The sequence below is a fragment of the Elgaria multicarinata genome, chromosome 5 (assembly GCF_023053635.1).
Source record: "Elgaria multicarinata webbii isolate HBS135686 ecotype San Diego chromosome 5, rElgMul1.1.pri, whole genome shotgun sequence".
NCBI lineage: Eukaryota > Metazoa > Chordata > Lepidosauria > Squamata > Anguidae > Elgaria > Elgaria multicarinata.
This window is the reverse complement of record NC_086175.1, coordinates 137966837-138082933: the sequence shown is the minus strand read 5'-3', so window position 1 is coordinate 138082933 and position 116097 is coordinate 137966837. Positions and strand designations below refer to the sequence as shown.

Sequence of the window (116097 nt, the reverse complement as noted above, 5' to 3'; positions counted from 1 at the left end):
GCGGGGGCGCGGGGGACGGCGTTTGAATCGGCGGAGGAGAAGGAGAAGGAGAAGGAGAAGGAGGGAGGCCCGGCCCGGTCGCGGCCTACTCGAGCGGGAGGCGCTGTGCGAGGTGAGGCCCGTCCCGCGGGGGAGAAGATTTACCTCAGGTGGGCGCGCGGCCTGCCTGCTTGTGGCGGGCTTTCCCGGCGGCCCTTGCGGTGCGGAGCCCTCAGCAGGCGGGGAGGCCCGGGCGGGCGGGGAGGCAGACGGGCCTCGTGGGGGGCCGTGTCCCCTCTCCCATGGCTGCCCCTGTTTGGCTGCCCTCGCCCCCCTGCCTCTTGTGACACCCCCACCCCACCCCACCCCCAGGACAAATAAAAGGAAGCCCCCCCCCTTCACGCAGCGCAGAGTTGAACTATGGAACTCACTGCCACAAGATGTAGCCATGGCCGCCAGTTTGGATGGCTTTAAAAGGGGGTTGGATCAAGTCCTGGAGGAGGAGGAGGAGGGCATCCATGGCTGCTGCTGCTGCTACTACTACTACTATTAATAATAATATATTTACTTGTTACCCACCTCTCCCTCTGGATTGAGGCAGGGTAGAACACAATTAAAAACAACATTTATTTATTTATTTATTTATTTATTTATTCATTCATATAGCACCATCCGGGTACATGGTGCTGTACAGAGTAAAACAATAAAATAGCAAGACCCTGCCGCATATTAGGCTTACATTCTAATAGCATCATAATAAAGCAATAAGAAGGGGGAGAGAATGCACCAAACAGGCACAGGGGAGAGTAAAACTAACAGTATAAAAGTCAGAACAAAATCAAGTTTTAAAAGCTTTAGGAAAAAGAAAAGTTTAAAACTAGCCCTGATGGCTGTGTGCTGCCTCCAGTGTTGGAGGCAGTAAGACTGTATGTACCAGTTGCTGGGGAACATGGGTGGGAGGGTGCTGTTGCACCGTGTCCTGCCTTGTGGGTCCCTGGCTGATGGCTGGTTGGCCACTGTGGGAACTCTGTGTAGTTGGCAGGGTAAGAAGGGCACCGCTGTGCAGGCGCGGATTGAGAGACTCGCTCTGGTGCAGATAAAAATGATTAAAAGCTTTAATAATTCTTAGACACAGATAAGAATTATTAAAGATTTTAATCATTTTTATCGGCATCAGAGCGAGTCTCTCAATCCGCGCCTGCACTGTGTGAACAGAACAAGCTGGATTAGATGGACCCTTGGCCTGATCCAGCCTCAGGGCTCTTCTGATGTACTTCCTTCCCCTCCTCTGCCGTGTTCACTTTGGTATTACTCACACAACAGCCCTGCAAGGCAGGGCAGGGCTGAACAGTGTGTGTGTGTGTGTGTGTGTGTGTGGAGGGTTGAGAGACTTACGCATTGCCAAAGGAGACAGCTTTGGCTATGGGGTGGTGTATAAATAGTAAATAATAATAATAGTAATAATGCAAGAGGACACTGGTGTGCATAACATTTGCTTATTTATTTATTTATTTATTACATGTCTATACCACCCAATAGCCGGAGCTCTCTGGGCAGTTCACAAAAATTAATGCAATTCTAGGTGCAAATTTAGAAATAACCACTGGGATGTAAATAGAAATGCGACACAAGCTTACTATCCACATCTACTTGTAGCTATGTACTACTTCCAGTAACCATAAGCCTGTGTGCACCAGTTGCTGGGGAACATGGGTGGGAGGGTGCTGTTGCACCATGTCCTGCTTGTTCATCCCTGGCTGATGGCTGGTTGGCCACTATGTGAACAGAGTGCTGGACTAGATGGACCCTCGGTCTCATCCAGCAGGGCTCTTCTGATGTTCTTATGTTGTATTAGCATTACACTAAACTGAACTGTATTAGCATTACAAATGTGTGGGGAAATCAGGACCTGTGTGTTGAAGTGAGCCATTGTGCTTTTGTGTCACCTGGGACTACTTAGAATCTTGGACTGTGGTTTAACTTGGCCCTCAAGATTTTTATTTTATTTATTTATTTATTACATTTTTATACCGCCCAATAGCTGAAGCTCTCTGGGCGGTTCACAAAAATTAAAACCACAATAAAACACCCAACAAGTTAAAACACAATTACGAAATACAGTATAAAAAGCGCAACCAGGATAAAACCACACAGCAAAGTTGATATAAGATTAAAATACAGAGTTAGAACAGTAAAATTTAAATTTAAGTTAAAATTAAGTGTTAAAATACTGAGTGAATAAGATGGCTGGTTGACCCTTGTGTGAACAGAACATGCTGGATTAGATGGACCTTTGGTCTGATCCAGCCTCAGGGCTCTCCTGATGTACTTCCTTCCCTTCTTTCCCTCCCTCTGCCATGTTCACTTTGGTATTACTCACACAACAGCTTTGCAAGGCAGGGCAGGGCTGGACAGTGTGTGTGTGTGGAGGGGTGAGAGACTTACGCATTGCCAAAGGAGACAGCTTTGGCTATGGGGTGGTATATAAATAGTAAATAATAATAATAGTAATAATGCAAGAGGACACTGGTGTGCATAATATTTGCTTCTGCAAGTCTAGGTGTGAAGGTGCATATTTAGAAATAACCACTGGGATGTAAATAGAAATGCAACACAAGCTTGCTATCCACAGCTACTAGTCCTTGTAGCTATGTACTACTTCCAGTAGCAGTAAGCCTGCGTGCACCAGTTGCTGGGGAACATGGGCTGGAGGGTGCTGTTGCACTCGTGTCCTGCTTTGTTGGTCACTGACCGACGGCTGGTTGGCCACTGTGTGAACAGAAGCTGGACTAGATGGACCCTTGGTCTGATCCAGCATCAGGGAACTTCTGATGTCCTTATGCTGCTCAGTCGGCTGCACAGGTGCTGAACATGGAGGGGCAACTTCTGGACTTCTCTCTCCTTCTGGACTTTGGCCTTAAACCAGACTTGGACCGGACATGAGGACATAGAAAGAGCCATGCTGGATCAGACCAAGGGTTCGTCTAGTCCAGCGCTCCATTTGCACAGCAGCCAGCCCAGCACCTTCCAAGAGAGGACTGTCCTCTGCAAAGTAGGGCACCTGGCTACTGTAGTGACTGCCCCAATTGCACCCGAGCAGGTCTTTGAACCTTGGTCTCCCCTGGCCTCAGTCCAAGGCTTCTCCTGTTAACAGCTATAATTATTTCTATTTTGCAAACACAGAAGTTGATATCCTGCTTCTCTCTTAAACAAGTAAAATCTATCCTCCTCTCCTTGCAAGGCCGCTAACAAACCTTGGTTAATAAATTAAAATAAATTAGCATATTAAATTGCCCAAAATACAAATAATCTGTTGTTCAGCTGCTGCTGCCACCACCAGCAATTCTTAGCAGAAGAATTTCCAGTGCTGTGTAGTTCCTAAGTGCTGTGTAGCATGTGGGAGAGGGCTTTTTTGGTCATTGCTGTGCCACCACAACTGTGGGATGGCCTCCTGAGAGAGGCCTGCTTGGCCTTGTTGCTGCTGGCCTTCTACGACTGTCGTGCCATGGCTGGAAAGCCTTTCTGGGGCATAAATTCCACATTTGCAGGAAGGCTTGCGTGTGGTGCAGTAAAGTCTAGCTGCTACTGTGCCTGCCTACCTGCATGCCTTACGGTTAATAATACTTCATCTGAAATGTTTACAATCGCTTCATATAAGGGAGTCTTCCCCCAACCTGTTGCGCTCCAGATGTGTTGGACTACAACTCCCAGTATCCCCCAACCTGCCAGGCTGGGAATTGTGGCCCAACACATCTGGAGGGCCTGAGGTTGGGAAAGCCTGATATAAGGAAATATCCACTTTGGCTTGCCAATCATGCATGTATAGTTACTATTAAAGCCCCACTCTCCCTTTTGAACCCTGAGACAATGGGAACGAGCCTTTCCCAGGTGTGTGTCTGTTTGGGGAGATGCTGAGATAAAAATATCCCCCCCCCCTAAAATTTATTAGTCACCTTATTGCTGATAACTCTTAGGTGGCATACAATAAAAACACAAACTAAAATCCACATAAAAACAATTGCTAAAAACTTTTCTTTTTTCTAAAGCTTTTAGAACTTGATTTTGATCTTACTTTTTTATACTGTTAGTTTTACTCTCCCCTGTGCCTGTTTGGTGCATTCTCTTCCCCTTCTTATTGTTTTATTATGATTCTATTAGAATGTAAGCCTCTGTGGCAGGGTGTTGCTATTTTATTGTTTTACTCTGTACAGCACCATGTACACTGATGATGCTAAATAAATAAATAAATAATAATAATAAAAACAATCAGCTAAAATCAGAAGAGTCTAAAACAGGCAGTAGAAGGAGGATTAAAATATCATACATAAAACTGCTTCAAAGCACAGCAGCAGAAATATAGAGGATTAAAAGGCTGGTCAGAATAGAAAGGACTTTACCTGGCATAGAAGCAACAATAAAGTGCTAGGCAGACCTCTCTGGGGAGGGTATTCCATAATGGAGGGGTGTGTGTGTGTTTTACTACTGAAAAGGCAGGTCCTCGGTAGCCACCTGCCATACCTCCACCTACGAAAACTGTCTGAGCAGGGCCTGCGATGATGAGCTCAGAGCTCAGGTAGGAATATATGGGAAGAGGCACTCCTTAAGTAAGTAGACCGTGGACTGCTGCTTCTGCCAGACTGCTTCCTAAAGAGGTTTCTCTTATCCAGCCTTAATAGTTCTCTGAACCCTCCATTTCAAACCCTTGCTATGTGGTGCATCTGTGTATATGGAGGTGGCTGCTTGCTGGGCTGATTTAAATATAAGCTCCTGCACAGCAAAAGGAGGATTATTGGGCAGGGATGTGCAAGCCCCTTTTGCTGTTGGGTGCATTCATTTCCGGAAACTCCATATTACCCTGGAGTTGCAAGACATGAATTGACTGACTGGCTGTCAGTAACTCTCCAAACTGCTTCCTTTAGATGCATTAGGTGTGTGTGTATCCCAGAGTAATTCCTACAATGTTTCCTGTGTGCTTTTTTTTTTACCTGTATATGCACGCATGAGTCTGAAGCAATAGCTTCTCACCCTTCCGCCTCCTTTTTGTTCCCTTGTTTTTTGTCTCTCACCCCCCACTTACTGCATTTATGTCTTAATAGCACAGTTGGGCTATTTCCAGTCGTGTTCTCCCCACCCATCCCTCCGGAAGATACTGGTACGGTACGGACTTGCTTTGTCTTAAATCTCCTTCTTGGACTTTCTGGCTTCTCCCTTGCTAACCTGTAGGCCTGATAGAACTCGTTCTTGAAATTTCTGTCAAAAGCCACCTTTTTTATGAAGTCTTTTGCTTAACCCCTCTCGTACCCAACTGAAGCATAGCTGAGCAAGTGTAACTCTGAATATTAAGAACATAAGAGCCCTCAGGCTGGATCAGACCAGGGGTCCATCTAGTCCAGCACTCTGTTCACAGAGTGGCCAACCAGCTGTTGGCCAGGGACCTACAAAGCAGGACATGGTGGTGCAACAGCACCCTCCCACCTGTGTTCCCCAGCAGCTGGTGCACCCAGGTTTACTGCCTCGAATACTGGAGATAGCATCTTGTGGTAGTGAGTTCTATAATTTAACTAAATGCTGTATGAAGAAGTCCTTCGTTTTATTTGTCTTGAATCTCCCACCAATCAGCTTCATGGTATTTTGAGAGAGGGAGAAAAATGTCATTCTCCCTTGCTGGTTCTCCCTTACCTGTCTACCCATCTCTAGATACTCCATATGCTCTGCTGAGCAAAAACACATATTTTGCTCATGTTAGCCTGTAAAGCACAATATACACTGATGCTATTACGTAAATGCAAGTGAACAACATGAATCTGAGGTGAGTAGAGTTAATTGTACTGGATTTGTTTAGGCTTGTTGTTTTCACCTCCTCCTATTTATAGAGCTGTAGAAGCGGCTCTGTAGTTAAGGTGGAGTGGAATTTGATCATTTATAAGGTGTAAAAATCATTACCTTCATAAAATCAATCATGATTTTGTCTGTCGATATCAGTGTTTGTATGGACAATCTCCTTGGTATAAGCTGTTCAAATTTCTTAAAAGTCAGATGAAAAAGGCTGAGTTTCCAAAAGTTTGTAGTTTGGGGAGCAAAGGTCTTTTCCTTTTTAGCCCCCTCTTCCCAGTGAAAAGATACCTTGTCATGTTGGAGGCTGAAGTAATTCCAAAAGTATTTTGCTGGGATGTGCCTTCTTGCAGATGGTCCCTGGTTCAGTCCTTAGCATTTTCAGGTAGGGCTGCAAAGGACGCTGAAACTCTTAGGAAGCGCTGCCAGTCAGTGAAGACAACAGTGAGCCGGATGGACCAAGGCTCTGACACGCTATAAGGCAGCTTCCTATTTTTAAAAAGTTCCCTTTTTCACAGTATTGAGCGAAATATGCAAGGTATGCAGCCCATAATCATTTGTAGATAAGGAAGACTGAGGGGGGAAGGGAGGGCAGCTTCAATTTAAAATGGCCTGAGGAGGAGGAGGAGGAGGAAGAGGTGGCGTTGGAGGTGGAGGTGATGCTGTTGGTGGTAGTGGTGGCAGCAGCAGCGGCGTGACACAGCAACAGCTACTGCAACCATGTCAGTAGGAAGCGTAAGTGTGTATACGAGAGTGAAGACCGATGTTTGTGTATTGGGTGTGTGCACATCCACAGGGAGACATGATGGTGGGCTTTTCTAGATGCTTAATTTCTTGACCCTGCAATGTAAGCTGATTTGCAGTCTGCTCAGCGTGTGCTGTGAGGACCGTGCCATTAATTCACAGATTGTCCTTGTTTCAAGGGACTCTTGTTCTCAGTATTTCCAATTTGTAGCATATCTTAAGTGTTTTATTGAAGGCATGGGGAACCTGCAGCCCCCAGATATTGTTGGACTCCAGCTCCCATCAGCCCCAACATGGACAATGGTCAGGAATGATGGGACTCCAACCTCTGGAGGGCTGCATGTTTTCAACCCCTGTTTTATAAGAGGCGTATTAACTGCTGAAGCCCTCAGTTCTATGCTGCATGCTTATACATGGCAGCTGTTGTGTAGTCTGTGGCTAGGCTCTGCCTGCACTTACAGTCTTTGCTTTGTGCTTGTGACACATTTATAGTCTGGACTGTGTTAGGCTGATCTGTGGTAGCCTGATATTATGTGGCGGCAGGCGTGTAAACACATGCCTTAGCTGTACAATGTAATGAACTGAGCCTTTTCCACATAGGTAGCAAATCATTAGGAAAACTGCACATGTTGAATATGTGTGTTTGTTGCTGTGCTGGTGGAGTACTGTGTTATTTATGGATGTTTCAGGCAGTATCAATAACTAATTTATTTATTTAAAACTAATTTATTTATTTAAAACATTTCTTAGCCGCCCTCCCAAGGAGTACTGTGTTCTTTATGGATGTATCAGGCAGAATCAATAACTAATTATTTAAAACATTTCTTAGCCGCCTTTCAGGGCAGACGCCCTCCCAAGGTGGCTTACAACCATACATAAAACAGTATAAACATTAAAAGGAATAAAAGCATAGACAGTAAAACAGTTAAAAATAATAAAAGCTAACGGTAAAAACGAGCAATAAAAACAACGGCAGTAGCTGCAAAACAGTATTCATTTATGAGAAGGCCATAGTAAAATAGAACTTTTTTAAGGCCTTCGTAAAAGCCTGTGAGGAAGGTGCATGGCGGACCGCCGGTGGGAGTTCATTCCACAGGTGTGGGGCCACTGCTGAGAAGGCCCTCTCCCGCGTGGAGACCCATGTAATTCCTCTCACTGGTGAGCAGGTGAGAAGGACCTCTCTTTTTGATCTTAAAGTGCAGGCAGGCTGATATAGGTGAAGGCGGTCCTTCAAGTAGCTTGGTCCCAAACCATTTAGGGCTAAGTATATAACTAATATTTTGGTATGCTATACCTGTTGAATATCTTCCTGTAATTAATACTACATTCCTGACCAGTTATTTGTGCCTCCAGTATCCCATGCAGTAAGCCTGTATACACCAGTTGCTGGGGAACATGGGTAGGAGGGTGCTGTTGCACCGTGTCCTGCTTTGTTGGCCCTTGGTCAACAGCTGGTTGGCCACTGCGTGAACTAGAGTACTGAACTAGATGGACCCTTGGTCTGATCCAGCCTCAGGGCTCTCCTTATGTTCTTATGTACACAAGCTTGCTCAAGAAATCCTTTTGCCCTTCTCACTTCCCGTGTTGTATCTGAAAGAAATCAAAAGTGGACACTCCTCACTGTGCCACCCCTGTTTTTGCTTGAAAGGTGTAGAGTACAGAGATAAGGAATAACTCGTTCCATTGTCCAGAGATGGAATGTTCTGTGCAGCCGTTGTTGCTATATGGAATAAGTTGCAAGTGAGCATGTTTTAACAGTGTAGAATGTCTTTGATGCGGATATGACTTGCCGCTTGCATGCATGAATTTGTAAACGCCACAACGCCTTATAAACCAAGGCTTTCTGCTCCTAGAATTTAATATTCAGTGGCAGATGCCACCCAGGACCTGAATGGAAATGACCTGGTCTCCACTTACCGTCAGAGGTAATGCTAATAGGGTGGAAGGTGCAGATGGGGCTTGGTAAAAGGCGTTGCAAAGAGGTGGGAAGGTCTGGTGGCAGAAAAGAGGCAAGGACAGCGATGTGGGATGGAAAGCTTTCCAAAACAGAACATTTCTTAATGTTTTGTGTTACTGTGGAATATTTTTCATTTCATAAGTTCATTAGTAACAATAATAAATGGATGTCAACTTCAAAAACATTACTAGGCAATCTTGCCACTTCCAAGGTTGTAGATGAGCTGTTTTCAGCATACCTTGCAAGTTGTGTGGGTTGCTAAAATTATTGTGTCAGCGGGTTTTTTTCCCCTTAAAATCTAAACGACGTAAGCGAAGGACATGTTGCTTTAAATTTTTACATATATTCCAAATTATTATTATTATTATTATTATTATTATTAATAATAATAATAATAAATTTAAATTTCATTAAGTGTGCTTTAATATCCCCCCTCAAATATTGCAGGTCAAATAGTTGTGTATTGGGACCAAAAGTTAATAAGGGGTACTTTTGTGTAGCTTTGCTTACTAAATACAAGTAAAAGAAACATGCTAAATTAGATCAGACTCTACGACAGGAGTGGGCAACTTGTGGCCTCCGGATGTTTTGGTCTACATCTGTCATCAGCCCTAGCCAGCATAACCAATGGTGAGGGATCATGGAATTTGTAGGCCAACACATTTAGAGGCCCAGAAGCTGCCAGCTTCTGCTTAAAATGCAGAGGAACAAAGGAGGGGAATGATGGTGTTTCTCTCCCTCTGCCTGGGGTGGTGGTTGCTCAACCCAGGGCTGGAAAAATTCCAGGGTCATGACAATTCTGTATGGATGCCTAAGGACTGGCATTTGTTTTGGCATTTTTCCATCCTCACACGGAGTCAACTCCTTACACATTTGATTCTGGCGTGCACTTAGGAATTGGATGTGAAGGGGCTATTTTGTGTAGGATGCAGGTTGAAAGCTGAGGTTGTCAGAAAATGGTGTTTACACCCATCTGATTATAATGGTTTAAATTAAAATCTGCTGAAATCCTATCTCTGACTCATCATATTCTATTCAAAAGCCAAACAATTGAAGTGTGACTTTTTGTGATGAGTCTTTGATTTCATCATCGCAACTGCTTGATTTAGAAATCCAGTGCAAGTTTAAACCATGTGATATGGCATTCTTTCTAAGTAGATCTTGGAATCGTGAAGATGCTGTGCTTCTGATGCTTAATATTTCTGCATTCCTGAGCAGTTTGTGGCCTTGGAGAAATTCATGTCAGAAATGAGGTTATCTACTGCTAGAATACAGTCTCTAAGTTGAAAAGGAGGAGTAGTACATTGTCATCTCAGAGCATTGGCACAGCTCTTGACCTATTAGGGACACCTAATACATGACAGTATTCCAACACAAAGCTAATGCCAACTGTGTAATCCATGTACTCAGCAAAATGTTGGGATGGTTCTTCCCCCACTATCCTGAGGCTACTTAAAGACCTGGGTGTCCTCAGATGAAACCAGAAGGGAAGCCCACGCCAGAGAACATAAGCCAGCAGCTCCTGAGACCACCAGTGGCCCTGACCCTCCAGTTGGCACAGCCTCTCCCCCAGATCTGCATGCCCCACAAGGGGGGCAGCAGAGGAGCTGGCCGGGCAGGAGAGTTCCTATGGCCTAAGAGAAGTCTGCTATTTTACTGTTCTGTCTTCTGTATTTTAAATCCTAAATCAGCGACTGCCTTGGCAGAAAAGAGCATCCCACTTGGTGGTGTCACACTTCGTACATTACGATGATAATGTGTGTACTTTTTCTTCTCTAGAGACTTTATATAGGAAAATGGTCCCCTAAGAGCCATTAGGGTCAGTGCCCCGAGAACTCAACAAATTGGTGTTGGCAGGATCAAGTGTATTAACAGGTAAATCCAGTTGTGCTGGGTGTGCTGTCAGTAAATACCATGAGCATCTGTAATAGGCTGACCTGTACCGACACTTCAGTCTTACCGCTAATTGCTTAGTGCATGTGTGTGTTTTTGTGTATTCTAAGGTTTAGCTAGAGCTGTGATTTTGAGTTTCAGGCAGATGCCCCTCTGGTGTGAGTGGGAGCGAGCCTCACATTTTGCCCCAGATAGGTTTTCATGTCTGACTGTGGCTTTCTGTAAAAGTTGGATAGAGTTGGTAGCCCTTGGAAAAACTCCCTGAGCTGTGAAGTTGGGTGACTAGGCTGAAAATGTACGTGTAACTCAACAGGTAACACACAATAAGCCTGTGTGCACCAGTTGCTGGGGAAAATGGGCGAAAGGGTGCTGTGGCACCATGTCCTGCTTCTTCATCCCTGGCCAATGGCTGCCTGGCCCCTGTGTGAACAGAGTGCTGGACTAGATGGACCTTTGGTCTGATCCAGCATCAGGGCTCTTCTGATATTCTTAACTCATACCTGTTTGTGAAAGAGAAAGAACATCAGGTAAGAAGGAAGAGAAGAGAAAACGCTGCGTCTCTCTCACACGGCTTGAAGCTTCATCTCTAAGCACTATTTCTGATGTAACATTGGTCTTCAGGAAATACATGAAAATGTTACTTTCTTTTATCCTGCCCTTCTTCCAAACGCACATGTTTTCCTTCCCCCTTTCATCCTCACAACAAGGTAAGGTAAGGCCGAGATAGTGACTGGCCAAGCTCATTCAGTGAGCTTCATGGCTGTGTGGAGATTTGAATCCAAGTCTCCCTGATCTGAGGCTAATCCTTTGCCCACTATACCACACTGCCTCTCTTCAAAATTGCCATCCTCATGACTTTCTCAGAAAAGTGCTATGGTACAGAATAAAGGTGGCCACAAATTTTGGCAGGCCTTGGCAGTCAGTTATTTTGTGGATACCATTCAGTCTACGCCTTGCCTTCGCTTTCTGGTAAACACTTGGAAGAAGTGTTTCATGGGGTTCTGGAGACATTTGGAAGGCTGATAATTCTAAAATTCTTAATAACAAAATTATTAATTGCACTTTGATATCTTCCCCCCAAGGAGCTAAGGGTAGTGTACAGATTCTGTATTGCGTACAGCTCTGGGCTCCACAATTCAAGAAGGACGCAGACAAGCTGGAGCGTGTTCAGAAGAGGGCAACCAGGATGATCAGGGGTCTGGAAACAAAGCCCTATGAAGAGAGACTGAAAGAACTGGGCATTTTTAGCCTGGAGAAGAGAAGATTGAGGGGAGACATGATAGCACTCTTCAAATACTTCAAAGGTTGTCACACAGAGGAGGGCCAGGATCTCTTCTCGATCCTCCCAGAGTGCAAGACATGGAATAATGGGCTCAAGTTAAAGGAAGCCAGATTCCAGCTGGACATCAGGAAAAACTTCTTGACCGTTAGAACAGTACAACAATGGAATCAGTTCCCTAGGGAGGTGGTGGGCTCTCCCACACTAGAGGCCTTCAAGAGGCAGCTGGACAACCATCTGTCAGGGATGCTTTAGGGTGGATTCCTCCATTGAGCAGGGGGCTGGACTCGATGGCCTTGTAGGCCCCTTCCAACTCTGCTATTCTATGATTCTATGATCCCCTCCGCCCCCTTCTGTGCCCCCTGGCTCTTAACTTGCTTCTTTCATTCATGGGTAAATTATCATGACAGGGTTATTGCCTGTGTGTGCAAAGGCGGAAGAAATATGTTACTTCTGGCCCGTGAATGACACTATATTGAGCCACAACATGCAGCTGAAACACACTGAGCCTACATGTGGACTGAGATGGCTTCTGCGGAGGGATCTCCTCTGGCATCCACGATCATCGCAAAATCAAGCCATGGACAGAATTTCCAAAGAGGAAAGGGTGGGATTTCTGCTTGTGCAACAGACAAAGTGAGCCAAAAAAACACGATTCCCTGCGCCTACTCATGGGGCCTCCTTCTAAGGAGGCCAAATTCAGCAGTTGCTGGCTGCGAGTAACCAAAGATGTTTATGAAGCACCAGTGCTGTAACCTATAAAACGTAATTTCTTAAGCATAGCACAGTTTGTTTGGTTTGTTCCTGCTTTTATTGTGAAACTAAATTTAACATTTTTTTGCTAGGGGCAGAACTGGCTGACTCCCCAGGAGCATACTTGCTGATAAGGATCCGCATACCTAGTTTCCTACCCACCCTCTCTTTTGCCCCTTAATAGGGAAAACTACTGGTCATCCTTATCCATGAGATTTGAATGGTGTAAAACTGCAGAGTAAATTACTAAGAACGACGACGTGCTTCTATAGCTCTCCGAAGCTGCAGTCTTATGCATGCTTAAATTGTAAGTTGCCTTGGGGATACTATCTGGGCCAAAAGGCAACTCGTAAGCATCTAAATAAATAAATGCTTGCTTTAGGAAAAGCCACATAGAACTCAGTGGGACTTCTAAATACACATTCACATGATTGAGCTGCAAGGTTCTTGCCGCCTTTCCCCCGTTCATCCTTGTAATAACCCTATGAAGCTCTGCCCTGTTTGTTCCTTTTAAAATGTCTGATGGGGAGGGAATTGTGCAAGGCCAGATAGTGACTATACAGTGCATGGTTGAGAATCTGGTCTTCAGTCTGGTGTCTCCTCTTTGGCATTCTGTTTATGGCCCTCAGCTTATATAATTAAAAGATGTTGTGTGTAGCCAGACTGTGTCCAGGGTCAAAGATGAGCTTTTCCCAATTGGCAGAAAGGCAGGATATAAATTGAATAAGTAAGTAAATAAAAATAAAGCTCCAGCTGAGATTTATTTATTTATTTATTACATTTATATACCGCCCCATAGCCGAAGCTCTCTGGGCGGTTTACAATGCTAGAATACTGCTAGTTCTGCGAAGTCTGAGTAATGGTGGGCAGAACATAGTACAGCAAGGCTTCTGGAATAGTTTGCACATAAGCATTGCTGAGTTACTTTTTTCTGGAGTGTTGGCAGTGCTGCCAGATGGCAACCCTGCAAACAACTTGAGGTCGGCAAGGACAATGCCAGGTATTGTGCCCTTTCCTCTGTTTGTCCACCTCCTACTCTTTCTGTTGTAACAGTTTTACTCACAGCAGTTAGAGGGGAGGCACAGTGGCTGCATCTCCCCCCCCCTTTCACTAATCACGTTAGAATGTTTAAAGGGAACGGCAGGGTCTTTGGGGAGCAGTCTGGCTTCCCTAATCACTTAAGGAGAGTGTAATACTAGAACCCAGCGGGGTCATCCCATGAAGTTGATCGATGGGAGTTTCAGGACCAATAAAAAGAACCACTTCTTCACAAAGCACATAGTTAAACTATGGAACTAGCTGCCACAAGATACAGCGATGTCTTTGAAAAGGGATTAAACAAATTTGTGGAAGATAAGGCTCGCATGTCATGGCCGCAAATTGTGTGTGAATTAATTTCATGGGTCACGTCCTGCATGCGAGCTACTTCTGCTTTGCGTGAACAACCTGTGACTCGCTCAGTTGTAGGTTGTTGCATGATATGCAAACCCTGACACTTTGGGTTGTTTGTGAGTTAAATAATCCGAAGTTAACCTAAGAACAAATTGTAGGTTAACTTTGGGTTGTTTAACCCGCAAACAACCCGAAGTGTCAGGGTTCGCATAGGATGCAACAACCTACAGAGTGTTCATAAATGGGTTATGCAAAGTGAAAGTGACTTGCATGCAACTGGGCAAATTATGAGTTAATTAACACATGATTTGTTGCCTTGAAGTGCAAACGGGGTCAGTGGTTACTAATCCTGATGGCTACGCTCTACCTCCATTATCAGAGGCAGTATGCCTATGTACATCAGGTGTGTGCGTTATGACTGACTTCTGGATTTCCCACAATGGCCACTGTGTGAGCAGAATGCTGGACTACATGGTCCTTTGGTCTGATTCTGCATGGCTCTTCTTAAGGCTTGGGCAATTCAGAGAAGCACTGGTATGAGCTAGGCTTTGTTAACAGACCTCTTAGCCCAAGTTATGTACCCTTTAAATAGGAAGACGTTTCTTTCCCTGGAAGTTGTCTTTTCCAGCGTGTGCTAACGCAGCAGCCATTGTGGCAGTTCCTTGAGGCTGGGCCTTCCATGAGCAGACTACTTCTAACCCTAAAAACATCACTGCATTGATATCTCATCATGGAGGGTAGGAGGGTAATAGTAACAAGAGGCAAAGTAAAGTTCTTGCTTCCTTTCCCCCGTCTTCATTGGTTGCCAGATTGGCCAGGCATTTAAGGTCCCTAGGGCCCTACTGCAGGAACGTATCTCTGTTTCTAACAGCTGTTTCTAATAAGCTCTTGCAAAGGGCTGCTTGCAGGTCAGCAGATTAAGGGTTAAATACATAGCTGCCCTTTTAGTTTCCCAAAGGGGACGTCCCTACATTTATACTTCAAGCAATTAGCAGAGAAAGGTACCGTATTTCTCCAATTCTAAGACACACTTTTTTCCCCATATAAACATCTCTAAAACTGAGGTGCGTCTTAGAATCGCGGGTGCGTTTATTATTTCTTAGAATCAAAGCTTTTTTCTGTTGGTGGTACTGAAATTAGTGTGCGTCTTACAATCGATGGCGTCTTCGAATTGAAGAAATATGGTAATAACCCATTGGGTGTGTGTACGGGAATAGTTTATTGTATACATATTGTGCTATCATGTGATAGAGAGAGGACTGTAGTTACCAAATACTGTCAGTCCGAGTGCATTGTCAGTTTTGGAAGGTCACTACACATAAAAAATGATATTATAGAGCTGGAAAAAGTGCAGAAAAGGGCAACTAAAGTGATCAAGGGCCTTGAGCATCTCCCCTACGAGGGAAGGTTACATCAACTGGGATTGTTTAGCTTGGAAAAATGGAGACTAAGGGGAGACACGATAGAAGTGTGCAAAATTCTGCCTGGTGTTTAGAATGTGGATAGGGAGACATTTTTCTCCCTCTCTCAAAATACTAGAACCCAGGGTCATCCCCTGAAGTTGATTGGTGGGAGATCCAGGACAAATAAGTGGAAGTACTTCTTCACACAGCACATAGTTAAATTATGGAACTCACTACCACAAGATGTAGTGATGGACACCCATTTGGATCAATTCCTGGAGGCAAAGGCTAACAATGGCTACTAGCCCTGATGGTTGTGCGCTATCTCCGGTATTTGAGGCAGTAAGCCTGTGTGCACCAGTTGCTGGGGAACATGGGCGGGAGGGTGCTGTTGCACCCTGACCTGCTTGTTCATCCCTGGCTGATGGCTGGTTGGCCACTGTGTGAACAGAGTGATGGACTAGATGGACCCTCGATCTCATCCAGCAAGGCACTACTTATGTTCTTATGGTGTATTAGCATTACACTAAACTGAGCTGTATTAACATTACAAATGTGTGGGGAAATCAGGACCTGTGTGTTGAAGTGAGCCATTGTGCTTTTGTGTCACCTGGGACTACTTAGGATCTTGGAGTGTGGTTTAACTTGGCTCTCAAGAAAACTGAGAACATAATTACATCTCCTAAAAATTCAGAAACTAGAATGCCAATGAAAGGACCCTGATTCTCCCCACCCCCACCCCCGCCAAATCTCTTCAGAGATTCTGATTAGTTGTCTTAAACAAAGGGTTAGTCAGGATTTGTCTTGGAGACCTATCTTTTCAGAGATCTCTGCAGGCTGACCCCTGAAGAAGGCCCAAAATATTTGGTTCATGGCTAAAACACATTGGGACGAACTCAAGGAATGAAACTGTTGAATTTTTTTTTAACATGTTGAGACTCTGTCTCTTTTTTCCATCAGAGACTGGAATGCCAATGAAAGGACCCTGATATTCTTTGAAAGGGACAGTGGCTCTTTGGAGATCTGATTAGTTGTGTCAAACGAGGGCTTAGGCAGGATTCTTTGTCTTCCCAGCTGATTATAAAAATAGGGTTATCCACTCCTAAAATATTCCCCCCTCCCAAAGATGTTGCAGAAATGCACCACCTCTTCACCTTCTCCTTAAGTCTGAGTGACTCTTGGAGAAGCAGAATCATGGCAGTGGCCCCCAAGTTAAACTTGGTCTGTTCTTGTGTTCTGCGCACCCTCCAAGGCTGTCTCGGGTTTAGTGTTACACTATGGGACAAGTTCCTGATTTCCTCTCCAGTGTTTTTTAAGATGGCAAGGTGTTGAGAGCAGCCTTTTGGAATAAGTATGGCTTATTATTATTATTATTTATTTATTTATTTATTTATTTATATAGCACCATCAATGTACATGGTGCTGTACAGAGTAAAACAGTAAATAGCAAGACCCTGCTGCATAGGCTTAAATTCTAATAAAGTCATAGTAAAGCAATAAGGAGGGGGAGAGAATGCAAACAGGCACTGGGTAGGGTAAATAGGCACAGGGTAGGGTAAAACTAACAGTATAAAGTCCGAGCAACATCAAGTTTTAAAAGCTTTAGGAAAAAGAAAAGTTTTTAGCTGAGCTTTAAAAGCTGCGATTGAACTTGTAGATCTCAGATGTTCTGGAAGAGCGTTCCAGGCGTAAGGGGCAGCAGAAGAAAATGGACGAAGCCGAGCAAGGGAAGTAGAGACCCTTGGGCAGGCGAGAAACATGGCATCAGAGGAGCGAAGAGCACGAGCGGGGCAATAGTGTGAGATGAGAGAGGAAAGATAGGAAGGAGCTAGACCGTGAAAAGCTTTGTAGGTCAACAGGAGAAGTTTATATTGGATTCTGAAGTGAATTGGAAGCCAATGGAGAGATTTCAGAAGCGGAGTAACATGGTCAGAGCGGCGAGCCAAGAAGATGATCTTTGCGGCAGAGTGGTGGACAGAGACCAACGGACTGATGTGAGAAGAAGGAAGGCCAGTGAGAAGAAGGTTGCAGTAGTCCAACCGAGAAATAACCAATGCATGAACAAGAGTCTTGGCAGAAGAGACAGACAGAAATGGTCGAATCCTGGCAATATTATACAGGAAAAAGCGACAGGATTTAGCTACTGCCTCAATATGAGGAATAAAGGAGAGTGAGGAGTCAAATATAAAGCCAAGACTACAAGCTTCATTGACCGGAGTAAGCGTAACATCATTGACAGTAAGAGAGAATGAGAGATGAGGAGAAGGTTTAGGAGGAAAAACAAGCAATTCAGTCTTTGCCATATTGAGTTTCAAATGACGATGAAGCAACCAGGCCGAGATATCTGAAAGACATGCTGAGATACGATCGTGAACATCAGGAGAAAGATCCGGAGATGAGAGATATAGCTGTGTATCATCGGCATACAGATGATATTGGAGGCCATGAGATTGAATAAGCTTGCCCAAGGGCAACATGTATAAAGAAAACAACAACGGGCCAAGCACCGAGCCTTGCGGAACCCCTACTGAAAGGGGAAAGGAGGAAGACGAGCTGCCATTAGCCAACACGCTGAAAGAGCGACCCGCTAGATAGGAGGCAAACCAGTTATAGACAGAGCCACAAAATCCAAGGTCATGAAGGGAATCTAAGAGAAGATCATGATCAACCGTGTCAAAGGCTGCAGTTAGATCAAGGAGAATAAGAACGGAATAAGGGCCTTTATTCCTTGTACGTTAATTGCTATAGGCTTCCCTTCCAAACTTCTCTGAGCATGTCATAATAAAACACTGACAAACAGCAATCAGTAAAATCGACACCACCATATGACAATACAAAAATTTAGCACAACAGAACTTTTTTAAAAAAACATCCCTCTAGCTTAAAACCCAACTTAATAACCATCTTCTACTTATTATATTTTTATCCCACCTTTCCTCCGAGGAGCTCCAGGCAGCATATATGGTTGTCTGCTGCCTCTTTTATCCTCACAACAACCCTGTGAGGTAGGCTGAAAGATAATGGCCTACCCCAAGACCACAGTATGCTTCCTGGCTGAGCAGGGATTTGAACCTCAATCTCTGCAGTTGAAGAAGAACATTTAAGCCATTAATGAAGTTTTTGCTTTTCTAAAAGTTAGTGGGGATGATGCCAAGTGAACCACCCTAGGCAGAAAGCTCCATACCTAGGTGTGACCAGCCTCTTACGCCCCTCGTCCCCATCCTTCAGATGGTAAAGTGCACAAGAGCCACCTTGGACAACTGTCAGGGATGCTTTAGGGTGGATTCCTGCATTGAGCTGGGGGTTAGACTCGATGGCCTTGTAGGCCCCTTCCAACACTCTGCTATTCTATGATTCTATGAACTGAGAGAGGGGAGGAAAAGGAGAAATGCATGAGAGGAGGCATTCCTTTTGAGAGGCAACACCCAGATCCTGGATCCTGGGTCAAATCCAGCCCTTTGAGTTCAGCTAGCATGAAGCCAACAGGTATCTAACACAGGTCTTCTAGGAAAAGTTAAAATTATGTTGGCACCTCAACATTAGAAGAGCCCTGAGGCTGGATCAGACCAAGGATCCATCTAGTCCAGCACTCTGTTCACACAGTGGCCAGGCAGCTGTCTGCCAGGGACCAAAGCAGGACATGGTGCAAAAGCACGCTCCCACCCATGTTCCCCAGCGACTGTTGCACACAGGCCTCTTTAAGCCACTTGATGTTTCGAGCCACTTTCAGAGGTAGATGTTATTGGCTTTCTTGCCAAAACCCCAGCCAACCTCCGCCTTGTAGGCCTTGCAAATAGCCCTTGGCCAGGTTGCTTGTGGCAATTAAGGGCTTCCCGGCCCGCAGACAGGCAGGAGCCCGGCGGTGCCCCAAATGACTAACAAGAGCGATGCGCCTTGTTGCGCGGCCTCCTTTGTTCAAGGGCAGCTTGGCGCGCTGGAAGGGGGCCGGAGGAGAAGGGGTGGCAGCCCGGCGCGCCCCCTCCCCTACGTCGCTCGGGGGATTCAGTCCAGGCAGCTGCAGGGCTGCTTGCAGGGCCGCTCCTTCGCTGGGCCGGGCGCCTTTAAAGCCAGCCGACTCCTCGCTGTGACGTCCGCCTGGCTCCCGGCCCGGCGAGGGGAGGAGGGGCTGCTGCTGCTGCTGCCGCCAGTGCTGGTGGTGCGGAGGGACCTCCTCCGCCTCCCGCCGCCGCCGCCGCTGCTGTCAACCCGCCAGGCCGAGGAGCAAAGCAACAACTTTTCTTCTCTTTTGTGCGCGCGCGCGCTTGCGCGTCCCCCTCCCCTCCGGCTCTTCTTCTCCTGGTTTCAAACACTAATGACGGATTAAAAATCTGGCGCCCAGAAACTGTGGCTTTAGAAGTCCGGTAAGGCCTGAACAAAGACTCTCTCCCTCCCTCTCTTCTTGCTCTCTTGTCTGTCTGTCGTGTTTGATTTGCACACCAGCGGGAGGGGAGGGGAGGGGAGGGGAGTGGGGCTGGCTGGCCTGGGCTGTTTTTCTGTTCTGTTCTTCGGCGAGCAGCCTCTTGCCCCGCGTGCCCGAGTCGCGCAGCTGGGAGAGGGCCCGCGAAGACGCCTCCTGCCTCCCCTCCCGCACCCTCCTTTTGTGCTTTGCGAATAAACTCCCCGCTGGAGCTGCTGGGGCGAAGTTGGGTTCGCCAACATCCGGGCGTTCGTTCGCCTTGTTGGTCGCGCTCCGAAAGGGGCCGGCCTTGGAGTGGCGGGGCTGGGGCCTCTGGGCCTGGCAAGGCGCCCCGTTTTCCCACCCCCACCCCACGCACCCGACCCCGTGCCCAGGCCTGTGGCTTGATCTGGAGGGGCTTTGGAGAGGCGCCTGCCCGTGGGAGCCCCAGCAGCGAGCTTTCCAAACGGGCGCCTTGCGAAGGGCTCACGCCCCCTCCAGTTTGTCTCTCTCCCCCTCCCTCCCCTCAATCTACGCCAGAACTTGGAGGGACAGGAGGGGAAATGGGCATCAACACGAGCGAACGGGCTGGGTAGACCCCCCCCCCCCACAAGGCGCACGTGGGGCCTGCCCGGAGCCGGAGCGCGTCTTCGCTGCGCGGCCTCCCACTGGGCCCGCGGTGCCTTTTGGCCAGGCGAAGCGGCCTGATGGCGCGCTCTGCCGCCGCCGCCATGAACGCAGCCTGCAGCGTCGTGTGGCGCGGCCTCGCTGGTCTCCTCTCTCGCCCGCCCCGTGCCCCTACTAGTGGCCGGATTCAAGCCACGGCAAGGAGCAGGCTGCGCCTCTTTTGTTCCCCTGCTTTCGGGATCCGTTGCGCAAGAGCACGGCTTTGGAAGTCGCCTAAGCGCTGCTGCGTATGCTGTAGAGATGCCCAGGAAACGTGGCTGTTGCAACTCCTGTTTGAAACCTGCGCTGGCAGGCGCTCAACAAGGCGGGGCCCGCCTTTCGGAGTTCAGATGCTGCGGCCCGCCTTGTTCCATTCCTTGCTGCTGGTTTTTGTCCTCCCTTCTTTCAAGTGGGGGGAGCCTAGCAGGAGTGCAGAGTTCTTTCTTTCTGGGCTGGTAGTCTCCGTAAAGCACGGGAGGAGCGAATAAAAGGAGGTATAGTGCAGAGTTAAACTATGGAATTCACTGCCACAAGATACAGCGATGGTCACCAATTTGGATGGCTTTAAACAGGGGTTGGATCAATTCCTGGAGGAGGGGGAGAAAGCTGTTGATGGCCACTAGTCCAGATGGCTCCATGCTACCTCCAGTATCAGAAGCAGTACACCAGTTGCTGGGGAACATGGGTGGGAGGACGCTGTTGTATTCTTGTCTTGCTTGTGGGTCTCCTGTCAACAGCTGGTTGGCTACTGTGTGAACAAAATGCAGGACTAGATGGACCTTGGTCTGATCCAGCATCAGGGCTCTTTTTATGTTTTTTTTTGTAAGTGGGGCATCTGTTTGTTCTCTATAGGCAATTGGGAATATTATTATTATTATTATTATTTATTTATATAGCACCATCAGTGTACATGGTGCTGTACAGAGTAAAACAATAAAATAGCAAATAGAATATGCGAGGCTTTGCCAAAAACCACAGAACTTTGCAAAATTCATGGCCAGTTTAGGCCTAAGTCACGAGTGTTTGGATCAGGAACCTCTATGTTGTACTCTTGGAGTGTGTGTACATGTTGATTCTGTTGGTGTGCGGTATGCAAAGAAAATGGAGGAAAACCAGTGTCTCTGCAACAAAGTGTTGTTGTATATCACCTGAGGAGCGCTACCCTTAGGCCTTGAGACAGCCTGGAACAGGAACCGTTCAGTGTGTGTGTGGCCTGGGCCAAGGTATCTCAGGAAGGGGGAATGGGTAAGGGATACCTTTTCGCTCCTCCACCTTATTCTGCTGTACTGCATAATGCCATAAGGCTGACAGCCCCAACCTGAGCATTTTATTGCTATAGAGCATTTGCGGGGAGGGGGAGGATTTTGGAAAACGGGAAAGTTTCTCTCTTTCCCTTTCATCCCAAAATAGCCATGTATGGTGTAGGGAGGGATGTGGTGTTTTTAAAAAAAACAAAAACAAAAAACCCTCAACCCTCATCCCAATTGCTCCTTCCCAGAAACTTACTACAAGCGGCTAGGGGCTTGAGCTGGTGAGTTCACTCTTCTCATTCTCCATTTTCTTTCCCTTTTTAACTGACTGCCTGGTCTTCCATATCCACTGACTTCAGCAATAGACTTAACTGGTAGATTCAATTAGTCTTGTTGTTGTCTTTAACTTAACTGTTCAAGTAAAGGGGTGAGTTGGGACTGGGGTTGGGCTGAGTAAGTTCCACCTCCCATGTCGTGTACTCCATCCCCCTGACATACACATGTACAGTGCAAGCCTCTGCAGAGAGATGGGCCTCCAACATGTACAGCTGTGGACATGGAGTCCTCCTCTCCGCAGACTCTTGCACTGTATGCACAGACAGGAAGGTACTACGTGATGTATGTGATGTTGGGTGGAGTTACTTGGCGTGGCCCCACTCCTGACACATGTTTACTTCAAGTGTAGATTGAATTCCGGAATAGGGCTATAGTCTGCCTGACTTCTGGTTCCTTTTCTTTTCTTCCACTGGGACAGAAGTGAGAGCTATCTGCAATTACTCAAATATCTATGCCCTCAGGATTCTGCAACCCCTGGAAGACCATAGTCATTTGGGGTTTTTAAACTTTCCCCCTTTCCCTTTAAAACATACACTTTTGCATATTTAGGGAGTTCCCTCAGTATGCAGAAACCACTATCTTATTTTGGTGTGCACTGTTTCACTTCCAGATTGATAGGCACTCAACCACACAAGCTTGCTATTAGAAGGGATGATACTCACATTTCCATCGTAGCTGGGTGGCCTGCTCAAGCAAGCTAGCTGCTGTTTAAATATTAAAAGTTTAATATTTTAGACTGAAAAGCCACTTCACTGTGGCTGTGAGTGTTGCTCGACAGGGTAGTGGCTTTTCAGTCAAGATATTTAATATTTGAAAAGCAGCTGACTTGCTTGAGCAGTCCATGCCGCTGCAGTGGAAACTTCCAAGGAGCCCTCAGCTGTGAGCAACGAGGGTCAAGGTAAATGGGGGAACATTGATAGGTTTACATATGCTCTATTTCACGGAGATATTTCAGTCAAGATGTTGCTATTCTGGGCCTATTCTTGCATTAAGGCCAATAAGAGGGGAGGCTGCTTGACAGACTTCCTCATAGCAGCTGCTCTGAGTGGTAGCAGCATTTGAGAGCTGCATCACCTTGGACTCCAAGCCTGCCTGCTTTGTATCCCAGCCATAAATTTTGTCTGCTTGTGTGGAGCAGTCGCTGCGTAGAAACCTCTCGAATGGCTTCTCTCACATGGCTTCAAATAGTAGTATTTTGTCTGCCGAACATTCAGTGACATGAAGCTGGTTAAACTAGCAGCACCTATGCTCAAAACGATCCATTTATTGCCTTCTTTTCACCCCACACGTCTGTTACACCTGCAACGGAGTGCAGAAGGAGTGACTTTTTTTTTAAAAAAAGAAGCTTTTCAAGTAGTTGTAATACAAGTAAATGTGGTCCAAAAAGAGAGCAAATTGGAATAGTAGTATGATGTAAAATTTAAGAATTGCTATGGTAATAATCCACCTGAGACTTGTATTTTGCATGATCTCAATAACCAACTAACCAGCATATTGTTCAAAAAGGCCATAAAAGGTACCTCACCCATGTGAATGTTTACTAGTCTTCCACATGCCTCTGTTAGTTATTTTTGGCACATAATTTGCCTGAAATGCCCCTACTCCAGTTGACATGACCTTTCCCGTCTTGGTACCTGGAGACAATTTTTTCCCACTGGTGATCAGACAAATGACTACCTTCAAGTCTGTATTCGAAAGATCTTCCTTCAGGAAAGCTTTAGCCAGAAATATGTATGTGGGCTTGGATGAGACCCTGTGTGTTTTACAAGCGACCCTCCAACTAGGATGTTGACCTCAACACTTGTCTCAAATGTGTCTGTTTAATGTCTCCCTCCAGCCCAGAGTTAACAGGGCTGGATAGACTCTTAGCGGTTCTGGACTTATGCCTACTTTGAATTGCAGCGTATGGGTGGAACAGCATTTCTTGGTTTCCATTGGAGTTATGAGGTTAAAAGAGACTCCGAAAAGAACCGTGTGAGTGTTGCACTTGCATAAATGGAAGCTTTCAGGCTTGTAAATAAGCCCGCAAAAGAATTCCTAGCCTACTAGCATCCAGTCGAGGAGGAATTGTGAGCACCATCCCTCTTGCATAAGCCCAACGCATTTCTGTGCTGGGCACAGAGGATGGATGGAGCTCTCCATCCTTTGCTAGTCCACTCGCTTGCTTGCATGGAATTTCTTGTAGTCTGTGGCTGTTGACCGAGTTACATTTGTGAATTAGAAGAGGACAGTTGTAAAAGGACAAATGTAAGAGCCATGCTGAACCAAACCAAAGGTCTATCCATTAGCATGATATAGCCATCATGATTCGTAGCTATTGATGGCCTTATTCTCCATGAACAGGAGGATTCTCCTTGCAAAATACTACACTTACCCAGGTGTTTACCTACTTCAAGGTACTTCTTATAGTGTCTGAACTCTAGGATGTCTGTTTTCTGGGGTGAATTCGACTAGCTTGTTTAAGTCTGGAGATAGATTACTTTCCCTCCGTATTTTCTGTCTTCTGAACAATGGGTTAAAGTCCACAGAGGTATTGCAGAATGTTGTGGTAGCAGTTGTTCCAGTCATGAGTCAGATGCTCATTGGTTTTGTCTCTGAGCTCTTTAAGACAAGGGTGACAGGTTTACACACAGCATGCAGGCCGAACGCTAGAAAATAAGTGTTTTGGCCAGCTCTGAAAACAAATATTCTAATGCCAAAAGAGTGAGAGGGGATTGGGGTCATGGAGATTTAACAACTTCATCTTTCCCCCAGACCCCCTTATGCTTTTGCCATTTATTTAATACACCTGCTATATTTATTTTATTTTTTATTATTGCATTTATATACCACCCTTTTTCCTCCAAGGAACCCAAGGTGCCGAACGTAATCCTCCTCCTCTCTATTTTATCCTCACAACAACAACCCTGTGAGGTAGGTTGGGCTGAGAGTCTGTGACTGGCCCAAAAATCGCCCTGTGGGTTTCCATGGCCAAGTGGGGACTAGAACCTGGATATCCCATCTCCCACTCCCACACTTTAGTCACTACACCCCACCTTTCTACCCAATTTTGAATCCTCAGTGCAGCCAACAACCATAAAATACACCATTTCATTGAAGGATGTAGTATAAAATCCTAAAATAAATATATCAAAATAAATGCAAGCATTACAAAATAACAGTAACCCGCTATAAAGCTGATTCTAACAGCAGGACATTACAAGCTTAATTGCCAAAGATTTAATGAAACAAGTGTTCAACTCTAGGCTAGAGTGAGAGTATTCCGCTGAGAAGACCCCTGCTCCTTGAGCCAAGGGGAGGCATTTGAACCGGGGGCCCAGCAGATGATAGAAGTGCCTGGCAAAGTCCATATGAGGCTGAATAAAGGTCGAATATATATTGGCTGTTGACTTTGAGGGAGCTCTTTAGCAAAGTAGTGGCCTGACATGTCTAGCTCTGAGAAATCATTGGTTGATACATCTTGGATCCTGGCCAGGTTGTGGCTGATTTGCATCATAGATGTAAAATGCTGAAGCCATGGGAAAAGCGCCTTTTGCTGTGTCCCTCCCCCCTCCCGACATCCCCTGGAAACTGAGATAGAGGCAGTATGGATTTGTTATACTTAGACTCTGTTCTCTGTGTTGATAAGGTGAAGAGTGTGATGTCAAGTCATTCAACATATACTAAACAGTCTCAGTTATGAAATAAAAACGTGTACATGCTTTAATTTTTATTCAATCAGAAATGACAAAATATTTATGTAGTGCCACCAGTGTAAATGGGACTTTATAGAGTATAACCTGAAGTGCTTTCAACCCCATTTTATTTATTTACCTGCCTTTCTGCCAGAAGAAAAGCAGGCACTTTACAATTCAAAACAAAATTCAGTAGACTGAACAGTAGAATAGCGGAATTCCCACTGGTGGTCTCTTGAGGGGTCCAGATGTCCCCATCCATCCAACCCCCACAGCCTGGCCATCTCCTCTTCTGCCTCCCTCGCAGGGCACACAGGTTTAAGTAGACTCTGGGAAAGTGGAGGAGTGGCTGTCCCCACTGGTCGTCAGCTGGCCGGCCTTTCCCTCATCGAGATGGAGCTGCAAGCTGCTTCACTCAGGTACCTGAGCGTCTGTCTCTGCTACTTGGCCAGTAGGGCAGAAACCAGTGGGGACTGGGCAAGAGAACGTTGTATCGCATCCCCAGCCTGTAAGAGGTGTGCGCTGGCTGAGGGCTCCAGCCGGTGTGGAACAGGAGCCTTGGAGCATTCTTTGGGGCTCACAGTGGATTCCTTTCATGCCCTCTTAAAAGCAGCTCCAGCTGGGTTGTGCAGTGGTAAAGAGTCCAGAACCAGGGTTGGCTGCCAGCACTGAACTTGCTGGGGAAAGGAGTTTTGCACTTTCTAACCCAGCCTTCCTCAACCTGGAGCGCTCCAGATGTGTTGGACTGCACCTCCCAGAATGCCCCAGCCAGAGCTGGCTGGGGCATTCTGGGAGTTGTAGTCCAACACATCTGGAGCGCCCCAGGTTGAGAAAGGCTGTATGGAGTTTGATACTCCCTTTCCCCAATCTTCCAACGATAACGCAGCTCAGCTCCAGGTTCCTATGAGGAGTGAAGGGCTCAAGCAGCAGAACCCCCCTTCCTCTTTCTAAAGTAACTCCTTCAGTGTTCTACGGTTCAACAGCTCCCAATCAGAATTTTTAGATTATTGTTTAATGTTCTGTTTTTAATTTTGTGTTAATGTATTTGTAAAGACAACCAGCAAAACGTATTTTGTAGGGTGAGGCAGAAATCCATTCAAATTAATAAAACCGTAGGCTGACTTAATAGACTTTCACAGGCTGCTAATGCAGAAATCCAGGATTTTAGCATCGCTGTGATTGGGCCATAACCTGGAATCCCCCACCACAAACGAAAGGTAGAAGCAAACAGAAGTATTTACCTGTGGTATATCTGAATCTGGAACTTGGCTTCAATCCAGATGATGAGATGAGTTACTCTACAGTTGTGTCATCTCTATGACCTGAACATTTAAAACATACAAAGGAGCCTTGAAGCATTCTTTGGGGCTCACAGCGGATACCATTATTATTATTATTATTATTATTATTATTATTTATTTATTTATATAGCACCATCAATGTACATGGTGCTGTACAGAGTAAAACAGTAAATAGCAAGACCCTGCCGCATAGGCTTACAATCTAATAAAATCATAGTAAAACAATAAGGAGGGGAAGAGAATGCAAACAGGTACAGGGTAGGGTAAGCAGGCACTGGGTAGGGAAAAACTAACAGTAGAAAGTAACAGTAGAAGTCTGCACTCTGACTCTGCACCTTTGTCTGCACCTTTGACTCTGCAGAAACCACTGGTTGAGTGCCCTATTTTGCTTCCAAACTGATTGGCACTCAACCAACTGAGTTCACAGTTAGGGGAATCTTACTAAACCTCCCAGAGAGCCCTGGCTATGGGAGCGGTATATAAGTGTAATAAATAAATAAATAAATAAATAAATAAATAATACTGAAGAGCCAAATATTTGTTGGGAGCTTCCACTACACCTATGTGGTTTGCTTAACAAGGATGTGGCTTTTCATTCTAAACCAACCAAGTTTGCTATTAGAGGCTACAAGTTGGGACCCGCTGCGATGTTTGTCCTCACCTTATAGAATCATAGAATAGCAGAGTTGGAAGGGGCCTGCAAGTCCATCGAGTCCAGCCCCTTGCTCAGTGCAGGAATCCACCCTAAAGCTGGGTTGGGAAACCCGTTGCCCTCAGTGTTCTCATCAGTCCTGGCTAGCATGGCCAGTGGTTAGAGATGATGGGAGATGTAATCTGGGGGCAGCACACGATCCCCATCCTTGTCTTACAGTATTCTCCAGGATACTGGAGGCTCAAGCAGGCTAATTCCACCCCCTCCCAGTTTTTCAGTTTTCCTTTTCCAGGTGACACGCAACATTCCACGGGGCCTGGTTTCTGCAGTGTATGCTCAATCTTTAGTTTGCTGTAAAGTTTAGCGCTTACATCCTCCACTTTGGGCTTAGGAGAAAGTTTTCCAAACTTTTCGACTTTTCCCTCCTGATCCTTCACAGTTCTCAATTGATGTATGTCTATTGGGCATCCATCTCTTTTCATAGAATCATAGAATAGCAGAGTTGGAAGGGGCCTACAAGGCCATCGAGTCCAACCCCCTGCTCAATGCAGGAATCCACCCTAAAGCATCCCTGACAGATGGTTGTCCAGCTGCCTCTTGAAGGCCTCTAGTGTGAGAGAGCCCACAACCTCCCTAGGTAACTGATTCCACCGTCGCACTGCTCTAACTTTTTCCTGATGTCCAGCCGGAATCTGGCTTCCTTTAACTTGAGCCCGTTATTAAGTGTCCTGCACTTTGGGAGGATTTTCTCCCTGCCACCGCTGTTCCGTCCACACCTTCATTCCATGATGTTTGCCTCCCTGCAGTGTTGGTTGTTGGAAAACCACAGGCTCTCGTTGGGTGTGTCTGCTGGGTTCAGTGCGAAAGTACTATTGAGAAGCCATCATCTTGGACATACATGTAGTATCACAGCTTTAATTTGTGCGTAAAGTAATTTTATAGTTATTATGGCTGCAAAGACACAGTTGGAAAAGGGAGGCAATGTGAGGTGTGGTATTGCACTTGCACTCAAACTGCAATTAAAAGGAGCCATCCCATGAGCTACTATTAACTTACTCCTGAAACTTACTCCCCCTACACTACTAGGAATTCATTGCCAAATGTTGTGCTGTCGTGCTACGTTTTTGGTTATTATAGTGACATAGATAAGTGTTAAGAATCTACATGCCTCTCAACTACATGCCTCTCAGCTTGTTGTAGATCACAAGCTGAATATGAGCCAACAGTGCGATATGGCTGCAAGAAAGGCAAATGCTATTTTGGGCTGCATTAATAGAAGTATAGCTTCCAAATCACGTGAAGTACTGGTTCCTCTCTATTCGGCCCTGGTTAGGCCTCATCTAGAGTATTGCGTCCAGTTCTGGGCTTCACAATTCAAGAAGGACGCAGACAAGCTGGAGTGTGTTCAGAGGATGATCAGGGGTCTGGATACAAAGCTCTATGAAGAGAGACTGAAAGAACTGGGCATGTTTAGCCTGGAGAAGAGAAGATTGAGGGGAGACAGGATAGCACTCTTCAAATACTTCAAAGGTTGTCACACAGAGCAGGGCCAGGATCTCTTCTTGATCCTCCCAGAGTGCAGGACACGGAATAACGGGCTCAAGTTTAAAGGAAGCCAGATTCCGGCTGGACATCAGAAAAAACTTCCTGACTGTTAGAGCAGTACGACAATGGAACCAGTTACCTAGGGAGGATGTGGGCTCTCCCACACTAGAGGCCTTCAAGAGGCAGCTGGACAACCCTCTGTCAGGGATGCTTTAGGGTGGATTCCTGCATTGAGCAAGGGGTTGGACTCGATGGCCTTGTAGGCCCCTTCCAACTCTGCTATTCTATGATTCTATGAAGTTTGTGGTAGTCTTGATGATACTTGCATTTTGCATACAGCTCTCACGTAGCGCAAGATGGTTGCTTTCTTAGAGCTAAACTGGGAACATACCAGGAAATATAACTTTAATTCTGTGGTTATGGTTTATAATGCAAACTAAAGAATGTGTGAACAGGCCTTTGAGGCCATGTATGTGCTGCGATATTCCATAGAATCATAGAATGGTAGAGTTGGAAGGGGCCTATAAGGCCATCGTAGCTTGGCTGTTCTCCTAGAACCATCTCTGTCACTTGAGGCTCATGTGGCCTCGGTGGCATAGAGTGCTTTCTACCAACTCCGGTTGGTGGCCCAGCTATGCCCGTATCTGGACAGGGATAACCTAGCTTCAGTTGTCCATAACTCTGGTAACCTCCAAATTAGATTACTGCAATGCCCTCTACATGGGGCAGCCTTTGAAGACGGTTTGGAAGCTGCAGCTTGTGCAGAATGCGGTGGCCAGATTGATAGCTAGAACAGGAAGGTTGGAGCATATAACACCGATTCTGGCCCACTTGCATTGGCTGCCTATACGTTTCCAAGCCATGTCTTGGGACCACAATACCTGACGGAACGCCTCTCCTGACATGAACCTACCCGCACACTGCGCTCAACATCTAAGGTCCTCCTCCAAGTGCCTACTCCGAGGGAAGCTCCGAGGATGGCAACAACGGAGAGGGCCTTTTCGGTGGTGGCCCCCGACTGTGGAATGATCTCCCCGATGAGGCTTGCCTGGAGCCAACACTGTTATCTTTCAGGCGCCAGGTCAAGACTTTTCTCTTCTCCCAGGCATTTAACAGCATTTAACGACGCTAAGTTTGTTTTCTAATGTACCCCAGAAAGGTTGTTTTTTAAATGGATACTGGTGTTCTTATACTATTTTTAAAAATGTTTCTGATGGTTTTTAAATTTTGTATACTTTTTTTAAAAAATTGTGAACCGCCCAGAGAGCTCCGGCTATTGGGCGGTATAGAAATGTAATTAATAAATAAATTAATTAATAATAAAATAATGTTAACTGTTTTAACTTTTTGTGAACAGCCCAGAAAGCTTCGGCTGTGGGGCGGTATATAAATGTAATAAATAAATAAATATAACCCCCCTGCTCAATGCAGGAATCTACCTTAAAGCATCTCTGACATTTAAGCTAACCTTCTTAATTTCTGTCCCACTTCTCAATGTCTGAAGTGTTTCGCAGCAGTGGTGGGTAGGCATCAGGTTTGGGGAACACTTTTTTTTAACAAACTTTTTTACAAGAGTCCCGAGGCCCACCAACCGGGAACCAGGTGCAAAATGGTGAATGGGGATGGAGCCTGTTTCTCTGGGATGACCTTCATATGCAAAGTGCAGACCTGCCTCTGAGTCACTAAAGATCAGCCGGGTGGGGTGGGGTGGGGTGGGGATGAGGATGAGGATGAGGATGAGGATCTTTTTAGCAGCTCCCTACTTGCAGGTCTGAGCTGCGTAGCCGGCCTTTTGCGATTACTCTTCCCTTCATCCTGTTGATCTTTAGGGTGTGGCTTGCCGCATGAGGAAGGAATAACCCCTGTTTAGGGAAGCTTGGACTGCGGCCAGCGTTAACTCAAGCCAAAGTTCATGCTCTGGGCTTGACTGTGCTTCTGACAAGGCACATTCAATGCAAAGATATGGGGACAAGCAATCTAAAATTAGATTTTAGTTTACTGCATTTTACCAAAACCAATTTACATCTGAAAGCTTGTTAAGCCACTTTCAGTAATGTGCTTTAATGAGTATTCCTGTGTAACTTGTAGCACATATTAATACACACCCCATCTCCCCTTCTGCCTCCCTCCATTCCATTTTAATCCATACATAGTCGTCGTCTGTCTCTCTCCCCCCCCCCCCATTTTCTTCATGACAAGGCCACCTAGTCCACCGGATCCACTCTTCAAATACTTAAAAGGTTGTCACACAGAGGAGGGCCAGGATCTCTTCTCGATCCTCCCAGAGTGCAGGACATGGAATAACGGGCTCAAGTTAAAGGAAGCCAGATTCCGTCTGGACATCAGGAAAAACTTCCTGACTGTTAGAGCAGTACGACAATGGAGTCAGTTACCTAGGGAGGTTGTGGGCTCTCCCACACTAGAGGCCTTCAAGAGGCAGCTGGACAACCCTCTGTCAGGGATGCTTTAGGGTGGATTCCTGCATTGAGCAAGGGGTTGGACTCGATGGCCTTGTAGACCCCTTCCAACTCTGCTATTCTATGATTCCTCATTGCCTGGGCAGTGAAAACACTCATGTTGGTGCCTAGGAAATCCGTGTGGGTGTGTTGGCCATGCATAGGTCTGTGTTCATTCTCTCTCCCTCCCTCCCTCCCTCTCCCTCCCTCCCCTCCCCAATCATGCTGGCATGAGAGGACTGGAAATATTCTTCCAGCCTTCCACATGCTTTGCTTTTGTTTATTAAAATATTTCTACCTAGCCTTTCCATTGAAAAAAAATGCTCAATACTGAAATGACTAAATAAATACAATAAAAAGACAAAACATGAATTCAGATAAAATGCATGAAGATTAAAATTTAGCAGATTAAATATTTAGTAGGTCAGCTGATCAAATGCTTGTTGGAACACAACTGTTATTATCCAGTTCCGATTGTTTGCTGTCCTCCCCCCCTTCCACATTGGGTCAGGGTTCTACTAATTTTGTACTCAGGTGTGATACCTGTTGGTTTGGAAAAGTGTGCTGGTGAGTGATAAGCAGGTAGTAGTAGCCCAGGGGCTGTATCTGTTCCTCTTGATCCAAAGTGCTCCCCCATTTATGTTCCTCTTCTGCTTTCCTGTGCACAAGCACATAAAGGGCTCTTCAGCCTCCTTTCCAGTTAAACGGCAATATATGCTGTCGGATTAGCAGCTGAGGCTCATGGGTAAACTCTGCTAAGGCCTCTGATGCTTATGGGGAGGGATTAAAAGAGCCCTGCGTTAAGGGGTGGAACCAGCATTGCCTGACCTCCACGGACATTCCATGTGTGTGTGTGCGCTTGTATGCTTACCTTTCCAAATGCTGATTTAATGTGGAGGTAAATTCTGTTATTTTGAACATTTATAAATTGCAGTCGCAGCCAAAGCGATGCTCAAACCAGTCTACAATAAAAAGTAGTCCAAGAATCCTGGAAACATCAACCTAAATGCCAGGTTGATTCAAAGAGCAAAGTGTTTGTGGCTTACACTGCCATTTAAAGGGATTGCTTGGCTCCACTGCTCTCCATGCTAAGGAGAAAAGTGTGTGTTTGTGTGTGTGTGTGAGAGAGAGAGAGAGAGATGGGAAGATAATGGAGGCAGGGAAGAGACATTTTTGTGTTTGCTTCCATTGAGCAAGAGAGAAGATTCTGAAAAGGGAATTCCACCTAGCTGTGGTTCTTTTCTACCTCAAAACTGCCCCATTCTGTCTCTTGTAACTGTGTCCAGATGTGGACACTACACTTTAAGAAGGCTTTAGATAAATTGGAATGAGAAACTTCTTTCCGTGTAGGACTTACCTACAACAAAAGATTGAAAGAATGGGGAGAGGATATGACGAGCCTTTTCAACTGCCTAAAGGGTTGCCACTCAAACGGGGGTTGCAATCTGTTCTCTGTCATCTGAGACTATAGGACGCGAAATAAGCTACAGGAAGGCAGATTTCAGCTGAACATCAGGAAATGCCTAATGGTCAAAGCACCCGGACAGTGGAACCAGCTGCCAAGGGAGGTGAGCGGGCTCTCCGTCACCAGAGGTATTCTAGCAGTGATGCTCTAAACTGCATTCCTACACTGGCGCTGTATAACTCTATAATTCTATGTAAAACATCCCAGTGGGAGGTAGCAAGGATTTGGCGGCAATATTTCTGATTCCAAACTCCCTGCTGCTTCTTTCGAAAGAACCATGCAGCAGTAGTGACACATCCAGCAGTGAAATTACTAGTGTGAACTTGCTCTCTTTTACACTTTATACGTGACACTGAAGTGGGCTCATTGCCTGTGGGTCACCATAAAGGAGACATGGAAATGGGAGGAGTGCCCACCCTCAGTGGTGCTCAGCATCTTGATGGTGATTGCCAACTTTTTGCACCTGATGAAGTAGGCTCTTGCCTATGAGAACTCCTCCCACAATAGACTGTTACGTCTGTCTGATATCCCAGGGTGCATGATTTAGATAAGAGTGCTCTTAAACACCTCCTGGAGCAGGGAGATGTTTCTGGCAGGCTTTGATTGAATCTTCCTAGGGGCATAGCTTTAACTGCCCACTGGCCAAGGTCCTGTTTACTGGAAGGTCCTTGTTCCGTTGGAGTTGACAGTTCTCCCCATCCTGATGTGTTGTTACTTGATTTTAAACATTATATGTCACCTCTCTAAATGCTGGAGGTAGCTAACAAAGTAATAAACGCATCTCCTTGTTGCTATAATTGGACTTGTGTCTCCTGGCTCCATGCAAACTGCAAATTGCTCTCCTGCTTCTGTCTGTGTGGATCCTAATACACACTTCAGCACATTGATCTTGGTACCCCCACCCCCACCGCAGATAAAGGTGATCTGAGTAGTAGCAAGTGATAAAACCTCCTGAGCTATGGGCTACTTAAAAATGTTGAGAAATCACTAGTATGGATTCAGCACAAAATATGGTGACTTAGCAGTTATTAGAACAATTTTCAATACGGATTAATTATGTATGTTCTTTGTTGCTTTTATTTTGTTAACTTTATTTGAAAATAAAAGCAACAAAGAACATGTGAAAAAGAAGACTATTTTTCAAATAATGAAGACTGCATCCTTCAGAAGGTGATAGTTTTGAGGAGCAGACCTTTATGTACACCTCCTCCACTTTTTGTCTTCCCCTAGACAACACTGCTGCCTTGTAAGGTTGCAATCTTGCTGTGAAGAAGAGAATTTGGCCTATTCTACATAATCTGGAATCTCTGAGGGCTCTTTTAAAGAAGAGCCCTCAGAGTTGCATCTTCCTCTTCCTCCTCTTTAAAAGAGCCCTCGTGGTTCATAGAATCATAGAATAGCAGAGTTGGAAGGGGCCTACAAGGCCATCGAGTCCAACCCCCTGCTCAATGCAGGAATCCACCCTAAAGCATCCCTGACAGATAGTTGTCCAGCTGCCTCTTGAAGGCCTCTAGTGTGGGAGAGCCCACAACCTCCCTAGGTAACTGATTCCATTGTCGTACTGCTCTAACAGTCAGGAAGTTTTTCCTGATGTCCAGCTGGAATCTGGCTTCCTTTAACTTGAGCCCGTTATTCCGTGTCCTGAACTCTAGGAGGATCAAGAAGAGATCCTGGCCCTCCTATGTGTGACAACCTTTTAAGTCTTTGAAGAGTGCTATCATGTCTCCCCTCCATCTTCTCTTCTCCAGGCTAAACGTGCCCAGTTCTTTCAGTCTCTCTTCATAGGGCTTGTATCAGCCTGCATATTTATGGACAATTGTTGATGAAAGCTTTAAAACTAAAGAGGAGTTCTAGCCCAGTTTACCATAGCTAGGCAGGGTGTGATGGTGGCAGCACTTAATTTAACATAAGTTCCCAGCATTTACTCATGGGACTTGCTCATTCTTTCTAATAGAGAACTTGAGTAGCTGTCCTATCATGTTGGGAGCAAAATGTCCCCTTCCCCAAATAAGTTAGTGGCTTCTACATACTCAGGACACCCTACGTATGCAGAATTACATGAATTTGTGCATTTAAAGAAGACGTTTTAAAAAACAAATGCTGAACTGCCAGACAGGAACCTGTGAGCTCACACAATTTTGAGGTGTTGGGAACAGGAGCATGCAGGTGTCAAGTATAGGCCTTGTACCTAGTGGTTAGATTTATTAGGAAATGCTTTGAGAATGTCAGATGTTCCCTGCAAGCTTATCTGTATAAGCAGTTCCCATGGGAGTAGCTGGTTCACTCCTTTGCTTCGGCCTTGAAGTAGCTGGTTTTCTGGGAACTTCAGGGTGTTTTGGAAAAGGTGGGGGACACTCTTTGAAGTGGGTTGTAACATCCTCATAACCTGTTCCAGGTTATGCTTCTCGATTCTCCCAGAGTGCAGGACACGGAATAACGGGCTCAAGTTAAAGGAAGCCAGATTCCGGCTGGACATCAGGAAAAACTTCCTGACTGTTAGAGCAGTGCGACAGTGGAATCAGCTACCTAGGGAGGTTGTGGGCTCTCCCACACTAGAGGCATTCAAGAGGCAGCTGGACAACCATCTGTCAGGGATGCTTTAGGGTGGATTCCTGCACTGAGCAGGGGGTTGGACTCGATGGCCTTGTAGGCCCCTTCCAACTCTGCTATTCTATGATTCTATGATTCTATGATCCTGCCCTCTTGGCACGTGGGCACGGTTTACAGGTCAGAGGACCTGTCTGTCAAGTGTCTTTGAATAGGCCTTAAAGGCTGGTGCAAAGCTGAAAAGGCTTTGCTAGGTTTCGTCTCTCGACGCAACGCCTGACCTCCCTCCTGCTTTGGATTCCATCTCTGCTTGGGGCTTTGATTTGATTTGATTTATTACATTTATATACCACCCCATAGCTGAAGCTCTCTGGGCGGTTACAAAAGCACTCTGCACCTGGACGCTTTGCTATTTGGACTTTAGATATCTAAGAACTATGCCATGAAAAGTAGTGAGGCTTTTCATAGACTTGGACTTGCATATGCTGTAGATTCTGTGTTCATGCCCAGTCTCAGGTGACGAGGAGTTCTCAGTCCTTAGCAGAAGGATGGGACTCCTGGGCCTGAGGCTTAACCTTTCCTGAAGTCATGATAATGGGGTCATCTCAGTAGTGGTAGGCTGAGACTGACAAGTGCCTGACGGATCTCTCTGCCCGGCTCTGGTGGCTCAGAGCAACCTTTCCTGGGACTTCGTTTTAGGAGCTTGGCCATGTCCCTTTGAGGACCCCGCGTATGTGGCGTCTGGAGAAACTCAAAGCTGTTATTAGCATATCCTATTCACACATACCCTCCGAGTGTTTGCCTTAAAGATTGTTTCAGAAAAAAGAGCCATCGTTCAGCTTTAAGTGTGTTTTGGAGACTGTAACCATTAACCTTGTCTACTGATGTGAGTGTCTCATGTCAGCTTGCCAGCACGTGTGAATGCCAGAGGGAACAGGCAATAACACTATCTGAGCCTAACATCTGTGACCCTCAGTCTGTCAGTCCCTTTCTTTTGATGACTCTAATCTACGTGTGAGCAAGTTATTAAAGCCAAGTTTTGAATGCATGCAAAATACTACAAATGCATCCAGTGAAATGTGACTGATACGCAGAATGGTCTGTTCCGCATGTTTCTATTTCAGCTGCATATTTGGGGCCCATTAGCACAGAATTCCAAGTCGGCTGCACACGTGTTTCCAATCATCTAGCGGCTTTCCATGTTGCACACTTTCTAGGGGTGGAAAAAGCCTCTCTCAGAGTTTAGAATGAAGAAATGTTGCTGTTGAAAACTCACGTAAAAACTAGGCTCTCTCAGTTGTGTCACACATCAAGCAGGGCTTTTGTTACAGATTTGAAGTGAACATTCTGCTGTTTTGATTTGTGCTGCATTTCCCTGTGCTTGAAACTGTAGAGATTCGCTAAGGAGGGCTTTGGCATTCCAAAGCAGCAGTCTCTTTGAAGCCCTGGAACAGGTTATGAGGAGGATGACTTAGGTTTGCTGGAGGAAACAGGAGCCTGCCAGATATTGGCAGTGTTATAGAACAGGTTTGGTATAAGTTGAGGCTTGGAATTGTGGCTCTCTACTGGACCAGGAGTCTTCCATCTGGTGCAAGAGTTCTACTCTGAAGGCTTAATCATGCCTTGGCTTTTATTCTCTCAAGCAGGGATAATGATGAGCACACACCTGCCAGCCCCACTTTCACTTCTGTAAAATAGGTATAATCGCCTTTCACACAAAGTCAGGTGGATTCAAATTAAAATTTGATGATTTTTAAAAATTAGAATTATTTATTTATTTATTGCATTTCTATACCGCCCAATAGCCGGAGCTCTCTGGGCGGTTCACAAAAATTAAAACCATTCAAAGTATAAAACAACAGTATATAAAACCATAATATAAAATACAATATAAAAGCTCAACCAGATAAAAACAGCACCAATGCAAAATTACAAATTTAAAACACCAAGTTAAAATGTATTTATAGACTGTTAAAATGCTGGGAGAATAAAAAGGTCTTCACCTGGCGTCTAAAGGCATATAATGTAGGTGCCAAGCGAACCTCCTTAGGGAGCTCATTCCACAGCCGGGGTGCCACAGCAGAGAAGGCCCTGCTCCTGGTAGCCACCGGCCTCACTTCCTTTGGCAGGGGCTCACGGAGAAGGACCCCTGAGGATGACCTTAGGGTCCGGGCAGGTACATATGGAGGAGACGTTCCTTCAGATAGCCTGGCCCCAAGCCGTTTAGGGCTTTAAATGTTAATACCAGCACTTTGAATCGGGCCGGACCTGGACTGGCAGCCAGTGAAGCTGGAAAAGGACTGGTGTGATGTGGTATTTATGAGTGAGAAAATAAAATGGCTTAAAATGATACCTGAATGTAATGCAAATGTGTATGGGGGGGGGGGGAACTACAGTCATAAATAATATTTTAACATTGAACACATAACCCTCGATTAGTCAATGTCTGATTTTTATAAACCAGGAACAAAAGTAGACTGTAGGGGCAAGGTATTATTATGTGACTGATTAGTGTTTTGACTTTGTCAACCAGACATCATGGATATTTACTCTTCATGTCTTGGAGCAGCATTATTCTGACTAGTAGCCACCAGATCTTGCTTCTGCGAAGTTCTGGGCACTAAAGTCTTCAAGTGAGTTAACTTTCTTAAGGCCCTTACATGTGCATAGAGAGTCAAACAGAAATCCTTTTATTTCACTTTTGTTCCTGCAAACAAACATGAATTCTGTAGTGCAGAAGGCGTGTAGGCTGCATGGTTAGAAGTTTTGGATTATGCTCTCAGGTAGTACAAAGGCTTTATTCAGTTGAAATAGTTTGCATATTAGTTGAACTTGTTTATATTTTAATACAAACAATGAAAGTGTGATCATACACCCACCCACCCCCATAACAAGATAAGATAATTCTTGGATAAGGTTGTATATCACTTGTGAAAAGGTTTATCATTCAAGACAATAAGGATAAAATGCAATCAAAGGAGATGGCAGTTAGATAGGACAGTAAAAAGTGTATTGTACAGGAGGTTTGTACTCTGTGAAACAAGCAAGGATGCCATTTTGGTCTCGAATGCTTCAGGTTTTAACAATCCCTTGGAAAGCCAGATTTGGTTAGCTCTTCCCTCCAAAGTTAGCAAGCCTCTTTTAACTGGTGTAGCAATCAATTACAAATCATGCTTGTTCAAAAGCACATGGCATAGAGAGCTAAAACTTGATTTAAATACATTCACCCTGCTCAGGGTTGCTGTGATTAGGATGAGATTAGAACAGTAAGGTGATTTCTCTGGGTACAGGAGTGCTGTATAATTGAACCCTAATTTCCCTTCTCACAAAGATTTTTGTGGACATCAAAGCTCACGTTATTAAAAATAAGTCCCAACTTCTAGTGTAAGATTCTATCCAACTGAGAAAAGCTTGCATGGTACAAATCCCAAAAGCCAACTTCATGTTCATCCTTTTTCCTTGGAATCTTGGTTCATACTACACCCCTCCCCTGCATTTCCCTAATAACAGATGGCAAGTTGAAACAGGGGCCCCAGCAACATCCCATTTCTCCCTCGCCCCCACATCAGGCAAACAGCAGTCCTAGCCTGAGGCAACTTAATTTTGTTTTGATTGAAGTGGAAGGCTGGAGTTCGTTGGCTTTGTTTCTGGGCAAAAGTATCTACTACTTTGAAGTTACTGAAAGTTCTTTATTTCTCACAGAAACGTCTTTAGATTTCCCCTAACAACTTGAAGCCAGGATCTGAAAGTTTGCCATGTTAGTTATTTCCACGTAGAGCCAATCCAAGCACTCAAGTACCTAAATAGGACCGTACCGCCCTTACATATCTGTTTTGTGGGGAGTTTATAACCTCGCATACTTTTACCTGTGCAGGGAATTGTTAATGGGACTGAGCTTTCAAACATGCGATCCTCTCTGTAGATACCTGAAATATCCTGTACAAATAAGATAACTATTCTTTACAAAACAGATTATTTTTCATCAGGGGAGGAGGTGACTGACTCAGATATTGTGAACGCTGTTGCAAGATTGGTAGCTGGAGAAATGAGGATGGATTGCTGCTGATGTTTTCTGCTGTGCTGGTCCATGACCGAAATAAATAAACTAACTGAGGATGGATTGGGTTTATATCACTGAGAGGACATCAAGTTTCCCATTTGCATGCCCTTTCTAGAGAAAATGCTTACTGATTGGTTGGTGTAGCTGTGAAATCTGGTTAATACGAGCACATGCTGTACGCACATAAGGTCCCAGGTTCAATTCCCAGCCTCTCCAGGACTAGAGGGGCCAGTAGTCACTGTCTGTATATGGTAGGTTCCTTTAATAATGGAATATAGTCTTCTTACTATCGAGGAATGTAACACTAAACCTTAGTTCATGCCTTTTGCATTGTAATGTTCTCTTGGACAAGAGATTTGAGGTGCAAGAACGGGTTGTGAAAGTCCTTGGTGTATTTTTCTCTGTATACCTCAAGGAACCTGAGAAGCATCAAGAACGTTTCAGAAGCGATAGCTGGTGGTAAAGGTTCAAGCCTCTTTTTCCTTTCGTGAAAAGTGTAACTTCCAGAAAGACAGAACTGCCTGCTCTTCTGTGTCTCTTACTGTTGAAGTGTAATTTCTTGAATGGGGATGGAAACCTGTTTATTTTAAGACTTTTAACTGAGTTTTCGCTTTCTTTTGGTCTTTCTAGGTTGGAAGGTATCCTGGCAAAGCACAAAGATGTCTCTCCACAACACGAGAGCCTCTGCTCTCCTTGCCTGGGTAAAGTATCCCTTCCTTATTTTTGGTAGCCGCTTGGGACATAATTACTCCTTGAGTTGTAGCATCCCTGTTTACCTCTAGCCATCCTGTGTGATCTCTCTCCAAAATGGTGGTGTAGCTGATAGTCCCCCATGCACTGCTGTCCTGCCAAACCGGCTAATATTCTCTGGTGGTGCAGTGGGGGGAGGACAGTTGTAATACAACCAGTTGTTTTTCAGTGACAAGATGGATCATTATGGGGAAGACCTAAGGGGAAGTGAAGGATGGAGAACAAGGGCAGTAAGCTATACAGCTTACGACTTTTATGCACTGAAAACAATCACACTTACGTGGATGGGAAACTAAGGAAGTTGTGCAAGTTTATTTCGTGTAATTAGGGGTGCAAAGTCTGGTCTGTCTTGTGGCGTTTTGGTGATTTGGGGGAAAGGGGGCAATGATGTGCTGCAAAAATCAGAAAGGCCTTCTCTCCTTCCACCCCTGCCTTGTGGGAAAGCAGCTTGGGGCTGGTTATCCTGTATGCACCTGTATTTTATTTTTTATTTATTTAAGGATTTTTTATGCCGCCATTCAGCCAAAAAAGGCCCTCACGGCGGCTTAGAAAAGTATTTCTTGACAGTCCCTGCCCACAGGCTTACAATCTAAAAGACATGACACAAAAGGAAAGGGGATTGGGAGGGAGGAGGAGGAGGTGGGAAAGGAAAGCAAATTCAGGCACTATAATCTTAGTTGTAAAGTTCAGCAGTTACAGTTGACAGCAGGAGGGAGGGGGCTCTCAGCTGGAGCTGGACCCAGGCACGGTGGAGGGGTTTAGGGTGTTGTTTGTCTCGGCTGCGGAGGATTGCCTTGACCCTGAGAACAGGAGTGGCTGGCTTGAAAAGGGATGAAGTGGCATGGCGTGGGGGTTGCTCAGTCTCTCTCTAAAGTTTTTTTTTTTTTACTGTAGGGATTTGTACCTTGCTCTTCAATAAACACCCAGAGTGGCTTACACAATTTCAAAACACAATAAAACAATTTCATAGAATAGTAGAGTTGGAAGGGTCCTATTAAGGCCATTGAGTCCAACCCCCTGCACAACGCAGGAATCCACCTCAAAGCATCTCTGACAGATGGCTGTCCAGCTGCCTCTTGAAGGCCTCTAGCGTGGGAGAGCCCACCACCTCCCTAGGTCACTGGTTCCATTGTCGGCCTGCTCTAACAGTCAGGCAGTTTTTCCTGAGGTCCAGCTGGAATCTGGCTTCCTGTAACTTGAGCCCGTTATTCCATGTCCTGCACCATACAGATTAAAAACCTAACAAAATATATTAAAAACACAAACTCAATATGAGCAATATAAAAACAATAAAACCAACAAGATAAAGCGGGTCAAATTAAGACAGATCAAATGTATTAAAAGGCCTGAGATAATTGAAAGGGTCCTTCGTCTTGTACTGAAATGACATCCGAAAAATTGACAGAGGGAAGTACGTGGGAATGCTCTCCCCTTCCCTGGCAAGAGCATTCCTTAGCTGGGCCACCTTTTCCTCATAGTCACTTGCCATACCTCAGGTGGCATGGGAACTTGGGGAATGCTCCACTGGGGATCTCTGTGTAGTGACAGGCAGTTGTAGAGAAGGGCAGCCCTTCCGGTACGCTCGTCTCATGCCAAGAAGGGTTTTGAAGGTCAAAAACAGCCCTTTGTATGGAGCCAGAAAACACACTGGGAGCCAATGTAATGGGTGATTCACCGGTGTCATCACGCCTCATCCTAGAACGAAGTGGCAATAATAAACAGAAGCATACAGTTTCTACTGAAGTTGCAAAGCTTTAAAAAGAAGTTGTTGAAATATTCATAATGCAATGGCAAAAGAGTCAGAAATCTGGAAGCATCCCCTGAACATGGTGTTTTTGAAAGTATCGTAATTACCAAGTCAAGACTTCTTTAAAATAAACCAGGCTGGATGCATAGAACTGTGCAAATAACTCAATGTCCCCACGGGAGGTTTGGGCTTGTGTTTCCAGAGCAGGAGTCCCTCAACCCACTCCGTTTGCTACTTGCCAAATCTCCTTTTTAAAAAAGCCAACAACCGCTGAAGGGAGTTTCATGAACAGTGTGATCTAACATATTGAGAAGGGGGTTTGCTGTTCTAAGGAAAAGAGTGAGAAATTCCCATTTTCATTTCCAGGTCTTTGGATCCTGGCCATTGTACTACTTGCGTTTGGAAAACAGAACCACTTTCTGTACATAGGTAGTGATATTGGACATTGGGTTCAAATTCTGTTCCTCAGGTGAAGCTCATTGAATGGCTTGACGGTGCCCACTGTCTGTCTCTCAGCTTGATCTGCCTCATGAGGCAATTTGGAGGTGACATGACCTTAGGAACGACTGTAACCTATGGAAAAACATGTGCAATATTGACAGCTGGGGTTTTGTTCTGCAGAGTTCTGTGCTCCTGGGCTTTTCTGGTTTATTCTGTAGCATTCTATCATCCCAGATGGCTGGTTCCATTTCTGAACCGCTTTTAAAATTGGGGCATTAGGGAAAAAGAAAAGCATCTCATTCTGCCATATCCTTCAGTAAATAGATCTGTCTTGGTTGTGTGCGTGGGTGTGTCTGTCTTTTGGGCTGTGCCATGGAGCTGGGGCTTGGATTTCTGCCCTTCTGATTAAAAGCAGTTTTTTGTTCTGGGCTGGCTTGAAAATTTAAGCACATGATTGGATACAGGAAGGGGAGCATTTGCATGGATTGGGAGCAAGGGGGCAAAGTAGCAGTTCCAGCTCTTTTTCATGCCAGTTGGGTTGGAAAGCTGTAGCTTAAAGGAAAGAGCACAGATTAAGCCTTTTGGTATTGGTGTCTCAAAGAAGCATCGATAACCAGCATAGATCACAAATGGAATCACAAAGCCCTATGAAGAGAGACTGAAAGAACTGGGCATGTTTAGCCTGGAGAAGAGAAGATTGAGGGGAGACATGATAGCACTCTTCAAATACTTAAAAGGTTGTCACACAGAGGAGGGCCAGGATCTCTTCTTGATCCTCCCAGAGTGCAGGACAAGGAATAACGGGCTCAAGTTAAAGGAAGCCAGATTCCGGCTGGACATCAGGAAAAACTTCCTGACTGTTAGAGCAGTGCGACAATGGAATCAGCTACCTAGGGAGGTTGTGGGCTCTCCTACACTAGAGGCCTTCAAGAGGCAGCTGGACAACCACCTGTCAGGGATGCTTTAGGGTGGATTCCTGCATTGAGCAGGGGGTTGGACTCAATGGCCTTGTAGGCCCCTTCCAACTCTGCTATTCTATGATTCTATGATATGATTCTATGAATCTTTATTTCCAAGTCATTGTTCTTAAAACAGGCCTGGCCTTTAGTTCCTTGCTGTGAAGGCGGTACTGGACTGCGACCCTGTGACTTGGACTTTGCTGACGTGTTGATGTTAAGAGCGTCTCTGGTAACTTAAACAAACAGCATGGCAGTGTTGGAAATATGGGAGTGCACCAACAGCCATTGAACAAAGGAAGGTGGACTTAAAGGTCTTGGCAGCCAGCAGAAGAACCATATACAAGAAATAAATGAATACTGTTTAATACTTTTTTAAATGAATACTGTTGTTGTTTTTATACTGTTTTTATGTTTTTAAAATTTTTTGTATACTTTTAATGTCTACTATTTTTAATTGTTGTAAACCGCCCAGAGAGCTTCGGCTGGGGGGCGGTATATAAATGTAATAAAATAAATAAATAAATAGTAGATACTGCATGTTTTTCTTAAAATAGGGACACAGATGGAATCTTCGTCTAAAGGGGGGGAAAAGAGTGGGCACTTTTGAGAGGGTGTATGTCAGAGCAATTGACTAGTCAGATGTCACTGAAAGTGACTTAAAAGTATTAATTTATAAGGACTGTATTATGCTAGTTCCAAAACTGTTTTGTGAACCGCCCAGAGAGCTTCAGCTATTGGGCGGTATAAAAATGCAATAAATAAATGATTCACCAAATCTTTTAACAAATGGCCCTGCAGCAAACAGATTGTCTTGGATACTACCCGTATTTCTTCGATTGTAAGACGCCATCGATTGTGTAAGACGCACACTAATTTCAGTACCACCAACAGGTAAAAAAAAAATCTAAGACACACCCGTGATTCTAAGACGCACCCCATTTTTAGAGATGTTTATATGGGGGGAAAAGTGCGTCTTAGAATCGAAGAAATAGGGTAACTTCTTTCTTCCATGCATGGACCATTCCAATTCATGGAATGGGTCTTTCCTGCCGCCCCCTTTCCCAGTACACCTAGCCCACTTCCGTCCTTAGGTGAACGTCCTTAGGTGAACGGAGAAGCAACGTAGGATCCAAGCCTGTGGCTTTCCGGGCTCCTTGGCCTTTGTGACCCCTTCCGCTTGGAAGAATGGCCCTGTGAATATTGTTTGGAAATGCCAGTAGGAGAAGCTTGGCTGTGTGGTTTAACTGGGAGGGGAGAGAGCAGAAAATGTCTAGGGCATTGTAAGGTAAGGAGTGCCTGCTCCTGAACGGGGCACGTGTGACCCTGACTCCTTTGGGCTGTAAAGCAAGTGGGTCCTGCTCTTACCATGGTTACGACATAACTACGACATAACACCCATGCTGCAATAAAAAGGTAGGTTGCCATTTAGATGAGGGTACTTGACTTCATGAAATATCTGGCAATAATTCAGCATCGTTGAATAGGTAGCTAATTGGCTAGTATCCCAGTCTGGCTTTTGTTTGCAGTTCTATGATTTTAGGACTTTTTCATTGTTTTGATTGTTGGATGGTATGAGGCGCACCAGAGGGTACAGACGAGTGGCTGGTATTGTTTTTTGAAGTTGGCAGTGGGGGATAATAGGATTTTTCTTACAGTCCCAAACATTCTAGATTTAAAAGGTTAGCAATCTAATATGGTTGTAAGCAGATTTGCAATCAGCAGTTTGTCTGTGGTGTGTAAGATAATTCCCTTTGGGTGAATAGCTCACTAGACCACTGCATCATCATCATCATCATCATCATCATCATCATCATCATCATCATCATGATATTTATATATTTATTACATTTCTATATCGCCATAGTTGAAGCTCTCTGGGCAGTTAACAAAGGTTTACGTAAATGCCCTGTGAGCATATTTGGACAGACAGGTAGTCTTGACTTGATCTAGAAAGGTCTGTTCTTCTGCTGAATTGTATGTCTTTAATGTGTAACAAGCGTGTGTGTGTGTTGTTCCTTCCCGCAGCTGTCCGAGAGATTTCCTAGCAACATTTGTTGTCCTCTGTCTTTTGGAGGGGCCAGTAGTTGAGGGTCTATAAAGTCCTACTTGATCTGTAACGAGTCACTGTGATTTTGTCTTCCCATTGGGCCTTACGGTATCCACCCCTTCTGGTATCACGGCCACTGGCATTTGCTCTTGAGGCAGACCTTCTGGTTTTTGGGATGGGGATGGTCTGGGCCTACCTGTCACGAGCCCAGCTCAAAGGACCTCATCTTTCTCCACCCTCCTTTCATCGGGGAGGAATATATTTGAATAGCGTGGCGATAACTTTCATAAATTTGAATATGCCTTATGCCAATGAAACCCCTTTTAAGAAATTATACAGCTAGAGATATGTGACATTTCTAGATTGCATATGATATGATAAAAATACAATTCCAATATAAATTGTAAGTAAAACAATTATACAATAAAACCAGAAGCCATAAATTGAAAACCATAAAGACAGATTGTTCCCTGACTAATATAGTATAGATTAATCTGTGTCAATCCATCAGTAATGGCTGTGCATAATGGGACCGGAAGTGGCTGGCTCTTCTTCTGCAGAGTAATAAGCTCCCTTGTGAGAGCAAACCTCAGATGATTGACTTCAGCCACGGTGTCCAGAGCATAGGAGGGAGTATGTATTGCATTTCTATACCGCCCAATAGCCGAAATTCTCTGAGAGGTTTTGCCACTGCTTCCTAGCTAGGGCGCTGAGTGCTGCTGTACCGATCATAGATGTTTTGGCATAACAAAGAGCGCGGCAAGAAGCTCTGTTCATGGCCTTTTCCTCAGGTACAGCCTAAGCCACATCCTTAGAAAGAGGCAAAGGAAGTGGCTTAGGATGTACCTGTGGAAAAGGCCCTGAGCAGAGCCCGAGAGTAACCAATTACCTTAACTGACATCTGGAAATTATTGCTTGGCTCTTAAATCAGGGTGGGTCAAAGAAAAGGAGTGCATCTCTTTTTTGAATAGCTAGACATTTCTGTTGCTTGCTTGACATTTCATTCTTTCTTCTGTGCATCTTCTACCTGAGACTTCAGGAAAGATATCGATTCACTTATGTATGTTTAGAAAGACTTCTAGGACATGATAAATATGGGAGCTGCTTAAATTAAGTTGGCTGCAACGGACAAGAAATTTCAAGAGCCGCTGTGCAGTCATGGGGACTGAGAGTTGAGGGTTCGTTTGAGCAATGTTCTACTGGGCTGTGATTTATTTATGTATGTATTTATTTATTTATTACATTTTTATACCGCCCAATAGCTGAAGTGTTCTGAAATATGAGGTCAAAGTACCTTCCAACTTGTCGCATAGATAGGGGGGGACGGTTTTAGTTCAAGATTACCAAGGCAGAGGTATAAGAAGAGCCCTGCAGGAATACAGACCAAAGGCCTGTCCAGTCCAGTGGCCATCAAGATACCTCTGAGAAGCCCACAACCAGGCCAGGAAGGTGATAGCTCCTCTCTTGTTGTTTTCCCCTCAGCTACTGATACTGAGAGGTGTAATATCTCTGATTCTGAAGGTAGTATACAGCTGTTGTGATAAAGATACTCAGGCAGAGTTGTATCAAACAGGAGGCACGGAAATTAAATCATTTAATCTTCTTTTGCACCTTACCTCAAAGCTTCAGGATTGGTTGCAGCACGTCCCGGCTTAATTTTACCTGCACAACCGCTCTGTAGGGCGTGTTCAGGTGAGAGCAGGCAACTTGCACAAGGCCATTTGTAGTTGACCTGGGCTTTGAACCCCACCTCCAAGCACAGCACTTTTCGAGACTCAAGACCCTGCATTTAATCATGCCCCGTGTGTTTTGTAAACCTCCCAGAGAGCTTCGGCTATGGGGCGGTTTATAAATGTAGTAAATAAATATAAATAAATAAATTATATACTGTTAGCTTTCCACACGCTTTCCTAATGGGAGTTACCACCAGGCATACATATGGGCAAACTGCAGTTCACGGAGTTGATGTCTCTCCACAAATTTAAGAATGACACATCAGCAGAGCTGTAAGCTGTTGATTCTGTTGCTTCATAATGGAAGTTAAGGGGATTGCTAGCCTGTAACTTGGTTCTTCTCTTCTGCAGGTGAACAGTCTGAAGTTGGGTGATACTTTGAATTCATTGTCTCAGCTCCAAGACTGCAGCATCTTCATCAAAATCATCAACAAAATGTAAGAGGCGCCAATGATACTTCTCCTTCCTCCCTTCCTTCCTTCCTTCCTTCCTTCCTTCCTTCCCTCCCCACATCCCCCCACCCACAACATGTTGCCAATGTGCGCACTAATCTAGAGGGGTTTTTGTGTTGAAGTGACAAGAGAGTAAAAAAAAAAATCAATTAATATATACAAATTTGGTCAGCATAATTCTAGTAATTGTGGAGGACACCGAAAACCCATTTCCTGGTCACTGGAAAATCCACCAATTAGCTCCTTCTGTAGAAAACCAGCAATTACACCCACACCAGCCCGTCTGCAGTAAGAAGAATGTAGGAATCATCTCCTTAAAAACACACACATATACCAAAACTGCAATTCTCGGGATACTGGACAGTTCACCCAATACTGGATTCATAGAATCATAGAATAGCAGAGTTGGAAGGGGCCTACAAGGCCATCGAGTCCAACCCCTTGTTCAATGCAGGAATCCACCCTAAAGCATCCCTGACAGATGCTTGTCTAGCTGCCTCTTGAAGGCCTCTAGTGTGGGAGAGCCCACCACCTCCCTAGGTAACTGGCTCCATTGTCGTCCTGCTCTAACAGTCAGGAAGTTTTTCCTGATGTCCAGCTGGAATCTGGCTTCCTTTAACTTGAGCCCGTTATTCCGTGTCCTGCACTCTGGGAGGATCAAGAAGAGATCCCGGCCCTCCTCTGTGTGACAACCTTTCAAGTATTTGAAGAGTGCTCTCATGTCTCCCCTCCATCTTCTCTTCTCCAGGCTAAACATGCCCAGTTCTTTCAGTCTCTCTTCATAGGGCTTTGTTTCCAGACCCCTGATCATCCTGGTTGCCCTCCTCTGAACACGCTCCAGCTTGTCTGCGTCCTTCTTGAATTGTGGAGCCCAGAACTGGATGCAATACTCTAGAAGAGGCCTAACCAGGGCCGAATAGAGAGGAACCAGTACCTCGTGCGATTTGGAAGCTATACTTCTATTAATGCAGCCCAAAATAGCATTTGCCTTTCTTGCAGCCATATCGCACTGTTGGCTCCTATTCAACTTGTGATCTACAACAATTCCAAGATCCTTCTCGTTTGTAGTATTGCTGAGCCAAGTATCCCCCATCTTATAACTGTGCATTTGGTTTCTATTTCCTAAATGTAGAACCTGGCATTTATCCCTATTAAATTTCATCCTGTTGTTTTCAGCCCAGCACTCCAGCCTATCAAGATCACTTTGAAGTTTGTTTCTGTCTTCCAGGGTATTAGCTATCCCACCCAATTTTGTGTCACCTGCAAATTTGATCAGCGTTCCCTGCACCTCCTCGTCCAAATCATTAATAAACATGTTGAAGAGCACTGGGCCCAGGACTGAGCCCTGCGGCACCCCACGCGGATTATGCACTTGTGTGGGTTGTCATTTCCCCGCAACGCTAACAGTGGGGTGTTGCCCTTCCCACAGGATCCACGTGTGTGGACTGAGTCTGTCAAAGTCTTGAGAACTATCTTGGTAGAACTCATGGTTTACAAGGGGTTGGACCCAGTGGGACTGCTCCAGCTCCTCCTCCCCGTTGCAGCCCCCCCTCCGCCCCCCAACTCTGCTCCAGAGGGTTCCCCCCACCCTTCTTGTGGCACTGGGTTTTAAAAGTGCCTTGCATAGAAATATTCCTTTTCATTCATCCTAAGTGACTTACAGTTGGTTTCATTCATTGATGCGGAGTTCTGGCATTGTTGAAAAAAATGTATCTTGCCTATTCATTCTCCCAGTGCTGCTCATAATCATATACATTATTGTGTCCCTCCTCTGTTGTCTTTTCTGAGCTAAAAATCAGAATTATTTAAGGTTTTCCCTTTCAGCAAGAGGGATAATGAAAAGCTTCTTTCCAAATCCTGAATTTGAATGTAGAATACATTCCGACATAAAGATCCTTTATTTGATGTATGTTGTATTACATTGTATTTTAAGCTGGGAGCCTCTTTCGGATGCCTCTGTTTTTAGAAGTGGGCTCCAGTTGTGTCGGAGGCATCGGGGAAGAGGCTATATTTAGTCAAACCCTGCTTAATCCCCTTCCATCTGGTTTTGAACTCAGATTAACAAATTAGCAAAACAAGCAGCCAGGCTAGACGCTGTGTGCAATGGAAGGGGCTGGTAAAAGTAGCTGGCTAAAATATATGGCAAAAATATATAAACTACATGAAAAAGGAATCAAACAGAACAACTTTGGCAGAAGCCTGTAGAAATCTGTGGGACTGATAAAAACCAGATAATCAATAAATGAAATGGAAACTTTAAATACCTCCCTGGATAAGAAAATTAAATGAAAGATATAAGAAGGAAAACTCTGTAATTGACCAAGTGTGGGGAGGGATATAGAATAAGCATTGATGTGTATGAAAAAAGGAAAGGAACCTCTCGTGCAAGCACTGAGTCATTACTGACTCTTGGAGGGAAAACCTTCGCTGACGTTTTCTTGGCAGGCCTTATAGCGGGGTGGTTTGCCGTTGCCTTCCCCAGCCGTTATTACCTTTCCCCCAGCTAGCTGGGTACTCATTTGACCGACCTCGGGAGGATGGAAGGCTGAGTTGACCCGAGCTGGCTGCCTGAAGCCAGCTTCCGCTGGGATCAAACTCAGGCCGTGGGGAGAGTTTCAGCTGCAGAAACTATAATAAACTATAATAAAATAGTTTTATTTTATTATTTTTTGAGTTCAGTGTATTTAAAAACCAAAATAAAAATAAAAAGGAGATGTAAAATAACCTAACATACGCAAATGCCCTAGTGTGCACTGATATAAAAACCAAATGAAAACCTGAGCCCCCTGAAGGTCTCGGAGGTTGGGCAGGTTCATCTGAGAGAAGGCAGGCCCCAAGGTATCTTCCCGGTCCAGACAGTTTGCTGTAAAGCAAATCCATCCCAGAACTTTGAGAACTTAACATTTTAACCCTTGGGGGCATGCTGTGTTGAACCTCCAGAGTCATTTGGGTCCTGTTGAGCCAAGGTTGATGACGCTGAGTGCTGGCCCCGCCCCCTTAGGCAGCAAAAAGGACCCACTGTCTAAGCCAGATCACTTTCTGAAACTGTTAAAAGTGGTTCTCAGCTGGATGCTTCTGGGGGACGTAGTTTTGGGCCAGGATTGAACCTGGCTTGACATTTAAAACAAGTGAGCATTGCAAACCTGAGGGGCAGCCCAGTCAACTCCTCCTGCTGGCTCCCTGGATGCTTCCTCTGTCCGTCACCAATGTGACTGGCATTGCTGATGATGCAAACGAGGAAGCAGCAGGGAGCTGCAATCAATGGTAATTGAGCCTGGGGAGTTCTGTGTTTGCAAGCAAAGGAGACGCAGAGGACCCCCAGAGGTGCCAGTACTCCTCCTGAGGGCTTGTGTTGCACTTGGTGGCCGTCTCCAGTCTTCAAGACCTGTGTTTCCTCCTCCCAATCTCCAGAAGTAACTTGCACTAACCGCCCACGTAAATGTTTCTGACGTCTCTGCCTATGTAGAAAAGCCAATGGTATGAATAGCAGTAGGTAATTCTGGATTTTTCAAGAAGGATTAGACTAATCCTTCATCAGGAGGGCTTTAAACTGAATCTTGCGGGGGTGGGAGACGTAAATTTTGAGGCAACAATGGATGAAGGCCAATGCACCACAGTACAGAGAACAGCTCCAACAGAGTCCCAAAATAGTGTCTGCAACAAGGTAGGAACAAAGCCAGACTATAAAACACATGGTCTTCGATGTCTATATACTAATGCCCAGAGCATGGGAAACAAACAGAATGAACTTGAACTCTTATTACATGAAGGCAAATACGACTTGATAGGTATAACTGAAACTTGGTGGGATGACTCCCATGACTGGAATATAGCAATTGAAGGATATAACTTGTTCAAAAAGAACAGAAGAAATAGAAAGGGAGGTGGAGTTGCACTATATGTTAAAAATACCTATCCCTGCACAGAAATACAGGCGGATGAGATTGGGAGCCCCGTCGAGAGCGTCTGGATTAAAATAAATGGGGCTAGGAATAAAAAGAATATGATAATCGGAGTCTACTACCGACCACCCAATCAAGGAGAAGACGAGGACGAAACTTTTGAGAAACAAATTGCCAGTGTTTCAAGGAAGTGTGATGTAGTAGTGATGGGGGACTTCAATTACCCTGATATCTGTTGGGAGACCATTACTGCCAAAAGCGGCCCTTCCAAGAAATTCCTGACATGTATGGGTGATAACTTTCTCCTACAGAAAGTGGTGGAAGGAACTAGAGGGTCAGCAATCCTTGACTTGTTATTGACCAACAGGGATGACTTAGTGGATAAAGTGGCAGTTACGGGAACTCTGGGGGAAAGTGACCACGTCATACTTGAATTCTTGATTATGAAGGAGACAAAAGTCGAGCGTAGCCATACACGTACTCTGGATTTTAGGAAAGCTGATTTTAATAAACTCAGAACTATAATAAGTAAGGTCCAGTGGCAAGGGAGCCTAATGAGAAAAGGAGTGCAGGATGGGTGGGAGTATCTAAAAAATGAAATTTTAAAGGCACAGTTACAAACAATTCCAACAAGGAGAAAAGATAGAAGACAACAGAGGAAACCAATGTGGCTCCACAAAAAGCTTATTGATGAACTGAAAACAAAAAGGGATACATATAGGAAGTGGAAGGAAGGCCAGGCTACAAAAGAAGAGTACAGACAAGTGGCGCAGAAGTGCCGAAATGGCGTCAGGAAGGCTAAAGCTGTGAATGAGCTGAGATTAGCGAGGGATGCTAAAAGCAATAAAAAGGCTTTCTTCAGATACGTGAGTAGTAAAAGACAGAGGAAAGAAATGGTGGTTCAACTGCTTAATGAGGATGGCAAATTGATAACAGACGTCAAACAAAAGGCTGAAGTGCTCAATTCCTACTTTGCCTCGGTCTTCTCCCAAAAGCGGATCTATGACCCCCCTGGAAAAAGTGAAGCAGAAGTTGAGGGGGCAGGATTGCAGTTTGAGATTGATAAACAAATGGTCAAAGAACACCTAATTTCCTTGAATGAGTTCAAATCCCCAGGGCCCGATGAACTGCATCCAAGAGTAATGAAGGAGCTAGCGGAAGAACTCTCAGAACCTTTGTCTATTATCTTTGCAAAATCATGGAAGACGGGTGAGGTGCCGGACGACTGGAGGAGGGCTAACGTTGTCCCTATCTTCAAAAAGGGCAAAAAGGAGGAACCTGGGAACTACAGACCAGTCAGCCTGACATCCATCCCTGGGAAAATTCTGGAGCAGATTATAAAGAAGTCAATCTGTAAACACCTTGAAATCAATGCAGTGATTACTAGAAGCCAACATGGATTTGTCAGGAACAAATCCTGTCAGACTAATTTGATCTCATTTTTTGATAGGATAACCTCCCTTGTGGACTGTGGGAATGCTGTGGATGTCATATATCTTGACTTCAGCAAAGCTTTTGACAAAGTACCACATGACATTCTGATTAACAAACTAGCTAAAAGTGGGCTAGATGGAACAACTATTAGGTGGATCCACAGTTGGCTACAGAATCGGACTCAAAGAGTACTTATCAATGGAACCTTCTCAAACTGGGGAGAGGCAACGAGTGGGGTGCCGCAGGGCTCAGTCCTGGGCCCAGTGCTCTTCAACATTTTTATTAATGATTTGGACGAGGAGGTGCAGGGAACGCTGATCAAATTTGCAGATGACACCAAATTGGGTGGGATAGCTAATACCCTGGAAGACAGAAACAAACTTCAAAGTGATCTTGATAGGCTGGAGTGCTGGGCTGAAAACAACAGAATGAAATTTAATAGGGATAAATGCCAAGTTCTACATTTAGGGAATAGAAACCAAATGCACAGTTACAAGATGGGGGACACTTGGCTCAGCAATACTACAAATGAGAAGGATCTTGGAATTGTTGTAGATCACAAGCTGAATATGAGCCAACAGTGCGATATGGCTGCAAGAAAGGCAAATGCTATTTTGGGCTGCATTAATAGAAGTATAGCTTCCAAATCACGTGAGGTACTGGTTCCTCTCTATTCGGCCCTGGTTAGGCCTCATCTAGAGTATTGCGTCCAGTTCTGGGCTCCACAATTCAAGAAGGACGCAGACAAGCTGGAGCGTGTTCAGAAGAGGGCAACGAGGATGATCAGAGGTCTAGAAACAAAGCCCTATGAAGAGAGACTGAAAGAACTGGGCATGTTTAGCCTGGAGAAGAGAAGATTGAGGGGAGACATGATAGCACTCTTCAAATACTTAAAAGGTTGTCACACAGAGGAGGGCCAGGATCTCTTCTCGATTCTCCCAGAGTGCAGGACACGGAATAACGGGCTCAAGTTAAAGGAAGCCAGATTCCGGCTGGACATCAGGAAAAACCTCCTGACTGTTAGAGCAGTGCGACAGTGGAATCAGCTACCTAGGGAGGTTGTGGGCTCTCCCACACTAGAGGCATTCAAGAGGCAGCTGGACAACCATCTGTCAGGGATGCTTTAGGGTGGATTCCTGCATTGAGCAGGGGGTTGGACTCGATGGCCTTGTAGGCCCCTTCCAACTCTGCTATTCTATGATTCTATGATTCTATGATTCTAATTAATAGCCATTGATAGTTCAATTGAGCCTCCATGTTCAGGGGTTGTATACCTCTGATTGCCATATGCTGAGGATGCCGTTCTTGTGAAGTTTCCTCAGGAGTCTGGCTGGCTACTGTTGGAGCCAGAGTACTGAACTGGAGGGTGTTGCTTTTACCCGGCAAGGTAATTCTTCACATTCTTTTTTTTCTGCCTGTCTCCTTCATTAATGATTTAATGAATGAAAGAGTCAAAACTCTTCCCACCCACCTCTTAATGTAAGGAAATGTGTCAGATGCATGAAACTTAGACCAGCCTCTTACAAATTGGCTGTACCAGACTGCCCAGTTTCATGGAGGTTGCGTCATAGCTCAGGTGTAGTTTTGTCATGTAAATAGCTTCAGGTTTTGAAGACAAATCTGTGATAAGCCCCACAGAAAACAGGCTGAGCTGTTGATGCGAACCGCTTTTAATGTTTCTACCTCTTCCCCACTTGCACCTGATTCTTAGTCTCTCTGTGGTCAAATAACTATCAGGAATGAGTCTGTCTCTCTCTCTCTCTCTCTCTCCCTCTCAGTTGAAGTGACCACTTTTGTTCTCTTCCAGCCATGGCACCGAGGATGGGCAGTCCATGTTGCAGCAGAGTATGCAAGATCGGGCGGCCTATGTCGTCAGCTTCCTTGAGAGTAAGTGCTCCTGCCATGTGACGCCTCTTAATGCTTTGTGAGTTTTTGACTTAGCTGGCTCCCACGAAGAGATCCATTGCTCAGAGGTCTGTTACCCACATCCCTGCCTAAGACTCTCCCTCTACCCCACCCACCAATATCGAGGGAGCAGGGAAATTAAGTTGAGAGTAGTACCCAGCCCTGTCACGTTCCCATTTTCCCACTGCTTGTGGAAGATCGAGAGGAAGCCAAGGACAGCCACCACGTCTTTCTGTAGTGCGCTAGTGCTAACGGGGGGCTGCTGTTCTGTTTTGCCCACATTTCTCCTTCCAGAACTTCGCAAGCACAAATCGACCACACAGAACCTGGTATCCGAGGAGAAGCTTTTAGCTGCTGAGGAGCTGGAACTGGCCAAGGTATCTGCATGAATGTTATGCCTGCTGCTCTCTGTATTTAGGGGCTCAGCCTGACATGCAAAGTCTCATGGCAGGGGCTGGGGGGTGGGCGGGGGCTAGATTGCCAGATGATGTCAAGGGGCGGGCCCCTCCCCCCCTCTCCCGTGACAGCCGGGTGCGTCCTTCGCATGGCAGCATCCCAGCTGGGGTACGAGCGGAGCACAAAAGGAAGGGACTCGGCAGCGGCATGGAAGGGCCGTCTCCTGCAAGCGTCTGCCCAGTTGAGCAGCAGCTTCATGCCTGCTTCTCGCTTCCAGGGTGGGGAAGGACAAGCAGGAGGGGGAAGCGCCCTCGGCTGGAGCTCTTGCTGGCACCAGCCAAGGCTGCAGGACCTCCCCTGTGTGTGTGTGTGTGGGGGGGGGATCCCCTTGTTATCTCTGACTGCAGGTCAGGTCATAAGGGAACTTCTCTCCCCACCTCCTCCCCCATCCTCCGGTGGCCTCCAAGCCAAGGGGAGTTGCTTAGGGACGGGGGCAGGCTGCACAGGGTGCCTAATTCTCCACCGGCCAGAGGTTCCCCACCCCTGTTTTACTGGCTGGAGGGAGACGTGCTTAGCAATGGCATGAGACCAAGTCGTTGCCTTGAGCATCTGTAAGGATGGCCTGATATGTGAGGGGAGCGATTACCAGGCTACGATGAAAGGCGAGCGGCCTGTCTGAACCCACGTCCAGCTTGCCTTGAAGCGGTTCTTAGGGCAGCTGCAGAGTGCAGGCAGCTTTATTCGTGAAAGGCGTCCGCCTTTTCTGCCTTTGTACGTGGCAGGTGCTGTTACCGCTCCCTGTCTCTGCCTCTCTGCAGGTGGTCACCTTGCTGCTTTACTATGCTTCCATGGGAGATAAGATTCCGAGGGAATGGACCGCGGTTGAGTATGACCTCCAGGTAATATTTTAGCCTCGGGCTTCTGGCTACCGTTTCCTCTCTGATAGGCGGTTTGTTCAGTTTCTCTTCACAGAAGAGGAATAAATATATTTATTTATTGGAGTCCTCATCTGAAGTCCACTAGCAGCTGAGCGATTATTCCTGGTGGGGGGAAGAAACCTCCCGCGGATGGCAGTGCAATCAAAAGTTGAACGGGAAGGCCCGGCCACAGGGCCTGTGAGGCTGGGCTTGCTTTCCCTTTGCAACCTCTCCCTGGCTTTTAACGGCTGCTCAGGAACCCAGTGGCTCACGCTGCCCTGCTTCTCTTTTTCTCCCCCCACCAGGCGGAGATGGCCAAGTTCCTGAACTTCATGCTGTACAATGAAGATTGCCTTGGTGAGAACCTGGAGATCTTCCTTCAAAAGAAAAGTAAGTGCTGGGTGAGCACGCCTGAGTGACACGCAGGGGACGCTGCCGAGCCCACTGCGGCGGCCCTGGCTCTTAGGTTGGCTCTTGCTGCTGCCTCGCTGCAGGTTTCTTGGCTCACCCATGAGCGATGTGTCTTGCAGGCAGAGGCTAGGCAGCATTGGGACTACGGGATCCAGTGTGACCCAAGCCCACCTGCCCCCCATCACTTTTAGATGCGGGGGGGGGGAAGAATGTCACATTTCGTTACGGGCAGCTGGGGTCACTTCCAATTTAGAAGTATAGCTTCCAAATCGCATGAGGTGCTGGTTCCTCTCTATTCGGCCCTGGTTAGGCCTCATCTAGAGTATTGCGTCCAGTTCTGGGCTCCACAATTCAAGAAGGACGCAGACAAGCTGGAGTGTGTTCAGAGGAGGGCAACCAGGATGATCAGGGCTCTGGAAACAAAGCCCTATGAAGAGAGAGTGAAAGAACTGGGCATGTTTAGCCTGGAGAAGAGAAGATAGAGGGGAGACATGACAGCACTCTTCAAATACTTGAAAGGTTGTCACACAGAGGAGGGCCAGGATCTCTTCTCGATCCTCCCAGAGTGCAGGACACAGAATAACGGGCTCAAGTTAAATGAAGCCAGATTCCAGCTGAACATCAGGAAAAACTTCCTGACTGTTAGAGCAGTATGACAATGGAATCAGTTGCCTGGTGAGGTTGTGGCCTCTGCCACACTAGAGGCCTTCAAGAGGCAGCTGGACAACCCTCTGTCAGGGATGCTTTAGGGTGGATTCCTGCATTGAGCAGGGGGTTGGACTCGATGGCCTTGTAGGCCCCTTTCAACTCTGCTATTCTATGAAAGTGAAGACCTCCAGCTGCTGCTGTCTTCCTGTGACTGTCGGAGAGGGTGCCAGACGGCCTGCCCAGTCACTGAGGGCATTGATGATGGGGCTGATGGTGGTTCTGAACAGACATGAGGTCCATTTAGGGTCCCCCTCAAAGTAGAGTTTTTAGCATGCTGGCTCCCTCTCAGTGAAATTCCTTGCCAGTTGATGTCCGACCAGCACCGTTGCTTTGCTTTTGGCATCTGCTAAAGCGATATTTATTTAAACCCAGTTTTTCCTGCATGGCCAGCTGCCCAGAAAGAGTAGAGTAAAAAAGGGCTCCTGTCACTTTTACCTGGTAAACTGGGGTGAGGTGTGGGGTGGGCAACTAAAGAGAGCGTTGGGAGGCTTGGGGGAGCAGTGGGGGGGGGGCTAGGAAGAGCAGCCATAAGGCAGCTTGAGGAGGGTGGTGGTCAGGGAAGCCAGCAGGAAGCCGGAGGAAGGGAGAGCAGCAAGGGTTCGGGCATTGGGCGGGGGGGCAGGCAGGGCCATGTGCTCGGATGGATGGGGTGTGTGTGGGGGTGAGTTTTGAAGAGATCCTGAAGACGAAGGAGCATGGTTTTTTCACTGACTGCGAGAAGGAGGAGGAGGAGAAGGAAGGGATGTGTGTATGCATATATGTATGTGGTGGATTGTTGGCTGTGTGTGTGTGTGTGAGAGAGAGAGAGAGAGAGCACACAACTATGAGTGATGATTTGGGGTGAGGGAAGGTGTATGGGGGTGATTCAGAGTGAGGGGGGCAGAATGAGTTGGCTGGCAGCGAATGACGAAAGAGTTTGCATTCTCTAAAATTATTTTCCACTGGTGCTGAAAAGTGGGTTCAAAGGAGTTCTTTGGTGTGTTTAGTTCTCAGGTCCTGCCTCTGCCTTGTAGCCAGTCTTTTGGACACGTTACTTGTCCTTGGTGGCTAAACCATGGCCCCCATGGCAGCCATTTTGTGGTGGTGCTCAGGACAGTGTCCCAAATTGCCAGATGTGCCTAGGGGTAGCCAACCCAGTGTCCTCCAGATGTTTTGGGTTGCAACTCCCATCAGCCCCAGCCAGCATGGCCAATGGCCAGAGGTTGTGGGGGTTGTAGTTTGAAACATCTGGCTGTTTACTGCTGGGCTGACCTTAGCCGCTAAGGCATTGGCTCCAAAAGGACTTTGCCTGTCCCTCCACAGCCGGACTGTCGGCAAAGTGGAGCCAGACGTCGGTATTGGCGGCAGAGAAGGCGCAGCAGTGGGAGCGCCGAAGGGGCCAATATGGGATAAACTTGTGTAGGGCAGCTAGAGTGAGCAGGCGCTTGAAAGGCTGGGAATATGTACTGATGAACTGTGCCCACCGCTGACTCTCCTGGGGTGGCCCTCGCCTGGAGACGGCTGAAAACCGCCTGCCTGGGTTGGCGGATCTGCCTGGCAGCCGAAGAAGCGCCTGGCCCGGTTCTTGGCTCTGACCCCCACCCCCAGCATGCAGTATCTGCACGTCATTGCTGCACATCCCCGGCATTTTCCACTCTCTGCGTCTGCACATGGACATCCCCCCCCATGTAGAAAGCCTTCTCCAGCCTGGTATCCTACAGATGTTTTGGGCTGCCGTTAACCCCAGCCAACCTGGCCAATGGTTAGCAAGGATAGTCCGAAACATCTGGAGGCCTCAGGTTGGGGGATGCGACTTTACAGAGTAAACATTTCTTGACCGTCCCCATATGGAGGACTCTAAACCGTAGAAATTAAACGCTGGAAGAATGCTAGTTGCTGTCACAGAAGTCCAGGGGAGGATTTTGTATTGTTTGCAGTATTACCTTCTGTTTGTCAGATTTAATGCCTGTGGGTGACCCTTTTTCCCCCCATGAGCAAGCTAATTCATCCACCTGATAAAACTGAATAGTCCTATCCTGGAACATCTCAGCTGTCCAGAATTGGTGTTGACCCAAACCGACTCTGGACGGAAGAAGTTGCTCCTCTTTGCTCCTGCTGAGCTTGTTCTGACATCCGGCGGGACCCTTTCCTCTTCCTTCAGTGCCGCAGTCCTCGAGCGTCTCCAGCACCAGCTCGGAAGAGAACACCCCGCCAAAGCGAGAGGTGCACTTCCTGAAACTGCAGAAGATTGCGTCTTCTTCCAGCATGAACAAGTAAGTGGTGGTTTGCTTTCTAAATCCCGTGATGGTTATTCCTGTGCTCTTACGCCACACGGGCAGACTGCAATCCATTCAGAGCAACGGAAGAGTCAGGTGTGGGCCCCAAACTCTGTGTTAAGGAAACACTAAGCCCTTGCGTTACGTGCCGCCATTTTTCTCCCTTTATGAAGTCAGAACCTGGATTTTTGCAGCATCCTGAATTTGCCTTTGGAAGGAAGGGGGGGGCAGGGAGAGATTCAGGTAGAGAAGGGGGATTAGAATTCAACCTGTGCTCCCCCTGAATGATCAGGTCCGAAGCTCCTTGACCCAAGACTGTCCCTGCATCTTCAGGTGGCAAGGAGTGCATTTACACTACGCTTGGGGTGTACCAGCTGCGACCCTTCCGGGATTGGTCTGACTTGGCAACGGTTATCTGTGCCTTGGTTGCATTAACCTTCAAAGCTTTTCACGGTCTAGCTCCTTCCTATCTCTCCTCTCTCATCTCACACTATTGCCCCGCTCGTGCTCTTCGCTCCTCTGATGCCATGTTTCTCGCCTGCCCAAGGGCCTCTACTTCCCTTGCTCGGCTTCGTCCATTCTCTTCTGCTGCCCCTTACGCCTGGAACGCTCTTCCAGAACATTTGAGAACTACAAGTTCAACCGCAGCTTTTAAAGCTCAACTAAAAACTTTTCTTTTTCCTAAAGCTTTTAAAACTTGATGTTGTGCAGACTTCTACTGTTACTTTCTACTGTTAGTTTTACCCTACCCTGTGCCTGCTTACCCTACCCTGTACCTGTTTGCATTCTCTTCCCCTCCTTATTGTTTTACTATGATTTTATTAGATTGTAAGCCTATGCGGCAGGGCCTTGCTATTTACTGTTTTACTCTGTACAGCACCATGTACACTGATGGTGCTATATAAATAAATAATAATAATAATAATAATGTTTAGGCTACTGCAATGCACTCTACGTGGGGCTGCCCTTGGAAAGCATCCAGAAGCCCCAGTCGATGCAAAATGCAGCAACCAGGCTGCTACCCAGTGCATGATGTCAGGGCCATATTGCACCTGGGGAGAAAGACCTGCCTTGGTTGCCAGTTGCTTTCTGAGCGTAATTCCAGGTGTGGGTTTTAACCTTTAGAGGCCTTTCAACAGCTTAGGACCTGGCTATCAAAGGGGCTGCCTGTCTCCTTCTGAACTTTCCCAAGTTAAGATCTGCTGCAGAGGCCCCGTGTCGTGTTTCCCCAAACCTCCCGCCTTATTGGGAGACAGTTAAGAGGTCTGCCACGTAATCCACAAAGTACTGTGAGGCTTTTCATATAGACTTGAACTTGCTTTTGCTGTGGATTGTGTGTGCGTGTGGCCTGACTCAGGTGACAGAGAGCTCCCCCGGAGCTAACGTTACGTGCAGGGGAGTTCCTGGGCTGGAGATGTTACCTTCCTGACTGTTAGAGCAGTAGGACAATGGAACCAGTTCCCTAGGGAGGTGGTGGGCTCTCCCACACTAGAGGCCGTCAAGAGGCAGCTGGACAACCATCTGTCAGGGATGCTTTAATGTGTATTCCAGCATCGAGCAGGGGGTTGGACTCGATGGCCTTGTAGGCCCCTTCCAACTCTGCTATTCCATGATTCTATGATTCTATGATCATGCCTACCGGGTGAGCTCAGCGTATGGCAGGCTGGGATTGTCTGCCAGGCTCAGGTGGCAGGCAGTTGCCAGTGCGAAGCAGAAAGCCTGGGGCTCTTGTGCCTGGGATTTTACCCTACTCGTGATCCTGTTTAGGCTTTCACCATGTTCCCTGAGTTACCCACGCGTGGCCGCGTTTGGACTAGCTCCCTTGGGATGGTTTGTTCAGCCTTTCAAGGGTTCCCTTTGTGATCGCCTGAAGCATGGAGCCTAAAGCATTCTGAACATCATTCAGCTTTGAAGTGTGTTTTTGGAGTGTGTGACCTTTAAGCCTGTTGCCGTGAGGTTTCCTCAATAAAAAGAAGTCTCACTGAAGCGAGTGTTTCCTGTCAGTTTGCCAGCACGTGTGAATGCCAGGGGGAACGGAGGTGACAATGGGGCTTTCTCCTGTGTTGCTGCTCCCAGGCCCTGGGATGCACTCCCCTCAAGAACTCTGATTGGCTCACACTCTCTCCTCATAGAGAAAGGGTGCAAAAGCACGCCCTCTTAATCTAGCCTATCAAATTATGACTGTTTTTAAATGTTTTTACTGTTTTAATATTCTTACTTTATTGCTTTAAACTGCTATGTTTGATGCAAATAAGGTGGTATATAGAGGAGGAGGAGGAGGAGGAGGAGGAGGAGGAGGAGGAGGCCTTTGGGAGCCATGTGAGGCCTGGAAAGCAATGGGGCTTCCAGCCCGATGGCCACCTGGCGGTGGATCTGCATGTCAGCAGCTCAGAATGGAAAAGGACGGTCTCATTCCAGGGAGAGGGGAGGCGAAAAGACCTTGAAAGTCAGGCCTCCGAATCAGTTCTGGAGAGTTCCAAAAGTTGTATGGGTGCTTCAGTAAAGTTTTTAGTGCTATTCTCAAGAAAGCAGGAATTTAAGTTTAAAGAACTGTACAAGGACTTTAAAATAGGGTTTTTGTATAATCATGTTGTCTAGGCAGCCGTGTGACTTTTATTTATTTATTTATTATTTATTTATTTATTTATTTATTACATTTTTATACCGCCCAATAGCCGAAGCTCTCTGGGCGGTTCACAAAAATTAAAACCATAGTAAGACAACCAACAGGTTAAAAGCACAAATACACAATACAATATAAAAAGCACAACCAGAATAAAAACCATGCAGCAAAATTGATATAAAATTAAAATACAAAGTTAAAACTGCAAAATTCAAATTCAAGTTAAAATTAATTGTTAAAATACTGAGAGAATAAAAAGGTCTTCAGCTGGCGACGAAAGCAGTACAGTGCAGGCGCCAGGCGGGCCTCTCTGGGGAGCTCTCTGGGGAGCTCGTTCCACAGCTGGGGTGCCACAGCGGAGAAGGCCTTGTGAAAGACTTCACAAGGCCCTGGGTCGGAGGGGCTCCTTTTATGACTTCGTTTCGTTTTTATTAGATTCTCCCCACCCACCCCACCACATTAAAATGTTTTTTTTGGGTAGCAGGTTATCACAGTTTATGGGGGGTGGGAATAGAACATGTACACCTGAGGCAGTTTTGCTTTGTGCAGCCTTTGCTCCGGCCCTCAAAATTGTTTAAAGTAAAAAAAGAAAAAAAAAACTTAGCCAGCAGTTTTTGAGGTTTGGTGTAAACATCTGCTACGAGGGGCTGCATAATTAGGCTGGAGCATCAGCCGGTGGCGATGAAGTGTGACGCCCCCAGGGCCCGAGCCATGCACAACGCCGGCCCTCTGTGTTCTCGCGCAAGGGCTTTGCTTGGCTAGGCCCTTTTGCTAACTGCGGGTGGAGCGGCTGCCCTGCTTGCAACGACATTCAAGAGGCAGCTGGGCCACCACCTGTCAGGGATGCTTTAGGGTGGATTCCTGCATTGAGCAGGGGGTTGGACTTGATGGCCTTGGAGGCCCCTCCCAACTCTGCGATTCTATGATTCTATGATTGAGTGTGGGGGGAGGGCCGTGGCTCAGCAGTGTACAGCCCATGCTGCAACTCTGAGCTTCCCAACCCAATTCAGCGTGCCGGTGCTCACCTTTTCACAGCCGCTTGTGGCCTCAGGCTCACATTCCGTGGGGGCCTTTTCTTCCTCTTGGTGCTCCCTGTGCCAGCCGCAATCGTTGGATCAAGTCTAGTGCAGCAAGTGGGAGCAGGGCTTTGACTCCAGTCGTCCTGAGGCTTTGAGATCACCTCCCAGGTGAGGCGAGAGCTCGTGTGTCCCTGTTGGCACGCTGGAGGCTTCGCAAAACTCGCCTCTTTGTATGGCTTTCGGCAGCTTCGTTGCTAGGCTGCGGAACATTTTTGAAATGGTGCTTGTTGAATCTGAATTGGTGAACATTTACACTTGAAATGCTGGCTTCGTTTTAAATATTGTAGCGTAAGACACTTGGCGCTTAGGAAAAGTTTTGTACGGATGTCTTCAGTTTGAAACTAAAACGAACCTCACCTGGGCTTGGCTATATTTCTTTGCAGGTTGCTTCCTGAGACATCTACCTCTCCCATGGGTGACATTATGCAGACGCCTCAGTTTCAGATGAGGAGGCTGAAGAAGCTGCTGGAAGCTGAGAGGGAGAACCGAGACGAGCTGGAACATGAGCTGGCAGAGAATCGGAAGCTCCTTGATGAAAAAGGTGAGGGAGCGAGTCCCTGAAGTGGAGATGTTGGCAGGGCCTTCTCAAGCGCTTGAGTGCCTCTCGGTCCGTCTGAGGAGGTGTTCCCGCCTGCTTTCAGGCCCTAGAGCGTCTAAGGAAGGGCTCCTGCACCTCTGAATTGCAGTGCGGGAACTGCGTGATTGGAGGGGCCCAACAGGGATGGCCCTGGCTGCCAAAGTACCCAAAGCATCTGGAAGGTGCACCTAGGATCCCTTTGCAGCATTGCACAGGTTTCTGTAGGTCTTGGTGGGTGTCTACGAATCCAAGAAGTTGGCTTCCATTGGTCCATCTAGCCCAACGGGTAGCTGCTACCCAAGGTCTCTGGGGAAATTCCGTTCCAGCCTCCCACCACATCCCCTCTAGGTTTGGATGGCAGAGACTGAACCCGTGATAGTCTCCGAGCAAAGAATATAGAATCATAAAATAGCAGAGTTGGAAGGGGCCTACAAGGCCATGGAGTCCAACCCCCTGCTCAGTGCAGGAATCCACCCTAAAGCATCCCTGACAGAGGGTTGTCCAGCTGCCTCTTGAAGGCCTCCAGGGTGGGAGAGCCCACCACCTCCCTAGGTCACTGGTTTCATTGTCGTACTGCTCTTACAGTCAGGAAGTTTTTCACTACAATATCTTCACTACTGTGCTCTTGAGACTGGCCAAGTGACCTGAAGACCACCTCGTCTAAGCAACTGTTGTGAGGCAGGACTATCCACCAACCAGCCCCTAGAAGAACAGATGTAATTGCAGACCTGCAAGCAGAAAGAAGGCTCTTTGCAAAGCATGTAGTTCAAGATGATTCATGGAAGCAGCTAAGCCAACCCATGTCCTGCACTCAGTGGCAAAAGAAACTGGGTGAACCTTGCCCAACCTGGTGTCTTCCAGATGTGTTGGAGGACAACTTCCTGCATGCCCCCTGGGACATGCTGGGAGTTGTCCTCCAACACATCTGGAGGGCAAAAGGTTGCTGGGAGGCTGCACTAGATCATCTGACTTCCTGATGCCAAATATAGGGACCACTCAGATCTAACATGAACAAAGCCCATTCTCTAGATCAGTGATCTTCAACTGGTGTCTCGTGACCCAGAAGTGGCTCGTGAGCTCCATCCAGATGGGTCATAGCAAAGTTGTTGCCGCCATGTTGGGCATGAAGAAAATTGTGGAAACGGGTCCCATGTTGCAGGTTGGGAGTCTGAGGTGGGTCTCAGGGCTGGACCCGTTGAAGACCACTGCTCTAGACCACCCCAAGGAAAATGTTACCACTAGAACCCAGCATTCTGCTTCTAAACGGGGTCACCACTTGATCCTCCCAGCAGCCTCTTTGCTGCCTCCCCCGCACCAGCCATTTAGTCAAGGCGGGCAGAGAGAGACACCAACGTTCTCTCCATCCCCTCAGCCCCAGTTCTGTGGCCAGAATGAGACCTTTGCAAAATCAGCAAATTTCCCAATACATTAAACTTTCAATGTTGTTTCTCCTTCTTGCATATCTTGATCTGTCCCCTGTGCGGTTGTGTTTGTTTAATTGTCAGGCAGCAAAGTCTGCTGCTCCCCCCAACGTTGAGCCTCTTTGTGGGGTGGCGGGGGGGAATGTGACTTCCAGCTTCTGAATGTTGTATGGTCTTCTCTCCACCCTCCTGCTCCAGATACCCGCATCGTGATGATGAAACAACGGGTTGACCGGCTGACTCTCCTCCATGAGAGGCAAGCAGCTGATCAGCTGGAGCCCAAGGAGATGGAGGAGCTACGAGAAAAGAACGAAAGGTACTTCCTCGGGCTGCCTCCGTTTATGCTGCTTGGGCTGCTTGATCACTTTCTGCATCAATTTAGAAATTTGCATTTCCCTGCATCTCCCCTCTTCAGTCTTCAATGAATCTGCTTGCCTGTTAAGTGCAACACCAGTTCCTGGCCAGCATGGCGAGCGGCCAGCAATCCCCCCAACCTTGAAGCTGAAGGAGGGCAGGGATGCTTCGGGCAGTGCCGTGGCGATGCTCGCCCTGTTCCCAGGTCCAGAGTTGGGCGGAAGGCTGGGGAGTGCGTGGTACCTGCATGACCACGGCAGCAGAGTCCTGGCCACGTGGAGGCAAACTCCACCTCCTCACTGGCCTTCCCTGCTCCAGACCAAGAAAGGCAGGACGGGGGAGCATGGCTCTCACCGCCTACAGGCACCCCGTTATTACTATTATTATTACTATTTATTTATAAAGCGCCATTGATTTTCATGGCGCTGTACGGAATAAAACAGAACAAGACAATCTGCCTTATGGCTTACAATCTGAAATCACCGTAACAGACAGGGGAGGGAGGGGGAAGTGCCCCAGGCACTTTGAGGCAGCCGAGGGCCATTCACGGTCTCTGCCCAACCCACCGTGCGTAGACTTACTGAGAATCAAGTGGCAAGAAGTGTTTTTTAAGTGTTTTTATCTTATGTGAACCGCCCAGAGAGCTTCAGGTATGGGGTGGCATACAAATGCAAATAAGAAGAAGAAGAAGAAGAAGAAGAAGAAGAAGAAGAAGCTCATATGCATGACAGAGCTCCTTAGAGGAGGGCTGAGACCAAAATATAGCAGACCATAAGCTCCCTGGCCAGGGACCGAGCCCCTGTCCAGTTAGTTATAGCCACTAATGCCATTTAAGAAACCGGGAGTGAGGCGGAGTGAGTGATTTCAGCTGCTCTTGCTGCTTTACAATGTGTATTGAAGTTGTAGCAGGCTTATGAGTTGATTCTAATGAGAAGTTCCTGGTGATTTATTTTGTTTAGAATGTAATATATATGCTGCTTTCCACACAGAAAGGCTCTGCTCAAAGCAGCTCACAATATATAGGCAACAGCAACTATATGAATCAGTAGAAAATGTAGGGGCCTGAAGGCATGCCCCTCCCCTTCTCTGGTGTGTCATTTGATGGGGAGGGGGATCTTAGGCCTGTGTTCCACGGATTGCTCCCCCCTCTCTCAAGATCCTGATCGTTCACTTGGGAGGTGGGGGAAATGTGGAACGTTGGTCCGTATTGATGTTTGATATGGATGAACGTGGGGAACAGGGACTCCGGTATTGCTTCTAGGGTGGGTGGTGGATGGGTTGTTGTTGTTTTATCTACAGCTTATCCCTTGACAAAAACCTCCTTTAAAGACATTGCCCAGAATCTCTGGGGTTCCGGTTTATCAGCACTTGAAGAGCCCTTTGCAGATGGCCTCTTTTCAGAGTCCTTTGCATTGGGCTCCTCGCTCTTCCAGAGTCCTTTGAGGTGGCTGCTTTTCCAACAGTTGCGCTGGTCTAAGGATGGAGCTCCATAAAGCAGTCGCCGCAGCAGTGTTGCCTTTAAGGCCTGTGGAACGAGGCAGTTTCCCAGGAGGCCCCCTCCTTCCAACCCGAAGAGCACTTCAAGCCCTAGCTGGGTATATCACCTGCTTCCTGTGAGCTGCAGCCTCCCTGTCCCCCATTCTAGTGTACAAAGAGCTGTCCTGAGCCACTGCCTTTGCTTCTGGCTCCAGAGCGAGGCTGAGGAGGCACTGAGCTGCAGGGCTGGAACCAGCTCCGTCCGTTCCCCCCACAGTAGCTCTCCTGCGTAGTCTCACGGCCGTCTTCCTCTCTTTCTCCCTCAGTCTCCTCATGCGCCTCCACGAGACCTTGAAGCAGTGTCAAGACCTGAAAACTGAGAAAGGCCAAATGGACCGGAAAATCAGCCAGCTCTCTGAAGAGAACGGGGATCTTGCTTTCAGGGTACAGAAGCTCCTGTTTTCCGCTGCCACAGTATAGTCTCTAAACTTCGGGGTGGGGCCAGATAGACACTCCATTACTGGATCTGCAGGCTTCCTGTTTGGAAAGGACGGAAGCCCGGATCTAGGCCGAGCTGTTGCCAGTTTGCTAGGAACTCTGGTGACCCATTTGTTCTTTTGTCATACCTAGTGATCTCCAGAAATTTTGTTGAGTAATCGGACAGGATTCTGCCTGGGGTGTCTCAGGGCTGAAGGGGAATGAGATGACAGTTGAGTTGGTACTGTGGGGGGAAGATAAGGCCTGGTCTTTGCTCTGATGTGCAATCCACCGTGATCTTGAGTTTGAAGGACCATATGGAGAACGTAGATGAACACGTGAAGTTCCCTTACACAGAATTAAACCATTGGGCCCAGCTAGCCCAGTAGCGTCTGCTGTGCCTGGCAGTGGTTCTCCAGGACCTCAGGCCCAGAGAGGTCGTTCCCATCACCTGTTACCCTCTTTTTATCCTGGCGATGATGCCAGAGAATGGTCCTACAAGCTTCTGCATGCAGAGGATGTGCGCTACCACTGAGCTACAGTCCCACTTCTCCACCGCACGCGGGCTCATCACAGAGCTGAACGCCGGCCCTTTCGTACCTTTCGTACCAGCTGCCGTGTCTCTCAGTTGTTCACGCTTTCAATGGGAGGAGAAATGAGGAAGCTTGCTAAGTGATCTACAAAGCTTTCACGTAACAAACGTCTCTTTAACCTGTATAGAGGCCACCGCTGTGAAACGTCCCCCTAGGCAAAACTATGCAAAATAAGCAAGACAATTGTCCATTCAAAAAGAAAAGGAATAGCGTCTCAAATGTCCATAACTTCAAAGCGGCTTTTGAGGTGGTAGTTTCTGGCGTAATCTCTCCAACTTTCTCATGGCCTCTGTCCACGCTGAGCGTTTTAGCTTCCGGCAGACCCTAGCATCAGCGCGTCGGAATGCTCACCCCCGGAAGCTCCCTCCCCTTCCACTGAGCTCGTAGGATTTGGCCTTGAAGAGATAAGCTCTGGAGGGGGGCAACTCCCAGCTGAGGCCTCTCCCGTGAGAGCTTCCTCCCCCACTGGCACTGGCTGGCTGGTGTCTGAAACTGCGTCTTCTAGTTCTGAACCTGATTCTGATGGATTACCTGAAACACTTTCTCCCGACACGGGCATTAGGGTTAGACGTGACACCAGGGAGCATTCTAGGCGTTCTACTGGTGGTAGGTGTGGATGGCATGGTCTCCTGCAATTTTTTATGAATGTAGGCATAGAGTTGCCCCTTTATCGTAGAGAGTTTCATTCCCCTTCTTGGTGTGCCCACCTCCTCTGGGCAGGGGAGTTGGTACCAATGCTAAAGCCTGTCCTTGGTTGTTGTTTTTGACCCAGCTGCGAGAGTTTGCGCGCACCCTCACAGAAATGCAGGAAACCATGAATGAGCTCTCTGAAGAACACAGCACGGCTCTGAGGGAATGGGAGGAGAGGAGAAGCCGCCTGGAAACTGAACTTCACAATGCCCTGAGCGAGAAGGTCAGTGAGCAGGGAAATAAACCTCAGTTGTAAGACCAGAAGCTGTGCTTTCCTAATCTGTGCAGTCCATAATATGGGGGAGGAGGTGGTCCGTCTGCACGGGCAGCATCGTGGGAACACGGTTGGAGTTCTCAAGACCTTCCGTGCTTCTGACCAGGGCTCTTGCATTTTAATCCTCTGGTCGCTGTGTGCAGATTTCCAAAGTGGAGTTTGAGCACAGCTTTGAGAACCCTGCAATGAAGTTGTGCTGGGTCGCTGTTTAAGAAGGTTGTGGCCGCTGAACTACTCGGGATGGCTCTTCCAGTTGTTGTGCTGCATACATTCGGCACATGGGAGGCTGTGGCCACCTGGCAGAGTGCTGTAGCGCCCCTCCCCATGAAGGAAGAGGGGGTTGGACTCGATGGCCTTGTAGGCCCCTTGCAACTCTGCTATTCTATGAGGCCATCTCTGGGCTCAGAGCACAACCCAGCCCTTGGAAACGGAAGGGAAGGAGGGTGCCCAGGCTCTGAACAGAGAGGGTGAGGAAGAGCTGTTGGCAATGTCCGGGTTTTGGGGTTTTTTTGTGGCTGGCGCCACATGCGGTCACATATGGGTGACTGGCAAAGCAGCCTAGGCGGGAAGGAGGTGCAGAACATTGCTGCTCCTTTGCTTACTCTGCAGCCGAAGAGGTGTGAGCGGATGGGGTCACCGCCGGCAGCCAGAGGTGACATGGAGAGAGACGGGGGTTGGACCTCCAGTTCTGCTTTTCCACTGCTTTTCTGCATGTTGTTCCCTAGAGGTGCCTGGAAGAGAAACTGGAGATTCTGCAGGGGAAGATCTCCGTGCTGGAAGACCAGCTGGCTGCGCTAAAGGAGAGCCGCTCCCTGCCGGAGAAAGGCGAGGTCATGGGCGATATCTTGAAGGTAAGGGCCTGGCACTGGGTGGGGGGGTGGGGGCTTACGCAAGCAGGGGGGGGTTGCTCTGCAGAAGCCCTGATTGTCTCCTGAGGTGGTTTCAGAGACAAAGCGTTTGCCATGTCCCTTGAAACAAAGCTAAAGAGGTTTCCCTGAATCTGGCCTACCTGATCCTCGGCTCCTGGGTCTGCTTATTCCTGTATTACGTGGCAATTTTCAAGGCAAAGGGCCAAACGGGGGCTAGGCGGAGAGAGGCAGAGCAATTCTGTTAAAAGTGTGGCTCACTTCTACGGCTATTTGTTTAGTTCTTACTTTCATGCTCTGCCTTTCTATAAAATATTCAAGGCTGCTTGGGAGAGATGATGAGCCACGGTTGTGCCGGCGTAGGAAATGAATCAGGATGCAGGCTGGGCTTGTCAGAAACACGTCGCTAGACCCCCAAGCTGTTTGCACACAGCAAAAGAGCACGTGTGAGCTTTCTAGTGGTCCTGGGTGGCAAAACCACCCCATATGTGCACTCTTCCCCACCCCCCACTTCTGATTGACCCATGTGCCCCACTTTGGAAAGCACAGCACTAAAGCCTAAGGTTGCCTACAGATGTACCTTAGAATCAGGTCTCTCCATCACTGCTTTTCCCCACCTGCAGTTCCAGCCTGCTTCTGCAACCCGTTTTGACAGACGTATTGGCCAATAAATCCAATACCAATTGGATACCCACACTAGAGGCCTTCAAGAGGCAGCTGGACAACCATCTGTCAGGGATGCTTTAGGGCAGCCTTCCTCAACCTGGAGCGCTCCAGATGTGTTGGACTGCACCTCCCAGAATGCCCAGGGGCATTCTGGGAGGTGTAGTCCAACACATCTGGAATGCCCCAGATTGAGGAAGGCTGCTTTAGGGGGAATTCCTGCATTGAGCAGGGGGTTGGACTCGATGGCCTTGTAGGCCCCTTCCAACTCTGCTATTCTATGATTCTAAGTCCTCTCTCACACACACACCCGAATGCTTTAGGCAGGTTGTCTATCTTCTTTTTAAAAACAACAGCCAACAAAAGCGTAGCATTTGTTCACGTGCACATTTGGCACATACGCCATGTTCTACTTTTTAAAAGTAGGAAGAAAGATTACTCTGCTAAGGAGCTGTCTGGGAAGTGACCTGTGATATTCCATGGCCAGCCAATCGGCGCTCTGCATGGCTGGTTTCTTTTACAAACAGGAAGCACCAGTCTCCTTCCCCCCCCCCCCCGAGCTCGATGCTGAAGGGAAGAATGTACGTGATTACACATCGCAGTGAGCGCGTTCTCACCATGCTCAGTGCTCAGGTTCTGTACATCTGGACACAGCCTGTGGGTCCCCAAAGAGTGGCACTCAGGCAGTAACGGAGGGGAGGGGCGGTGACCAAATCACGTGAGGTCCTGGTTCCTCTCTATTCGGCCCTGGTTAGGCCTCCTCTAGAGTATTGCGTCCAGTTCTGGGCTCCACAATTCAAGAAGGACACAGACAAGCTGGAGCGTGTTCAGAGGAGGGCAACCAGGATGATCAGGGGTCTGGAAACAAAGCCCTATGAAGAGAGACTGAAAGAAGTGGGCATGTTTAGCCTGGAGAAGAGAAGATGGAGGGGAGACATGATAGCACTCTTCAAATACTTGAAAGGTTGTCACACAGAGGAGGGCCAGGATCTCTTCTCGATCCTCCCAGAGTGCAGGACACGGCATAACGGACTCAAGTTAAAGGAAGCCAGATTCCAGCTGGACATCAGGAAAAACTTCCTGATTGTTAGAGCAGTACGACAATGGAATCAGTTACCTAGGGAGGTTGTGGGCTCTCCCACGCTAGAGGCCTTCAAGAGGCAGCTGGACAACCCTCTGTCAGGGATGCTTCAGGGTGGATTCCTGCATTGAGCAGGGGGTTGGCCTCGATGGCCTTGTAGGCCCCTTCCAACTCTGCTGTTCTATGATTCTATGACCGTCTCAGTGTTCTCGGGGTGCATCACCTTGTTTGTTCTTGCTTGTCCCAACAGCTTGAAGACCTGAATCAGCAAGTGGCCAACCTCAGCAGCAAGCAGGCTGAGCTGCAGGCCACCATCGTCCGTCTTGAAGAAGAGAAGCAGCTGCTTGAGGGCAGCCTTCAGGCAGAGAGGAAAAGCTTTGAAGCAGAGAAACTCCAGCTCACGGGCCTCCTCACCGACCTGCAGAATTCCGCCTCCGAGATCTCCCGAACCAAGGAGAAGCTGGAGCAGGACTCGCTGGCCCAAGCGGAGCACTTGACGGCTCAGGTCAACACCCTGACGGCCGAGATCGCGAAGCTGACCGGCTCCCTTCAGCAGAAGGACGAGGAGCTGCTGGCTTTGCAGCAGCAGGTGGAAGCCGAGAGGAGCCAGAAGAGCCAGCTGGCGGAAGACTTGCAGAAGAACGAGCAGGTGTCCAAGGCGGCCCTGCTGGAATTCTACGACCAGGTGCAGCAGCTGAACTACACCATGAAGCAGAACAGCGAGAAGCTGATGCAGGTGGAGGCAGTGAGCCAGGAGGAGTGCAGCAAAGCTGCCCAGGAGACGGCCCAGGCCCTGAGGCAGCTCCAGGAGAAAGAAGCGGAGCTGTCGGCCCTAGCTGAGCGGCTGCAGGCCCTGGAGCAAGCGCGGGACGCCTCGGCTGCGCAGGCCCAGAGGGAGAAGGCCGAGCTGAGCCAGAAGGCCCAGGAGTTGGAGGCCAGGGTGTCGGCCCTGGCTGCCCAGTGCCAGCAGAGCGAGGCCCAACTCGCAGCCATGCCAGCCCTGAAAGGCCAGCTGCGCGAGGCCCAGCAGAAGCTGGCCGACAAGGAGAAGATGGCCAAGGAGAACACCCGCCTCCAGGAGCGGCTGCTGATCCTGGAGGAGTCCGTCCGCAACACGGAAGGCATCTTGGAGGACGAGAAGAGGAGGGCGGCGGAGTCCCTGGAGGGCAACCTCCGGCGCATAGCGGAGCTGGAGGAGCAGACCCAGGAGCTGGCCAGGCACCGGGACCAGGCGGCGCAGGAGGCGGGCGAGGAGAAGGCCCAGCGGCAAGCGCTGGAGCGGCAGCTGCAGCAGCTGGGGGAGGAGGCCAGGGCCAAGGAGGAGGACCTCCAGCGGCAGCTGTCGGACCGGTCCAAGGACGACCCCGGGGAGTGTGGGAGGCTGGAGGAGAAGGTCCGAGCGCTAAGCGCCGATCGGGAGCAGGCCCGCCAGAAGCTGCAGGCCGAACAGGAGAGAGCGGCAGAACTCGGAGCCCAGCTGAAGCGCCTGAACACCAAGCACCGGGACGCTTTGGCCGCGCTGCAGGCGGAGGCGTCGCGTGCGCTCTCCCAAGTCAAGGAGAAAGAGGCCGCGGAGGGCAAGCTCCGGGCTGAGCTCGTCTCCCTGCAGGAGGCGATGGCCGCGGCGCGCCAGGAGGCCGCCCAGGGCGTGGCCAAAGCCAAGGAGGAGGGCCGGGAGGCTGCCCAGGCCCTGGAAGCCGCCGCCAGAGACCTGGCTGAGGAGAAGCTCAAGGGCGCGGCCCTGGAGGCCCGGGTCAAGCAGCTGGGAGCGCAGAGCCGCCAAGACCTGGCCACGGCCGAGGCCAGCCTGTCCAGCCTTCGGTCGACCCTGAAGGACAAGGAGCAGGAGGCGGAGCGGCTGGCGAGCCAGGTGATGTCGCTCCGGGCCTCGCTGGAAGTCACCGTGCAGCAGCAGAAGCGTGAGCTGGCCCTGCGTGAGGAGGAGGCCAAGCGGCTGGCGGGCCAGGAGGAGCGCGTCGGAGCCGAGCTGGCCGCGGAAAAGGCCAGCCGGGCGGCCCTGGAGGTGCAGCTGCAGAACGCCACCAACGAGCACCGCGTGGAGGTTTCCGGCCTCCAGGAAGAGGTGGCCAGGGCCCAGGAGCTGGCGGGGGAGAAAGAGCGGGAGCTGGAGGAGCTGCGCTTGAAGAACGCCTCCCGCAGCGAGGAGCTGCGGGACCTGCAGAAGACAGTCAGCAAGCTGAAAGGGGAGCTGGCCTCTGGGGAGGCCCTGAAGGAGAGGGAGGCCAAGCTGGAGGCCGAGCTGCGGAGCTGCCTGGAAGCGGCCAGGGCCCAGGAGGCGGAGATGGGCCGCGTCCGCGCCACGGCTCGCGCCAAGGACCTGTCGCTGCAGAGCCTGGAGGAGGAGAAGCGGCGCCGGGAGCAGGAGTGCGCGTCCAGCCGGGAGCTGTGCGAGAAGCGGCTGAAGGAGTGCGAGGCCCTCCGCCGCCAGGTGGGGCAGCTGGAGCGGCAGTGCCAGGAGCAGCAGAGCGCCGTGGCCGAGCTGGAGAAGGGGGCGGCCGCCTCCCAGCAGCAGCAGCAGCAGGCCGCGGAGGCCCTCGAGCGGGAGGCGGCGCAGCGCGAGCAGCGGGCCTCCGAGCTGGAGCAGCTGCTGGAGGCGTCCCGGTCGGCGCAGGAGGGCGCCCTGGCGGAGCTGAGGCGGGAGCTCCAGGCCAAGGCGACGGAGCTGGCCCAGAGCCGGGAGGCCGCGGCCCGGGCCGAGAAGGAGCTGGCGGCCCTGCGGGCGTCGGCTCAGGAGAAGGGCAAGGCGGAGGAAAGCCGGAAGGAGCAGATGGCGCGCTGCCTCCAGGAGGGGGAGCGCAAGGCCAGCCTCATCAGCAGCCTGGAGCAGGAGATGTCCATCATGCACCGGCAGCTGCTGGAGAAGGAGGCGGAGAGCAAGGACCTGCGGCGGCTGGTCCTGGCCGAGTCCGAGAAGAGCCAGAAGCTGGAGGAGCGGCTGCGGCTGCTGCAGTCCGAGACGGCCACGGCCGCCTCCCGGGCGGCGGAGCGCTGCTCGGCCATGAAGGCGGAGGCGCAGAGCGCCCAGGAGCAGGCCGAGAAGCTGCGGGGCGCCGTGGAGGCCCTGAAGAAGGAGCTGAGCGGCCGGGCCGGCCGGGAGGAGGACCTCTGCAAGGAGCTCGAGGCCTGGCGGGAGAAGGCCTTCCAGAAGGAGCAGCTGCTCTCGGCCCGGCAGCAGGAGCTGGCCGGCGCCCAAGCCCTGGTGGGGGAGCTGATGCCCGTCAAGCGCCTCCACCAGCAGCTGCAGGCGGAGCAGGCCGCCCAGGAGAGCCGGCGCCGGCAGGAGGTGGAGCAGGCGCAGGAGGCCGCGGGGGCCCTGCAGGCGGAGCTGGCCCGGAGCAAGCTGGAGGTGGCGGAGCTGCTCTCCGCCCAGGAGCGGTTCCTGGAGCAGGAGCGGGTCGCCCAGCAGCTGCAGGCGGAGAACGGCGGCTACGCGGAGCGGCTGGCCGCCCTCCAGCGGGCCCACGCGCAGCTGGCGGAGGAGAACCGGGCGCTGGGCGAGAGCGCCGGCCAGGGGCTGCAGCGCCGGGACGCCGAGCTGGCCCAGGCCAGGCAGGCGCACGCGCAGGAGCTGGAGGCCGCCAGGCTGGACGCGCAGGAGCTGGTGGCCGCCAGCAGGCGGGAGGCCGAGGAGGCCCAGAAGAAGCTGGAGGCCGTGACGGGCAAGTACGAGGAGGCCAAGCAGAAGCTGCGGGTGCAGGTAGGGGCCTTCCCCGGGGCGGGGTGGGGTGGGGGGAGCAGGGGAGTTGAGGAGGCTGCCTTGGGACCAGCGGGCCCCCACCGCGTGTCCTGGAACCATAGAACAGCAGAGCTGGAAGGGGCCCACAAGGCCATCCAGTCCAACCCCCTGCTCAATGCAGGGATCCACCCTAAAGCATCCCTGGCAGATGGTAGTCCGGCTGTCTGTGTCCCCCTTCTCCATGAGGAGGGCTACGGCCTCGTGCAGCTTCCCCCCCATGCCCTGGAATATCCCTTTCCCGGGAGTCTGGCCGATGTGAACCCAGGAGACCTGATTTAGTTTTACAAACCTGGCGTTTGGCTGCTGTTGAACGTTTCCCCAACTGCTCTGAAACGCCGCCACAACCCACGTAAGGCAGGGGGAAACGGCAGGCCACTCTTTAATGACGGAAGCATCCCACGGAGGTCCGAGGGATCTCCAGGGCCACCTAGCTGTTTTCTGTGCAAAAGCAGCCCCGATTTAGTGGCTGTGCCGGTGAGAGACGCATCCCTGAGGTCCCAAGAAGGCCACCAGTGCCACCTGCAGGCTGTCACCTGGACTAGGCGTCTGTTGCTCTTGGTGACGGCTGGCTCACCCACCCGGCCCTGGCCATCAGGGTTCTCGCATGCCGCGTGTTCTCACGGCGGTGGCGGCTGGATCCCTAGCCTGTGGACCATGTGCCTTGGGTTGGGGAGAGAGGCAGGCTGACTGCTGATCAGAATGGCTCAGCAGGCCTGGTTGGGGTCACGGGGTGCAGACCAAGCAACGGGCTGTTTAGCGGGGTCCTTCCATCCCCAGCTCCTTGGGGCTGCCCCACGGCAGTGGTGGGTAATTAAACTTCCCGAAGGATGAAAAATCCAGGTCAACGAAGGTGATGCTATTCCGAAGTCATGGCTAATTGTCCTCTTTGATCAGGAGGCCTCAGCTCCCTTTCTCAGCTTTCACACCTCAGGGTGCCGCAAGCAGGCTCTTTATTGGTACATGATGTGTGTGTGTGTGTGTGTGTGTGTGTGGGAGAGAGAGAGAGAGAGAGAGAGAGAGAGAGAGAGAGAGATTGTGAAACAGACACGTGGCCTGGTCTGAGTTTACAGTTGAACCCCCGCCACTGTCCCCAGCTGTCTCCAGCTGCTTTTTAGTGTGGTGTTTTCACATCTGCCTTTATTGCTTCCCCCTCCTACCCCCCTCCCGTCCCTACAGGTGGAGCAGCTAGAGGTATATCAGAAAGACCGCACTAAGCAGGTAATGCATGCCAGGGGTCAGCTGCTTAAACGGTGACAGTGCATGGCCATAGCTGCCGCCGCCGCCGCTTCCCCGCCGCCGTGGCTGCCACCTCCTCTTGTGACCTGTTTGCAATGGGGTCTTGCGGAGGACGAGCCTGGAACTCTGGTTTGCTCCCAGTCCCGAGGCCACCGCCATCCTCGCTTTTGGGGTGCGTGGTGAAACGGGGGCTTTATGGTTTCTAACTAAACAGCTTCCTTAAAACGCTGCACCTTTTTTGCCCGGATATACCTCCTCACAAAGGTCAGCAAAACTCTTGTCCTCTTTCCAAAAAAGAAGAAAAGAATTAAAATTGGCAAGAGGCAAAAGCCAGGGAATCCCGCCCTCTGCACCAGAGACTGGGCTGTCCGTGCACCGACCAGCCTGTGCAGCCCAGAGCTGGGTGGCAAGAGGGACAAATGTGCTTGCAGAAAAGCTAGCTCCCGTGGGCAGCGGGGGCCCCACTGGGCTTCATCTATTTTCCTCCCAGTAGGTTTTCCCCACAGGATGTGGCTTGGTTTGGCGTAAAGAATTCAGGCAGATGCCTTTGATTGGACCAACTCCTCTTATGAGACGTTGTGCAAGATTCTGAGCTTCACAAGACACCTGCCTGGAAAAAGGACCTGTGAACTCTAAAGGGGCGGCACACCCTTTCCTTATGCCTGCTTAGAGCTGTTTTTCTGATAGCACGGCAGTTGCGCTTTTCTGAACGTACGGCCTGAGAACATCTCTTGTGCGAGTCCATTTCTGCCGCTTTCTGGGGAGTCTTGGGAATCCTCTCCTTGAAAAGCAGTTTGGGTGCGTTTCTGATCTCCCATAGAACCGTCCGTGTGCCATCTCAAACCCTGGTCACAGGAAAGCATAGCTGCATATTCTTCCGTGGGCTGAGGAATTTGGCCACCCTCCTGGTCCTGCTTATGGCTCTGCAGACTCCCTCTATGGCCTCGAGGAAGCAGGATAACATTCCTATTCATAGAATAATAGAATAGTAGAGTTAGAAGGGGCCTATAAGGCCATTGAGTCCAACCCCCCCTGCTCATTGCAGGAATCATTCATTCATTACATTTTTTTACTGCCCAATAGCTGAGGCTTTCTGGGCAGCGCACAATTAAAACCAGAAAATACATATCTGAATAAACTGTAAAAGTTAAAAAGTGCTATATAAAATCAAATAAGTTACAGTTCAGGGAAAGCCTGTGTGAAAACATATGTTTTCAGGAGGCGTTTAAAGCAGGGGTCCCCAACCCCCGGTCCACAGACCAGGACCGGTCCATGGCCTGTTAGGAACTGGGCCGCGCAGGTGAGCTGCTTTCACCCCTGCACCCCCACCCCAGCGTACCTGGGCATGGGGCGCCATCTCGCCTGCCCAGCTGAAGCGAAGCCAGGACGCTGGGGTGGGGTGGGTAGCTTCGGAACGGTGCGCCCAGCTAGAAGCCTCTCTGGGAGAGCAACTTCCGGGTGCGCCGTTCCAAAGCTGTCAGTCCCCCCCCGCCCCAGCGTCCTGGCTTCGCTTCAGCTAGGCGCCCACCCAGCTGAAGCGAAGCCAGGACACTGGGGTGGGGGTGGGCTTCCCAAAACCATCCCCTCAACCCACCCCCCCGGTCCGTGGAAAAATTGTCTTCCACAAAACCGGTTCCTGGTACCAAAAAACACCAAAATAGCTTCGGCTATTGGGCGGTATAAAAATGCAATTAATAATAATAATAATAATAATAATAATAATAATAATAATAATAATAATAATAATAGGTTGGGGACCGCTGGTTTAAAGGACCTTATATGTTCTACCTCCCGAACTGCACGTGGGAAAGTTTTCCAGAGGGAGGGTGCTGCCACAGAGAAGCCTTCGCAGCGAAGTCCCCAGAAGGGGGCTTCGTTTCGGAATGGCCGGCAAGACCTCTTCTGCTGCTCTTTAAGGTCACCTGGATTTAAATAAGGGAAGGCGGTGGGCTAGGTATCCTGGTCCCAAGCTGTTTAGGGCTTTATAGGATACTAGCCCAACCTTGAACGTGGCTCGGTAGCTAACGGGCAACCCGTGCAGGTCTTTTAGCACAGGCGCGTAGCTCGGCGCCTCCGTGAGCACCCTGGGAGCGTGCTTGCAGCTGGAAGACTGAATGCCGAGAGATGCACCTGGCAGAAGTACATAAAAACGGGCGCGGTTATTTTGCCCACGTCAGCAAAGCTTCCCTACAACCGGCGGCGGCCTGTCTTTTGTAAACGGAGCCTTCCGAGATGGTGCCCTTCAGAAACCCTGAGGTGTGGCCCAGGACCACAAGAGGCAAACAGTTGACAAACTCGGGAACTGCTTTGGGGTTGCAGGAAGAACTTGGGCTGGCGAATTCGTTCCTTGCGCCAGGCTCGTCCTTCGTCGCAGCGTCAGTGTTTCGTAGCTCTTCTCCTGCTTTTAGAAAACTCCTCCTCCTCTTTCTGCTCGCTGGCTAACTCTGTTGCACCCTTTCTGCTTCTGAAGGCCACTAACCAGCCCTGTTGCTGAGAGGCAGGTCTCTGTGCACAGCATGGAGGAAGTGGGGGGGGGGGGGAAGGGTGCTGCTTTGATGCTCTGCGGCAGATTCTTCCGGGAAGATTCTGCTGGCGGATGTTGTGGGAGAGGGGTTCTTGGGGGGGGGGGCTGGCTTCTGCTGGTGGGTAAAACAGCTGTGGAATAACCATTGGGGATGTTCCTCCAACCACGAGGGAGCTGGGCTGCATGTGTGTTACGTTGGGTCCCTGTAGTAACTCCGAGGCTGTGGCCTCGAGCCTCAGAGTCTCACATTTCTAGCCCTGTTGGCTGCAGAAAGCAGCTGGACCGTGCGTGCGCAATGGCTGGTGATGTGCAGAGACCGACTGGCGTTGCTTTTTCGGGTGCAGAGCTTGGCTGTTGTGTTTTGCACAGATCTTGACTTTATGGGAAGGCCCCTCGCACGTTATCAAGGGGCAGTGTGGCGTAGTGGCTAAAGTGTCAGGCTGGAGTCGGGGGATCCGGGTTCTAGTCCCCACTCGGCCATGGAAACCCACTGGGTGACTTTGGGCCAGTCAAGACTCTCGGCCCAGCCCACCTCACAGGGTGGTTGCTGTGAGGATAAAATGGGAGAGGAGGGTTCTGTACACCCCCTTGGGTTCCTTGGAGGAGAAAAGGTGGGATATAAATGCAAGAATAAATAAAAAAATAAACCAAGGGGCCAGGCAAAGCCAAGTCACGCAGGTGGCAGTGCCAGACACCACCTTCCCGTCTCCAAGTGGGAACTGGGTCAGAAAGAAGGGGGAGCCCACCTTGGGCTATCCTAAATCGTGCCTCTGCTACGCCCGGCCATGCTGTTGATTAAAGGACATCCTTGGCCCTGGCAAATCCCTTTTCCAGGCATGACTCTGGCTGTCCTGCAGGTGTATGAAGCCGCAGGTTCTGTGCAGGGCTTCGCGCCCGGCTGGCACTAAGGTGCTGTGGGCGGCCCACAGCGTTTGCGGGGCGGGGGAGGGCTTGGAGAGCCCCAAGGGGGGGCAGAGCAGCTCTGCAAGCATGAGAGGGAGGGGCGAGACTGATGTCTCTTTCCCTTTCGTTTCCCCTCCATTGCAGGTGGATGAGCTGAAGCAAAAGCTGGCACGGCAGGAGAAGGCAGCCCAAGCCCAGCAGCAGAGGGCAGAGGTAAACTCTGGGGATGGGAGCCACAGCGAGAATGTCTGGGCCACAGAGACCCATGAATGGAGGCTTTGAGCCCAGCCCTTTTGGTGTGAGGAAATTCAGGCTCAGGCCCCAACTCAGCCATGACGTTGACCGAGAGTCCTTGGCGGGCGGCTCTCTCCGCCTGACTTCCGTCTCAGGGGAACTGGGGATAAAAGGGGAGGGGGCGGCTCCGAAAGAAAAGTGGAATACTGATGCCCCAAGCAGACGCTCCGATGCCCTGCCCCTTCTGCTCAGGTGTGCAGGGACCCGTTGCTGCTGTGGATTGGGGCAGGAAACGCCTTCTGCCCGTGCTCCACAGGGCCTGCAGGAACAGGACACGGCAGGCCCGTCCCACGCTGCACACGGAGGCCATCGGCTTTAGAGGCTGGACTTGCCCAGGGACCTCGGCTTCTGATTAACAGACACCTCTAGTTGTGGTTCTGATTGTGTGAGCAACCTGCCCGCAGGGCTGAGCTGGCATGCAGGAGGCATTGCTCCAGGCCAGCTTGGAGACCCATAATTGTAGAAATAGTGTGCATGTGATGGGCATCAGGTTGGGGAAGGCCGGGGTAGTCTGCCTTGATGCCTTTGCCCCTTCTCCCAAACAGGAGGGGGTGATCCGTTGCCTGTCCTGTCAGTACTGGGAAGCAGGCGGAATAATAATAATAATAATAATAATAATAATAATAATAATAATAATAATAATAATAATAATAATAGGCTCTGAGTCGGGGCCATCCAGATGCTTTAGGGAGGTTCACAAGAAGGGTGAAATGGAAGTCCTTTCTGTGCTGTAGATAATAATACTTTGCATTAATACTTACCTTCCACTTGCTCACGGGGTCATTTTGACCATCTGTTCCTACTTGTGTCACATGGCGCTCTTGCAGGGCTGGGTGTTGTCCTCTGGCTGTTGTCAGTGTCACACGCGTGCTCTCACCAGCACGCACTGGTGTAGGCAGAGTTTGTAGAGCATTGCTATAACGAACTATCCATTTTCTGAAGAAAACGGCTTTTCCTCTCTGGGATTGCAAGGAAACGGTGGGTCTCTCCCTTTTGAATAGGCGCGTGAAAAGGTGCTTGTGACAGACAAAGAACACCTGGCTGAGAAGACGGCGGATCTCCAGGCTCAACTGGCCCAGAAGGAACAAGCCGTTGAGCACTACAAGGCCCAGGTACAAACCCCTGAGCCTCTGACTTCGCCAGGTCCCTCAGAAAGTTTGGCACAGTTGACCATCTCCTCTCGTTCTCGCCCCTCAGGTGGAGAAGGCCAAAACGCACTACGATGCGAAGAAGCAGCAAAACCAGGAGTTGCTGGAGAAGGTGAAAGGCCTGGAGCAGCTGGAGAAGGAGAACATGGGGCTGAAGGCGGAGGCGGAGCGCCTGGCCAAGGAGCTGCAGCGCGCGGTTCTACAAGCCAAGGAGGCGGAGCTCAGCTGCAAGAACCTCACCAGCCGGGTCCGGACCTTGGAAGCCCAGGTATGGCCCTGGTTCTGGTCTCGGAGGCGGCCTCTGTGCTGCCCCTGCCGGTTCTCTGTGTGCAGGGCCTGGCCCCGTACTCGTCTGTGCATGACTCCAAGCAAGGAGGGCCTGGAGCTTCTTGGGTCCAGGGTCCACTCCTGCGCACCCCGCTTAGGCGAGGGGTGGGGAAGGGGTGGCCCTCTGGATTTCGGTGGACTACAACTCCCATGAACCCTAGCAAGGATATCCAGTGGTGAGGGATGATGGGAGGAGCCGTCCAGCAACTTCTGGAAGGACCCGCAGTCTTGTCACACCTGGCCAAGACCAGTGAGGTGATGGGCAGTTCCCAGCCAACTTCAGCCGTGTTCAGAGGAGGGCAACCAGGACGATCAGGGGTCTGGAAACAAAGCCCAATGAGGGGAGACTGAAAGAACTGGGCCTGTTTAGCCTGGAGAAGAGAGGATGGAGGGGAGACATGATAGCACTCTTCAAATACTTCAAAGGTTGTCCCACAGAGGAGGGCCAGGATCTCTTCTCGATCCTCCCAGAGTGCAGGACACGGAAGAACGGGCTCAAGTTAAAGGAAGCCAGGTTCCAGCTGGACATCAGGAAAAACTTCCTGACTGTTAGAGCAGTACGACAATGGAATCAGTTACCCAGGGAGGTGGTGGGCTCTCCCACACTAGAGGCCTTCAAGAGGCAGCTGGACAACCCTCTGTCAGGGATGCTTTAGGGTGGATTCCTGCATTGAGCAGGGGGTTGGACTCGATGGCCTTGTAGGCCCCTCCCAACTCTACTATTCTATGATTCTATGCAATGGTTCCATAGACTCAGTTCAGACAAAACGTTTCTCAGTGGTGGTTTTAGAACTCCACGGTGTAGTTCTTACACCACCGTTGAGAAACGTGTTGTCTGGCGGGAAAACTCCACGCAACGGTAGAGTGTTTGTTGTTGGTGTTTTTTGGAAAACGCTCCACAGTGAATGTCCACGCTGTGCAGAGGAGGAGAGATCCTGCACAACCGTTGTGTTGGGTGGAGGGCTCCGTGGAGCTTCCCATTGCGTTGAGCGGACTTTTCCCACCGTCTACAGCGTTCCCTGGCAAGAGCGGTGAAAGCAGTGAGTGCCCCTCTAGGAGAGCCGCCGGGATTGTTTTTTTGCTGCAGTGGCTGACAGGATCCCATTGGGAGGACCAGGGGAGGAGAGAGGGCGGAGGAGCTGTCAATCAAACATTGGTGTTGCCTTTTACTCAACTCCACAGTAGCCCACAGTCACACAACGGTGGAGTTAGAACAGGTTGTGTGTGGGGAGTGTCCGCTAGGAACTCAACCGCTGAGTGGAGTTTTCACACTGCGTTGACTAATGTGCTGTCTGAACTACGTTGTAATTTCCTGTGAATTGTTGTGAACTGCCCAGAGAGCCTCGGCTATTGGGCGGTACAGAAAATAAACAAACACGTAAATAATGGAAGAGCTGTCGCTCAGTGGTTGAGCACCTGGTTTGCATGCAGAACACAAACACCCCGTCCCTTCTGAGTCTTGGGAATTGCCCCCTGCTTGACACACTGGAGGGCAACTGCCTTGATGGGGGTGGGGGGTTAGGGCAGAGTGCTGAGATGATGCCATGTGCTCCCATGAGAGAAATGGCTGGAATGGAATGAAGGGAGGCAGGGAGGGGTGCCGCCGCAACCCTCAAAGTTGCCTAGCTGAGGAGGGTCTGTGAAGTGTGGATTTTGCATGCCTCAAACTCCCAGGTGTGGCTCAAGAGCTCCCCAGTGGCAGGGAAAGGCCTCTCTCTGCTTGAGGCCTTGGGGAGCTACGGGCAGGCAGGAGCAGAGCAGCACACAGCCTCTCTCTCTGTCTCTGTCTCTCTCTCTCACTCTCACTCTCATATAGTCTGGTATATGGCATGCTGTCATACTTTGGGCATATACAGAGAAGAAATGACTCATTTCTTCAAAATAAATATAAAAAGCCAGAATTGGCACGATTGAATATTTTTTCCAAAGAAAATAAAGAGATAAAAGAAAAACCTTTAATAGGATATATGCTAACAGCTGCAAGGCAGTGAATAGCAAGTAACTGGAAAATTGCAAAGATGCTGACAGTAGCTATTTGGAAAAGGAAAATTTGGGAAAGAGCAATTAGTGAAAAATTGACACAGAAATTACAACTTCAAAGAGGAAGAAAACAAAAAGATAATTTTAAGAGAGATTGGCAAAAGTATATAGAATATATGAAGAAAGAAACGGATAGAACGACTCTGGCTGAGGCTTATAGGCTGCTCTGGGACTCCTGAAAACAAGTAATGAGTAGAAAAATAATAAAGGAAGAGAGATAAACGGAAGTGATATAACATGCTAGAAAAAGAAATGGAAAAATTGATGAGAAAGTGTTCCAGGCAGGGGGAGGGAGGGAAGAGGGAGGGAAGGGGTTAAAAATGGTTAAAGGATAAAATTTGAAATGAAAAGTAATTATGCTTATAAATTTAGGAGGAGAAAAGGGTTATTGTATAATGAACATGGACCTATTTATGAATATTTGTTTAAACGTATATATTGGAAAAATAAAATAAAGCAATTTAAAACTAAAAAAGAAAAGAAAAGAAGAAAAGAAAATACAGTAATGCTCTGCATCAAAAATGCCGTTCCTGAGCTGAGATGAGCCCTGACTCTGCAGCCTGTATAAACCTTTGTGTCTTCGCACTTTTCCTTTGTTTTCTGGGAGTGCTTCTGAAGCAGGGCCTCCTCCTTGCCAGCTCCGTCGTGGGGGCTAGTCAGTTTGGTTCTTAAAATGAAAGTGGGGTTAAGTCTTTCAAACAACCCATAAATAAGAGCACTTCCTGAAATACTTTCCCGTCTCTGTTGTAACTTTTTTGATTAAGATACAATTTTTTAATAAGGCTGACAAAACTGACCAACCTTCTCTAACTAAGGCTTGTCTTGGAAGTGAGGTTTAAAAACCTTCTGCTCAGCCTCCGGCATTCCTGTGTACCAAAAAACAAAATTGAAGAATTCCGTGAGTTCCGTACCTTTTTGGCCTGTCTTCTGTATAGAGTAACATACTTGAGAAGTATTTTTTCCCTTATAAATGAAGGCAGGTGGATGGTGTCCAATTATGATTGAGGGGAGACATGAGAGCGCTCTTCAAATACTTAAAAGGTTGTCACACAGAGGAGGGCCAGGATCTCTTCTCGATCCTCCCAGAGTGCAGGACACGGAATAACGGGCTTAAGTTAAAGGATGCCAGATTCCGGCTGGACATCAGGAAAAACTTCCTGACTGTTAGAGCAGTGCGACAATGGAATCAGTTACCTAGGGAGGTGGTGGGCTCTCCCACACTAGAGGCCTTCAAGAGGCAGCTGGACAACCGTCTGTCAGGGATGCTTTAGGGTGGATTCCTGCATTGAGCAGGGGGTTGGACTCGATGGCCTTGCAGGCCCCTTCCAACTCTGCTATTCTATGATTTTATGATTCTATGTAAACACACACAGAGGTGTCTCATTAGAGGCTCTTGGGGATTTTTGGTGTAGAGCTCTCCCAACCTTGCTTGTAGCTGGATGCCTCGTGCCTCCCCGTGGCTTACCCTTTACAAACCCCAACGCAGGTGGAGTTTGCAGATCGCCATCTGCGAGGGCAAGGCAAGTCCCAGGTGGCCACGGATACCCTGAAGAGCCACGAGACCTTCAGAGAGAGCCCAGCCAACCTCAGCTCAGACAGCCTGGATTTGAGTGCCAGCGATGAAGTGCCGCCCCTCAACTCCACCAGGTACTGGGGCCCACAAGGGCAGCGTTGTCCTCTCAGCAGCGTGGAGATGCGCACCTTGGCCACACCAGAGCAGAGCAGTTACCTCGGCTTCACCTGCGCTGTTTCCTTCTGCAGTGTTTTCTCTGGGAAAAGATGAGCGTCCAAAAGGTTGTCACACAGAGGAGGGCCAGGATCTCTTCTCGATCCTCCCAGAGTGCAGGACACGGAATAACGGGCTCAAGTTAAAGGAAGCCAGATTCCAGCTGGACATCAGGAAAAACTTCCTGACTGTTAGAACAGTGTGACAATGGAATCAGTGACCTAGGGAGGTGGTGGGCTCTCCCACACTAGAGGCCTTCAAGAGGCAGCTGGACAACCATCTCCCAGGGATGCTTTAGGGTGGATTCCTGCATTGAGCAGGGGGTTGGACTCGATGGCCTTGTAGGCCCCTTCCAACTCTGCTATTCTATGATTCTATGAAAGCAGGTCACGAGGGAGAGAAACCTGTTCTTAAGAAGCAAAATAAATTTATTGACAAGAAGCCCAACACGTAATATTCAGAATAGGCTTAATTAAACACATTGCCATAAGGGCACACAGGATGATAAACCTCTATTAAGAAGGGCAATAGGGTGGATTGTGAAATGAAAATCTCTCTATCCATGTGGCTCAAACGAAGGTCTAGACCACTTACCACTACTGTGACTCCTGGGTAATTTGCAGACGCTCCCCAGCTACAGCAGTCATGTCCCACTAGGACACCTTGATCTTACCATAACCACATGGAAACACCTGGCAGCGTCCCGAAAAATGGACTAAGAATGAGTTTGAGGATGTACCCTTTTTCAGTTGCCAATAGATTGCCACAGGAGAGAAATCTCTTTGTTGGAAGAAATTCTGCAGACACTTCCTTCTAGTAAGCGAGGGCTTGTATGTTTATCCTTTTGCAGTATGGCAGATTTCCAAGATGTTTAATACTACTACATCTGCAAAGGCCTTAGGTGGCACTCTGTCACGCTTGCAAGGTTTTTTTTAACTCTGTGCAGAGCTGTTGCCACGGCGGCTGTGCCAGTGACCTGGTGCCTCTTTGCCTCTCTTCCTAGCAGGAAGACCCGCCGGTCTCTTTCTGAATCCGGGACAGCCGAGTCCTCCAAGGCCTCATCCCGCCCGCTGCCTCGGAAAGTGGAGTCCCTGGAAAGCCTCTACTTCACGCCCATCCCCACCCGCGCGCGGTCCAAACGAGAGAACAGCATCGGCTCCATGGGCGACGTTTCCTTTGAGTCGGGCCGGAAAACCCTCTCTGGCCGCCGGCGCACCACACAGGTCATCAACATCACCATGACCAAAGTAATGTGGGGGCCGCCTGGGGTGGGGATGGCCGCATTCAGACCTGCTCGTGCGCGGTTTTTCCGTCCAAACCTGTCACCTGCTTTTGGCGTCCTGAGAATGAATCCCTGTTACCTGGGCATGGGGGAAAGGCAAGCGAGCCGGAAGGGGAAACGTTTCCAGACGTTTCCATTATCTTTTGGAAAGACCTGGATCGTAGAGACAGGATGAACCGTGCTGAAATTGCCGTATTTGTGCAGCGTTTGGGGTGTGCTTGGGCGCCTGTTCTGTCAGGGGACACGGAGTAGACCCAGCTGTGCCTTACAGAGGCTGCAGAGCCCCTGGGCCCCCAGGAGGCCGGGCTCTGCGGTAGCAGCCCTTCCTTGTGCTCATCCTGTCGACGCTGCTGCTTCTTCTTCTTCTTCACAGAAATATGCTGAGCCAGATACTCCGTACAGTGCCAACGAGTCCTTCTTCAGCGTCCAGTCGGCGGGGTCCCAGGCGAGCGCCCCCAGCCAAGAGACAGTCAAGACCCGCCTGCGTTCAGCAGCTGCTTCCTCCACCCGCTCGCTTGCCAGCCTCCCCTCTCAGGAATCCCTCACCAGGCTGGGCGCCTCTTCCCCGAACGACACAGCAGGCAACGCAACGCTGATGAGCCTGCCCGGCTACCGGCCTGCCACCCGCAGTTCTATGAGACACTCCCTGGCCGGAGGGGCAAGCGCGGGTGAGTGGCGGGGATGGGGTGGCAGGACCTGGGGCTGCAGGCTCTGCACAGCACATCAGTCCAAAGGGGGAGGCAGTTCCCATTGGGGGGGATGGAGGTGGTCCTTGGAAGGCCCTGGCCTTCCCCTGGGGCAGCACATGGCTTTCCTCATTGACCTGAGTCAGGGAGGCTTTCGGGTGGGTTCCTGCATGGAGCAGGGGGTTGGACTCGATGGCCATGGAGGCCCCTTCCGACTCTGCGGTTCTATGATTCTATGAGCCGTCTGGAGAAATCCCCCCCCTCCTCGGGAGCCTCATTGCAGAGCCCTTGTTCTTTGCTGTCTGCTTCGGCGACACGTGACTGCATGAACACGAAGCTGGGGCCACCGGCTGGCCGGCACCTCTAGACGCTGCCTCGGCGGCCTTCATGTGGAACAGCCACGCCAAGGCCTCTCTGGCGACCGAATGATGTGGCTGAATGGTGCGTCCGGTGCCCCTCTCTGCCTCCTCATGCCCTGTGGGCGGGGGCAGAGGGGGCGCCTTTGCAACAGTGGCTAGATTTGGATAACTGGCCTTGTTGCTGGTCACCTTCTGAAATGTAGAGCAGCACGTGGGGCGGGGGGGGCGTCTCCCCCCTGTGATGCCGTGACCCTAGGAAACGAGCAGGGGGTTGGACTCGATGGCCTTGGAGGCCCCTTCCAACTCTGCTATTCTGTGATCTATGATTCTGTGAGTAGGCTCATGCGTTTCCTGCCGCTTTCTCCCTTGTCAGGCCGCCGCAGCAGCTTCTACGTGGGCACGTGCCACGACGAGCCTGAGCGCCTGGATGATTGGAACCGCATTGCTGAGCTCCAGCAGCGCAACAGGGTGTGCCCTCCTCACCTGAAGACCTGCTACCCTCTGGAGTCCAGGGTGAGTGCTGGCCCAGCGGCGCTTCCGGCCCCTCCCCCTCCCCCTCCCGGGGCAGCCCACAGGGCCACGGCGAGTCCTGCCCCCCGCAGGGGCTAGCTAGAGTTATCCAGGGAACCTGCCTTAGGGAGACAGGCGGGGGTGGCAGGGTGGGCAGAGCGCGAGGGGCAGCGGCTGCAGCACCTCCACCTGCCTGGAGGAGAAGACCGTCCACGGCTGCTGGCCCTGATGGCTATGTGCCACCTCCAGTATCCGAGGCAGTAAGCCTGTGTGCTGGGGAACATGGGTGGGAGGGTGCTGTTGCACCGTGCCCTGCTTTGTGGGTCCCTGGCCGATGGCTGCTTGGTCCCTGTGGGAAGAGAGTCCCGGACTGGGTGGACCCTCGGTCTCATCCAGCCTCAGGGCTCTTCCGATGTTCTTGAGCAGCCTTCCTCAACCTGCCAGCTGGGGCATTCTGGGAGTTGTAGTCCAACACATCTGGAGCACCCCAGGTTGAGGAAGGCTGTTCTTGAGAATCCATCCAATGAAAGGCCAGGGAAATCTAGTTACTCGGTAGGATGTTTTAATCAAACTTTGGACCTTTGAAGGGCGAGTGTATGGCTTATGAAAAAATATTGAATAACAAGGTAATGTTTTAAAAAATAAATAAATAAATCAGGCTTGTTAAAAGCAACCCTGGCTCAGTATTAGCCCCAGAAATCATAGAACCATAGAATAGCAGAGTTGGAAGGGGCCTCCAAGGCCATCGAGTCCAACCCCCTGCTCAATGCAGGAATCCACCCTAAAGCATCCCTGACAGATGGCTGTCCAGCTGCCTCTTGAAGGCCTCTAGGGTGGGAGAAGAGCCCACCACCTCCCTAGGTCACCGGTTCCATTGTCGTACTGCTCTAGCTGTCAGGAACTTTTGGTGTAATAAGGGCCCTTGTCATGAATGAGAAGCCACAGAATTAGGTTGGCCATGGAAATTGGGCTTTATTTATTTAAGGTTATTGATGTGCCACTGTTCATAAAATACATCACAGCGGCTTGCAGGCTTAAAAAGTAACAATAAAATTCTGTGCATTAAATAGAAATTCTCTGCTCCCCCCGCCCGCCTTTACCCCCCCCCCCCCGATTACTTGCCTCAGCCTTCGCGAAAAGCCTCCACATGCCGCGGAACCTGAACTGTTAGTGTCATATTTGTGTACGGAAACGAAACGGAGCGGCGTCCGCTGTGGCGAGTGCAGTGTGTGTTGGTCCTGGGCCTTGACCCTTCAATGGCGCGTAGGGCTTCAGCTCTGGCTGAGAAGCGTCGCCCACGGAAATCGGGCAGGGAGCCCTCCGTGGGTGGAATGACGTCACAGGGGTGGGGCCGTGGCCCCGGGCGTCAGGTGCCCTGCCAGCGCGTCCGCAAGGAGCCGGCTTCCCCGCTGCCCCTTCTCCCCCTGGGGGCAGGCGAGGCTGCTCCGACCGGCGCCCTTCGGGGGACCAGGGGCAGGGTGAGGGACGCCCGCTCGCCACAGCAGCTCCCCCTCCCCGCGGGGGAATCCCTCATGCCCCCCCCCCAAGCCCGTGGCAGCTTCCAGGCCGGGGGGGGGGACTTCTTCCCACCCATGCGTTACGGGCTGGGGGTCGGCCCGTTGCGCTCCTCTTGTTCTGTGTGTCGAGAGCCTCACCCTCACAGCCCGCTCCTCCTCTTCCCCCGCCTCGCCAGCCGTCCCAGTCGCTGACCGCCATCACGGACGAGGAGATGATGACCGGGGATCCCAGGGAGACCCTCCGGCGCGCCAGCCTGATGCCCTCTCAGCTCGCGGAGGGCCCCGCCACCCGCCGCAGCACGTTGAGCTCCACCTGGGCTGCGGGGGGCGTGGCCACCCGGCAGCAGCGGAAGCGTGTCTCGGATGAATCCCAGCTGGGGCCCGGGACCCCTGAGGTGAGCAGCTCCGGGGTGCTTCGGACTGGCCTAAGGCCCTTGGCAGCTGGCCCGGGCGTGTGGGTGGGCGGGCTTGGGGTGGCTGCGGCAGAGGACAACCCCCCGCCCCCGGGCCTCTCGTTGGCTTTTGCTTGTGACAGGCGGTAGCCTGGGCAGCGATGGCTGGTGGATGGGTAGCTGGGGAGGCAGAGTTGGGCCGCATGGGAGCGCCTTGTTGCCTCTCTGTTCCCTGGCCCTTTCCTTCATTTTCCCGCTCCCCACGGCTGCTCCTGACTTCCGGGGTCTCGGGAGTTCAAAGCGTCCTTACGCAGGGGTGGGGAGCCTGCCCCTCCCGTGAGAAGATGCTTGTAGGGCAGGAGTACGGCTGTTGCCCGAGGAGGAGGGGGAGGGGGAGGACCTGGGCATCCTGGGACTGAGTGGGTCTCGGAGGATGGCCGTGTTGCATTCCCGGACGGCATCGGCCTTCTCAGAAGAGAAGAGCCGTCGCGAGAATCCAGGCCTTCCTTCCTCTTCTCCGCTGCCTCTCTTCTGAACGCTTTCCTTCCTTTGGTGTCTCTCAGCTGCCCATCACGGCGGAGGGCAGAAATGGCCCTTTGTGTCTCAGGGCTGGTCAGTTTCCTCAGACCGCAAAGCTTTTGTCCAATGGCAAAAAGTCCCAACGCTCTTCTCTCTGTCTGTCTGTCTGTCTGTCTCTCTAGTCCAAGAAATCTGCCAGCTGCTTCCCCCGACCGCAGACTCCCAAGGGGAGGACCGAGGAACGCAAGCCCACCACCCATCTGGCTGGCAAGAAGGGCAAAGCCCGAGCGCCTGACAAACAGGTAAGGATCCCCCAGACCCTGCGGCTCCTCCCTCACGCCAACAGGGGAGGGCTTGTGAAAGCTCTGGGAGCAGCACCCGGTCCCTCCGCCCGCGGCACGACGTGCTCAACGTCAGCATCAGCTGCCTCTAGAAAGGTCTCTGCCGCCATCGTTACCTTGTGGGGGGTGGGGGGCAGGAGGGAGGCCATCAGCTAGGCCAGGATTTCAGAGCTTCCCCAGGGCAAGGGGGAAGCTCTGGAGTGAGGGGGGGGGGGCAATAGAGCTGCTGAAATCCTCCAATGCCCCTGACCCTCCCTGTTTCCCTCTCCCCCCCACCCAGCAGTCGGACAGGCGTCAGTCGCTGGCTTTCAGCATTCTGAACACACCCAAGAAGTTGGGCAACAGCCTTCTGCGTCGTGGAGCAAACCGCAAAGTGACCCCTAAGAACTCCCCCCGGAGCGGCAGCCGGAGGTCCCCGAGGGCCGCGGCGTCTCCCAAGGGCAAGGTAGGGGCATGAGGGAGGCCGCTGGTCTGTGCTGCGCTTTGGCTCTGTTTCAGTGCACGGAGCGCAACAGCCCTGGACGACTCGAAGCACACCCGGGAAGCCCTTTCCTTGCAGGGCCGGATGGATTCATAGAATCACAGAATCGCAGAGTTGGAAGGGGCCTACAAGGCCATGGAGTCCAACCCCCTGCTCAATGCAGGAATCCACCCTAAAGCATCCCTGACAGAGGGTTGTCCAGCTGCCTCCTGAAGGCCTCTGGACAACCCTCTGTCAGGGATGCTTTGTTCCCAGCCTTCAGCTGGCAAAGTCACACACACATACCCACACACCCCCGGGACCTCAGGCTGAAGGTCCTTTTGCTTCTGCGGGGTCTCAGGGGCTTCCAGAGCAGGCCCCCACCCACCCCACCCGGCCGGCCGGCTTGTGAGCAACCTCCCCTGCTGTCTCGTACCAGAAGCCGCACGCGGGCTCCTAGCTGGGCCCCTTGTTGCACCTCTGGTCCCCTGCTTGGTGTGTGCAGCTTCTTGCTTTATGGCGCTGTCAGGAGGGGAGGTGGGGGGGGTCTAGGGGGCAACGAAGCCCCTTCCTCCTCCCAGGCCTTCTCACTGGGCCGTGGTGCTGGTAAAACAGAGAAAGGGCAGCGAGATTTTGCCTTCTGCTGACAAAGGAGGCCGAGACAAGCAGCAACATTGGCCGGCCGGCAGGTACTGGGCTGTCATGAAGGCTGGCAGGGTGGGAAGCGTGTTGTCGTCATCGTCGTCCCCAGGCAGGCATCAGTCCTCCAGGAAGGGCTCCTGCACAAGCTCCATCGACAGGAGAGGAGCGTTGTGAGGGCCCTGGCTCAGGAGACCATCCTGGGGGCAATGACGGGCAACGTGGATCTTCCGCCGTCGGCCTCGAACGGCCCCCTCTCCTGCCAGGACCGTCCCAACCACGTCTCTTCTCTTGTTCCCCCAGGGAAACTCCAAGAAGAACACGAAAGTCTAACGCCGCTTTTCCTGGCTGAAAGCACCCTCCTCGTACGCCGCGTCTCCCCCGAGGGGAGGGGAGCGAGGCGCCGACCCCCCACCCCACCCTCCGCTACCAGCTGAGTCGCCAGCCGCCTCTGCCCTTGCCCCAATCCCTCCCAGCCCCAGTGAGGTCTCGGACCCCCCGGTCTTTCATCATCAGATCCACCCGGTGCAGTGGCCTCCCCCACCCCCGGTTTCCGTGTGGTGGTGCTGGGTGGCAGGAGGGGAGGGCTTTCCCACCCAGGGTCACACTGTGCGCGCGTGCGGGCTGGTGAAACGGGACCGACTCGGAGCCATTCCAGCCTCTGCCCAAGCAGACCCAGAGGCAGAGGCCCTGGCAACGTTGGGTCGGGCAGCGGCGGAGGCAGCGTCCACACACACACACTGCACACGGAGGAGGTGTCCTAGTAGGGATCAAGGTTTACTCCTCTTCGCCAGCGTGCCCCTCACCCCCAGCCCAAGGCCTTCAGCACCCGCGGGGCGCCTCCTCCTCGAGAGTTGTTCCTCTCCCCGGGCCCCCTGCCTCAGACCAGTGACACCCCGTTCCTGCCGGGTTCTGCTTGCATAGCTGAAGTGCTGCCGCCGACTTCCCAAGGCATCTCACAGGGTGGGGGCAGAGCTTTTCCCTGCTCCCTCCTCTCTCTCTCTCTCTCTCTCTCTCTCTCTCTCTCTCTCTGGTGTAAACCCTCCGCTCTGCAAGGAGCCTCTTCCCTCTTGAGAATCCCAGCTGTGGAGCGAGAGCCGAGGACTGGAGAACCCCAAGTGGCAAAGAGATTGGGAACGAGCTGCACGAAACATCGCTCCGGCCCTCTGAGGAGTCTGGGGGCAGCTTCCCAGCGACGTGAGCCCCGTTCGGGAGCTGGGAGAGCTTTGCACGGGCCGGCTGTCAAAGCTGGCCACGAACAGAGGGTCTTCAGACCTCCTTGTGTGTGTGTATGGGGGTGGGCAGGGGCGGCAGCTGCCTGAAAGGCCTCTTATTGGCGGCTGGGCAGGAGGAACGGCTCTGTGCGCGGCGTACGGCCTCCCTTTATTCCGCAGGCTTTACTTAGCTGTGTTGCTTTGTATTGTACTCTGTAGACACTGGGGTGCGGTGTGGGGAGACCTCGAAGCAGTGTTCCTCTGGGGAGGGGGCAGTGTGTTCATGGCTGTGGGAGGAGCTGCGAGGAAATGGGGCACATGGGGGGGGGGGAGTGCTGAAGGCCGGCTCTTGGCTTCCAGGGCCGGGGTGGCCTTGGGTGCAATCTAGCCGGAAGTCCTGTTGCACTGAAGAGAGAGCTGTGCAGGAGAACTTCCTGTCAGATGGCGTCCTGCATCTGGAATTCCGTGCCGCAGCTCCTCTGCCCAGGAAAGGACGGCTGCCGCCTCTTCCGGCTCCCTGTGAGGACTCCGGGCCAGCCTCTGCACCCCCCAGCCTGGCCCTCCGGTCTCTCCAGAGGCCAACGTGTCCTGTCCTGATCCCAGCTGGCTGCCTCAGCGCAGAACCCTCCAGCTTGTGGGGAAGGAGAAAAGCGGGGAGAAAGCAGCCGGAGGGCTGATCCTGTACGGCGCGCGGTCTCGGCTCAGAGGCGGTTCGGAGGCCTTTGCCAAAGCGTTCCTCCACTGAGTGGCCCCTGGGGAGTTTCCCCCCGGACTGGGGGAGGGGGGAGGGACACTGCTGGAGGGTGGGGGGGCCCCACTCGCAACCCTCTAATACTTTAGCAATCAAATGTGTCATTTTAAATAATGTTTCTACTTGTAAATAAATGGTATTTTTCTCCCAATAGCGGCCTCTCCGTGATTCCGCTATGCTGCGCAGTCCACGCCTCGTTGGGTTCAGGGGGACTTACTCCTAGGTAAGGGAGTGTGGGACTGCAGCCCGGATCCTCTTGCTTCAAGTGCTGGGTGGGATGGACCCAAGGCGGGCCTGGCCCTCTCAGTGCTTTCCAGCGAGGCCGCAGGGCGTGAGGGCTGCGCCTGGCGCTGGCAGGAAGGGGCACGGGGCCCTCGGCACGGCGTCCCCCCGCAGGCCCCTTCCCCACGCCTTGCGCTCTGCAAAAGCAGCCCTTGCCCTTCCTGCTTCCTTCCTCCAGGAAGGCAGAGTGTGGGTGTGTCCAGAGGACCGTGGGCCCTTGCAGACCCCTCCCTTGTCAGCTACCACAGGCCAGGGCTGCGTCACACAGCCCCTTGCTCAGACCCAGCTTCTGTTGTGCGCGCACAGAGTGCCATGCTTATGCAGCTGCCCCTGGCCCGCCTCTGCCTAGCAGAAGCTCTCGAGCAAAGGCGGGCCCCTTCCTTTTCCAGCTCCAGATCCTGGCCCTCCTCTGGGTGACAACCTTTTAAGGATTTGAAGAGTGCTATCATGTCTCCCCTCCATCTTCTCTTCTCCAGGCTAAACAGGCCCAGTTCTTTCAGTCTCTCTTCATAGGCCTTTGTTTCCAGACCCCTGATCATCCTGGTTGCCCTCCTCTGAACACGCTCCAGCTTGTCTGCATCCTTCTTGAATTGTGGAGCCCAGAACTGGACGCAATACTCTAGATGAGGCCTAACCAGGGCCGAATAGAGAGGAACCAGGACCTCACGTGATTTGGAAGCTAGGCTTCTATTAATGCAGCCCAAAATAGCATTTGCCATTTCTCTCTCGGTTCCAGGCCTCTTTCGGTTCCAGGCCTTGAACCTGGAAGAGCTGGAGACCTTGACAACCAAAATGATCGGACGATTGGAGCCCCTTCCCTCTGGGGAAAGGCTACTACTGCAGTGGTGGGTGACTTGGGGTCCTCCAGCTGTTTTGGACAGTGCTGCCCCAGCCAACACTCGGGGATTGTGGCTGCTGCAGGTTAGAACACCTGGAGGGCCCCCAGCTGATGCCTTCCTGGGCTGGGTTGTGTGGAATGAGGTGGCTAATGGGGCAGGGGAGGGGAACATAATAGGTTTAATTAAATTAAAAATCGGGAAGGGAGGGGCAGGTAGCCGCGTGTCGTCAGCCCGCGGATAACGTTACGCTCCGAACCCTTCCGTGGCATCTCGCAGCAGGTTCATATGGATGTTAAAAACGCACCCCTGTCCTTCGGCCCTGTGGAATCATGAAACAGAAAGGTGGTTGGTTGCGCCTTAGAAGGCCTAGCAAGTTTATTGTAGCCTAAATTCTCCTGGGCCTGCTCCATCAGATGTGTGAAGGAGGAGGTCACCTCAATGGCTGGGCACGTGCACTCTGGGAACAGAGAAGGAGGAAGACACGGGTCAGAAGCTGTGTGTGTGTAGCTACAATGAGAACACAAACGGATGCAAGAAATACGCTGGGTTGGAGTAACTGACTCCTGGCTCATTGGAGGAGCTAAAGGAGACAGGCGCGCGCGTCTCTCAGCATTGCACCGACATCGTCGGCACAGAGGTGGGCACTTCCTTCCGGCCCAAAGCGAGCCACGAAGCCGCCGTCTGGAGGGGACGGAGGCTCCTGCTACAAATTCAAAAGCAGTTTTGCACTCAAAAGTGGCAAGAGCCAGGGGCTCCCGGGAACACTTCGCACAGGACTTTCTCAGCGCCTGCTTTGCCGGCCTGCATTTCCCAGGCGCTGCTTTTAAAAGGGGTGGGGGAGGGGGCCACCTCCTGATGTGAAACTGCTACCTTGGTCACCCACCCACCCACCCACTCGGTTTCTTTCCTCTGCCCATCGTCTTCTCCAAGGGCAAGGCTCCTGGGATTTATCAACCCCTTTGAATGGCCCTTCTATATTGGCTCAGATCCGAGATTCAATTCATTACCCAGACGGTGAGCCGGGAACCAAAGGAAGAGATGATGGCTGCATTAGAGACAGGGCTCCGTGTTTCTTTTCTTTCCCAGAACCCCTGAGCTGGAAATAAGGTGTGTAGGAGGGCTCAAGCCATCTCTCTGATCGAAGAAGGCTGCTCTCACAGATCAATGGGTCCCAATGGGGGCCGGGTGCTGGTGCTAAGCCCCAGCCTTTGATGTGGCCGCTGTCCTGTCGTGGCACCCTGAGCGTCACACTTGCACGGTCTACAAACAAATGGGGGATGCGGCGACGTTGGCGGCCGCTCTGCATGATGCCGTAGGCTCTCCTTACCCAGCGCCGTGCTCAACAGCCCACGGGCGCGCCCTTCCCGCCCTCTTTGGCGTCTTGAAGCTCCCAGGTGACGGTCTTCCGGACTGGGCCAGAGGGGTCAAGGACGATGCACTCAAATTTTGTGTCCAGGTCCCTCTGCGAGAAGGAATAGAACAGCAACTCGCGTGCCAGGAAACAGCCTGTGTCTTTGGCATTCTCGCTGGGGGGAAGAAGAAGAAGAAAGGCTGAAAATGAGCGGCAGCTGAAAAGCAGGAACGGGGAGGGGAGGGTGGGACAGGGAACAGTAATGGCATAACGTCCCCCAGCAGCGGGTCCTCTAGAAGCCCTCGGATGCTTTTGGTGCCTTTTTTAAAAGTGGCAGGAGTGAGGTGGGTGGCAGCGAGACTGGAGAATTGTGTTACTTCTCGGCCAGCCGGTCAGCCTTCTAAATGCTAGTTCTTAGTAACTGGCAGGGTTTTTAAAGAACAGTTAGGTGTTTTCAGAATATATATTCCAGTCATAAATGTAATAACTTACTTATGATCCAAATGCATGTTTAGGCTTTGCTGAAGAGGCATTTGGAGCGTGGCAGGAGGCGGCTGATGTTTAACGGGCAAAGAATGGTCAGTTTTGTAAGGCTTGTGGCATTGCAGGTGCCGGTTGTGCAAATACATCACAAGTGTATCTTGGGCAGAGAGTCGTGCAATGCGTTGCACTTAAAGATGAAGCAATCTTAAAATTTTACAAGTAAGGAAGCCCACGTTCCCACCTGAGCTGAGTTCTAGGGCCCATTTTAATAGTTCACTTCTGCTTCACCCTGCCTGTTCCCCAGTCCAACCGTTCCCAGATTTGGGAATTAGAGTCCCCCCCCCCGCCCCCCGTGGTTCCTGACCATTGATTATGCTAACTGGGGAAGCTGGGAGTTAAAGCCTAAAAGATTTGAAGACGTCTGTGCCAGTTAGAGGAAGGGGGAAGGAGAAGCGATGTTCCTCTCCAGCCATCGTCCTTGGCTACTGAGTATTTGCCTTACGTTGCCCACACATTTATAGAATCATAGAATAGCAGAGTTGGAAGGGGCCTACAAGGCCATCAAGTCCAATCCCCTGCTCAATGCAGGGATCCACCCTAAAGCATCCCCGACAGAGGGTTGTCCAGCTGCCTCTTGAAGGCCTCTAGTGTGGGAGAGCCCACAACCTCACCAGGCGACTGACTCCATTGTCGTACTGCTCTAACAGTCAGGAAGTTTTTCCTGATGTCCAGCTGGAATCTGGCTTCCTTTAACTTGAGCTTTTTCACAGCCTAAAAGGCCGCACATTTGCCATTTCTTTTTTTAGTTGCAGTATGAATTTCCACCCTTGCAGAGGATGTGATTCAAAATACACCCGGCCCTGGTTAATGGATTTTACTCAAAGGCAATCCTTTGAGACTTGAGAGGAGGTTTGGATCCTGATCACGCTTACGTGGTGTCCTTCTCGCTCACTGCTTCTTCCGGGTACAAGTTGTCCACAAAAGTGCCGTTAGCCAGCCAGTACATGACGCCGCTGCACCCAGAAGCCATGTAGCCCTCGCATAGGACACTGAGCTTTTGCCCTGAGGGAGAGGAAAGCGCATGGCATTAAATTAGAATCATAGAATAGCAGAGCTGGAAGGGGCCTACAAGGCCATGGAGTCCAACCCCCTGCTCAATGGGGTCCACCCCTAGGAATCCACCCTACAGCATCACTGACGGATGCTTGTCCAGCTGCCTCTTGAAGGGACGATCATGAGGGACAATCCAAAAGCAAGGCTTTCTGTCCCCTTGCCAGGGCATCACCTCCCCATTGCTTCTGCACCGCTTCCCCAGATGTGGCAGAGGCTGGGAGGGGAAGTTCACTGCCCTTCTAATAAGAGACCAAGGGGCTCTTGTGTGGGCTGTGAGGAAGCACATGCGAAGCATCCAAACGGACAGATCCGAAAAGGGTCTGCTTTACACATGCATGTTCCACATAAGTGCCATGCTGCATTGAGACAAAAGGTCCATCTAGTCCAGCACTCTGTTCACACAGTGGCCCACCAGCTGTCAACCAGGAATTCACAAGCAGGACTCGAGTGCAACAGCACCCTCCCACCCATGTTCCCCAGCAACTGGTGTTCTTAGGCATACTGCCTCTGCTTCTGAAGGTAGCACATCGCTACCAGGGCTAGTAGCCGTTGATAGCCTTCTCCAGGATTTGATCCAATCCGCTTTTAAAGCCATCCAGTTTGGTGGCCATCACTTCATCTTGTAATGAATTCCATTATTATTATTATTATTATTAATTAATTAATTAATTTATATAGCACCATCAATGTACATGGCGCTGTACAGAGTAAAACAGTAAATAGCAAGACCCTGCCGCATAGGCTTACATTCTAATAAAATCATAATAAAACATTAACTATGTGCTGTGTGCATAGTTAACCCACTCAGCCCTTCCTTTTATCTGTCCTGCATCTCCCACCAATCAGTTTCATGGGATGACCCCCTTTGGATTCTAGTATTATGAGAGAGGGAGAAAAATGTCTCCCTCTTCACCTTCTCTGTACCATGCACACAATGTTTTACAGCTCTGTCATTTCACACACCCCGAAGCTAAATAATTCCAGCTGTTGCAACGAGATGCTCCAAGCCCTTGATCATTTTAGTTGCCCTTTTTGCCACTTTTTCCAGCTGTACAATAACTTCTTTTAAGTATGGTGACCAGAACTGTACACAGTATTCGAAGTGTGAATATACCAAAGCAATACAATATTTTCAATTTCTTTCCGAATTATGCCTAACATGGAATTGCCTTTTGCACAGCAGCTGCATCCTGGGTCAACATTTTCATCAAGCTGTCCACCGCAACCCCAAGATAATTGATCTCTCACCACTACCTCAGATCCCATCGTTGTATATGTGAAGTTGGGGTGTTGTTGTTGTTTTGCCCAGTGTGCATCACTTTGCACTGGCTTACACTGAACCAGATTTGCCATTTTCATGCCTGTTCCCCCAGTTTGGAGAGGTCCATTTGGAACTCTTCATTTCAAAGAGATGCTTTTGGAGGACTTCTCGGAGCCCTGGAAGCAATGTCTGAAATGGCTCTTTGTGCACTTGGAAGAAGCTCTCCTTCATGTTAGTTCCTGGTGCCCACTTCCCTCCGGAACCAAACATTTTCACAGCCACTTACCAAAGGAAGGTTTGTACTGGAGGGGAGAAGAGATATTTGACTGCAGTTTTGCTGCAGAAACTGAAAAGAGAAAACTTCTTTATTACTTTCATATCACACATTTTTTCATCCTATTTATTATTTCATAATAAATAAATCCTTCAGGAACTCAAGGTAGTGTACATAAGCCTCTTCTCTGTTTTATCCACTCAACAACAACCCTGTGAGGTAGGCTGGGCTGAGAGTCTGTGGCTGGCCCAAAGTCACCCAGTGGGTTTCCATGGCCGAGTGGAGACTAGAACCCGGATCTTCCGACTCCCAGACCAATACTTTAGCCGCTACACCACACTGGCTCTCTTACTGGTTAAAAGGATGGAGCCCTACTGCACTTTCTCTGGCCCTGCGGAAGAAGAGGCCAGGATTTTTTACTTCCCTTGTCCCCTCAGAGTCTACAGGGCTGGGGCTAGACCGTGCTTGAGGCCACAGGCGGAACACCTGGGTCCTGGACAAAGCCTTTTCGCTGGTGCAGTCTGGTCACCAGCTCGACAGTCACTACTGCTGTGATTTCAGATCAAGAAACACATGGCTGGTTTAGGGAAAGGGGGAATTGTGCTCTTAACGCATCTGGAGGACATCAAGTTGGGGAAAGTTGGTTTAATTGTGTTGCAAATAGCAGGGGCTATTTGGTGCTCACTATGGGGCACAATGCGTGTGGGTCATACGTCCCATTATCCAGTGCACGTGCACACTCCAGAGCACTTGGCTGACCGTGCCCCAACCTCATGGCTGACAAGGACCGTGCGTGGAGGTGTGGCGTTGCAAACTGTTCAGGGAGGAATAGAGAGGAATCGGCGTTGCTCTGTTGGGCCTTTGCCTTACCTGTCCCTTGGAAACAGCTGTAGCTGCAAAGCAGGGCCAAGAAGAGGCTCCGTGGGCTGCCGAGGCCGAGACCTGGAAGCAGAGGAGAGGGATCAGCCTGGCCCTCTGGAGCCACGTCCTTCCCTCCGGGCGCACTGCAGTGCTGGACCCTGCAGGCCCAGGTCGCAGGACAGCCCCTCCCCCCATGGTGTTGGTCTGTGGGAACTCCTCCACTCAGCATGCAATTAACCTGTGTAAGTGGCTGCCACAGGATGGGTGGTGGTGGTCACAAGGCTCTAAAGGAAATTCGTGGAGGCGGCGGCGGTGGCAGCATCTATCCAGGGCTATGAGCCTTGCTCTGTGTTAGCTCTGGCTCCGGAGCCAGGGAGCGCTGCTCCTGCCTTCACGCCAGCCTTTTGGGCTCCCATTGGGGCATCTGATCTGACCACTCTTGGAGATAAGATGCCTTGCGCCTGGAGCCATTGAAAAAGCGGCTGTCCTCTCGCTCTCTGCAGGCCCCCCTCCCTCCCTCTCAGCCACTGTTACATTGCCCCCATGTGGTCGGGGGGGGGGGGAGGAGACCACATGAGGATCAGAAGCGGACCCATGAAAAGCGGCGTTCCAGAGTGCCGGACACAGAATAAGGGGCTCAAGTTAAAGGAAGCCAGATTCCAGCTGGACGTCAGGAAAAACTCCCTGACAGTTAGAGCAGTACGACAATGGAACCAGTTACCTAGGGAGGTGGTGGGCTCTCCCACACTGGAGGCCTTCAGGAGACAGCTGGACCATCTGTCAGGGATGCTTTTAAGGTGGATTCCTGCATGGAGCAGGGGGTTGGACTGGATGGCCTTAGAGGACCCTTCCAGCTCTACTGTTCTATGAGGATCATAGAATCATAGAATAGCAGAGTTGGAAGGGGCCTCCAAGGCCATCGAGTCCAACCCCCTGCTCCATGCAGGAATCCACCCTACAGCATCCCTGACAGAGGGTTGTCCAGCTGCCTCTTCTAGTGAGCACTTCAATTTGGCCCTTCATTTAAATAGACCTATTAGAGGCGGGGCTGAAATTTGCGCCAGAAGGCAGCCCCAAAGTCCACTTTGCCATGCCAAGGCTCGTTAGTGCCTCTGAGCATGTGCGGCGTGCTTTTCGCACCCCCCTGAACGGGGAAAGGAAGCGGCGTGTGCCATGCCATCCTAGAGTTTAGGGCTGTACGCACTCGGGCGGGAGTCTCCTTGCACGCAGTTCGGGAGAGATGCGGCGGCCAAACCTCCCGCCCCGAACCCGGCAGCCCTTCCTGGAGAAACCCCGGCTGGGTCTCCCGCAGGGCCGCGGGGGGCTCCCTACCTGCGCGGGGAGAAGGCGGCATCCTGCTCTTGGTCCGCTGGGGAAAGGCGGGCGGCGGTGGAGGAGCCCAGGCGGAGCGCAGCGTTTTATAGAGCCGCCCCAAGGCTGAGTCACCGGGGGGGGGGGGGGAAACCCCTTTCGTGGTCTCCGCTGATTTACCAGAAGCGGGGGGGGGGGGGGCGCCCACCTGTGGCCCGCGGGCCGCTGCTTGGAGGTCCGCCGGGGCTGCGCCTTCTGCCGACCGCGAGCTCCAGGGAGCCGCTCGCTTCGCCACCGGCCGGGGGGGGGGGGTCGAGGGGGGGGCAGGCAGCGGCGCCGCCGGCTGCAAGAGCGCGCAGGAAGCGCCGCCGAGCGCCCAGCCGCACCTGGAGGGCGACGCGCCCCGCCCGCCCTGGGAAACGGCTGCCCAAATAAAGGGGGGGGGGTTGGACAGCTCCACTTTTTCGGGGGCTCTTGAGCGAGAAAGAGAGCGAGAGCGCTCCCTCCCCTCTTTGCCACCTGGGCCACGGACAGCCGGGTTGCGCCCCAGGACGGGGCTCCCTTCGAGGCCTCCCCCCCCCCCCAACACACCCACAATCTTGCGCTGTCCTGCTCGCTTTCCTGTCCTGCAAACTCGCGCCCCTCTCTGGCCGCCTCTTTTGCTGTTGCGGTGGCCACTTGCTGCAAGAGACGGGAGTCCCTCTGGGAGTCAGACTGGACCTCCTAGGCCTCCCCACCCCCACCCCGTCCCCTCTGGAACCGCAGGTGTTTCTAGGTGAGCAAGGGGGCTACTACAGGTTGTACTTACTAAAGCCCCCCCTGTGCTTCTTAGCCTTGCGCCGAGAAGGGGCCTCTTTTCGTCCAGCTCATTGCTGATGTGGAGCCCTTGGGCCCATTTCGGCTTCCAAATGGCTTCAGAAGTTAGACTGAAGGAATTGGTCCAACTCTTGAGTCTTGACTGCCTCGGTGCCAGTCAGAGGAGAAGATCGTGGACCAGTGTGACTCAGGGTAAGGCAGGGCGAGGAGCTGGGTGGCCTTGGACATCTTCTTTGGTGACCTGCCAGCTCCTGCCTTTTTTTTTTTTTAATTAACCCTTTTTCTTACCCGCAGCTGGGATGGCTGTGAAAGAGGTTTCCATGGGTGGTGGGAACAGCGGGTCCAAAGGAGCGGTTTAGTGCGTTGGGGTCAGACACACACACCCCACCTCTGCCTCTCACTCAGACTTTGGGGCAGGGGACTTGTCCTTTGCCACGTGCCCCACGGCGGCCACTGAGTGAAGGTGCCCAAGATCGTTTCAGAAATGGCCGGACCGTGCTCACAGCGCAAAAGGCTCCCCTGCCCCCTGGTCCAAGGTCGGCCTCCAGTGTTCACATCCGTAAGACCGAAGGGAGCTTAAACTTGTGTTCCCTTCACTGGCACAAAGTGAGATACTCATCCACCCCAAAACTATGCGCGCACCTTGGAAGGCTCGCAGGCGGCTCTATTAGCACATAGCGCCAGTTTAGCACGGTGAACTATTATCTTTGTAACAGTGCTCTTTCTTGAGAAATGGAGCAATGGCAGCGAGGAACCCGAGAGAGCAGTCAGCACGCACGCAGCGACACCAGACCCCCCCTGCGAGCTGTTTTAATGGGAGGCTGCCTGACATGGTTTGGGGAATGCTGGGATTTCCCTGAAAGTTGCACTCCCCCCCCACACACACATACACCTCCCCTCTGTCTCATGGGTTCATCAGACGAGTGTTTTATCACACGCACGCTACTGCCCACTCACAGTTTTTCGTGCGTCCTTTAGACGACGACGTCCGCCTCCCGTGTGCCTCCTGCTCCTTCTTGCCTTCTTTCCATCACAAAATGGACCCAAATAATCAGTTTTTTTTGGGGGGGGGGGGAAACGGAATGTGCTGCCATTTCCTGCTGTGTTAAGGAAAAGCGGTGCGCTAAAAACAGCCCCTGAATGGGCCAAGGGGTCTTTGTTTACTTTCCTTTCTTTTCCCGGGAAGAAAGAGGAAGTAATGTGGGACAGGGGCAGGGGTGGAGAAGCAATGGTGGGGAACTGCAATCCCCCCCCCCCCCGGTCTGATGACGCTCTCAGTGAGGGTTGAGAAAGATTTGAGAGAGAGAGATTTAGGTTTCCCTGCGTTTCAAGCGGATTGAGTTGCAGGGCTGCTGGGCAGGGCCGGCTCATCCATGAAGCAGGGTGAGGCATCTGCATCAGGCAGAAGAGCTAAAGGAACACTGAGTTGCTCCGTTACCCCCTGACCTGCCCCAGCCAAGAGGGACCCCTGCTGCCTCCTCCAGTGGTGCTTTAGAGAGCCCCCCCCTTTCTTTTCCACCGTGGCATTTGCTGCAGTGAGAGAGCGGCCAGTGGGGCTCCCTGGAGTGGCCATCTCCCCCTCGGTTTCCCCTTTGAGAGCCCCGTGGCTCAAAGAAGTGGCTGCAGGACTCCATGAGACCTGGCTGAGCTCCCGCAAAACCCAGGAAGCCAAGAGCCAGTGTGGTGGTGGCAAAGGCAAGGGTTGTATAGGATGGGGACTGGGGGGTGCAGTGGGCCAAGGTGCATGAGATGGCCTTCAAGAGGCAGCTGGACAGCCGTCCATGAGGGATGCTCTAAGGTGGGTTCCTGCATGGAGCAGGGGGTTGGACTGGATGGCCTTATAGGACCCCTCCAACTCTGCTATTCTATGATTCTACGTGGCGCAAGGTGGTAGCAGGCTGCCTGTGCACGTGCTTCTTCACCCCCGGGATTTCCACTCAACCATGACATCAGTAGTGGGACTAATTATTTCGAAAGCACACTGAGGGGCCACGATGTTCTTTCAAGGAACATTATCCCTCGAGCTCTCTCGACCTTTCCCATTTCAGGGAAGGGCCACCATGAAACTATCAGTTCCACCGAAGAAGCCCTTTTCCTTTTCCTTTCCAAACTGTGCCTGAGTCACGGAGAAGTTGCTGAGTCACTGGCAAAGAACACGGCAGAAGGAACGTGGCCCATTCGGGCAGTTTAATCAATAATCGTAACAAGCTCAGCATTAATTCTGGCAGGGGGAAAACCCAATGGCAAATTGTCAGAAATGTGTCATTGTGCCCTTTTATGATGACTGAAGCGGATTCCATATAACTTTAGTAACATCAACCTCTTGAGACCAAAAGTTTTTTTCTTTTAAATGGCATCTCTCACACTCTCTCCTAATGTTATCAAGAGTTCTGTCGTCATTTTTAAGTTGGGGAGCTCCAGCCCCATGCCGTACGCCCACAGCAGAGCTGAGACGTGAACCCAGCGGTCTCGGAGCAACTACGGGGACTCCAAGGGAGCCCTGGTGGGAAGGAGGAGGACAGCGCGGCGGCTTTTCAAACCCCTGGCACCTCCAGGCAGGGCTGGAACGGGCCTCTGCCTGAACCCCCCCTTCTGGTGGGCACATGAGCCTAGAGGTGCTCCTGCCATAAACATTAATAATAATAATAATAATAATAATAATAATAATAATAATAATATTTCTTACCCGCCTCTCCATTTTAATCAAGGCAGGGAACAACAATAAACGATAAAATATATAATACTCAATTAAAACATAATATACATTGTTAAAAACTTCCCAAAAAAATCCTAAAAACATTTTTAAAATGTCTTAAAATTCCCCTGGATAAGGCCTGCCGGAAGAGATCAGTCTTTATAGCTTTCTTGAGTGCTTGTAGACTGTTAAGTTGACAAGTTTCCTCCGGCAGGCCATTCCCCAGTCTGGGAGCAGCAGAAGAGAAGGTCCTCTGGGTAACAGTTGTTAATCTAGTTTGTACTAGCTGAAGTAGATTCTTCCCAGAAGACCTGAGTGTGCGGGGTGGATTGTATGGAAGAAGGTGATCCTGCAGGTAGCCTGGACCCAAACCATGTAGGGCTTTAAAGGTGATAACCAACACTTTATACTTCACCCAGAAACTAATCAGCAGCCAGTGAAAAGATTTTAAAACTGGTGTAATGTGGTCCCCCTAGGTGTACCAGCGACCAGCCTGGCTGCCATATTTTGAACTAGTTGAAGTTTCCGGAGTAGGCACAAAGGTAGCCCTATGTAGAGCGCATTGCAGAAGTGGAGCCTCGAAGTTACCAGCGTGTGCATGACCATCTTTAGGTCTTCCGACTCACGGCTGGCGTATCAGCCGAAGCTGATAGTAGGCACTCCTGGCCGTCGCATCTATCTGAGCTGTCATTTGGAGTGACGGATCCAGAAGCACCCCCAAGCTGCGAACACAGTCTTTCAGGGGGAGTGTAACCCCATCCAGAACCGGTTGACACACCTCCAAACCCAGGTTGGGGCCTCAGGCACAATCTAGCATGATAGTCTTCTCCACAAGCCTTGTTGAAATAACTCGAAGGTGTGCAGGAGTTGCAGGATTGTGCCCACTCTGGCCTCTATTAGGGCATCACCTGATGCTTTGGGGTGAGCATGGATCCCCAGCGTTTATCCCAGGGACCAGGGCAGCCTCTTATCTCTGTCGTTGGCAGCAGCTGGAGGCCGCCTCCCTGACCATTCTAGGTGCCACTGCAGCAGAGCTGCTCCCTGCCTATGTGTGCGCACGGCAGGCTGGTGGACGGAGCAGGGCCCCTTTGGCCTGAGGAGAAAGGACCCTGCATTTTGCAGGAGATCTCCATGCATCTGATTGCGTGCTAGAGCATCCGGTCAGAACCACAAGCTAGACCCCTGCAGGTGATGTCTCCGGTGAACAGACTGCTTAGCTCAGCGGTGCGCAGCCCTCAGCTCATGGGCCAAATGCAGGCCCCCAGATGTAGGTTGTGAGCGCCCATGTTCCCCCCACCTCTGAATTCTCTCCCGCCCTGTTGGCACAGCTGCTTCCATGTTGTTAATGCCGATGCAAAATCAGCGATAACCATCCTGGCAGCAGGAGGGGGCTTAAAGCTATCAACACCTTTCTTGGGATCAGAGACGCAGGAAGTCTGAACAAAGCGCCCACAGACTTCCGCTCCTCTCCCCAGCAAGATTCAAGCGTGATCATGTATTTGACAAGGAGAAGATTCCTGGGTTTGAATTTGGGGGACCCCTCACTTAGATGATGATGTTTGATAACCCAGTGGGCTTCCCACACGGAGACGGTTCATTCAGCTGAGTTTGCACAGGTTGAAATTCCCATGAAATACTGTGGGCAGCCCAAGGCAGGCTGAAGGCTGCCTAAATTTAGGCTTCAGGCTTTTTGCAGGTGGGAAATGTTGTCCCAGGCCCAATCCAGCCCTACACATGTGCAACTAGTGGCCTCCAATACACATGCATGTCTCTGTTGACGTCGGGCACATCCCACGACTGATTCTATAGTTGTCTCATTTAGGGTGACCCTATGAAAAGGAGGACAGGGCTCCTTTATCTTTAACAGTTGCATAGAAAAGGAAATTTCTGCAGGTGTCGTTTGTATATATGGAGAACCTGGTGAAATTCCCTCTTCATCACAGCAGTTAAAGCTGCAGGAGCTATACTAGAGTGGCCAGATTTAGAAGAGGGCAGGGCTCCTGCAGCTTTAACTGTGGTGAGGAAGAGGAAATTTCACAAGGTTCTCCATATATACAAATAAAATTCCCTTTTCAATACAACCGTTAAAGATACAGGAGCCCAGTCCTCCTTTTCATATCGTCACCCTATCTCATTTGCTGCTTCTTAATGCTTTGTTCATTTGTACTTGCGATTTTTAGGTGGCTTTTTGTTTGTACATCACCCAAAGAACTGCAGTTATCGGGTGACTGATAAATGAATGAATGAATGAATGGATGGATGGATCCATCTCAGTTGTGCGGAAAGTGGGATGGAGACAACTCCCTCCATAGTGCCTGAGTCTGGGAGCTTTTCCACATGAACTATTTATTGCCTTTTCATGACGTCGTCAACCTCCAGTGCCTCTTCTGCCATTTTCAAGCAGGAATCCATCATTTTATAAAAACCTGAAAATGCTGTAATAAATCAAAATAGTGCAATAAAACAGCACCATCTGCTGGTGATATAATTGAAACAAAAACAAGGGGGGCAACGTGTGTATTGTGCCAATTGATAAACCCGTGAAGACTCCAGAAGACAAAGCTCCGGAAAGGCTGTGGGACTTTCGCTAAACCCTGGGATAGGAAACAAACACATTTCCCAGAACAAGACAACAGCAGAAAGAGAGAAAGAAAAAGCCATGTGAGGTTTTTGTCCGTGAAAATTGGGAGAGGGCAGGAATTCGAAAGCCCTGTTTTCTCTGAAACTGCCGTTGTTTATGCACTTAGCTCTGCCGGAAGATCCAGCTGCTGCTGTTACTGCCAGCTCATTTTATCCCAGTCTTCCCACCCTGGGCCAATTTCACACTAGCAGCCAGCTTTCGCTAGAATTGACATCATTTAGTCACTGAGAAAATTATTACCACCCATCTGGAAGTCGTGGCCAGGAGGTCGTTCCGAGCTGATGTTTCCTATTATAACCTCCTGGGTTGGCTTGTTTTAGGCGTGTGGCTGAAAAATCACGAAGCCCACAAAAGAACAGGCAAAAAGGCCCATCCGGTTCAGCTGCCTGAGGCCCACAGTGGCCAGGGAACTGCTTTGAGGAAGTCCACATGCCAGGCACGGGGGAAAGACCCCCCTCCCCAATGGCCTGCGCCTCCCCTCAAAGCTTTTTCCGTGGTGCCCTTGCACGTGGGGGTCACACCGAGGCCTCACCACCGCTGAAGAGCCCTTGACACAGCAGACCTTTTCTTCCACCACCCCCGCATTAATTTGTCAACTTCCCTTTGAAACTGGGGGCCCTAATGCCACCCATCCGCCCACCCATCTTGTGGCCACAGATAGAATCATAGAATAGCAGAGTTGGAAGGGGCCTACAAGGCCATCGAGTCCAACCCCCTGCTCAATGCAGGAATCCACCCTAAAGCATCCCTGACAGAGGGTTGTCCAGCTGCCTCTTGAAGGCCTCTAGTGTGGGAGAGCCCACAACCTCCCTAGGCAACCGATTCCATTGTCGTACTGCTCTAACAGTCAGGAAGTTTTTCCTGATGTCCAGCTGGAATCTGGCTTCCTTTAACTTGAGCCCGTTATTCCGTGTCCTGCACTCTGGGCTGATCGAGAAGAGATCCTGGCCCTCCTCTGTGTGACAACCTTTGAAGTATTTGAAGAGTGCTCTCATGTCTCCCCTCCATCTTCCCTTCTCCAGGCTAAACCTGCCCCGATCCTCTAAGCTAAGCCTGCACGGGGGTGAAGAAGCGCTTTCCTTAGAGTGTCCTGAATCGAAGGCTCATCCGTGTCACGGGCTGCGCCGTATGGCAGAGAAAGCCTTCCCCCGTCAACGTCCACCACATCAGGCACACTTTTATAAGCCTCTGTCATTTCCCCCTGACTCCACCCCCCCCTCACAATTCTCTAGCCGTCTTTTTTCCTAAGCTAAACGCCCCAGGGCTCTCTCACAGAGGCACTGCTCCAGGCCCTTGATTCATTCCATTGCCCCTTTCTACACCTTCTCCAGCTCCACCCTATACTTTTTGAAATGGGGTGATCAGAACTGTACACAGTAAATGTTGGGGACCTTCCCCAAAGGGCACCTCCGGAGCACCTGCAGCGGCGGCATCGACTCTACCACCTGGGGTCTGCCTTGATGGTGCCAGGTTGCCACCGCCTTAAGCAAAGCCCTGTGCTTTTGCTGCTTTGGGGGGGTGGGGGGGTGGCTAATCCTGACGCAGAGGGAGGGTGCAGGATTTCCGGCGGCCATTGGCCCACCAGGCCCACCCCCCGCCCTCTGCCTGGGTGGAGAGTGACAAACCAGGGGTCGCCATCCGCCCAGGAACGCCTCTGCCATGACTCTGGAATGAGGATAGATAGCGGAAGCACCATACTCAGGGGGAAAAGTCCTCAACTTTTTAAAGTCACAGCTTCACGGGAAAGCCCCACGATGGCTGCGAGGTGGTTGCTGTGTCGTATAACCGATACAGCGCCCCCACACCCACCCACCGTCCTTTCCCTGGGCGTCTTGACAAGGTGCCCTTGTTTGGACCTCCACAGTTACTTCTAATTAACTAACAAACTATTGTTGGTTTTGGTTAAGAAGAATTCATTTCCAGCAGCTCACAATTACTTCCTTTGTTTACTATCTTCCTCTGATGCTGCCTTTGCTTTTGAAAAGTGGAACCATCGGGACTGTCTCTCTCACTCCTTGTCATACTTTTCGGATGACTCCTGTTTCTGTCTGGAGTTACAACAGAGGAGAGAGGGGAGGAGGACACCTGGAGAGTTTAATAAATACCGAGAAGAGAAAAGAGATAAACGCTTCTGATGGGAAGAGCAAAGAGTGATCCGTGAAGCCCCTGTGGGCTTGAAGTTCTAAGTATAAGCTTGTAGAGTTTGGCAGTTTCTGTGCTAATTACTATCTGGGACGGAGTAATTTGCTTTTCCTAACATTGGGGCATTTTACCCACTTCTGGGAGTGTCTCTTTAACTGGGAAGAAAGACCCGGTGAAAACGACGCAACTTTTTGCAGCCAAACAAAAACAAAACGGCGGACTCTGACTCTGTGCGCACCCAGGATGTTGGCTTTCAAAGGCAGCATTCGAGGCCGGGAAGAGGATTTATCCTACATTAGTCTTGCCTCAGAATTGGCCTCCAAGGCATGTTCAGATGACACAATAGTCAACCAAGTCTTAATGGGCAACTCCATAGATGACTATCATGATGTCATATTGGGAGTATCCCCTAAACAGTCATCTGTGGCATCGACTATTAATACATGGTTGACTATTGCCCCCCCTTTGCCCCCTCCCACTGAATAATGGTGTTGGTTCCCATGAGAATCTGGGAACCAACACCAACGTGAATATACCCGGTCACTACGTTCAACATCTAAGGTCCTCCTCCGGGTGCCTACTCCGAGAGAGGCTCAGAGTGTGGCAATGAGGGACAGGGCCTTTTCGGTGGTGGCCCCCAGACTCTGGAATGATCTCCCTGATGAGGCTCGCCTGGCGCCAACGCTGCTATCTTTCTGGCGCCAGGTTAAGACTTTCCTCTTTGCCCAGGCATATGGTGTCACATCTTAATCACCCACATGTTTAGTTTTTTTTAATGGTTTTTAATGCTTGATGTGTGTATGTTCTGTGTTTTAGAATTTTAAATTTTGTATACTTGCTTTTTATCTCAATTTTAGAATTTCTGTAAACCGCCCAGAGAGCCCTGGCTATGGAAGTGGTATATAAGTACAATAAATAAATAAATAAATAAATATGGGAATCCCCCTTTGTGCCAGGTCCCCCCACTATCAGGACGTGCTCCCAAGGATGTGCCCGTCCCATCCCTGAGTGGGGTGCCGAGAACAGGGCGACTGGGGCACAAACATCTTGACAGTCGCAGGAGAGATCCTGGCTTCCCACCCAGGGACGGGACACGCACATCCCTGGGAGCACGTGGGGCATCAATGATCGCAGTGCTCCACCCAGGTATGGGATGGGCACGTCCCGGGAAGCATGTGGGGAGGCACCCGTCGCGACACCCCACCCAGGGGCCGCCATGATCAGCAGCTCCTCACATGCTTCCCAGGACGGCTGACATACACCTACAGAGCCCAGCTGGGCAAAAGTGCCCAGGGATTCTGCCACTCTTGCCTTGTGACTCCGTAGGCATGTGAAATAGTCAATGGAGCCCAACGCATGACACAATAATCAAGGCTTGTGCAGACAGAATCATAGGATCATAGAATAGCAGAGTTGGAAGGGGCCTACAAGGCCATCGAGTCCAACCCCCTGCTCAGTGCAGGAATCCATCCTAAAGCATCCCTGACAGGTGGTTGTCCAGCTGCCTCTTGAAAGCCTCTAGTGTGGGAGAGCCCACAACCTCCCTAGGTAACTGGTTCCATTGTCGTACTGCTCTAACAGTCAGGAAGTTTTTCCTGATGTCCAGCTGGAATCTGGCTTCCTTTAACTTGAGCTTTAGGGTGGATTCCTGCATTGAGCAGGGGGTGGACTTGATGGCCTTGTAGGCCCCTTACAACTCTGCTATTCTATGATTCTACGATGTTCACTGGCTCCCAGTCTGATTCCGGGCCCAATTCAGAGTGCCACCAATGCATTAACTGACAAAGCCCTAAATGACCTGGAGCCAGGTGACCCAAAGGGTCGTCCCTTTCCACAGAGATGGGCCCAAACCCCAAGATTGTCTCCAGAACACCTCCTCCAAAGGGAGACAAGGTAGAGGTGTACAAAATTCTGCCTGGTGTTGTAGAATGTTGATAGGGAGACATTTTTTCTCCCTCTCCCAAAATACTAGAACCCAATGGGTTTATCCCATGAAGCTGATGGGTGGGAGATCCAGGACAAATAAAAGGAAGGCCTTCTTCACACAGCGCATAGTTAAATTATAGAACTCACTACTACAAGAGGTAGTGACGGCCACCAATCTGGATGGCTTTAAAAGGGGGTTGGATAAATTCCTGGAGGAGAAGGCTATCCATGGCTACCAGCCCTGATGGCTGTGTGCTACCTCCAATATCAGAGGCAGGGTCCCTGTGTGCACCAGCTGCTGGGGAACATGGGCGGGAGGGTGCTGTTGCACTCATGTCCTGCTTGTGGGTCCCTGGTCAACAGCTGGTTGGCCCCTGTGTGAACAGAGGCGCAGTCTGATCCAGCAGGAAGTGCCGGGACTCACATTTCCTAGCGATGGATTCGCCTTGGGCACAACTGACGCTTGTTACACTGACCTTTGCATTCAGTGATTGACCACCACAAGCACAAGATCTGTTTCCTGGTGAGTCAGAGCCACCTCACACCTCATCAGCAGGCCTGTGGGGCTAGGGATTTTAGCCACTTACCCGAAGAGATCCTCATGGAGCCCTTCCCTTCCTCCTTGGGATCATAGAATCCACAAACTGGGCTGCTGCTGCCTCCTCCTCCTCCTCCTGCTCCTCCTCGGGGAAACATTTCCTTGGTGGTTCAGTTTCTCCCAACACTCACAATGAGCTCAGCCAGCAACGTGGCTTCACCCTTTCCGCAGCCTGGAGCAGGAATGACTGAATAGCTCAACTATGAGGTGGTTATGAAAACCGCTCCTTAGTCCCTTGGATGGAAGTCCAGCATCCTCACAGCCCAAAGAGAGGTGTGTGATGGAACACGGAGGCCGGATGCTTTTAGTGTGTGGCTGGTGGGGTGTATGTGTGTGGGGTGGTGCTGAAAGTATGTGCATGGCTGAAAGCTAGAATGCTCCACTTTGATGCCTCTTCTCAACCTAGGCAGGATCTACACTACTTGCTTTAAAACGATTTATAATGGTTTTGACAACTGTTAGGGCCCAGGACACATGCCATACACAGTCTTCAACCCGTTTTCAACTTGTTATATCCTTCTTGGTGTGGATCTGGACTTACTTTACTTTATTTTCCAGAAACAAAGAACAGATGCCCTGAAGAAAGATGCAGCATGTGGGAAGTACAATTGCCTGTATTCCTGAAGTGAGAAAGCCCACTTCACGTGCAGGTGATTAAACACCTGGAATTAGAGATAGAATCATAGAATAGTAGAGTTGGAAGGGGCCTACAAGGCCATCGAGTCCAACCCCCTGCTCAGTGCAGGAATCCACCCTAAAGCATCTCTGACAGATGGTTGTCCAGCTGCCTCTTGAAGGCCTCTAGTGTGGGAGAGACCACAATCTCCCTAGGTCACTGGTTCCATTGTTGTACTGCTCTAACAGTCAGGAAGTTTTTCCTGATGTCCAGCTGGAATCTGGCTTCCTTTAACTTGAGCCCATTAGTCCATGTCCTGCACTCTGGGAGGATTGAGAATGTCAGTGTATTCACTGTAAGTAAAAAGGATTTTACAGACCTGAATGGTAAGGGTTAACCAAGCTCCTGAAATGAAGAGAGCTAATTGCATCAGCCAGGGTGTGCTGATTAGCAGCACCTGGGATGTTGCTGGTCAGGTTGAAAACCCTGTGTATATATTCTGTAGGTAATGTTCATGTTGTGGTTGGGTAGTTGATGTAGTCGGTGGTGGATGGTTACTAGAAAATATATTTATGATTAATTGGACCAGCAGACTCTGTGTCTTTCTTTGGACTGCAAGAAGGGAAGCGCGTACTCTGTCAGGTTATGGGCCCAGAGCTGACTTAAAAGCTCTGATTCTGTTTGAGTGGATCCACTGGTGAGCAGTGCTTAAGGCATCTTCTTGAGCTGTTGAAGGTTTTGTAACGAGGCCTGAGAACACCAAAAGATATGGAAGCCGAGGCAGCAGTTGCGGTGAGTGGAGGAATTCCTTTGAACCGACTAAATGAACATAACTACCTAACGTGGTGCATTAAAATGGAAATGTACCTCCGGAGGGAAGGTCTCTGGGATGCAGTCAGTAATCCTCCAGTAAACCCTACTGCAAGAGAGCTGAGAGCTGATGAAAAAGCTAAAGCATGTATAATTTTGGGTCTGGAAGACAGCCAACTTGTCCACATTCGTGGGTTAACAACATCCAGTGAATGCTGGAATGTTTTGCAACAGATTTATGTCCGTGACACTCCAGGCAGCAAGATTGCTTTAACCCGAAGGCTATACAAAGCTAGCTTGAAGCTGGGGGAAAGTTTATCTCAGCACTTGCAAAACATGAGAACTTTGTTTGCAGAACTGGAGGTAAGAGGAATGACTTTTTCAGAAGCAAACAAAGTATATATTATTCTAAGCTCCCTAGATGATTCCTGGAATATGATTGTTGCCAGCTTAGAATCAATGCCAGAAAGAGAGCTTACTTTGCATTATCTTACTGGGAGGCTTCTCGAAGAGGAGCAGAAACGGACTGATAAAGCACAGGAATGTGCCCGTGCAAAAATAAGCTTGCGAGGAAAAAAAGACATGGAGGAGGCAGCGACCAGCGGAGGAGTAGAGAGAGCTCTGGCTGTAAAGCGTTGCTACAGATGTGGATCAACACAGCATCTGAAAAGAAATTGTATGGCTCAGCTGCAAGAAGGGGCTGAGAAACCCAGGAACCAGCGATTAACAAGAGGCAAACGTCAGCAGTTTGTTTCAGTGGTGAGAGCAGTTGATGAGCTGCAAAAGGAAACCTGGCTCTTAGACTCTGGATCCAGCCAGCATATCTCCAACAGAAAAGAAGATTTTGTGACTTTGAATCCAACTTCTAAAGACCATGTTAGTTTGGCAGATGGAAAGAAATCTGCAGTTCATGGTCAAGGGCAAGTGTTTGTGCCAAGCATGAACAAAACATTTGATGGGGTATTACTAGTGCCAGGCTTAGAGTACAATCTTTTAAGTGTTTCCTCTCTTACACAGGATGGATATTCTGTGTTATTTAAAGGAATGTATTGCAAAGTAGAAAAAAATGGAATTCTCTGTGCGAAAGGTGTGTTAAAGGACAGGCTGTATGTCATGTTACCTAAAGAAAATATCTCTGATAATGTAAATACTGCAATGTATAACAAACCAGTGCATGATAATTGTATACATTTACTTCATAGAAGGTTAGGTCATGCAAATTTCAGAGCTTTGGCCAAAATGCCTGAAATGTGTGAAGGGTTAAACATAAAACAGTGTGGCAAGTATTTGGATTGTGCTGCGTGCAAAGTATCAAAATCAAAGGCTTACCCTGTTAGTAAACAGAGTAATAGGTCAACGAAAAAACCATTTGAATTGGTGCATGCAGATTTAATTGGTCCACTGCCACAAAGCCTAGGAGGGGCAAAATATGTACTGGTAATAGTAGATGATTTTACAAGGTATGGGTTCTGCTATTTGCTCAAATCCAAAAATGAAACGTTTGAGACATTTAAAAGCTGGGTTGCTTGGGTGGAGAGGAGGTTTTCCTACAAAGTGGCTCAGTTACAAACAGATAGAGGAGGAGAGTTTCTTGCAGGTGTTTTTCAACGTTGGCTGAAGCGGCAAGGCATTTGGCATCGCA

At 49.9% G+C, this 116097-nt stretch overlaps 2 protein-coding genes across 6 annotated transcripts; one reads left to right on the top strand and one right to left on the bottom strand.

Moving 5' to 3' along the window:
• The first annotated feature begins 19424 nt into the window (after positions 1 to 19424).
• Positions 19425 to 94589, top strand: NUMA1 (nuclear mitotic apparatus protein 1). 5 transcript variants are annotated; one of them, XM_063127349.1, is made up of 26 exons: positions 19425 to 19593; positions 40211 to 40281; positions 47609 to 47694; positions 54853 to 54932; positions 55245 to 55327; positions 56165 to 56245; positions 56569 to 56653; positions 59523 to 59634; positions 63723 to 63880; positions 65536 to 65653; positions 67494 to 67611; positions 69010 to 69150; positions 69927 to 70052; positions 72062 to 75529; positions 76745 to 76786; positions 80376 to 80444; positions 81527 to 81637; positions 81723 to 81941; positions 85527 to 85687; positions 86773 to 87013; positions 87422 to 87716; positions 88467 to 88606; positions 90297 to 90515; positions 91214 to 91333; positions 91656 to 91817; positions 92775 to 94589. In XM_063127349.1, exons 2-26 carry the CDS (start codon positions 40240 to 40242, stop codon positions 92802 to 92804), a joined length of 6507 nt encoding a protein of 2168 aa, XP_062983419.1. In that variant the 5' UTR covers positions 19425 to 19593; positions 40211 to 40239; the 3' UTR covers positions 92805 to 94589. The 5 variants fall into 5 exon arrangements, with proteins under 5 accessions (XP_062983419.1, XP_062983418.1, XP_062983420.1 ...); XM_063127348.1 differs by having other exon boundaries at positions 91653 to 91817; XM_063127350.1 differs by having other exon boundaries at positions 86770 to 86989; positions 91653 to 91817.
• Positions 94590 to 95939: 1350 nt separating this feature from the next.
• On the bottom strand, positions 95940 to 105454 carry LOC134399722 (uncharacterized). Its single transcript, XM_063127808.1, has 8 exons — positions 105392 to 105454; positions 102807 to 102892; positions 102420 to 102634; positions 100910 to 100981; positions 100052 to 100111; positions 98324 to 98453; positions 96885 to 97083; positions 95940 to 96014 (listed from the first exon to the last, which is right to left on the bottom strand). Exons 1-7 carry the CDS (start codon positions 105452 to 105454, stop codon positions 96897 to 96899), a joined length of 813 nt encoding a protein of 270 aa, XP_062983878.1. The 3' UTR covers positions 95940 to 96014; positions 96885 to 96896.
• Positions 105455 to 116097: the final 10643 nt, after the last annotated feature.

Coding starts and splice junctions, on each gene's coding strand:
- NUMA1 (XM_063127346.1), top strand. CDS start 40,240: ATGTCTCTCCACAACACGAGAGCCTCTGCTCTCCTTGCCTGG. Junction 47,695..54,852: donor ATCAAAATCATCAACAAAAT/GTAAGAGGCGCC, acceptor GTTCTCTTCCAG/CCATGGCACCGAGGATGGGC. Junction 54,933..55,244: donor TGTCGTCAGCTTCCTTGAGA/GTAAGTGCTCCT, acceptor TTCTCCTTCCAG/AACTTCGCAAGCACAAATCG.
- LOC134399722 (XM_063127808.1), bottom strand. CDS start 105,454: ATGGGGCTGGAGCTCCCCAACTTAAAAATGACGACAGAACTCTTGATA. Junction 100,112..100,909: donor CAGCTGTTTCCAAGGGACAG/GTAAGGCAAAGG, acceptor TTCTCTTTTCAG/TTTCTGCAGCAAAACTGCAG. Junction 97,084..98,323: donor GTGAGCGAGAAGGACACCAC/GTAAGCGTGATC, acceptor TCTTCCCCCCAG/CGAGAATGCCAAAGACACAG.